Raw genomic sequence first — 124,642 nt, forward strand, 5'->3', positions numbered from 1 at the left:
TTTTCATTCAGGTAGAGCTCCTCACCCCCAATACTTGGAGAACCATAAGTGGACTGTCTACCAATTTTATAGCAAGTGGACCTTGAGGCAGAAAGCACCAAAATTCAAGAATAAAAGAAAAGAGTCATGGTGGCACAGTGGTTAGAGTGCAGTATTGCAAGCTATCTCTGGTCATTGCCAGGAGTTTGATCCTGAGGGACTCAAGGTTGACTCAGCTTTCCAGCCTTCCAAGCTCGGTAAAATGAGGACCCAAATTGTTGGGGACAAAATGTTGACTCTGTAAACAGCCCAGAGAGTTCTGTAAAGCACTAAAGCATAGTATATAAGTGTTATTGCTATTGCTATAAAAAGTGGTGAGAAAAGAACATTGCGCAGATTTGGAAAGTGTATTCCTACATTAAAGATGGATGGATGGAGAAACAGGCAGCTATGATAGATTGAAAAAATGCACACACTCACCCCAATGTTTGGGAGAGAAGCTATTAAGTTTCTGGAAGCTATCTGTTTATCCGTGGGGGAAAAAATCACAATTGTTCTAGAAGAAACTAGAAATCTCTCTTCTCTACCTCCCTGCCACCTCTTAACTGATAACTAGAGCTCAAATAAGTGGCGATGTTGGTGGAGTTTGCTGATGGCCAGATTACTAAATGGCTGCTGCTGCTGAAGTCTACAATGTGCTTGAGAAGTAGCTGGCATATTTGAGACTAGACCTTAATCAGTTTTCTAAACAACACAAAAGACATAAATTTGGGACGAGAACAATGTGAGACAGACAGTAGGAGAATAGAATTGTTTGGGAACTGACAGAAAAAAAACAAAGTTAGCTGAGAGATAAAGATGGAGTTTACTTCCAGTGACTCAACCATCTGGAATCTTCAAGAGAGAACACAAGGGATCTTAGACAGAGTGATCAAGAAGGCTAAGAAAAGATTGCATCAAGAGACCATGAAAGTGAAAGAAGTAAATATGTATGTATGTATCTATGTATGTATGTATGTATGTATGTATGTATGTATGTATGTTTGTGTTCGTGTCTGCCTGTCTGCCTGCCTCCCTGCCTCCCTGCCTCCCTGCCTCCCTGCCTGCCTGCCTACCTACCTACCTACCTACCTACCTACCTACCTACCTACCTACAGCATTTAAAGGAGCAGAGGCAGAAATAAAAGTGGAGGCTACATGTTATTTGGACTCTGTCTACCAAGGTAAGAGAAAACCTACAAACTCTGTAAATAAATACAGGCATTTAGGAAACTAGGGGATAGATTGTTAAGTATAAAAGTGGCATTAAGACTTAAATGTGACACGTTTAGGAGGAGACGCCTAGAGCACCTATGGAGGTCCGACAAATCCGAATCGAACCGAGCAATTCTAACAACCAGCACCAAGGAATACATCAGGGCACTTAGGGCAGCGAAAAGATCCCACATAGCCACCTTGGTTGCGTCCGCTGAGTCCCGCCCAGCCACCCTGTTTAGGATAACCCGTTCCCTCCTAAATAGGAGGGATACGGGGGAACCCTTGCAGGGTAGAGCTGAGGATTATGCCCAATTCTTAGCGGACAAAATTGCTCGGTTTCGGTCGGATTTGGACTCCATCCCTGCAGTTCCAGCCGAGGCACAAGAGGATGAGGTAGACCACCTCTGGGTTGAGTTTCAGGATGTTGCCCCTGGGGATGTGGACAAGGCCATGAGAGCTGTGAGTGCCTCCACCTGTGTACTGGACCCGTGTCCCTCATGGCTGGTTGTCAACAGCAGTGAGGTGACACGAGGCTGGATCCAGGCGGTTGTTACCGCCTCTCTTCGGGAGGGGCACTTCCCCGCCGCACTTAAAGCGGCGGTGGTGAGACCCCTCCTGAAGAAGCCATCTCTGGATCCAGCTGTCCTTAACAACTACCGTCCAGTCTCCAACCTCCCTTTTGTTGGGAAGGTTGTTGAGAAGGTGGTGGCCTTCCAGCTTCAGCGGTCCTTGGAGGAAGCAAGCTATCTCGACCCCTTCCAGTCAGGCTTCAGACCCGGTTACAGCACAGAAACCGCTTTGGTCGCATTGACCGATGATCTTTGGAGAGCCAGAGATGGAGGCCATCCCTCCATCCTGGTTCTCCTCGACCTCTCGGCGGCTTTCGATACCATCGACCATGGTATCCTTCTGCGACGACTGCAGGAGGTGGGAGTGGGAGGCACTGTGTTACGGTGGTTCTCCTCCTACCTCTCGGACAGGTCGCAGTCGGTGTCAGTGGGGGGGCAGAGATCGACCCCTAGGCCCCTAACATATGGGGTGCCGCAGGGTTCGGTCTTATCCCCCCTACTATTTAACATCTACATGAAACCGCTGGGTGAGATCATTCGGAGGCACGGGATAAGATACCATCAATATGCGGACGATACTCAGTTGTATCTGTCCGCCCCGTGCCAACTCAATGAAGCGGTGGACGTGATGAACCGGGGTCTTGAGGCCGTTATTGACTGGATGAGGGCTAACAAGCTTGTACTCAACCCGGAGAAGACCGAGTGGCTGTTGTGTTTTCCTCCCAATAATTCAATCAGCGTTCCATCGCTCAGGCTGGGGGGTCAAACTCTATACCCCTCAGAGAGGGTTCGCAACTTGGGAGTCCTCCTGGACCCACAGCTGACTTTTGACCATCATCTGACGGCTGTGACCAGGGGGGCATTTGCCCAGGTTCGCCTGGTGCGCCAGTTGCGACCCTACCTGAACCGGGAGGCTCTCACAACAGTCACTCGGGCCCTTGTGACCTCTAGGCTGGAATACTGCAATGTGCTCTACATGGGGCTGCCCTTGAAGAGCATCCGGCGACTTCAGCTAGTCCAGAACGCAGCCGCGCGAGTGATTGTGGGTGCACCTCGGTTCACCCACATAACACCTATCCTCCGCGAGCTGTGCTGGCTACCTGTTGATCTCCGGATGCGCTTCAAGGTGCTACTTGTCACTCATAAAGCCCTTCATGGTAGTGGGTCTGCGTACTTGAGAGACCGCCTCCTGCCAATTACCTCCCTGCGACCAATTAGATCACATAGATTAGGCCTCCTCCGAGTTCCATCTGCCAGTCAGTGCCAACTGGCAACTACACGGAGGAGAGCCTTTTCAGTAGTAGCTCCGACCCTTTGGAACGATCTCCCCGTGGAGATTCGTACCCTCACCACCGTCCAGGCCTTCCGCACAGCCCTCAAGACCTGGCTAGCCCGTCAGGCCTGGGGACAAAGATAATTGCCCCCTCCCGAATGATGAATGAATGTTGCTTATTATTTTACTCTATGTATTGTGTGTGTCTATTGTTTGTATACCCCCTCCCCTCATTTTATGTAAGCCGCCCTGAGTCCCCTCAGGGAAAAGGGCGGCCTATAAGTATTAATAAATACTCAAATACTCAAATACGTATCTCTAAAGCAACCATTACAATTCTACAAGAGTGAGACCTATTACTACTTGCCTCTTGTCCCTGGCTGAACCCAGAAAAACTCTGCCCTTTGTACTGCCAAAGGAAAACTAACACACCCAGAAGAAGAAAAAGTGGGTTCTAAAACAGCCTTCTCTCTAATATAGCAGTTTCTATGTGTGGTGAATTTGCTACCACTTCAGTGCTGCTACTATTAAACATGATCCATGCCAGCATTTGTCCTGGGAAATGTCACAATCAAGAGACAGGCTTTAAAGCTTCATCTCTTGGTTGTAGGAACTCAGAAAAGGAACACTTTTTGTCATAAAATCAACTGTGGGTGCCTTCACACTGAAACAAGGGAAGTTTGTGTGGTTATTTAACTCATTATTCTCCAGGGTTTGGTTTTTTTTTTGTCTACTTATCATCACTTTCTTTCACTACTGCAAAGTTAATTGGTTTGCTTTTATATCTCACACAGAAAAGCAGTTGTGTGTGATTGGAAGCAGGCTATAATACAGTGATGGCTAACCTTTTTGCCATCGGGTGCCAAAAGTGGGAGTTGCGCAGATGGTGGTGGTCATGCACGCATGTGCCCACATCCATAATTCTATGTGTACGCCCCAGCGCATGCACACCATCCCTTTGCTCCCCTCACGTCTGGCACGTGATGGCATAGTGGACCCATTTTTTGCCCTCCCCAGGTTCCAGACCCTTTCTAGGAACCTTGGGGGGGGTGAAAAAGGCCTTCCCCACTCCCCAGAGACCCATCGGAGGCCAAAAACAGCCTGTTTTCTGACTTCTGGTGGAGCCAGAGGGCCTGAAAATCAGCTGGCCGACATGCGCATGCATGCCAGAGCTGAGCTCATGTGCCCACCGATATGGCTCCATGTGCCACCTGGGGCACGCATGCCATAGGTTCACCATCATGGCTATAATAACTGAGAAGACACCACTGGACGGGTTCTTACTATTCAGTTCAGTGGTGGGTTTCCAATTTTTTTACTACCAGTTCGCTCATGTGTGTGTGCATGTGTGTGTGTATGTGTGTGTGTGTGCATGCACAGAAGCTTCTGCACATGCGCAGGAGTGTTTGGGCAGGTGGGTGGAGCCTCCCGCTGCCGGTACTGCCGGTTCGCGCGATCCAAAAGCAACCCATTTCTGATTCAGTTTTTACTTCAATCTTTGAAAGAAAGGCAGGAGGAAGAAAAAATTAGGGAACAAAATTCAGGGAAAGATATAATTGTATTCTAAGACAGGGGTAGGGTGAGAAGATGGCCAAGGCAATAGTTTCATCAAATGGACTAGGCTGGAAAGGAATTTATGAACTTGGAGGGTTGCCCCATTCAGATTTAAATACACATTTTCGATCTATCCATTGATCAGCTGCAGGTCGTCCCATTTGTTTTTCAACACTTTGGCACCACAATTAAGCAGTGTGACTTCTGAGAACTCCGAAGTTCACAGCATGGGAACCTCCAAGTTTTGCTTAGCCTTGCCCTGTGCTTTGAATCTTTGTGCTCCCAAAAGCTGGTGGAGATAAGGAAGAACAGTTTTTTGTGTTCCTTCAAGTGTTGCATAGTTAAAAGAAACTAGGCCCAGGCCTACTACTTAGGGGAGAGTGCTGGAGAAGAGTTTAAATGGGACAGATACTCAAGGTAGCAGGGAGAATAGTGCTAGAGCCATGAGTTTAGTCATTCTGATACCTGCTTGCCTTCCCATCCTTAATCCCTGGGAGAAGACCTGGCAATTCCCCCAAAGAATTTCTATCTGGGACCATCTGATCTGATGGAAATGGAGGCTTCCTGTCTTCTGTGTCTTTCTGGAGACAGCCTGATCAAGAGGTAGTATTAGCCAGCAGCTTCTGCCTACGCAAATGTGCTCAATTATGCAGCACTAACAGCTTTGTCATTCTAACCCCTCCAAAGCTCTGTGAACTTTTTTCTTTTAATATTAACTGTGTGTTGGTGTGCAGCCTGATACACAATCTCTGTGGCCTCTCGGGGCAACGAAAGGGGAGCTCTTCCTTCCTAAGCATTTGTGCAAATGGGAGAGGATTTAATGGTCGATTTTTAGCCTTTAACCAGATCAAAGGTTTAATGTGCAGAAGAGCTGGAAAAACACAAAGCCACTCCCTGAGAGCAAAGGGTATTTAATAAGCCACTTTGATTCTTCCAATGCCTTACAAAGCCAAATCCAGCACTAGCCATGCCCTAAACATAAATGTAAAGGTTCCCCTCTCACATGTGTGCTAGTTGTTCCCAACTCTAGGGGGCTGTGCTCATCTCCATTTCAAAGCCAAAGAGCCAGCATTGTCCAAAGTTATCTCCGTGATCGTGTGGCCGGCATGACTAAATGCCAAAGGTTCACAGAATGCTGTTGCCGTCCCACCAAAGGTGGTTCCTTTTTTTCCACTTGCATTTTTACATGCTTTCAAATTGCTAGGTTGGCAGAAGCTGGGACAAGTAACAGGAGCTCACTCCATTATGCGGTGCTAGGGATTTGAACCACCAAACTGCCAACCTTTCTGATCGACAAGCTCAGCATCTTAGCCACTGGGCCACCGCACCATAGACCAAGATATATATAAGAAGTACAAATAAGAATTCACTTTTTTGTTGCATATCAAATTGTGTATTCAATGATAGCTTCCGAACTTCTCAGCCTAATTTACCTCTGTCCCACCACCTACTACAATGTATTTTGTTGCAGTTCTCCATTTCCCCCTCCTCATGCAGTGTGGATATCTGAAATAGCATATTTTTGTCCAGTTAAGGACTTCCGAGCTCAACATTTAATATTAAGTCACCTGAAGGGAGAAGCCTTTTCAAATATCTGGGATAAGATGGCCAACAAAAAATGCATGATTCAAAATGTTTCTTGGAGTGGTAAGGCCCTCTGGGAAGCTTCAAGATGAATGAAAAAAACACAGTAGATGGATTGCCAGGCCCATGAAGCATGACTATGCCATGGTTCAAAATTTGAGATGTCCAACCAGGTGGTGCTTGAAATACCTGCCATCCGAACTATATTCCAAAAGTTCGTGGAACTGAGTCCACGAACTGAAGCCACTGGAAAAATACTTGCTTTGTTTTCTGGTCCCCTTGAGAAGCCTTGAGCCACCAGTCCAATCCATAATTTAGCTGAGGATTATGGAATGGTAGATAAGCAATGCATCGCCACACAGAAACAGGATTGAGCCAATCCATACTCTTTATAGGAAATAACAGTTTTATATGAATGAACAGCTGCATCAGCCTCACAGGAGATGCTTAGCAGCTAGCTTGCTTATACCACTGCATGTCTCAGTTTTAACTTCTAAGCTATCATAGCTTGGATCTCAGAACCAGCTAATCACTTTCCTTTTTTTTTTAACCCTGCTTATTACTCAAGTTGCCCTGGAATGAATGTGTTGCCTGATCCTTGCCCAAGATATAGCAGTGAAGCCAGGCGAGGAACGGAAGATCCTCAGATGGCCTGTCTGCTCGAAGTTACTTTTGGCTACCTTTCAACACTGTGCTTTGGCTTCAGATAAATGTTGTTATCATGAAGTCCATTGCACTATGCTACACTCTGAAAAATCAAAACAACCAAATTGATTCAGGAGCATTTGTTTCAGATCCAAAGTTCAAATGCATGGTTGGAACTAACCTAAAAAAAACACCCAGCCATTGGGGGATTCTAGTAGAATTGGATTTGCTGATTGATGCTTCTGACTGTGCAGTCTGCAAATAGTGGCATAAAATTGGCCACCTAAGCTACTCAGGTAGCTTAAAGAATAAAGTGACAGGCTAAGAACCAAGCTAAGAGAGTGGGGCTTTCTGTTCTGTTGCAATCTCCATGTAAACCTTGGGACGAGTTGTGTCCCTCTTATTATAGGTCTATGCTTTCCTGACATTTAAGACTGTTTCCAAATATAGGATTTGGGGATGGGGGCAGTGTTGGGCTGCTGCCAGTTTGAACTGGTTTGGGTGAGCTGGTAGTTTTGATGATCAGCTGGCCCTGCTCACCTGTGACCACCCTATCCTGTCCTTTCTGGCTCAGCTGATTTGTGTGGCACAGCTGATTTCCACACCTCCGCTGTTTTACTTACCGGGCCTGTCTTAGAAGGTATGCAGCTGAACTTCAAATTGCTGTATTTTGAACACTGCGGGCAAGACTATTAGGTGTGCAAGCACATAAAGTGCACAATCACCAAACTGGTTGTTAAATTGGTTGCAACCCACCACTGGATGGGAGTCAATAGTACCAGTGCTTTGGGGTCCTGGGGAATTATAACCCTCATGGGCCATCAATAGAGTCTTCCCTCGTCTTTTCTCTTTGGATCCTCTCTGCCCCACAATCATCTATTTCATCTATTCATAGGTGATTAGAAAAGACAGATGAAGAAAGAAGTGAGGGATGAAGAGGATATGGCCATGAGCTTCCCAATGGGATATGGACCTCAGCAAGAATTTTGTTCTAGCAAATTCTGATCCTGTTTCTTGAGATCATCTTTGGAAGATCATTTCCAGGCCTACTTTGACATGGCTGAAGATTAGAAAAAGATTTAGGGAATATTTCTTTCTTTTTGGTAACTTGATGAAATAATTGTACAGGCCATTGTATTGTTTTAACATGTGAGTTTTATATTGTATCTTGAGTTTTGCATTTTACACTTCCTCATCCCTGAAATATTCTAACAAACAAAACGAAGGAATGCAATCTCAACCGAGCTGCCACAAATAAAAAATCGCTTACAGGTGCCTCTTCCTTGAGAAATTTGCCTCTCTAATTTTATACTCTAATACTAATTCCAACTATGGAAGAAATTGTAACATAAGAATATCTAGATCAGGCATGTCCGACCCACAACCCATGGGCCACATACCATCCTGCACAGCTAATTATATGGTGCTACAAGGTAATAAAAATTATTTCAAAAATAAGGAAAGTTTGTTATTTATCTACATTAACTTTATAAGCTTTACATGTTGTCGAAGACAATTCCTCTTCATTCAATGTGGCCCAGGCAAGCCAAAATTTTGGACACTCATGATCCAGATCAGTGTTTCTCAACCTTGGCAATTTTAAGATGTGTGGACTTCAACTCCCAGAATTCCGCAGCTAGCACAGGAATTCAAAGTCCCCACACATCTTAGAGTTGCCAAGGTTGAAAAACGCTGATCTAGAGCATTGCTGCTAACCACCTTCTTTGGGGAAACTCTTGAAGTCTTTTGAAAGCATGAGATGATTGAACTGTACTATTGCTGCTAATCACTATTGTGTTGACTATCATGTTAAAATGGCTGCCTCATTTTTTTAGGATGTTTATTTCTCATTTGATTACTATCCCTGGGAATCTTGCATGTGGAGTTTAGTGGCTTAAAGTTCAAGAAGGATCTAAATGCTTCTTTCTGCAGAATTGTTATGAAAGCAAAAAGAATATCTTTATTTGATATAGATATATATTATGATTCACTCCTATTAGGAAATGTCTTATAATGGTTATTATATGGTTTTATTGCAATATTAGTTTACAATATGTTCCTTTTTATTGCTTTGCCTGTAGTGCATTTACAGTATGTATCAGCTGACACGATTATGATTACTACAATTAATAAATAGCTGAGGAGAATGGGCAGCCTCTCAGATTGCCCGCTGATCAACTGGGTTCTCCTAAGATTGAAGAAGGAAATGATAAGAATAAAAGATAATTTTGATTATGAATTGTAAGAAGAAGCCCATGATCAAAGTACTGCTGTGCCCTCCTGTCCGCAGTTCCATGGAGCCTAACAGATTAATATAGCTGGAGTGGTGAAAATTATTGTCCTGGGAGTCAGTTGTGCATGAAGCGCTCCTCAGAATCCTCTTCCAGCAGGAGAGAAGGTTTTGAAAATGTTGCTAGAAGTGAGCCTGGATAGGATATGTACCCACCATGGGCATATGCAGAGCTCCCACCTATCTCTTCAAAATAAATTGAGCCCCATAGGGATGAAAAGACCTCTCCTGGACAAGGCCCCACCTTGTCCATATCTCTAAACAGAAGCTCTGAAGTACATGGCGTTGCCTCCTGCACATTGTAACTGCTACATGGAATTCTAAGCCAAAGTGGGGCATTATATAGAGCCGAGGTGGCGCAGTGGTTAGGTTGCAGTACTGCAGGCCACTTCAGCTGACTTATCTGCAGTTCAGCGGTTCTAATCTCACCGGCTCAAGGTTGGCTCAGCCTTCCATCCTTCCGAGGTGGGTGAAATGAGGACCCAGACTGTGGGGGCGATATGCTGACTCTGTAAACCACTTAGAGAGGGCTGAAAGCCCTATGAAGCAGTATATAAGTCTAACTGCTATTGCTATTGCTATATATGCAGGAAACTGGTGCTACATTCTGGATGGTTGAGCTTCTGGGTGTGTCTGCCTGTCTCTTTCTCTCTCATACAAACACACACATGTACAGTTAGACACAAATATTCTACTATTGCCAATGTGATTTTCTGGACCACTGTGGAACCAAGGGTTGAACAAGTTCAATATACAGACTACTGTTAAAGGTAGGGAACATGTAGTTTTTCTTCTTAAAACTGTTTTCCATGCTGAAGTCTGATCTCTATTTCTATTTGGCAATGCAACCAGGTAGTTTTAGGCTGGTTTGGTTTGGTTTGGTTTGTATAACCACCCATCTCACACTCAGGCCTTCCTCAATGGTGAATTGCCTAGCAAACCTTTCTCTCCTCTCTCACAGTCCCTTCTATATGTTTCTATATTCCAGAGGCAATTCAGAAAACAAAAAAAAACCTATTTGCCAATCCTAATGAAGCCCCAATAATTGAAAACTATTCTGAGCATGTGCCACTTTGTCTTTTAAAACTCTCATAAATCACGGAACCATCTAGATTGCAGGAATAAAAAAAGAATTTGCTTCCACAGCCTTGCGGCTAAACATGCTTACTTTTGTTGTAGAAAAAGATCTCCTCCTTTGAAAGCAAAGCTAATAACATGAGCAAGCTGGGACTGTGGGAATTGAGACCAATCTATCTGAAAGGCACCACTTGGGGAAGGCTGATTTGTCAAATATGCCTGGGAACTCCAGCCTGCATCAGACAAGAAATAGTAATGATGTATAATTTTGTTGGGGGAAACTATTTGTAAGGTGAAGATATAAATCTCTTTAAAAAAAACAAACACTAAATATGCATATATTGGATCAGAGCCAGACAAAAAGGTACACGTAAAAGTGAAATGATACGAAGAAAAGAAATAAGCCATGAACCTGGAAAAGAATTGTAATCACAAATAAGAACTTCTCTTGCCTTTTGTGAATTGGATATGCTGTCTGCATTCAGCTTAATGGATGTGAACCAGTGGTAAAATTCTCTTTTTTTTACTACCGGTTCTGTGGGCGTGGCTTGGTGGGAGTGGCAGGGGAAGGATACTGAAAAATCTCCATTCCCACCCCACTCTGGGGCCAGCCACAGGTGGTATTTCCCTGTTTTCCAAACTACTCAAAATTTCACTATCGGTTCTCCAGAATCTGTCAGAACCTGCCGAATTTCACCCCTGATGTGAATATCAAACTTCCTGTAAGAAGCTGGGTACTGGGTCTTTCCAAAGGGGAGTTCTAGGCATTCTGTTGGCTCTTTTAACCTAATTGCAAGAAACTTCAAATTTTGAATTAAATAGCTAAAAAAAGAAGCCATTTTCCCACTTACATGTTTCCTGATCTTCCTTGAAAAGTTCAGAGATTTCAGAGTCCAGGAGACAAATTGCACCATGGGGAATTAGTCTTTATTAAAAGCAAAGGACTTAAGAAAGAGTCACATGCAGCTTGCATCCACTAAGTCTAAAAATTGAACGTTTCTTGCTTCCACCATATTTTAAGACCAATGCTGTTATAATTAGTTGCCACTGTATTTCTAACATTATCTCCACTTGTATCTCATCCATTCACCCAGGAAATCATTATTCATTGCAGATTCAATATATGGAAATATGCTGCTTCAAGAAAGACCCTGTCACACAGTTGTGCCGTGATGTACTTGACCCTCGAGCTCACTTATAAAGGCATTAGGGGAAAAATCCCAGCTGTTGACCTAACTATTCCTCTGTATCTCTCAAGAAAGCATCTGCTGAAGGAATATTCCTATGTGACATCACTAAGGTCAGGATTTCCGCTCTTACTCAAGCTGCAACTAGTGAACAGGGATGGCAAGACAGAAGGGAGGACATCAGATAAAAAGGTCTATTTCCCCCCCCCCCCACTATTATTGTGAAGTGGTATAATAAGCCTTAGTTCTACAAGTAGTCCCAAACTTATTTTTTTTCAAATGTTTTATTTTCATTTTTCATTTTTCAGTTCATACAGTCACTTATATACTGTGCATAACCGGGGCCATATAACATTGAACAATAACCACAGCCATCCTTGTCAAAAATACTCCCCAAAATACAAGCCCAATAGACCACATCAACCCTCCATACACCCTTTCTTTCACCCCCCTCCAACTTTCCTTTCTCCCCTCCAACATTCCCCTCTCCTACTTCTCCTCTCCCTCTATCATTCCTTTCTCCCAATACACTCCCTCCCTTCCACCTCACCCTCCTTCCGATCCTCTCTCCCACCCTCTCTACCCCTCTTTCTTCTTTCCCTCTACTCCTCCCTTCGGTGTATTTTTATAGCAATAGCAGTAGACTTATATACTGCTTCATAGGGCTTTCAGCCCTCTCTAAGCGGTTTACAGAGAGTCAGCATATTGCCCCCAACAATCCGGGTCCTCATTTTACCCACCTCGGAAGGATGGAAGGCTGAGTCAACCCTGAGCCGGTGAGATTTGAACCGCTGACCTGCTGATCTAGCAGTAGCCTGCAGTGCTGCATTTAACCACTGCGCCACCTCGGCTCTATTTCTACCATCTATCAATATATTCAGCTTCTTATTTTAACACTAACATTAAAAATGCAACAGTATACAAGTGCAATCATGTTACTTTAAATTCTGGCACATACTGTATTTCCCCCCTCCTCCCCTCCCCCCTATGACCCCACCTCCCTTCCCCCCCCCCCCGATTTCCCAAACTTATGATCACAACTGGAATCAGAATTTCCATTGCTAAGCAAACAAGATAGCAGTTAATGAGTCACAACCAATTTTATGAACTTTTTGCCATGGTTGTTGAGCAAGTCACTGCAATTAAGTGAGTCATGCCATCATTAAGTGAATCCAGCTTTGCCCATTGGCTTTGCTTGTCAGACATCAACTGGGAAGGTCCCAAATGGTTATCACATGACCCCAGGATGCTGCAACCAGCATAGAAGATTGGTTATACAATACAACATAAACACATGCACAGTTGCCAAGTGTCCAAATTTTGATTACATGACACCATGGAGATGCTACAATGCTCGTAAGTGTGAGGTCTGGTTGGAGTCACTTTTTCAGTGGCATTGTAACTTCAAGCAGTCAGTAAACAAATAGTTGTAAGTTGAGGACTCCCTGCATAGGGTTAGATTTTTATACAAGACACACAACTAAATAGATTGGCTTCTCTGATTCAGTAATCTTAGGCATCTGTGATAATAACAAAATGATGACATGTGCAACATCATACAACACCCCCCTTTCATACCTGCATTGCAATATTGCACACAGGCATGTAGGGGGCAAAATTGCAATCCTGCAGCACACATATTGCCACTTGTCCATCTGTCCTGTCTCCCCCCGCCACCATCTTCATGGTGATAGTACTGCTTTAAACAGAAATGATATCTGGTGGTTTCATATCACCTATTAACCCAAAAGATAATGTAATTGATTTGGATTTAGCCTTGCAAAATGTATGAACCAAGGACTGATGCTTTCCACAGCATGATTTAGGATTTGACATAATGTATGAGTCCAGCTGTCTGTCCCTCAGTCAGTCAGTATAGTTTATTTGCAGTAATCATGATGTGTGACTCCAATCTGTACAGGTAGTCCTCGACTTACAACAATTCATTTAGTGGCCGTTCAACATTACAACAGCAGTAAAAAAAAGTGACTTGTGATCATTTTTCACACTTAAGATCATAGCAGCATCCTCAAAATTTGGATGCTTGGCAACTGACTCCCATTTATGATGCTTGCAATGTCCTGCAGTCACGTCATCACTTTTTGTAACCTCCTTCTGGCAAGCAAAGTCAACGGGGAAGCCTAACTTAACTTAAGAGTCGTGGTGGCACAGTGGTTAGAGTGCAATAGAGTGCAGTACTGCAGACTACTTCAGTTAACTGCTAGCTGCAGTTCAGCAGTTCAAAGCTCACCGGCTCAAGGTTGACTCAGCTTTCCATCCTTCCGAGGTGGGTAAAATGAGGACCCAGATTGCGGGGGGAAATATGTTCAGAGGGCTGTAAACCACTGTGAAACAGTATATAAGTCTAAGTGCTATTGCTATTAACAACTGCAGTGATTCACGTAACAACTGTGGCAAGAAAGTTTGGGTGAAACTCACTCAATTAATGTCTCACGTAACAGAAACTTTGGGCTCAATTGCGGTCATAAGTCGAGAACTACCTATATAACTTTTAATTTGCTCCTAGACTAGTCTTCTTTACTTATTGTTGTCTTCTGAATTAATTCAATTAAAGCAATAACGTTGGGTATGAGCAGCAAAACTGGCATATGTTGGAAAGAGAGAATCGCTACAAGCAAGGGTTTGTCCTCTTTTGCCCAGCCAGCTACCAGCTGCCTCATTCAGTATGAGGTGTAGCCATCCATACAGTTTTCAGGGAGAGTTTAAAATATGCAAAGTCTTGTTCAAATGACGAATGTCCTGCTCTAGCAGTTGGAGTCTGGGAAGACACTGAAGGTCATTCCAAATACCTTAAAAGAACTACCTGCCTTTTCATGTGCTTCTACTCTGACTCAGCCACCATCTGCCGCTCTGCTTCAGGGCACACAATGTCTTGGGGCAGCTCTGCCTTCCAAAGCAAGCAGAGAAGGCATCGTCTTGAGTCCAGTAGAAATAAAGGGGAACTTGAAGAATTATTGCAAAAAAAAAAAAAATGAAATAAAAATCTCTTCCTTTACGAGAGAATAATTAGGATGGAGTACAAGCAATAACATGCAGACTGCTGCAATCTCTACCTCATTTCTTTTTTTTTTTATAAAGGAAAAAAAATCCAACCTGATTATATTTTCAAAGGGGTGCAGAATAACAAAGTCATTTTACATTCTAATATTGTATCTTTTCCTTCATGGATCAGATGGCACTCTTTTTTCTGGTAAATTAACACTTCGAACATATGTTTAATAAGTTGCTTATTTCCCTTTATCAACAACACAGTGATTTTTTTTTTTTTAAAAAAGGGAGAAGAAAAATGGGGACAGTTATAACCTGACTGCTTGCTCTGCCATCTATTAAAGTCCAAAATACGGATGGGCTGCAATGTGCCAGCTTTTGCCCTCATTCCTCGGAAGCTAAACCTGCATGTTTCTGTAGATATGTCAGCATTAACACTTCCTGATAATAATAATCCACAATCATTATCACCTCAAGCTCAACATCTGCTTGAAAAGAGAGACCTCCTGCTGCTAATAGCTAATATGGGTAGAAATGAATAAAAAAAAAGTGGAAGACACCTTTTTACAATTATTTTTTTATGAATCATCATATTCCTGCCTTGTTTGCAGTGAAAAAAAATCAGTGGATTGGACACAGTGTTTTGTTATTTTGCCGAAAAAGGCTCCTCCATGTTGAGATGCTCCATATGGGGTGGACCTCCCCCGCCCAGCAATTTCTTAACAGTAATCATTCTCTGAAACCCTGAAAGTTGAAGTCTACCCATCTGAACAACAACACAGCTTAAGGGAAAAAAATGTTTTAATTATGTTGCTCTAAATGTATAATGTATACATTTGTATAAAGAGGGACGTGGTGGATCAAATGCTAAGACGCTGAGCTTGTCAATCAGAAAGGTTGGCCGTTTGGTGGTTTGAATCCGTAGCGCTGCGTAACAGAGTGAGCTTCTGTTACTTGTCCCAGCTTCTGCCAACCTAGCAGTTCGAAAGCAGGTAAAAAGGCAAGTAGAAAAATAGAGACCACTTTGGTGAGAAGCTAACAGCGTCCGTTCACCTTTGGCGTTTAGTCATGCTGGCCACATGACCACGGAGACTTCTTCGGATAGCACTGGCTCTTCAGCTTTGAAACGGAGATGAGCACTGCCCCCTAGAGTCGGGAACAACTAGCATATATGTGTGAGGGGAACCTTTATCTTTACCTTAAATGTATAATAGCAATAGTAATAGCACTTAGACTTACATACATACCGCTTTACAGTGCTTCACAACCCTCTCTGAGGGACGTGGTGAATCAGTGGCTAAGACGCTGAGCTTGTCAATTTGAAGGTCGGCAATTAAGCTGTTCAAATCCCTAGCACCGCATAATGGAGTGAGCTCCTGTTACTTGTCCCAGCTTGTAGAAAAATAGGGACCACTTTAGTGGGAAGATAACAGAGCTCCATGCACCTTTGGCATTTAGTCATGCCCGCCACATGACCATGGAGACGTCTTCGAACAGCACTGATTCTTTGGCTTAGAAACAGAGATGAACACTGCCCCTAGAGCTGGAAAGGACTAGCATGCATGTGTGGGGGGGAATTTTACCTTTACCTTACAGCCCTCTCTAAGTGATTTTACAGAATCAGCATATTGTCCCCAACAATCTGTCTCCTCATTTTACGCACCTCAGAAGAATGGAAAGCTGAGTCAGCCTTGAAGCTGGTGAGACTTGAACTGCCAAATTGCAGTCAGCCGGCAGTCAGCAGAAGTAGCCTGCAGTACTGCACTCTAACCACTGCGCCACTGTGACTCATAAAAGCCAATTCATGTAGGATTCATGTGTCTGAATCCTTTGCCTTTGCTATAGGAGCATTCCGTTTGACAATGCTGATATTATCCCCAGTCGAAGGCAGTTTGTTGGCAGGAGCGTTCTCCTTTTGGAGATCTGCATAGAAACCTCAGCAATCACATGAGCTCTGGAAAATGCCACATCAAGGTGACCTCCCATGCCCAGAATTCTTCTCTTATCTATCCTGTAATAAGGCCAGCTTGATAAATGAGGTTTTTTAAAAAATAATAATAATAATCTCACTCTGCTTTTCCTTCAGTCTGGACCTTGAAATTCTTTAATATTGTATTTTAATGCTTGGTTGATTATTGTCTTCAAAATAATCCTTTTTGCACAAAATGTCTTTGCAATGGTTTATTTTCCATGTTTCCTAGAAAAATCAAGCATATCTATTTGGAAACAAATGAATGACTGCTGGGAGAGATCCTACTCACCTCCTGGCATGTTTTTTTTTTTAAAGCAGCCCAGAAGACAAAAATCAACTGACCTATTCATCTGGCAAGATTTAATAGTAAGAAAGATCTGGGAAGCATCTGGATCACCCTAGGAGAGATGGGGGAGCATTATTATGGCAGCATGTCTCCAGGAGGGTAGCAGAGCATAAAACCAATTTCACACTTTATTAACCAATTCAGGTGCCAATTGCTCAAATCCTGAAAACAGTAATATCTTCCTTCCATCCCACATCTTTCCTCATTGTGGTCAGCTTTTAAAAGAACCTTTCTCTGAGTAACATCACTATGCATACGTTCTCAGATCATCACACAAGCTTGGTCACAAGGATCCCTCTCGCCAACTGTCAGCCCATTATAATCCTCATATCTCATCCAACTTTCAAGAGATAAGATTGACGGATGAGGGAAAGGATCATTATATTGTCTTTTTTCTTCTTCTTACCTATATATAGCTTAGGTGGTCAAAATACTGTCCTGACTCCAATTCTCATTTTTAAAGGTAGTACCCAGAATTTAGTTTTTAGTGGAATGAAAGGTTCCACCACAAAACCGCGTTTGACTAAAGCGCGCTCGACGAAACCGCGTACCTGATGTCATCACAGCGCGACGAAAAAAGCACGCTGTGAGCGCTAAAGCTAAAATTAACACCTAAACCTAACCCCCCGAAACCTAACCCTAAACCTAACTCTAAACCTAACCCTTAACCTAACCCTAACCCTAACCCTAACCCTAACCCTAAACCTAACCCTAACCCTAACCCTAACCCTTAACCTAACCCTAACCCTAACCCTAACCCTAAACCTAACCCTTACCTTAACTTGAATCGGCTTGCTTTCAAAGCGCTTTTTAAAGCGCCCTTTTTTCTCCACGGTCGCTCTTGTCGCGCTGCTGATGACATCAGCGACGCGCTTTAATCGGGCACGCTTTAGTGGACCGCGGTTTTGTCATGCCACGGGAATGAAATGCTGAAATTTGTTTTATCTCCCAGTACAAAAGTAAAAAAAAAGTATTAAGAGAAGTTGTTTTCTGAAAGAAATGTCTTAATGCGGATGAAATTAGATCTGCTTTACATCCATTCTTGTCAGTCGCAAAGAATCAGTACATATGTTAAGTTACAGTACAAAAGATTTATTCAAGCCTATATATTTCTATATCTATACCTATATCTATATCAATATCTAAAGGGACATGGTGGCTCAGTGGCTAAGACCCTGAACTTGTCGATCAGAAAGGTTGGCAGTTCGGCAATTCGAATCTCTAGTGCTATGTAATGGAGTGAGATCCCATTACTTGTCCCAGCTTCTGCCAACCTAGCAGTTCGAAAGCATGTAAACATGCAAGTAGAAAAATAGGGACCAACTTTGTTGGGAAGGTAATAGTGTTCCATGTGCCTTCAATGTTTAGTCCTACTGGCCACATGACCCCAAAGACATCTTCAAACAGCGCCAGCTTTTTTGGCTTAGAAACAGAGATGAGCACCACCCCCTTGAGTTGGAAACAACTAGCACATATGTGCGATGGGAACCTTTACCTTTTCCTTTTTATATCTAGTCAACTAATGGTCAACACTAAATTGGTAGTAGATAAAGAAATTCAAGGAGGGCTGGACTTGGATCATTTGTGACAACAAAAGGATTCTAAACTGATGTCATGTTTAACTCCACACACAGACAGAGCTCTGCCTGCTCTTCTCGTACCCCTTAGTAATATTGCCTCCAATTTAAATGAAGACATCATTGGCTTCATTATGGTTCAGAAACTATTCCTTTGACAATCTTCCACTGGCATTTCTGGAGAAGCAATGCCTGAAGCTGGAGCAGCTCAGTGATGTAGCCTGAAGCTTTGCACAGAGTCTCTGAGACAACACTCTTCATTCGTTGGAATTAAGGTGCTTCTTTGAATTAGTCACCCTTTTACCTGATTCAAAGGAGTTCTCTGGAAATAAGAGGTACTATTTGTACAGGGCTTCAATTGGCCATTTCACGTGTCACAAAAAAATAACATATTAGTAAAAAAAAAAAAAAAACAACAGCATTTTATTCTCCATAAAATGTCAGGGCAAGTAGAGTGAGGAAGAGATAAACAGTTCCCCAGGGGTTCCCCAGCCATGGAAGGCTTTTTTTAGGAAGAGATGTTACATTATCCTTATACTTTTCCTTCCTCAAGGGCATGAAAACATGGTTTTGACAATGGAGTTGGGGACCTGCCAGAGCCAGTGCAATGGCTCTGCTGCGTTTTTACATTGGTTCGTCCTTGTTTTCAAATTGTTGTACTGGATTTTTTTTTCTTGTTTTTATATGCATTTTAACTGTTTGTAAGATGTTTAGAGTTGTATTTGTGTAATAAATAAATGTCAAAAAGTGATCTTATTTCGTCCAAACCTATTACTACTACTAATCATCATCATCATCATCATCATCATCATCATCATCATCATCATCATCATCATCATCATCGTAATTCCTTTAAAAATCAATAAGTGCTTATCTTCACCCTCTTAGACCATAATGCTGAGGTTGGACAGACTACTTACCAGTGATAGTTCTATATCATCTCTAATTTTCACAATATTGTCTATTTTCCCCAGGTATTTGACCAGGATTTTATAGTGAGGCTGTTTTTAGGAGCTCATATGTGTTGATATTTCTGTTGCCCCCTCCTATGACATGTTCTTTTGGGGGGTATGTCAGTGTTTTTAGTTTTAACTTGTACTTGTTTATCATCAAGAGTCATACATTGAATGGATGGCTGTCTAATTCAAAATAAACAAATAAGTTACCATGGAATAGATAAAATGAATGTACAATTTTCTACCACCTCCAAAGCCTATAAAGGCTTTCTATATCACAAATCTCTCAAATATACCATTTTTATATTGTATAGTTTTGATCCTAGCAGAAAAAACAATTGAGCCTGAGATTCCCACCTACTCCTGTCCCTGAACAAAGCAACCTCCACTTCATACTGTTCCTTCCTACACAATGAAATATTGGAAAGAAATTGTAATGGCTGTCCATCAGCATAACTATAGTAACTGTTAATACAACAAAATGGAGCCCAAATTGCTATGGTTCGGAAGTCAGTCTATGAAAGGTAATAGTTAGAAAGGAGGCTGAATCTGGCAAGGAACTAGGGACAAGAAAAACTATAATCTCCCATATCTTAAAGGGAGAGATAGTGGGCAGCTGCTTGTAATGTCTCAGTCTAAGTCAGCATTTCTCAACCTTGGCGGTTTTCAGCCACTGCTGACTGGGGAATTCTGGGAATTGAAGTTTACACATTTGAAAGCAGCCAAATGTGCCTTGACAAATGTGATCTAAACCTGCAAAATTATAGAGCAGTAGCCCCCAACCTTTTGGGCACCAGGGACTGGTTCCAGGAAGACAGTTTTTTCTGCAGACCAGAGGGGGCATTGTTTTGCATGCTGGTTGCATCCCACAAATGGGGCTTCACTTGTTTGACCAGCCAGTTTCTGATCCGTGCTGGTCCGTGGACCAGAGGTTGGGGACCTTGCTATAGAGAGATATAATAGGAAGGCCAGCAGAAACCAGACAGCACTCATAGGCACCTGCCAGAGGTGATATTCAGCAGGTTCTGACCAGTTCTGGAGAGTCGGTAGTGGAAATTTTGAGTAGTTAGGAGAATCGGTAAATACCACCTCTGACTGGCCCCATCCACATCTATTATCTGCCTCCCGAGTCCCAGCTGATCGGGAGGAAATGGGGATTTTCCCGTATCCATCCCCTGCCATGCTCACCAAGCCCACACCCACCAAACCATGCCATGCCCACAGAACCGGTAGTAAAAAAAATTGAATCCCACCATTGGCACCCATCCTTTCTGGCCCCAAAGTTACCTCTCACCCACACCCATAGACATAGAAGCAACATACAGAGTACAGGTATGCAAATATCCAGATTAATCCCTCAAAAGAAACAGGAATAGACCCAAACTGTCATAACATATTATTCTGCTACATCGAAGAAAACAGGGATGCCTGCTATGACCATAGCTGGTGAGAGGTTGGGAAGCCATGCCCTGTGCACTTTTTCTACTTCATTTTAAAACCATAATTCAGAGTTCTCTTACATTGGGAAGGCTTCATCTAGCCAGACTGCCTCCCAGCTATTAGCCGTGTTTTATTCTGATTACCTCAGCTCTGCTTCCCAATGCTATAAATCATGGAAAACAGATGTGAAAACCTAGTGTATACATCAGCAATGCCTAGAAATAGAGTCTGGAGAATAAACCACTTTTTATTTGGAAAAAAAAATCAGGGAGAGCCTGGTGGCGGTTTTCTGCCTAACAAATTTTTATTAAAAGGCTTAAGTTTTTATGACCTGCGGCAACCAAAATCCTTCTGATGTTTTGCTACCTTAGACTAACAGGTCTATTCTACCAGGTCTATTCAAAAGATCCCCTGACTTAGATCAAAGCTTCAGTGATATTTCCCTTTCATGTGGTTCTATAAAACAGCTGCCTGCTTCTAGGTGTTTGGTACAGAAGATACAGATGCAGAGGGCATTTCCATCAGGCAAAGTATCTGGCCAGAGACAATGGCCTAGCTTGACACTGAGGCCAAGTGTGTTTTGTTTTCATATCAAGACATTGCTTTGAAGCAAAGAATGTTCCAGTGATCGGAGATCAGGTGGCTCCGGGAAGCTATGGACAGGTGTAACTAAGCAATCTTAACGCAGACACCAGAAATCTTCCTTGTGGGATGACCTGTTTTGTCATCTCCCCTCAGTCCAAATCACCCCAAATCTCATTAAATTAACAATACTCGCAGAATTTGTATGCTTTCATTCCTAAATCATCTGAGCATTTAATAAAAATACCCAATGTGTTTTATTAATTGGGGAGCATAGAGAAAGTACAGAGATGTCACTTTATAATCTTAGAAAATCCATTGATCAACCTTCTTCCTATGGATTGTGTTTGTTTGTGTGTATCTATATCTATCATCTACCAGAAGAAGGGGGAGGACAGGGAGAAGGAGAAGGTGGAGAAAAAGAAGGAAAGGGAAAAGGAGAAGGTGGGGGGAGAAGGAGAAGGAGGAGGAAAAAGAGAAGAACAGTGGCAATATGGGCAATTCATAGTAGCATAGTAGCTTTGCATAGTAGCTTTGTTGTAAAAGAATATTTTGGACTGGGTCCTATTGGAGACTTCCAGGCTGACACTACCCTTATGCTTAGCATGAAATTAAGGAGTTTTCTTTCCGGCCTGAGAAAACAAAACAGTACATATCACTACCAATGGTTTCTGCTTCCTTGAATATACTTGCAATTTCTACTTGTTGACTGAATTACGTAGGACAATGTTCTTTCTCCTTCCCCCAGTGATTCTACAAACTGAGCCTTCTTACAATCGAGCTGCTGTGCAAATAGGCACAAACAATTCAATGGAAAAAAAGAGAGAGGTTTGCTCAGCATGGTGATATTTAATGGTTTTTTTTTTAATCAAAGATTCTTTTATTACATTTTCATTTTCCTTTATACAATCACTTAAATACTGTGCAGTTAAAAAAAAAGAAGCAATAAACAACTCATAACACTTCTATCCTACATACACCCTTCCTTCTACCCCTCCAACTTTCATTTCTCCCTTCCAACAATCCCCTCTTCTACTTCCCCTCCCCCTCAGCCATTCCTTTCTCCCCTTCCCACCATCTCACCCTCCTTACATTCCCTTCTCACTCCCTCTTAATTCCCCCCTCTTCTTTCCCTCTACACCTCACTTCGGTGTATTTCTAGTATTCATTGGTCTATTTGTTTTGTACTAAAACAAAAGAAAAATAAAAGGAAAAGAAAGAAGAAAAGAAAAAAAGAAAAAAAAGCAACAGTATCCAAGTGCATTCATTGTTCTGAAAATTGAGTCTATACTTCCACCCTCCCCCCCACCCACCCCCTGAACCCCCCTCCCTGACCCCCTTCCGACTTCCCAGGTCCCATTCCCGGCATCATTCTTTATCAAGCAAAGTCTGGAGTATATTGATACCAAATAGATTAGAAGTTACAAAATAATAAAAAATAATAATAAATAAAGAACAAAAAAGAAAAGAATAATAAAAAGAGAAAAAAAAGGGGGGGGAACCCCCCCCCCAAGAAAGAGAAGTCAATATACTCTCTAACATTAAACTCAGCTTCTCATTATTTTTAAAATCTTAAACAATGTCTTTACCTGCTTCCGCATATAAATTCTATACCTCCCATCCTGCCTTTACCCGTGTCCGCATATATATTTTATCCTCATCCATTGCTCCTCTCATATTTACTCCACCCTCGTGTAGACTCTCCAGATAATCTTTCTTAACCTTGTATTCAAATAACAATTTATGCAAAAATCAGCTTACATTCTGGATCAAGATAATCTAATTGAACTTTCACTACCCTTCCATCTACCCCACGCACCCGACTCCATTCATCCCAAACCACAATCCAAGAAAACTATGATCTCCGCTCTCCTCGCCCCAAAGAATAGATCATGCGCAGTTTAAATTAAGATTCAAACAAGTCTTATATAAGTCCCATACAATATATGTCCAAATTCAGCACCGCTTCTTTCAGTCTCAATATCTCTTCATCGGTATACAACTTTGTCATTTTATACCAGACAGGAGTCCTGAAATTTTATTCAAATTAAAAATTTAAGAAGTATTTTAAAGGCATAGCTGGATCTTTATTCTTTACTCTTCTGCCCTTCCGGAAAGGGAAAGCAACACCCTCCGCCTTGTAGCCACGTGTCCCGCTGCTTATCTTCTCCTTCTCCTTGTCCTTCTCCAAGTCCGGGTGAATCAGGAAGTCCCGCCTTCAGAGTTTTGTAGTAAAAATCTCGGGCTTCGCAAACAGAATTGAGACGATATTTTTGGTTCTCAAATGTGACTGTGATACCAGATGGCACTTCCCATTTATATTGTATCTGAGAATCTCTGAGTTTTTCAGTTAAGAAAGTGTAGTCTCTCCTTGCTCTTAATATTTGAGATGGTATTTCTTTAAAAACAATCAAGTCCTGTCCACCGATTCGCAGCCTGTTATTGTAGAACTTCTGTATTATCGCATTTCTGGATTCTCTTGTGGTGAAATATATAATTATGTCCCTCGGAAGCTGTCGTTGTTTTGCTACACACGAGTTCTGGCGATAAATTTTTTGAATCTGCCAATCAAAGTTAAATCCCGGACTTCCCACCGAACGTCTGAAAGCTTCAAAAAAGGTCTGTTTCAAATTCTCCTGTTCCTTTTCACGCAATCCTCTGACTCTTATTGCAAACGCAGTCTTATTGTAATTTATCATAACGAGTTGTTTTTGAGCATTTTCAACTTCCTGTTGTAACGTTTGAATTTTAGATGTCAAATTAGAATTAGTTTTTTCCAAAAGTTCCAATTTGTCCTCCATTTCAGAAACATAGCCTGTCATAACAGTCATAACTCTGATCGTATCTTCCCTTGTTTGAGCAATCTTGGCGTCCAGTTTATCATATAAGTCCGATAAAAGTTGTTTAATTTCCTGTCTGAACTCTTTAAGCGTTTCAAAAAGAAATTCTTGCGTTAAGAGATCTCCAGTAGAGGGCGTGGGAGGCAAGGGCAGCGATTTTGTAACAATGTCTTGAGATGTATTATTAAGGAAACGCTTAGACTGCTTTGATTTGGGAGCCATTATAAAAAAACGCACAAACAAACAAAGTCTCTGCTCCCCTCGGTTTTAAATGGGATACTATTTATAGACTTTTAACAGTTAATAAGGAGAAGTCTTCAGGAGAATAGAACTGATTGAGTGTGTCATATATCAAACGCAGAAGCTATAAAATCGCCATCTTGTAACGCAGCTGGATAAGAAAGCCTTTTACAAAATTGAAGCTGGTATTTTGAATAGTAATAAGAAAAAAATTTACAACTTCAAGTTAATATTTGGTTTTGAAGCCATTTCAAAATTTATCTGCCTGCAGTTAATAAAACTCTATTGCCTGAATATGCAGCTTTAAGTAAAGAGGCTGAATTCCCCTTTTATTTTGAAGTTAAGGCTTGGCAAAACTTTCAGTGAGTAAACATTGTAACAAGACCGTTCAGCAGATTCATCACCATTTAACTTCCAGATAAGCAAAGTTAATGAAGGAGTAACATTCTTGTAGAAATAAAGCTAATTAAAAAGCTTCTGCTGGCCTATTGTGAAACCAAAACATATGATAAGCAATCTCTTTTGTTTTGAATTCTTGTGAATTCTTGTGAGGATTAACAAAAAGTGTTCATTATTACCGGAGAAACCAGCCTGCTCGGCGCCATTTTAAAAGCCTCTAAGTAAATAATTTTTCGGAGGAGAAAAAGAAAAGAAGCTAAAATGTTGATAAACAATTATTGTGCACGGAAAGGGATTCAGCTCGTGATAAGATTAAATCAAACAAAACTTTGAACTGAGTGGGGGAGACCTACTTTGTCCTGCACAAGGCAGTTTGAAGTTCCCAGCACGGACAGCCGTTCTGCCTTGGGCTAGCCCCCCTTTCCCTGCAAGCACAAAAGCTGCAAAAATCGAAGAGCATTTGCCAGCAAAACAGTTTCTTCTTTCCTTCTTGCCTGAAGGATAAGAAAACCTGATAAGACGTCAGATGGAAGATCCTCTAAACAGGTACGTAGCCAGGAATTCGGAGGCAGCTGATTTTTTGCTGCCACCACCAGCAGGCTCCTCCCAGGAAGCCCTGTGATATTTAATGTTTGAAGTCACATCTGTGTACATATGTTTATAGAAGATATGTTTGCTATGGCTCTTGAAAAAGGTAAAGTTTTACAGTTCCCACTTTCCAAGTCTCCTCTTTCTGATTCTCATTACTTCCTTAATTTTTGTCAGCATGGAAATGTGTCCCCACCATGCGTTCCATTGATGGATGCCCTGTCACCCAACTAAGCCGGCCCTGATTATTTATTCATCAGATGCCTTACAGTCCACCTGAGAACCTGTTTGTTCACTTTTCTGATGATCACCCGAGAGTTAGATAGTTAAATCCAAGTGGTGTTCATTGGCCTTTTCTTATTTCTCTTCTAAAGGTTACATTTATCTATACTTTCAAGCTTTCTACATAATTTAGAAAAAGTTCTTCATTTTGCTTGGATCATACATTCAGTGTATTTGAATTTTCCCAAAGTGCTTTTCTATTCACCACCAAGAGGAATCAATTACTTTTACATACCCTAGTCCTTTTCTTAGTCTATAATATAATGAGCCTGGAGGAAAATTCACATGCATAGATGTAAATGTGTGATCATCTTCTGGACCAGAGCAAAGACGTTAGCACAGATATGTGAATGTGTCCGGCTTCAATATATCATTGGCACAAAGTATTGCTACTGTTAAAATTCTGCATTAAATGCTACTTGAGAATTTATCTCTAGGGAGTAACTCCCAAATAGAATACAAAGATAAATTGGCTACAGCATATAAAGTGATTGAAAGCAGAGGAGGAAAAGTTCTTGGTAAATGTATCAGCCTACTTAGAAGGTTTATCAAAAATAAATTGGACTACGTTCCTTCTAAAGGGCATTCTTCAGTGCCAAATTAGACCTCCTTACTTTTGTTGGTTTCAATAGCTGAAAGTACATTTCCCTCTGTGGTGCCAATGCATTTCCATGTTACATGGATTGATGGGTCTCCAAAGGTTCGTGTGAAAGGGAAAATCACAGTATATCTCCCTTTATAGAAGTAACTTTTTAAATGCCTGAGCGGGTGGCAAAACAATTTGTACACCCTCCATCCATCCATTCACATTTATTACTTGAGGATTATATCAGATAGCATCTCACCCATACACAGATATATCCATACACAAATACATTCTCACATATTGTGACATTCATTTTTTTTCTGCCCAAGGACTTGGAACAACATGGAGGAAGTATTATCAATTTTTAATTTACAATAACCCTTCAGAACTGGTTATAGGAAGAGATATCCTATATTCTCATGGTACAAATCCTGTTGCTCAATCTAGCACAGCAATAATCAAGAGTGATAAAAGCTGGAGTCCAACAGCATAAAAGCCTGTGATAAGATGAGTGATCTAAAGTCACCTAGAAAGATACATGTTGAACAAGGATCATTTTTGGATGGACACACATAAAATGTAAGGTCGACTTGTTCAAGAAGATAAGAATAGAATATGTGCTTCCATTAACCTTTCATGTAGGGAATTTCCCTGTCAAGACTTGAACCCAGTCTCCGCTGTCACTTCTGCAACCTAATTACTGCACCAGACTGACTCTGCTACTTGCTGTTCTGATCTTCAGGAGAGATGACTGTGGCTGGACCAATCATAAGCAGAGGAAGGAGAAGGAAAAGGGAAGTGGTTTACAAACCAGTGAGCAATGCTGAATTAATGTGTTGCCTGGCCAAGGGCCAGAACATCAGTATTTGTTGTCTGTAGTCAGTGTGCAGGGCTTCTCTTGCATCCCAGCCTGCATGAACAGAAAACACTCCATTGCAGTATTTTCTATGACCTGATCTAGCATGGGAATGGAGTTGCCAGATCATCCAACTATCGCTATGTTGGAATGCCCTGACGATCCTAGAAAGCCCATCTGCCTCCAACCTTTCTCTCTTCACTGCTCTCATATCTTGCTGGGCAAGCTTGATGTCTTGCTTGCCAGAGAGAAGGGGGTAAAGGGGTTGATGGATTAACTGGGAGGGGAGGGGAAAAGGAGCAAAGGTCTTGGGATCTAGACAATTCTCCCTTTATGGACAATCTGAAGGGCTGACGGGGGTCTCCAGGATAAATCCTTGCTTGGTACATAATTATCATGATTACCTTAATTTTCAGTTACATATCCTGTTTATCGGTCATTTATCCCATCCATCCCAAATGTTTATGTCTGTCTTCGGATTTAAATTAAGTTTTTAAACAACACTTTTGTCCCTGTTCATACAGCCCTTCTCATTGATGTGAGACCATTTTGAAAAGGCAGGAACAGTGTTCTTTTTTTTTTCTTTAATCTTATGTGCCACCCAGAAGCTTGAAATTCAGCTTTCTGGGATTTCCCAGGCCTCTATCATCAAGTAAAGCAATGACATTTCCCCCAGCCAGTCTCTTGACCTTTCTTCTCTCTTGAAGGACAAGTCTATTGCTCCCCATAGCCTACCCCATAACCTCCAATCAAGTCTACTCTTTACAGATGGAGGTGGATATCCACGTTGCCACCAGGGTCACTCAATTGTCCCTACAAAGCATTTTGAGGTCCAGCAGCTATCATCTTTGCATTTGTTAGCTTTGAAACTCTGGGAAGCACTGAGAACATTGAACCATTCCTTCTGAAATGGTATGTGGGAATAACCTTGAGGGAGAAAGGGGAAAGATGCTGCTCAGGGAATGATCAGATAAAAGAGGGGAAAGACCACAAAAGTTCAATGAGCAAAAAAAAGAGAGGCAAAACTATAAAAGGATCTGCCTTATATAAGACTGTCAAATGTGAGGGCAACGGATTTGTATTTTCAGACTGGCAAGGTTCTATTTATGTAGCCTTACAATAAAGTAGACTTAACTCATCTAACGGTTGTATTTCCTGTCAGGTTTACCTGGAAGGGTTGACATGCTTTAAAGGAGCAATATGTTCTTAAAAGGCAATCGATTTCTGGCCTGCCTTGAATTATCATCCACTGGCCATTTGGTGCTCTTCATGAAACAGGACAGATGCTGAAAGAAGGGCCATCAAGGTTGCCAATGCACTATCCCTCTTTTGCACCTAAAAGAAATAGAAACATTTCAGCCTCAGCAGTTGAACCTCTCTAGGGATGGGGGAAGAGGCTGACTTGAGATCAGGAATACAGAGTGAACATTAATCAAGGGTACCCACCAAAGAGAAAATGGACCTCCCACAAGAATGAGACATAGCATTGCAAAGTAAACACCAGCTTTGCTTCTGTTTCAGATAAACTGCAGCGAGAACTGAAGGAGGAAATAATCTTCAAAAACCAGCCAGCATTTTAAGGCTGTGCTGCCATCAGTGCTGATGTAAACTCCCCAATTTGTATCTATAAAATGGAAAAGATCTTGCTTTATTTTTTCTACCTATGCAAGGGTCCTCTTTGTAGACTTCAGCTCGGCATTCAATACCTTCATTCCAAATATTCTTCTAACTAAGCTAAATCAGCTAGCTGAACCTAATCACAGTTGTAAATGAATCATAAGCTTCCTAACAGACAGGAAGCAGCAGGTGAAGCTAGGCAAAATCACATCAGATACCTGTACAATTAGCATAGGGGCCCCCACAGGGCTGTGTACTTTCTCCACTTCTCTCTATACACCAATGACTGCATATCAAAAACTTCCTCAATTAAAATACTGAAGTTTTCAGATGATATAACAGTGATTGGTTTCATTTGAGACAACAATGAATCTGCAAACAGACGGGAGGTTGAACAACTAGCCTTGTGGTGCAACTGGAACAATCTTGAGCAAAAAACACTCAAAACTATAGAAATGGTGGTAGATTTTAGGAGAAACCCTCCTACCACCTCTTATAATACTAGACAACACAGTATCAACAATACAGGCCTTTAAGTTTCTTGGTTCTGTCATATCTCAAGACTTAAAATGGACACCTGACATCAAAAATGTCATCAAAAAAGCACAACCAAAAATGTTCTTTCTGCGCCAACTCAGAAAGTTCAAACTGCCCAAAGAGCTGCTGATTCAGTCCTACAGAGGAATAATTGAGTCTTATCATCTGCACCTCTGTAACTGTCTGGTTTGGCTCTGCAACCAAACAAGACAGACACAGACTTCAATGGATAATTAGAACTGCAGAAAAAAACAATTACTACCAATTTGCCTTCCATTGATGACCTGTATACTGCACGAGTCAAAAAGAGGGCTGTGAAAATATCTACAGACCCCTCAAATCCTGGACATAAATTGTTTCAATTTCTACCCTCCAAACGATGCTATAGGGCATTGCACACCAGAACAATTAGACACAAGGATAACTTTTCTCCCATGCCATCACTCTGCTATACAACTAATTCCCACAACACTGTTAAACTATTTAGTAAGGGTGTATTACTATTATTCTTCTCATCTTTTTCTATTTCCTACCTTCTTTTCTACTTATGACTATAACCTTGTTGCTTGTATATTTATGATTTATATTGTTTTATTTAGTTTCCCTAGCGTGATTTATGTTGATTGCTTATTTAGTATCCTATGACTATCACTAAGTGTTGTATCTTATGATTTATGATGAATGTATCTTTATGATGACTATGATCATGATTTATCACTTATAGTTTTTATGTACACTGAGAGCTTATGCACCGAAGACAAATTCCTTATATGTCCAATCACACTTGGTCAATAAGAATTCTATTCTATTCTATATAACAAAATCTTTTATTCAGTCCTAAAGTTTTAGTTTATCTTCCTACTTTACATTATAGGGCCAGACAGGCTCAGTTCACACTGTCAGAGTGACTGCTTTCCCTTCTCTGTGCAATTTCTTCCAGCCATCGGTACAAGTCAAAATATGAATACTGTGTAGTAGACATAAGAGTTACTGTTAAGACAGCAAGTTCCAGCTCATATCTCTGCTTCAGCAGGTGTGGGATTTAGTGCTTCCCTCTGCTGGTGGACATTGGGTATAGCATAGTGCATAATGGGAAGGAAAGAGTAAGAAATAACTGCAAGTATCAAGTATAACTTAGATATGGATAATAGTTTCAAGAGCAGAAATACAGTTGGGGTTATTGCTATTTCTGTTTCTTGGGAAGGACTTTGATTGTAGATGGTCAGAAGGAATCCCACAGCACTTTTTCCAACTACCCAGTTTATTAAAAAGCAGTTTTTCTGAGCTGCAGTTCACTTCATCAGAGGCATCCACAGTATACTATTCATGGCTCTCCTGCTACAATGATTTGTAGTTGGTATAAAATGTGGCAGGTGATTCTTTGGTGTGAAATGGGCATGGAGTGGGCCCAGCAGGAGGATTACACCCAGCTTATTATTGATAGCAAAACTGAGTAAATATTTAACACCTTCTTTGTTTTTTTAATTAATACTGTTTGATGGCAGACATGAACTTTCCCATGATTGTTTAAACTAAAACGAAATAGCTTAGAGCTCATCACATTAATGATAGAATTAAAATTATTCAACTGAGGCCTAAAATAGAGTTGTTTTTTTTTTAAAAAAACAGTTTAATGGACCTTGAAGCCATCTTTTGCAAAAGCTGCTGACGGTTTTGAAAATTTCCATAGGCATCCTCTCCAAAACATTCCAAATTCTTATAATTTTGGGAGAAGGACTCAAAGAGCTGAACAAAATCTCTCGTCTCCATAAGCATCACATATTTACTCCTTGCAGAATTAACTCAAGTGTATAGGACGAGAGGCAAAGGAAGAGATGCAACCGTAGGTGATATTCACTTACCTTCCCTATCAGTTCACAAATGTGAGCATACATGCTTTTGGCAAAAAAAAAAAAAAAAAGGCCTAAATAGGATGCTGTAGAGCCAGGGCAGGTAGGTGTGATTTCGGGAGAACCAGTTGGAACCGGTAAAATACAACCTCTGTATGCAACATAATATGGCCTGGATGTGGGTTGTATGGCCCCCATATGGTATGCGAACAAAACATTGAAAATACAGAAGGGAGAAAAGAAGAGTTGGTTTTATTCTCATACTGCTTATGCCTTTTCAAGTTTCCAGTGCAAAAGTGCTGCATTATAACAATCATGACAAGCCCGTTCAGTTTGCATAGCCTGGAGAAGCAGTGGCATTAACCTCTGAATTAATCTCTCCTTCGTCTCATTAACTTTAACTAAACATGGCCACACCAGCTCAGTAAAGAAAATCCACCGGGGAAAGCAGGCATCTGCTGAGACTAGTGTATTCAGGAGGATGCAAACATACAGGCACTCTGGAAGGTCTTCACATTTTGCATTCTGAATACACGCAGGGTTCTGATTATGGACTACAAGAGAACATGCACACCAGTGCTATTTAACCCACCCGGCTTCCTGCCTCTATAGTATTGCTCCAGCAGGCATGGATTGAACTCAACTGTGTGTAGGAGAAAAGCATTTGTACTGTATATGCATGCTGGCTTTCATGTGAGTTAATAGTACAGGAGAAAAACATTGTTGAACAATGTTGGGAGAAGTGAGGCATATCCAGAGATGCTGTGGGGTTAGTACGCTTGATATTATAATGCCAGAATATGACATAATGAGCATCAGTAGCATCATGCAAAGATTAATCCTTGTAGCATAACAACCAGCCAGAGCAAATCATTCCTTTAAGGGCTGCGGTATCTGGGTATATTTAGCTGCATTGATTTGAGCCCACCATACCTGAGGTTATTACCCAGATCGTTAGTTGGTTAAGCAACATCTAGTCAGGCTTGACTCCTGATAATTGGATGGACAAACACTATCTCAACCTATCTCCGACAGGAACCAATAAGCCTAAAAAGGCCAGTCTGTAATTTCTTTGACTACCCCACCTTCTCATCTGCTTCTATCACCTACTGAAAATATGTGAATTTATACTTGATGAAGGTTTCCTGTAATCAGAGGTGGGATTGAAAATTTTTTAGCAACCAGTTCTCTGCCCGGTTGCTGGGTGGATGTGGCCATGGGGTGTGTGGCCAACTCGGCCACCTCAGGGTGGAGAGGGGAGGAATTTTTACCCTCCTCAGGATCAGGATCTTCGCCCTTTATGAGGGCGAAAAGGCTTCCCACAGGCTCCGAAGGTCCTCCAGAAACAGGAAATGGGCCCTTTTCTGGACTTCCGGACCTTCCAGTAGGCCTGTTTTTCACCCTCCCAGAGCCTCTGTGTGGGCCCTGTACTTACGTGGCATGATGAACAGGCCACGTAGAGACTCCCGGGAGGGAAGGGGCAGGGCGGGCTGGGCCAGCCAGTCCTTGCAACAACCGGTTTGGTGAACTGGATGCAAAATTAGCATCCAGTTCACCCGAACCAGTCCCGAACTGGCTGAATCTCACTCCTGCCTGTAATCATTATTTATTTGACCCAGGATTAATTGCTTGGATCTTGCAGTCTATAATACATTTAGCAACTGCCCCCAGACCTACAGTGCAAAGTTTTCTGCTTCCTTTCTTCATTTTAGTTTTTAGCTTTTAGTTCTCACATTGAAAGACCAGCAAGGTCAAGAAATAGAAATAGTTGGGATTTCAGAATTTATTCAATAATACTATAATCTTGAAAGTCTGTTTCTGTTTACCACACTTATACCAAATGAAATAAGAATGGGGGAGATAGTTTAAATATATTTCTTATGTTTTCTTCATTTCTAGGGCTGAAACTGCTTCTGAACAATTCTGAACAATTCATTCATCTATTCCCCCTTTCCAGGGCCAGGATTAATCTGCATCACCATGGTTTCTGCTTCTGTGATGAAGCTATTGCTTTTGAAATACCATAGTCTTCATCATTTTCTCTAAATCTGATTTAAAATGATCACTTCCCCTTTCCTCAGAGTTAGCTAATTGATTTTATTAACTATTTGTTATCAAACTTATAGCCTGCCTTGATGGTTCAGCCGCAGAGGTGGGTTCCTACCAGTTCGCACCTATTCGATAGAACCGGTTCGTCAAATCTACCGAACAGGTTAGAAGAGGTTCCACCAGTGGACCCGGAAAGCAGGCCACACCTACAGAAGAGGTTCCAAAAATTTTTGAAACCCACCACTGTTCAGCAGTTAAAGGTGCTGAGCTTGTGAGCTGGAAAGTTGACAGCCTAGGTTTAAGACCTGAGCACTGCGCGATGGGGTGAGCTCCCATTCCTTGCTCCAGCTCCTGCCAACCTAGCAGTTCTAAAACATGCAAATGTGAGTAGATGAATTGGAAGGTTACTGTGTTCCGTGCTCCTTGGTATATAATCATGATGGCCACATGACTATAGAAAGAGTCTTCAGACAATGCTGGCTGCCTTGGCTAAGAAATGGAGATGAGCACTGCCCCCTAGACAGGGGAAGCCTTTACCGCTATGTTTACCACTAGAGCCAAGATGGTGCAGTGGTTAGAGTGCAGTAGAGTGCCATACTGCAGTCTACTTCACTTAACTGCTAGCTGCAGTTCAGCAGTTCAAAGCTCACTGGCTCAAGGTTGACTCAGTCTTCCATCCTTCCGAAGTGGGTAAAATGAGGAGACAGATTGTTGGGGGCAATAGGCTGACTCTGTAAAACCATTTAGAGAGGGCTGTAAAGCACTGTGAAGTGGTATATAAGTCTAAGTACTATTACCTTTTTGTGTCCATCAAGGATTCCAATTTGTTTCCAATCTTTATCTAGTCTATTGTTTTTAGCTTTTCTGTGTTGCCTGTAAGTTCATTGAGAATTGTTTCATGACACTACCTTTGACCTCATAATACATAATATTAACCCAGTGTGCATTTTCCATTTTTATAATATGCTTTTCTAATTTTTCTGATTTTGTCTAACGAAATGACATTTTCTCCATATCTCAAGCTCTTAATATTTTAGCCTTCTGTTTTGATTCCAGCTGTGTCTGCCATTTTGATAATATAGTCATGGTATAAGTCATGGATAGTCAACCTTTTTATACCTACCGCCCACTTTTGTATCTCTGTTAGTAGTAAAATTTTCTAACCACCCACCGGTTCCACAGTAATGGTGATTTATGAAGTAGGGAAGTAACTTTACTTTATAAAATTTATAAAGCAGAGTTATAGCAAACTCCTACCACCCACCATGAAAACTGGAAGGCTCAGTAGTGGGTGATAGGGACCAGGTTGACTACCACTGGTATAAGTTAACAATATGACAATAAGTCAACAGTAATTGTCTTTGTTTCTCTCTGGGTTCTATTCTGAATCAATCTGTTTCTCCAAATTACTTACGTACTTACAATAGCTTCTTCTCCATTATCAAAGATCCTCAGTAGAATAGTCAAATGTTTTGGAACATCCATTAGCTTAACAAATTCCATGTTCTGCCTTTGCTATAATCCATAAATGACATTCTCTTGCTCTTTCCATCTTTTGTTAGCTATCTGATCTTATGTTCCTTTGCCTCTGTCTGTTTCTTTGGCATTCCTTTCTCAATCCGAAGCTGTTCTTGTTTGTAAAATCTTAAGCAACATTTGCTTGTATGGAGAATTAGTGGGACGGGCCTATAATTTTGTGTTCTCTCTTGTTTAGTAATGTATTCTTTACAGATTTGTTTCCCCCTATCTCTCAGTTAATCTTGTTCCTTATTTGTTCAGTTAGAATTGTTGCTACTTTTGCTGCCTCTTTTCCCACAACTTTCAGCGAATATTTCATCTCTACGTGGTACTTAATTTTTTTGAAAGCTGATCTATTGCCTTTTATATTTCACTTCCTAATGGAATCATTTTTAGAACATATTCTGTCTCAGCAAACGCTTCTGTTTTCTCAAATTTGCCTTGCAAAAGGTTCCAGTATATTCAGTTGAATTTTCTTGTAATCTTATTTGCCTCACTAGATTGTTCCTATGATTACCCTTAAATACGTCTATCTTAGCTGAAAATTTTCCTATTATATTTCTGATCTTATATAAATGCCTTTCATTTTTCCCTCTATTTTCAGTCATTCTTTCCTTGTCTGAAATCAGAAGTCTGCATTCAGTCTTCTTCATGTCCAAGAATTTCAACTTCTGACTGTCAGAATTTCTGAGCTTATTGCATGAGCCTGACAAAAAGATGTTAGTGATTTAAGAGTCAAATTACAAACTCACTGCTTTAATTATTCAATATGTTAAGGCAGCAACATCTTTTTTTCCAGGACAAAAGACAGAAGCCTGGGGTGGGGGAGGAATGTGTGCTATGAAGAACAAAAGAGGTTTGGCTCATTCAAGGTCTTGAGAACTTATTCTGAATCATTTTCCTTGTATTCTCAGTTCTAATAATTAGTCTTGACCTCTGGTTTTGTTTTTTTAAGGTGCTTTTCCTTTCTACATTTTCCAATTCTCATTGATTCCATCCCTGACCTGAAATAGAATACATTTAGAGGCAGTCCACTGAGAAGGGCATTCAAGCAGACTCCTCAAAATAGATAAAAGCAAAGATGAACCGAAGGCCAGAACATATATTGTTATTTGCTATAGGACAGGTGAAGAAAATGGCTTCCTCGTAATTTCCCTTCATTCTGTACTGTACCTCAGGTTGAACTAAGAAGCATTTCTCAGCAATTTGCCCACCGTGACGGTTGCTTTTATTATTGAAAATGTTCGGGGGGGGGGGGGCAAACATATTATTGGTAGAAAGAGAAATGGAACGGCCATTACCGTGCTCTTCCCCCCAACAACCTACTACGAAATTCTTGTATGTAGGAAAGTTCAGAATGGCTGCCACTGTTACAGTTACTAGTTACTATGGGGCAGAAAAGGCCTTGCCATTGGAGAAGTCTTCTAATGCAGCAAGCGAAGCGCCAGAAGACTTTGCTAGGAACAAAATGTTCCCTCAGAACTACATTTTGGGGGGGAAAACAGAGAAAAGATACAAAAAGCATCTTCTACTGTCTTATTTGGGGTGGAATCAGGCTTTACACTACAAACCTATTACATGTCTAGTCATAGAATTGTGGGTGATTGAGCAATGAGATTTACTTCCAAGGAACCAAGCTGAAGAAATCACAACAATGAGTCAGAGCAGCAGCAGCAGCAGCAGCACAGAAGGAAGGAGCAGTGCAGCCATTTTATGAAACTGTTTCTATTCAAACTGCCTGAGTCTTCCTGGCTCTTCAGAGTTACTATTGTACGCCTTGCTAGCTTTTGTCCTTCCCTCACTCAGCAACAGAGCATGAGTTCCGGCAATCAGAGAAGAGCAATATAGGCCAGCATTATTGTCATATCCGTAGCAGCAGTTTCCTTGTCCGTTGCTTGCAGTGTAGTGAAGGATCAGATGCCGAAGGGCCCATTCAACCATGAAATGCTGCTTGCCTTCCCTTAAGAGGCTGCAGAGGCCTGGCATTTGCTGCAGAGCCGTGAGGGAAGACTGAGAATCTCTCTTGGAGGGCATGTGGCTTTCACCCCTCAGCCTTTTTTTCCCCTTACAAAAGTGTTCCTGAAAAAAATATTCATGTTCCTGAAAAAAATATTCCACCATGAAACACCTCTACTGGATTGTACGTGAAAGCTTTTGGCTCGGGGCTATTTTCTGCTCATACCTGATCAAGGCAAAGATTTGAATTCCTTTTAGCACATCATACTCCATCACGGTCCAACGTTCCAGCTATGATTTGGGGAATTTGCCAGAGGTGGGATTCACTTACCTTCCCTACTGGTTTGCAAATGTGAGTGCGCTTGCATCACTTGCATGTACCTCTTCTGTGCATGAGCACCATCGTCTGCGCATGCACAATGCTCATGCATTATGTCAGGGCGGATGGGCGGAGCCTCCTGCAGCCGCTGCTACCGGTTCACCCAAACCGGAGAGAAGCAGCTGAATACCACCTCTGGAATCTGCCTAAAAGCCCAGTTGGATGGAACTTACTGGTAGAACACCAGAACAACTCTGGTTGTTTATTTCATAATGTTTAAACCAGCAGAAATTAGAAACCCCTAAAGTATGTGTCAGAAACGAATCTCTTCCCACATACTTGTCTCTAATGAACCTCGTGGCCTGTATTGTTGTGCGTTGCTCTGAGCAACAGTTCAGCTCATCAGGAAGCCCCTTCCCTTCCCCGCTTGCCAGAGGTGTTATTGCTCACAAATCCTCTGTCTTATTTTGCCTTACCAAATTCACAAGTGTCCCTAAACATGTGCAGGAAAAATCAAGAAATAAAATAGCATGCATGTGTTCGGCAATGCATAGCTGGCATCCCAGTGAAGGATATGAGAAGCAGTTAAATTGGTTGGCCTTGCAGTTGTCAGTTTCCATATGCACAAACCACCCCTCTGTTGTCTTTGCTACAATAAACTAATTAACTTCAAAGGTGCCAGGGTGTTCTCTGTCCTCTAAAGGCACACACTCAAAGTGAATTCTTGACAACTAAATCTTGGTGTTTGGGTTGGAAAGAAAACAGCTAGGGATGACCAAAGCTTCAAGAAAAGCATCCAAAAGCAGCTTTTAAAACAAAGTAGCTCAGATGAATAAATCAAAGGTGCTTCATGAGTTCATTTCTGGGACTTCTTGAATGTCAAGCAGTAGGAAGGGCCTTGAGACTATGCAGAGGTGTATTTCCTAGACTAGATTCCCTGAAAACACCAGAAAGGGTTTTTGCAACCTGTGTAGAAGCCTTTTCTGGTTCCCAGCTTACCAGAGAAAGCTCCAGAAACAATACAATAACCTCAACACAAAGACTGACAAAAGAGTTCAGGACATCTAATATAACTACAAGGGATTCAGTAGTGGGATTCAATTTTTTTTTACTATTGGTTCTGTGGGCATGGCTTGGTGGGCATTGGCAGGGGAAGGATACTGTAAAATCCCCATTTCCTCCCGATCAGTTGGGACTCAGGAGGCAGAGAATAGATGGGGGCGGGGCCAGTCAGAGATGGTATTTACCGGTTCTCTAAACTACTCAAAATTTCTGCTACCAGTTCTCCAGAACTGGTCAGAACCTGCTGAATCTGAAGGGATTCCTGAAGCAAAAAAAAAAGGTTGGGAAGCTGCAGAACTTAGTGTAGGTTTTATGTTGTGGATTCTTCCAGTTAAGAAAGGTTTGCTACTAGCATCCTTATAAACGAAAAGACATTATTCAGGATAGAAAAGACAAACTCTGAGAAACATGACACAACTACTTTAAAAAAAATATCCATCAACCATTCTTTTGTCACGATCTAATTTGAGGATTTCTATATATAAAGGATTCTCCCTCTCTTCCTTTTTAAATATATTAGTAAAACTAATGCAAACGAAACCAGAAGAAAAAAATAATAATGAAATAATAGTTCTGAAAGTGCAGAAAAATATACAAAGGAAATAAAATGGTAATAATGACAATAATAAAAGGCTTCCAACTTTCATCACACCCAGCGTAAGCTAATCTAATACTTATAATTATACAATAACATAATATTTTTTGTCCAACTCTTCTCCCTATAGCCTAACTTTTATCCTAGGTCAACAGGAAGTCCATTAGGAGTCACCAAAAATCTCCAACAAATAATTTATCCCTGGTCAAATAGACCAACTTTATATTCCTTCTTTTTACAATAGTGCATCTTTATTTTTTTCCTCTTTCCCATCAAACTCACATTAAAAAACATTTTGCCACAAAAGATACATTTTTGTATAGAATTCATCTAAAATGTGAGACTTCGTTCATTTTCTTTAAAGGTGAAAACAGCATTACAAACATTTACAGATACACACATCAGAGGAACAGCTTGGTCCGATCAGAATTGTAGTTCAGAAAAAGAGGAATTTGAATCAATCTGCTTAACAATGTTCCTTGGGCAAAATTGTTCCCTATCTTTTGCATCTCTTTAGCTGACTGTCTTGTTTTTCACTAGGCCTATGGAAACATCTCTCAATTAGTATCAAGTTCAAATAAATTCCCTGGCTGTTTCTTTGAAGGAAATAAGAGTTCCCAGCTGACTAACAGAGAGAACTGCTGACGACTGTGAATATCTATGGAGCATTTCTAGCCTGAAATAAGTCTAGAGTGCTGGAAACAGAGCAATTAGAGTGTACCTGTCTTAGCTCTGACCTTGGACCCTAATAGGAGGGAACGGGACAGGAGGAAGGTTCCCTGTAATGAAAGCCACACCAGATCCTAAGTGTGAAGCCAGAGATTTTCATCCTTGTCCTAGCATCCATGACTTACATGAACCAGCTGGTTCAGGCTCTGTCCAAGCACTGTTCATTAGCTCCAAATTACAAATACAACATGTTCCATTAAGACCGCCAGAGCATTCCTGACTGAAGGGTATGTCCTTGCCATGCTATTTAAAGGCATGCATACTACCCTTTATTTGTCCATATATGTTGGTTGAAAGAGACTTGAGCCTTGCACTTAGCTCAGAGAAGACAAGAATTGGCCACTCAGAAGGGGAAACCTCTATCCTTGACCCTATCTTTATCCTCCTTCCTATCACCGTTTCCAAACTGTTGAGAAATATATAGCATTGCATAGCTGAATTAGCATCGTATTCAAAGATGAAGCCACCAAAATGTATGGACTGCCACACTTTTGAGTCCCAGTGCCATGCCACTTAAAATACTGTGGAGTCTACTGCTGCTCTCCTAAATTATCTTCAAACCATTCCCAACTGCCGCGATGTCTTTTCTCGGTCTTCCAGGTTGGAGTCAAGACAGCTGCTAGCTGATGAAGTAGCTTGAACTTTTCCAGATGGCTTTATCTCTCTTTCAGCAGCCTTCTTCCAGTTGGTGCATCACTTGCCGCTCAATACTGAAGAAGGGAAATCAGACCTAACCTGGCTGAGGAGTGACATTTTTCAAAGTAAAGATTGGCAGTCCCCTGCCCGAGAAAATAGTTTTTGAAAGAGTGGGTTAGATTAGATGATTGCTAGCTTGTTCCCTGGTTTTTCATCAAAAGGTTCCCTGTCAGTCCCTCTCTCAGTGTGACTTATGCTTTCAAAAGCATCCATATTTTTCCTAGCATGTAGCCTCTGATTGATCTGGTTTCCCATAACTACCTTGAGACTTGGTGGTTAGTGAAATAATAAATCTCTGCTTGGTCTATATCACTTCGGTCCAGAGGATGATATTTACATGGCTGCATGAGTCTCGCACAAAAACGAATAATCTTGTAATAGAAAAATGCAATCAAGCAGGAAGAAAATCAGGCTGTGCAACCATTTTCTTCCTAACATGCTGGCTTCCTGGTGTAACTGCTTTGTTTTTTAGGGCCACCTGCCTTCCCACTTGCAACATAAAATAGTATGGGCTAGACACAAATGAGTCCCCCCCCCCAGTGTGAGCATCTTTATGGCTTACACAGATTCAAGTCATGGGTATTTATCATTTTGATCATTCTACTTACTTTGTCCTTAATATTGGTGCTCAAAAAGTATTAAATTCCCAAAGTGTTGGCTAGACATTCTTGAATCTGTGGTTCAAAGCTTCTGGAGGACACTAGCTTGGGGATGACTGCTTATGTAGCCCTAAGCCAACTTCAACTGAAACATGTAATGTGATGTGATAGTAGAAAAAGCAGCTCTGTGTGTGTGTGTGTGTGTGTGTGTGTGTGTGTGTGTGTGTGTGTGTACGTGCATATGCGTGAGTGCAGGTGCATGCAAGAGATCTGGATGTAAATGTTCCGTAATGACAAATGGACACAATAACTTAAACCCTTTCTTAGCTGCCTCTATATTGAAACAAATATGAGATTCTGGTGTCACTTACACTTTGGCAGGCCTACCGTTGACTGCTGCAGGCCTCAGAATTGCACATGCCTATCAAACCAGGGCCCAAGTATCTTTTTGACATTGGGAGCAGTAGACTTATCCTTGAAACTGGCGTATAATATCAAGTATGTCACAAATGACAACTCATCATTCAGGCTGGCAGTTGAAATGGCCAGGGTGTCCTGATTTGAATCTTGCTATGGTATAAAGCCTCCTCGATTGGCATTTGCATCTCAAAAGGGAACTGGGCCCTTCCTTGTTATGATACTGTCTAAAGGCAGCTCAGGACAATCCATTTCTTATATGTAGATTCAGCATGGTCAACGTGGTGATACACAACTTTGGCAGATATTTTCGGTGATGAGAATTCCCTATGTGTGGAAGAGAACGGGGCATGCAACCAATTCTACACTCACCCATGCCTAGTCATCTTTACATGAAAATATCTACCCTGTAGCGCCTCATATGCACTTCCTCTGTTTCATAACCCTCCCACCTCATCCCTCCAAAAGTACTAGTTTCTCTGCCACTATCCTGAAACTTGGGACTACAATTCCCAGAATCATGCTGTCTGAGGATGATGGGAACTAGATAAGATGGTAAGATGATATGAGAAAAGAAAAAGAGAGAAGATGAGATGAGATGAAGGGAAGGGAAGAGTTTATTGTCACTTTTCTCTGTGCATAATGGCACACATTAAAATAAAATTCTGATGCCCACTCTCAAAGGAACACACACATACACATCCATACATGTGCATACACACATACATATACTAGATATGCACATACATATACTAGATATGCATGTATATATATGTATATATATATATATATATGTATGTATGTATGTATGTATGTATGCATGCATGCATACACATACACACACATATGCACACACATACATATATACTCTGTGTGTGTGTGTGTGTGTATGTGTATGTATGAATATGTGTGTGTAGATGGATGGAGAGAGAGACAGAGAGAGAGATATGTACACACACACACACACACACACACACACACACAAACTGTAGTCCAATCCATGTAGAGGGCATAAAATCATGAAAGGTATGATTGTATCTTCAGTCTTCCAATGTAAACAAATAAGATACCATTGTAAACTGTTCAAACTATTCTGAAAAGCAATGTACTAGAACGATTAGTCATGAAGGCCAGCAATGGGAAACAAGGCAGTAAATATTAACTGTTGCTTTTAATGCCAACAATCTAGTCCTTTCTCTTCGAAACATAAAGGGATAGATTGCCAGTTCCAATGTTGCCTGGTATGCTTAAGAGACAAATGGGGGAAGTAAGCCATCTGGTGGTAAAAGAGCTGCATAACAACAGAAAGTAAGAAGAGACATAATCAGACAAGAAACATGCGCGGACACCAGAACAGTTTGAAAAGCATCTTTAAGCGGAGAATCAATACTGTTTATTTCTTTCACAGTTAATGTAATGCAAATATGCCATTGTTATAAATATAAAGAACCTAAAATTTCTGGTCTCATTCTTTTTAGTGTACAATTTTTGGACCTTAAGACAATGTTCACAACAGTTCAGACAGTTAGTTTTGATGGTGTGATTCTAATACTACCATAGGAAGTTTCCACAGATTACAAGATGTATACAAGGCCATTTCTCACCCATGTAAGCACATCAACTATAATGTACAAGTTATATTCTCACAACAGGTTATTAACTCTAAAGTTGAGAATTGGCCCAAACAACCTTACTTGTTGCATAGTTGACAAACAAAGCAGCAGCTATTTAGAAGATTTAAATACTACAATATTTAAAGGGAAAAAGGAAAGGGGATTTGGGGTTAAAAAGTTGCTTCTTGACCTTTATACCAAAACCTCTCACATTATGAAGACTCTACTGCAACTGCATTGGGATGTACAACGACAAAATCAAGATACAGATGAGTTGTGTTACGATTCAGTTAAAACATAATGTTGCCCATTCATTTTATTCTCCATCTCATGTAAAATGTTGAATATCAAAGAGTAATGCATTTTTCAGGAGCCACACTTGAAGCGATCTAGTTGCATTTTTAAACACCGCAAACTGTCTTATCACTTGCACCCAGAAGCATTAAAACTTTAATATTTCACATCATCCTGAGCCTTCAGATCAGTTTATGCATTCGTTTTCTATGCTGATTCCAAAAGTAATTTGATGTGATTACAGGTGTACGTGGATGTGGGAAGATAAGCACAGTCTCTGATGGAGGGCAGTGAAAAATTGCATTATGCCTCATGTTAATCTCACAGGTGCAAGTCCCCTTTATTGTACATTCTGATTTCACTGGAAATCGATCTCTGGAGCTACAATTCTTCTCCTTATTTTTAGAGCGTCATTTTTGAAGGGAAAGAGAGTATTTTAATAAGGAAGTATTCCTTGCAAATAAGTTTCTGTATAGTAATTAGGGCATGTCAAATTGTTCAACTTTCATGGATGTCGCATGCGTGGATGTGCACGCACTCAAATTTGCGAACCAGTAGGAGAGTAAGGGAATACCACCCCTGACCACAGTGGCCCTTTCATGCTCAATCAATAGAGAGATGTATGAAGCTGGTCACAGAGGCAGCAAGAGCGTGTATACACATGAGAAATGTGAGGGTTATATCAGAGGCCAAGAAACATGTAGGCTGATGCCAAAGAAGAAATCCACACAAGACTTGATGAAACTCGCTTAAACAGTTTTGTAACTCAGATAACCGCTTTCTGCTGTGAGTTTATGATTGCATGGATTATTTTTTGCTTAGCTAGATAAGATTTATGCAGAAAAAAACCTTTAATTTTTATAGCACAAGGAGTAATTTTGAGAAAATAAAGGTAACAGTATTTTGGTGGGGTATTTGATCAGACATGTATTTACCATATCAAGCTAAATGTTGTGCAATTGCAAAAATAGCAGCATATTTGGATTCTTGGAGTAAAAACACATATTTTTTAGAACCCCTAATTTAAAAAAATGCAAAAAATAATTTTCACCCCATGAAATGACAGCCCTACAGTGCATACCATCTTTTTCATTGTCTCTAGAAGGGCCTCAGATTATTTTTCATATGCATAATTTCTTCCTCTTTTTGGAGAAAAGTAAAGACAAACAATATGTTGTTTGTGCATACAAATTTAGTTTTCTGTGTACCTATCAGTCTTCTTCTTTCACAATTGTAGCAATATTTTGCCATTCCATATTTCTACCTGAAAGTTGGTATCTTCATGCCAAAAGGTAATCTTTCCATTTTTCTTTGCTCTCCAATATTATTTTAGCTGAACATGCTTCCAATGTTTCATAATGCATGTTAGAGCAATGCTCAATATTTCATATGGTGGAATCTCCACTAATAAGTTATAGTATCTTCTAGAGTTTTCTAACCATAACCGGACTGATACAGCAATAGCTTATAGGCTTATATACTACCCCATAATTTGCAGTACTCTCTGGGCACTTTACAAGGTGCATTATTTGCATATTGACCTCAACAATCTGGGTCCTCATTTTACCAACCTTATAAGGTTGAGTCAACCTTGAGCCCCATCAGGATCGAACTCTAGGCTGTGGGCAGAGTTTGCCTGCAATACGGCACTTTAACCACTCCACCACCAGGGCTCATTCTCTCCAATATTGAGAATAGGCATTTTATCACCTCATTGAAGGCCACTTAAAGCAAATATTTATTTTAGATTTTTGTACCACCTTTTTCCTAGGAACTAAATATGGCTTTTCATAGCACTGTTCTTTTCCCCCCTGCGAGGTGAGTTGGGTACAAGACAGCAACTGGCTGAAAATCAGCCACTGAGTTTCCATGGTGGAGGGTAGACTCAAAACCAGTTTCTCCGTTCTTAGTACTTTACCCACTATGTCACACCACAGCTATTTTGTTCAGATTATTAAGACTGATATATTACTGAAGAGAACAACTGGGTTTACAGCAGTACTCTGGGAGTTCTACCATAGATCATTGGAAAATGCTGAGCTGGTTTCTTTAGCTGTTTCTTCACTATTATAAAACCAAAAGGACATTATATCAGTGAAAGAAGAATGGGGCTTCAACTAACCTATGGCTCACAGCAGTGGTTGGTTTCAATTTTTTTTAAGAACCTCTTCTGTAAGTGTGGCCTGCTTTGTGGGAGTGGCTTGTCAGCCATGTGTCTGGGTGGGAGTGGCTTGCCAGTCATGTGACCGAGTGGGAGTGGCTTGGCAGTCATGTGACTGGGTGGGCATGACCAACTTGTAAAATGTGGTGAAACTCACTTAACAACGCTCTTGCTTAGCAACCAAAATGTTGGCTCAGAAACTCTGGCATTTGAAGCATGCAAGCCTTAAAGCTGTCAAGTTACAAGACCCTTGCACCCCTAATCCTTTAGAAAAAAAACCCAGGGGTGTTCAAACTTGTCAGCTTTAAGACTTGTGGACTTCAACTCCCAGAATTCCTCCTCTCACTCTTCATCTTGATGATGTGCGGACGGGCGGGAGGAGGGAGCTGGAACTAGTTCTAAACAGCACTGTAGATTTGTGGAACTTCTTCTATAGAAGAGGCTAGAACTGGCAGGAACCCACCCCTGGCTCACAGCTTCTTTGTCACGATGGGTTGCTAACTGATTGAGATGGATATTCTGGAATTAGTTAGGAAGAGACAAATTCCCCTTCTCAGCCCTTGTTGCACTAAGCACAGTTACACGTATGTGTTCTTCGGAAATCTTTGGTTTGAGACCATGTATTGATCAAATACATCAAATCTCATTTAGCAACAATTCATAGTTATGATGGTACTGTAAAAGTAGCTTTGTGACATTTACAGGTTTGTAAAGCAAAGGAAAGCTGAATTAAGATTTTAAGCACAGTTGTGGGTTCACTTAGCAAACACTTCACATAATACTGAGTTGTGGGTCCCAAATGAGATCACTGAATGAGGACTATTTGTAATGCTAAAGGTGCAGTAATTATCCTAGATTACCACAGGAACCCTTCTTTTCCAATATTTGGAAGATCCCTTGTCAGCTTTAGATCAAGAAATACCATCACAATTATAAGTAGCTTATGTACCTACATTCCTTCATATATTTTTTTTTTCAATAAATATGGCACAAATTCATTCTGATTTTCTGAAACTGAAACTCACAATATTCCAGAGGACTCCTAGCCTCATTGTCAGCCTCTTTGCCCATTGAATGTCATGAAAGAAAAAGGGAAAAAGAGGCAATGAAAACGTAGCTGACTTCTAAACCAAGCTTAACAGTTGCATTTACTGAGCTGGAAATGGCCAAACCCATCCAGGTGGTCGTGGGGGTAACATGGCCAGGTGGTTGGAAGGCACGTAGCCCTTCTGTCCATTCACTTCCACTAAGAACCATTCGTTGCTTCCCTTTTTATCATGGGGTTCCAGCACAGTCACTGATTGGCCTGCTTGCAGACTGACTTCCTGGTTGCTCCTGGCTGTGAAGGGATAAGCAGCACTTACCTAAGAAAAACACAGAAACACAGAAACAAAAACACAGTTTTAATACTGGATATGATATGATTTTGATCATTACATTACAGGATAAGATACCAAAAAATTAAAGAAACATGGACAGCTCAGTCCTATCCAGATAGCCAAAGCAACTTTTTGGGGGTGCCTTTCTGCAAACATCCTGAAGAAGTAGAAATGTATTCTGAAATTTATGACAAGTAGCCACGCCCAGAACAGGTATCTAAATTTGTGGCATTATACAGGACACAAATGAGCTACTAGTCCAAAGACACGAGAACATCTGATTGTCAATTGTCAGCCTGCAGAAAATGGTACGTTTGAAGCTGGTGAGACAGAAATCTCTCATTTTTAGAACCAGAAAAAACCATACTGTAAATAAGAGAGAAGAAGCAGAATCTTTCAAAGCCAAGAGAAAAATAGTGAAACAAAAAAGGGGAGAGAAAGAGCCAGAATTTAAACCTTGAGACTAACATATATAAAGAGCCTGGTTCCTCCAGAGCATTGTTAGATGAATTTTCTTGCCTGTATGGCTTCCTAATGTTCTTCAGAATGTGGGGAAGAGCCTTTTGTCTGTGTTACTCCTGACTGGTACTTTCCAGGCCTTATCCAGATTCCTTACGAATATATAATATCTCAGGGGGTGCCACAAAGAAGAGGGAGTCAAACTATTCTCCAAGGCAACTGAGGGCAGAACAAGAAGCAATGGGTGGAAACTAATCAAGGAGAGAAGCAACTTAGAACTAAGGAGAAATTTCCTGACAGTTAGAACAAGTAATCAGTGGAACAACTTGCCTCCAGAAGTTGTGAATGCTCCAACACTGGAAGTTTTTAAAAAGATGTTGGTTAGCCATTTGTCTAAAGTGGTGTAGGGTTTCCTGCCTGAGCAGGGGGTTGGGCTAGAAGACCTCCAAGGTCCCTTCCAACTCTGTTATTCTATTTTATTCTATTCTATTCTATTCTATTCTATGGCTTTATTGCTCTTCTAAAGAATATTTCACCTGCTGTTCTTGAAAAAAAGCCGTTGTGTGCTGCAGAGATTGATTTAAATGGGGAAGGAATGCCAGATACTACATATTATTCAGTGTTGCGGGTTCTGTCCCCATTGGGTGCCTTGCAGATTTTCTGTTACTTTTACCAGTAAGAGTTTCATGTTGATGCACCATTTACTATTATCATTTTGGGAAGTGGGTGAAAAACAATTTTGTTCACTCCATTTTGGATTCAGCAGCATTACGTGATAATATTATGTATGCCCAGACCAAGCTCCCTTGCATGCTTATATGGCTGCATACTAACACTATCTTAGTGCTGCCAATCACAAAATTAGACCTGGATTTCTTGCTCATGAATGGCCCCTATTGCTGCTCATTCTCCTGCTTCACCTCGTGCTCCTCTTCTGGGCCTCTTACCTTTTAAATGAGCTATTGTAACTATGGACCTAGTCCTTTCTCAGCCCCTGGACTGAAATTCAAAAGCAGTTCATCTGAGAGGTCCAGAGGACAGACATTCATAAAATGGGAGTGAGCTTCTCCCAATACAATAGGATTAACTTTTAGGAAAAGAACCTTATTGCATTCTGATTTGGTGGCACTGGGTGATGACTCATTACTGTTACAAAATTGTACAATAGTTTCCTTCACTGCTCAATGTTCCCAGAACCAGTCTCTTGAAGATGCAGTTCCTATAACAGTCTCTGCAATGCACTGCGATTATTTATGTTGTTGGGGGGAGTGCCAATTTGCCTACAACACTATATCCTTAACAGCACTAGCTGCCAGGATGACTACAATTGCTCTATACTCATATGGATGGACCAGTTACAGTGATGGCAAAAGTCCACTGTAGTGTGTTCACCATAGAGGTTGCTGGTATACTAGTTGCTGAGCTGCTCTGCAAGTTCTTGGATTTCATCTTGATGTCTTGTGGCAGTTGCTGGAATTCTCGAGCTTTTTATTCTTGGATGACTTTGACCTTCATATCTTGGGAGATGAGTCTTTGGTTTATTTGGGTGGGGTTTTTTTTTAAGCTTTATAATTAGTTTATCAAAATATAAATTCAAAAAAGTAAGGAAAAATTAGGAGGGGTGGGAGAACAATATGGTATAAAGAGGGAAAGGAAAAGAGAAAGGCACTGACTTCCGATTCTTTTTAGCACAGTGGAAGATAACAACATTAAACCACAACTTTTTACTTTTACACAACAGCATGCACAAGCCATTTCTATAACAATACACCATCTAATTAGAAAAAACGAAATCATTTCTCCCCCCCCCCCCACTGCAAGCATAAAATCTGGAAGCAATTTCAAAATAAAAACAAGATTAGATATATTCTCTTCTTGGGATAAAAGAATCAATTTGACTGTGTCTGTTTCTCTTTGCTATGGGAAATAATATATGCTCTTGTTAACTCATTAATCTTTATTGTAATTCATATTAAGAGAATTCTCTATATTATTTCAAAAAAAAATTAACCCTAAAGGGACAAAATTCAAATCCCACAAGGTATCCAGATGGCATTTAGGGGTAGTATTCAGTCAATTCTCTCCGGTTCGGGCAAACCGTTAGTGGCAGCTGTGGGAGGCTCCGCCCACCTACCCCAACATAATGCACAAGCACTGTGCATGCGCTCACATTTGCAAACTGGTAGGGAAGGTAAATGAATCCCACCGCTGGGTGTGCCCCACAATTTGGCAGACTGTTACATCTCAATCCTGCAGTCAATCCTTAGAACACAGAGGTGGCAAGAGATGAATGGGATTACTCCCTGGAGGCTTTCCCCCCATTATTGATTCAAGTTCCTTAGTTTACTAGAGAACTAATATAAGTGGAGTGATGGAAAAGAGATCTAAAGCAATAAAGGTATAAAACCAGAAGCAGATAACACCAAACATTAATGAAAGTTCATATTTCAGCCTACACAATAGTGATAAGAACTGCAATGTGGCAGTTCTCTCTGCACTTATTTCATCTTGTGCTAAAGATTCATGCTTGTGCTAAATTACAACCTTTTAGAGAAAGGTGAACAGGACAAAGTCACTGCACACATACTGGATGAATTTGGATATTTTTGGAAAACGATGTCACTTGATAGGGTTTTCTGTACTTTTAATGTTGCCAGTTGTGATTTGAATTCAGGCCACTGGTGGGTTTCTACCAAGCTGCTTTTTGCAATGCAGAAGTTCAACTTTTACTAAACTGCGCATAGTGCTCATAAAGTGAACCGATTGCTCAGCCGGTAGGAACTCACCCCTGAATCAGGCCCTTCTCTGCCCTTTCAAATAACTAGGCAGGACATGGATAGCTGGATCCAGGAAGTATTCCATGTTTCTCCAAGGAAGGAAGTAATGCCACCTTACTTTGAAAGCAGTTGACATTCCTGAGAATGGCTATGTTTAATTAATTTTGCCCGGGGTTCAAGGTCCCTGTTTTAAATAATATAGTTGAAAGATGGTGGGGAAATCAGAGGACCATCATACAAAAGATCTTAGAGGAAAGAAGCTTTCTAGATCTTTTCCAGTTCAGATTCTAGTTATGAAACAGAAATGGTGAAATATTAGTCATGGTGATGAATAGTTTTCATTCGGAATTCATGCAGACTAAACTTTTCAGGGCCCTATTAAAACTTTGACTTCCAGCTCCTACATAAGCAGCAAGTGAATGCCCAAGTCTATCTGATGCCTCTTATGATCTTATGTATTGTTAGAAATAATCATATAAACTAATCCTTCATATTGCTGCTACATCTTATCAATCTTTGTTTTGGTTTTCATTGCTCACTACATGTGCTGTATTTTTCAGAGTATAAGACACACCTTTTTCCCCCAAAAAAGAGGGTAAAAATCTGGGTGCGTCTTATACATTGAATACAGCATTTTTGGCCTCCTGAAACCCTGCCCCTTCACAAAAATGGACATGCGGAGGGTTTGGGAGACCTGCAAAGTTCTCCTGGAGGCTGGGGAAGACAAAAATGAGCGAAAAATGGATGGTTTTTTGCTCATTTTTGCCCCTCCCCCAGCCCCCAGGAGCACTCTACAAGCCTCCTAAAGGGTATGCATGCTCTTTTGGGGGGGCAAAAAATGGGCTTGTTTTCATGAAAAAAGGGCCATTTTGGCTCGTTTGTGCCCCCCCCCAACCCCAGGAGCACTTTGCAGGCCTCTTAAACTCTCTGCATTCCACGTTTTTCACAAAAAATGAGGCATGCAAGGGGTTTGGGAAGTCTGCAGAGTGCAAAAACGTTTTTTTAATTTTACCTCTTCAAAATCTTGATGCGTCTTATACTCTGGTGCATCTTATACTCCAAAAAATACGGTATATTTTTTAATTTGACCAACATCTTGCCAGTTCCCAAATCTGACCCACACTCATGTTTCACTTTATAAATGTCTCAAGGATGAGTCAGCATATCTGGGCTATTCCATATTTAAATCCATTGGAGATCCTATTTCTAACAAACTACCTGGGGATGGGGGTGGGGAATTACTTTAGAGGTATGCCCAATTTTGCATCCTGAAATGGCTCTGATAAAATATAAATCAGCATAACAGGATAGCAAATGCCATCATCTGCCAGTCTCCAGCCATAAATTCACTGCCTGTACACAATCGGTACTATTGTCCTTGAAAATCAAAGCAACAAGAAAGACTAAGAAAGGAGTGGCTGAAAAACTTGTACTTTACTCACCTGTAAAACTGGAGTGCTGAAGTATGCTGGGGGATTGGGAGTTTGGGGTAAGTTGTAAGGAGGAGGCATTTTCCCAGCAGTATTGCCCTGGGGCACCGTTGTTGTTCTGGGCTTTGAGCTGGGGGCGTAATGGTACCGTTGTAGCTTTCCAGGTGAAATGTAGCCCCTTGGACCTGCATAGTACATAAGACAGGTAGGGTCAGGCTGAAGGCTAGACTGCTGACAAGAAGTAGGATGTTCCCTTGTTGTTTATCAGCTAGTAGCAGATGGCTGTACTGCAATGCCAATGAAAGTGGCATGAACTTGACATAATTGGAAAATAATGGTGTAGAAATAACGATTGATATAAAAACGAATGGACAAAAAGCAGCAATTATTGTAGCAAAGAAGAGAGGATGTGTGGGATGTACTAATGAAAGGATGTGATTTTTACAAGAGTTTTTGGCAGGATGTAATCTGTCCTATTTTAAAATCAAGGCCAGGAGGAGATATTTTTGAATGCATTAAAATTTTACATTCATATAAAAATCCTAATGATACAGCGACAATGCCTAACCTTTTAACTATGGCTATAGAAGTAAGGTTTTTATTGATGTATTAATGTATGTGTTTTAAAATGTTTAATGTAATATCTATCGACTTATTTATCTCAAACTGTTTTATTTTATACTAACCCTTTTTATTGTACTGTATCTGTACTTTCTTATTTGTGTCTTTCAACTTAATAATAGCACTTAGCAATAATACTTAGACTTATATGCTGCTTCACAGTGCTTTACAGACCTCTCTAAGTGATTTACATAGTCAACATATTGCCCCCAACAATTTGGGTCCTCATTTTACCAACCTCTGAAGGATGGATGCCTGAACCAACCTTGAGCCGCTCAGAATCGAACTGCTGGCAGTTGGAAGAATTAATCTGCAGTACTGCATTCTAACCACTGTACACCGCAGATCTTGAACTATAATATTTTGATATTATGTTATGTTATGTTACGTTACGTTATGTTACATTATGATGTTATGCTATGCTATGCCATACCATGCTATATTATTATTACATTATATTATTATTATATTATATTGTTATTACATTATATTATTATTATTATGTTGTTGTTGTTGTTGTTATAGAAAGGGAATAAGATGAGTGGGAAAGATGACCAAAATTAGCACAAATATGATGAATGGAGACAAGAAGGGGAGATATAGAGCTATAGGGTTAGAATGAGTCCTGGAAAAAATTACACTGTTGGGAAAATATAGAGGAAGAGGTGTTTAATATAGGAAAAGAAAGGACAAGAAAAAGAAAGAGGAAAGGAACTGGTTGCAATATGAAGGCAGAGAGAGAGGTAGAAAAGTCAGTGTAAAAGAATGGTAGAGAAGAAAGAAAGGGCAATTTGGACTTTTGCTCCAACTTTAGGCAAAGTTCAACCATGGGACAGACAACCTTTAGTTCAGTTAGTGATCTTCTAGATGCTGAAAATATTTCTCTTCCTTCACCCGTCTCTGTAGCTACTCCCCAGCCCTGCAATTTGAACAAAAGCTGTCTCATTTTCTTCCTAACAGGACAATGGTACAATAGTTGAGGCATCTCTCCTGTTTTGTTTTGTTTTTTTTTGTTTTTTTTTTGTAATTACCTAATACATGCAAAATCTGGTAAGGGAACTTACAACAACTCTTGGGATACTTGAGTCCAGCTATCCTACCATCACTCTAGTTTTCCTCCTGACCTTTGATTTTCACTATTCAGAGAGCAAGCAACTCTCTCTTTCATTATAACCATTTAGCAAGTATTCAAAGATATATTTTCCCCCTATCACCTAGTTGCTCAGACAAATCAGCACACAGCCAGAACCTCAGCTACACAGGATGATACGAAACAGCCGACCAATCTACAAACATCAACTCCATCTACCAATCAGGATGCAACTACACAGCCAATCAACCTACTTACAGCAACAAAAGCAGCACTCCACCCCCCCCAAGATTTATAGAAAGATGGCAGCTCCGACCACACTTTACTCGCACAAGCACGAAGCCGAAAACACCAACCTGAAGATGGCGAGTGGGACCTCGCCGAAATGTTGTCAAGACAATCTCAATCTTACATGGGAAAAGACCCAAATACAACAAGACCAGCATACCTACACCCGTGAAAATCTACGAAAACTTATATATATATCTATATTATTATAGAGTGCTATTGCTCATGTAACATGTGATCTGATAGTCTGATTAGCTAATGTAGGAGGGGAAAAACGGAATTTGCAGTTCTTCCTTTGGCAAACTGCAAATTCCGTTTTTCCCCTCCTACATTAGCTAATCAGACTATCAGATCACATGTTACATGAGCAATAGCACTCTATAATAATCTTCCCCAAATTGCTGAACTCCAGATCTGATGGACTATAATTCCCCTGATAACCAGCCAGAGATTTGGGAGTTGTAATCCAACACATCTGGAGCTCACCAGATTAGGCTCAATGAAATCTTCTGTGGTTATGGTTTAAGCTTCTTATCTGATGCAGTAGGGATGTAAGAGATATCAGACGCAGATTCATTTTACATCAAAAGGCTGCACTTCATCAAAGACTGTTCTGCAGCCAGATCAATTCACTCACCCCTTCTTTTCCTGCTAAAAAAGTTCTAAATGCCAATGTGTATTTTGTAAAATAGTCCTTTTGGACCATTTGAATTTATAGGTGCATCTTTCCACAAGCCTCCATCGCTTAAGGACTCATTGCAATTAAAGCATGTATAATTCAAAAATATAAACCATATAAACCAGGTAGGTAGACCAGATTGTATACGAAACAGCATATATTGCAATACAGCTATACAACTCAGCCATCATGGGATTTTGATGCATAAGCCAAATACAAAAATATTTTGATTATAAGCAACTGCCTTCAGTTGAGTTCCACTTTTACTTATTTCAGGGTATACCCACATACAGTCATGTGAAGAAGAAAATACATCCCCTTTGTATTCTATGGTTTTACATATCAGGACATATTAAAAACCACTTGATCCTTAGCATTTTTTAAAAGTAGGCAAATCCAGATGAACAACAACACATGATGTATACCATGCCATCATTATATTTTACAAGCCCCGGAGGATTCCTGGTATTCAAATATTATACAGATCTGAACCTACTTAGCTTTTTGAGACAGATATTTCAAAGAACCATGGATTTTTTTAAAAAAAACGCAAGTACAAAGAAAAAAGAAAACATTGCTTTTCAAATTTCACAAAACAGAATAATGTGTGCCATTCATTCAGACTGGGTTTAGACTGATCAGACCATCCCAATGTACCACTTTTGGTAACAAGAAAATAGGTCCTTGGTGCTCCTTGATCTTGCTTATTTTCATGCAGAGTTGATGATGATTACCTACTTTGGGTAATGAAACATATTCAAGGAAACCACCAAGCTCAGCAGTGGTGGGTTCTGGATCCCAGTACGGTTGCAAAGGGGCCCGACGTCCACCACATGAACACGCGCAGCACGCATGCACAACCATGCATCCTTACTTCTTGCAACGCCTCCGTGATGCCCCAGCTGCTCGGCGGAGCGTTGCGCAGGCACTATGCGCTTCGTGCATGTGCGCGGAAGCACCAAAGAGCTCAGATACAGGTAAGGAGTTTGGGCAGGCGGGCAGGTGGGCCCTCTGGAGCACCATACTGGAATGGTACCTTGTGCTCCGGGCAGGCACCGGTATGCCCATACCAGGGAGTACCACCTGCAACCCACCACTGAAGCTCAGGGAACACCAAGGTTGCCTCATTTCAATCCCGAGCTACATACATTCTCCTTTATTGGTACAAAGAAAAGGGTTCTGGGTGGTTGCAACACTAACAATACCTCCTGAATCAACCAGCCATCGGTTTGTGTTGCCCTTGGAGTCCATGCCATGCAAAAAAGCCACTATCTGCCCTCTCTGCAGAGTCAAGTCCATGTCTTTGCAGCCACCGGTGTCGCTTGTCACCTGGTACAACTTATCTGGGCCATGTTTGTTCAGAAGCAAAAGGACCTTCTTCTCCTCTGCAGAGCTAAGAGGCTATTGAAAAGGTAGAAGGAGAAATGAGTCAGAAATATATCCCCTGTGGAAGAAATAGGCTGCTGTGTTTTATGCACTTATGCATGAATCATAATGAAACAAAGTGCTAATGCATCTAACCAAAAATATCCTAGAACAAGGTGTGATAAATGATAGTCAAAACGTATTTTGCACGCTAAGCTTCAGAAAACAGAGAAAAAACAGGAATTCTGCAAATGAAGCAGAGTAGGACTGCAAGAAATCGGGCACTGGGCAAAGGCGAGGGAATATTATTTCTATCTGCTTCTAATACTACCAGTTCTATTTCTTCTACAGGGCCAAGAGCAATACATTTGCTCGAGACAGCTGCTGCTGAATCTCAGTGCTACAGCCTTTCAAGCAATCATACTAAACTAAGGTCAACTTCTCTGAAAATTGTCAGTAGGCTAAAATAAAACATGCCTAAATTACATTTTAAAAAACGCAAAGCATAATAACTGTCTATTTGTTACCCTTCCATTGCTGGGGATGCAAATATCTAGAATCTATACGGATATTTTATGTGTACAATTCTCAAATTATAAAGTTTAAGCAATATGGCCAGTAATTTCTTTAATGGCAAGTCATTTAAATCTACTGCAGTACAAAATCAACTGACTAAGATTATCTGCTTTATCCTTCCTAATGCTTCTATTGGCCCTGAGATTGTTTTGGAATTACTAGTAACTAATTTTGTTTAGTCAGAAGTCATTACAAAACCATCCATTGGCCTACAATTTATACTAAAACCATCATCCGCTGCAGAAATCATTTCTATATACACTGCAGCATATATGGGTCAATGACTCAAAAAAAAGATCTTAAAAGGATTCGTACGCTTTTCTCCTAAAATGCATACAATGCACAAATAGGTTGTCTAGTAAAGATGTCTGAGTGCCTTAATGAAAAATGTGACAGCATAAACTAAGACTCATCTTGAGTTCTTCACAAAAGGGTAAAGCAAACTCTCCAAAGACGAGCAAGCCAGCCTTTGAATTATTCACTTCCCTCACACTTAAATTCCAAGTTTATACACAATCCAAGAGTCCAAATATCACAGAACATCACTGGATAAGACTTAGAAATCACCTGGAATTACCACCTGCTTCTTCCATCCCCATGCCAGATATTTATGAGTCAACTAGCCATCAGTCAACTGAGGAAATTGTGCACGAGTAAACACCCCCCCCCCTTTCTTGGTTTTCCAGTAGCATCATACCTGCACAGCGGGGTTTGGCAAAAGAGTATCAAACTTCTCCTGGAGAAAGTACAGCTGATCTTCTGCCTGTTTTAAAGTATCCATTACCATTTTCCAAAATTCAGTTGCAGAGAGATGTCTATGGGGCAGCTACAAGAGTAAGCCTAGAATTAGATGACTGAAAAAGAGTATGTGTAAAACAGTTGTAATTTTCTTAAACTTTGTAGTGGGTCCCCTGCTTTTTATACTCTCCATAACAGGCTGCACAGCAGCACAAAAATATTTTTAGGAATGGAGTGGGATTTCTGTGTCTACATGGAAATGCTACATTTCTTTTCTTCAAGGATATGCCTATTAGTTGCATGCAGGGAGAAGCAATCGAATAGAAATCTCTGCTTACCTGGAGAATCTCCCCTTCTGCCTCTTGGAGGACTTGCTTGGCCAGATCCCTCTGAAGAGTCACGAAAGAACACAGGATGCAGGTCAGCCACTTCAGGGCCACCTGGTTGAATGTAGGAAGCTCTGATACAAGCAAGGAGTTAATGCCAAGATAGGTATTCATGATAGCCTCCTCCTCATAGGTCACACTGCCCGTCTCATTCCTCTTCTCCTCATATTCCTCATAGTCAAGCAGCTTATCCGATCGCTTCTTGATCAGATTCTGGGGCCCCTTCAGAGTCTCTGACAAGTTGCACAGCGGCTTATATACCAGGTGCTCCAGCCTCTGCTTCTGTAAAGGAAGAGATGCAGACTTTGTCTCAAATCTTGACCTCCTTCTTTGCTCTGTTCCGACGTGGAAGATCAGAAGCCTTTGGGCTGAGAGTCTCTGGTCCTTCTCCTTGCTTATGTGCCTAATATTTAGAGAAATCTTAGATAATCTAAAACAATCTCAAAGAACTCGCTTTGAAATTTTGGAATATATATGACATTAGGTTCCATTTCTCAGAAATTGGCTCATTGGGTAAGATGAAGATTTTTTTTCCTTTGATAAATCATTGTATCTCACAATGATTTATCATCATTATTGTCTTTAGTTATGCCGAGACTACAACTCACAAAATCCCAGTTTGCCTTCAAATGTGAGAAAGCAAAGCTATAATCAATCCATCCGATCCTTCCCTCTTCCCAAATTTGCTAAACTAGAAATGAAATGATACTTACATAGACAGGAAAGATGGTGTTGTGAAGCTTTTTTGCAAGGGAACAATACGGTTGGGTAATGTATGTTTCTATATCCAATTCATCTTCATGTGGTTTGAAACTAAGAAACATCTAAAAGATAAAGAAGTTAATCTGATAACCTAAAAACATGATTTTATCGGGAACATATCCAGTGATTCACATGAAATCAGTCTCTAAAATGCCATTATTATTTATTGAAAAGCAGTATTTTTCAGGTTAAATATGCATGAGTTATGGAAATAATATTCAATTCGATTAAAGGGGAGGGATATATGGAAGAAAGGCTTGAAAACTAAGCTAAATTTTAATTTTAAAGAATTTTTATAAAATTTATACATGACACCAGATAACTTGTCCAAAATGTATAAAAGCACATTTCAAATATTTGTTGGAAATGTAATCAAATAGTGTACGTTTTTTCATCTTCGGTGGACCTGCAACAAAAATATTGGGATCAAATATGTATTTTGATGCAAATGGTTTTAAAAGTATACAACTGAGACTTTTCTTTTGGGCTTAATGGACAAACAAATGGAAACCTCTTCTGGAACGTTGTTTTTACATATGATAAAGAAAACGAGAACTTTATATGCTCAAAGTTGGAAAGGCTTACAAATACCTGCAATGGAAAAATGGATGATGAAGTTGGTAGACTTGATGGAGATGGCAAAACTGGCAGCCTCGGCTTAAAAAAAAAGACTAACAAATTTTATTTCTACTTGGAAACTAATTTGGATTTTTTGTGGGACAGAAATGAAAAACTGATTTGGAGATTTGTTGATTCAAATTTTGTGGAACCATCAAAATAATGCAGCAAATATTAATCTTAGAATAAGAATTTGATGCATGTTAAATATATATGTTTGTACCAAAGAAAGTCAAAATTCATTCTTTTTGTATTTTTTGATTTTTTTTTTCTTTTCTCTTGTCCCCTTTCTTTTCTGATTTTTTTTCAAATCTTTTTTCTGTTTGTTTATAGTTTACTTTGGTATTTAAAAATAAATAAATAAAGTTATATACTTTTTAACTGCATGAGTTATAGCACACTAAAATAGGCAAATGAAAAAAAAAGAATGCAGGAAAGAGATTGGAAAGAAGGAGAAAAGAAAGCTTTGGCTGGTTCCATAAAAGTTGGAAAGTGGTGAATTGTGATCACAGGTTAATATTTGCCACTATCCACCTTTTATTATAGAAATAATAAAGGCAGGACACCAATCAAATAAATAAACATAGAGTCCGGTTATGAATTTTTGAAGTATTTCTACTTCAAAATTGCAACTTACACGAAGAGTCAGTGAAAAAGCTGTACACAAAGATTATTAATTGGTGGTGGCAATTATGTTACAGATATTGCTGTGAAGTCTCATTCTGGGAGAGTCCTGGTCTCTGTGTACTGAGGTTGGAGTAAAAGTTTTGGTTTGGTATGACCATAAATTAATGCAAATGTTTCATGAGTCTCCTCCCAAACTTTGCCTTAGTGAATCATTTTACAAATTCATCAGCAGATTTACATAGAAGTTTCCATTGATCAGAGTCTACTTCCAATTAAATATTCATAAACATGGTAGTTTTCTGTTGAAGAATGTAGCTCTGTCTACAGAGAAGGCCTTGAGGAGGAGGTGGGAAATGGTTACTCAGCCTTGGAAAAGTAAAAAGCATAAGAATCTGAATGAGATAACCTCTCCCTTGACTTTATCCTTGAGAAAGGAGAAGGTTCTCTATAGGCTTTCAAGATTCTGTTAATAACATTGCAATAGCATAGCATTTACTTATATATCACTTCTTTACAGCCTTCTCTAAGGCATTTACAGAGTCAGCATATGGTCCTCATTTTACCGACCTCGGAAGGATGGAAGGCTGACTCAACCTTGAGCATGGTGAGACTCGAACTTCCAAATGGCAGGCAGGCGGCAGTCAGCAGAAGTAGCCTGCAGTACTACATTCTAACCACTGTGCCACCACGGCTCTTAATGAACCCTAACAAGGAATTCTAACAAGTAGAATTGCTAGAATTCCTGCAGTGTCAGTTTCTTGGCCTGACCTACCTTGAACAGCTAACATCTCTCCATCATCTCAAAAAAAAAATGAAAAAAGAAATTCACTTCAGATATCTTTTAAGCTCTACTTAAACTGTATGTTAAAAAAACAAAATGTAAGTCTTTAAAATGTGCCTCGTGGTTACACATTTTGAAGAAGGGTTGTCTAAGACGAATTTGCAATATTGTTGCATCAGCTTTGAAATCTCTTGTAGATTCCTGATGAGGAAATGCTCTCTATGGGAAAACTTTCTTACCAATTGAGTCTGACAACCTATTCTGAGGAGCAACTGATTTGATTTGATTTGGTTTGGTTTGGTTTGGTTTGGTTTGTATGCCGCCCTATTCCCGAGAGACTCAGGGCGGCTAACAATAAAAAGGGGAGGGGATACAAAAATAAAATAAAAAGAGCAATTTAAAATTCAACAACAGTCGTAACCTCGAATGGGGCTGGATAGTTCAACAGCCCCAGGCCTGCCGGAATAGCCAGGTCTTAGTTGCTTTGCAGCGTGACCCGACAAATGCGCGCATGACAAAAGCACGCCGACAAAACCATGGCGCTAAAACTGCAATGTCATCAACACGCCGACAACAGTGCGCCGACAACAGTGCGCCGACAACAGCGCGCCGACAGAAGCGCGATTTAAGTTAAGGTAAGGGTTAGGTTTAGGGTTAGGGTTAGGGTTACAGCGCGCTTCTGTCGGCGCGCTGTTGTCGGCGCGCTTCAGCGCTCATTCGTCGGCGCACTTTAGAACTCGCGGTTTTGTCACCGCGGTTTAGTCAGGCGTGCTTTTGTCGTTCGCCCTTTTGTGGGTGAACCGCTTTGCAGAAGGCCGGAAGGGTAGTAAGGGTCCGGATCTCAATGGGGAGATCATTCCAGAGGGCCAGAGAAGCCACAGAGAAGGCCCTCCCCTGAGGAGTTGCCAGCCGACATTGGGCGGCAGATGGAATTCGGAGGAGGCCTAGTCTATGGGATCTGATAGGTATTTGGGAGGTGACTGGCAGGAGGCGGTGTCTCAAGTACCCAGGTCCGATACCATGTAGGGCTTTAAAAGTAACAACTAGCACCTTGAAGCATGTCCGGAGACCAATGGACAGCCAGTGCAGCTCGCGGAGGATAGGTGTAACGTGGGTGTACTGAGGTGCACCCACGATCGCTCGCGCGGTTGCATTCTGGACAAGCTGAAGTCTTCAAACACTCTTCAAGGGCAGCCCCATGTAGAGCACGTTACAGTAGTCCAGTCTTAAGGTGACAAGGGCATGAGTGACTATCCGAAGGGCCTCCTGGTCCAGGTAGGGCCGCAATTGGTGCACCAGGCGAACCTGGGCAAAGGGGGACAGGACCGAACCCTGCGGCACCCCATAATTGAGGGGCCTAGGGGTTGATCACTGCCCTCCGACCAACACCGACTACAGCCTGTCTGAGAAGTAGGAGGAGAACCACCGAAGAACGGTGCCTCCCACTTCCACCTCCCGCAACCATCGCAAAAGGATATCATGGTTGATGGTATCGAAGGCTGCTGAGAGGTCAAGAAGCACAAGGATAGAGGAGTGACCCCCATCCCTGGCTCACCAGAGATCATCGATCAGCACAACCAAAGCAGTTTCCGTGCGGTAACCAGGCCGGAAACCGGACTGAAAGAGATCCAGATAATCGGTTTCATCCAAGGACCGTCAGAGTTAAAAGGCCACCACTTTCTCAACAACCTTCCCAACAAAGGAGAGGTTGGAGACTGGATGATAGTTACTCAAAATGGCTGGATCCAGAGAAGATTTCTTCAGGAGGGGTCTCACCACCGCATCCTTTAGGAGGTGCGGGAAGGACCCCTCCCGGAGAGAGGTGTTAACTATCGTCTGGATCCAGCCACATGTCACCTCCCTGCTGGTCGAGACCAGCCAGGAGGGACACGGGTCCAGTATACAGGTGGAGGCACTCACCGCTCCCATGGCCTTGTCCACTTCCTCAGGAGCGACAAGTTGAAACTCGCTCCATAAAATTTGCTCAAGGCCTCCCCCCGGTACCTCGGCTGGCACCGTGCAATTGGAGTCCAGATCTGTCCGAATTTGAGCGACTTTATCCATTAGAAACTCAACAAATTCTTCAGCCCTACCTTGTAAAGGGTCGTCTGCATCCCTCCCTTTCAAGAGGGAGCCGGCTATTCTAAACAAGGCGGCTGGGCGCGATTCAGCGGATGCAATAAGAGCAGCAAAATGCGCAGATTTCGCCGCCCGTATTGCCACGAGATAGGTCCTGATAAAGGCTCTCATCAGTGCTCGGTCTGACTCGGAGTTACTTCCAGTGGCTCTCTAGGCATCTGTTTTGGCACTTCATCTCCCGGAGTTCCTCAGTGAACCAAGGAGCTCTCCTGGATCCACTACCTCGGAGAGGCCGTAAAGGCGCAATCCGGTTTAGAGCCCCCACCGCCGCTGTATTCCAAGCAGCGACTAAGGACTCTACCGGATTGTGGATGAGAGTGTCAGGTATTTCTCCAAGCGCCGTCTGAAATCCCATAGGGTCCATCAGGTACCTGGGGCGGAACCACCTAATCGGTTCCTCCTCCCTACAGTGGGGGATTGGTCAAGCCTCAGTAGGAAGTGATCAGACCATGACAAGGGCAAGATCTTAATGCCCCTCAAATCTAGATCACGTCTCCACTGCTCCGAGAGGAATACGAGGTCAAGTGTGTGCCCCGCTGAGTGAGTTGGACCCTGGATTACTTGGGTCAAGTCCATGGCTGTCATGGAAGCCATGAACTCCTGCGCCCCATCAGAGTGTCCACCGAGCGAAGGCAGGTTGAAGTCCCCCAGCACCATAAGCCTGGGGAACTCTACCGCCAGCTCGGCTACTGACACGAGGAGCGAGGGGAGGGCTGTTGCAACGCTGTTGGGAGGAAGGTACATTAGCAACAGGGCCACTTGACCCTCAAGGTCCAACTTCACCAACAAGGACTCACACCCGACAAGCTCTGGAGCAGGGATCCTACGAGGAACTAATGACCCTCGGATGATGATAGCCACTCCCCCACCCCTTTCCCTGGGGTCGCGGCTGATGAAGCACCTGAAACCCTTCTGGGCACATTTCAGTGAGGGGGACTCCTCCCTCCGAGCCCAGCCAGGTTTCAGTAATACATGCCAGGTCTGCCCCCTCGTCTAATATTAGGTCCCGGACGAGGGGAGCCTTGTGAACCACAGACCTGGCATTTAGCAACAACAGCCTGAGACCAGGGCCCTGACCACTCTCGCCATCTGGTCCTGGAGTGGAACTAACAGGGCCGGAAGGAGGGATCGCTGCGACGTAGCGGACCCTCCTTCCCCGGTAAAGTCTAGCCCTGAAGTTCCTGCCATACCTGCCCCTTCCCATCGTGACTGTAATGTTCCGGCCCACTCCCACACCCGTAGATCCTGTTCCCCCCCCCCCCCCGTAGCCTCCGCTCTCTCCGGCAGGCCATTAATCTCAACCATTCTAGGGCGGGAGATAGGCCTGGGCCCCCTACCCTTCTGCAATGGCACTCAGTGGAGGAGGCACCCGGCTGTTCTCCCAGTCCCCTCATGCATACACAGTCACTCACTCATACAGTCCCCACAAAGACAGTTAAAAATTACAAAATACAATGACAATAAAATAATAAAAGTGGGTACAAACATCGAGCATCCATCACAGACATACCACATACATATCCCATGCAAAAGAAAAAAGAAAAAAAATTGTGCAGATGTTAAAAAGTACAAAGTGTGTATAAAGGTGGACGTGATGAACCAGGGTCTGGAGGCCGTTAGGGACTGGATGAGTGCTAACAAACTGGTGCTCAACCCGGATAAAACCGAGTGGCTGTTGTGTTTTCCCCCCAATAATTTGGCTAATACACCAACGCTTAGGCTGGGGGGTCAAATTTTATACCCCTCAGATAGGGTCCGCAACTTAGGAGTCCTCCTGGATCCACAGCTGACTTTTGACCACCAGCTGTCAGCTGTGACCAGGGGGGCATTTGCCCAGGTTCGCCTGGTCCGCCAGTTGCGGCCCTACCTAGATCGGGGGGCCCTCACAACAGTCACTCGAGCCCTTGTGATCTCCAGACTGGAATACTGCAATGGGCTCTACATGGGGCTGCCCCTGAAGTGCATCCGGCGACTACAGCTAGTCCAAAATGCAGCCGCGCGAGTGATAGTGGGCGCACCTCGGTTCGCCCACGTTACACCTGTCCTCCGCGAGCTGCACTGGCTACCTGTTGGTCTCCGGGTGCGCTTCAGGATACTAATGACCACCTTTAAAGCACTCCATGGTAGTGGATCTGGGTACTTGAGAGACCGCCTTCTGCCGATTACCTCCCTAAACCGACCAATTAGATCGCACAGACTAGGCCTCCTCCGAATTCCATCAGCCGGTCAATGCCGACTGGCGACCACACGGAGGAGAGCCTTCTCTGCTGCTGCCCCGACCCTATGGAACGAGCTCCCCATGGAGATCCGCACCCTCACCACGATCCAGACCTTCCGCGCAGCCCTCAAGATCTGGCTCTCCCAGCAGGCCTGGGAATAGGTTTCCAATCACCCGCCCGAGTGTTTGATTGCTGAATGAAAGTTGTGTTTTATCATTTTTCTTTTGTTCACTAATTGTTTGTTTTGACCTTGCACTTCCCCTCCCCTGTGGTTGTAAGCCGCCCTGAGTCCCCTCAGGGAAAAGGGCGGCATATAAATCCCAATAAACCTATAAACCTATAAACCTATAAGTTTGTGGCAGAATCACAAAAGTCCGGTCTGCCAAAGATGTGGAAAAAGAAAACTGTGATCAGTAAACATATATTTTCTTTACTTTGGTGGATACCTTGATTTCAGAGAAGACATCATGTGTGGTGCCACCTGTTGTGGCCCACCAGCAGCCAGCGGAGCTGGTGGCAGATTGAGACAGTGAAGATGTTGGGAAGGAACATGGGCCAGTCCTGGAGTCTGGAGAAGGCTCTGATGAGTGCTCTGTGTCAGAGGCAGAGATGGGGCCAGGGCCATCTGACAGTTATCAGCTACCTTCGGAGTCAGATATCAGTGGGGCAGAAGAACAGCTGAGCCTGTTCCCAATGGACGCATGCACAGAGCTGCCAGGAAAAGGGAACAGCTAAGGAATAAGGGCATAACTCCGGAATAAAGTCACAGGTGGGCAGTGAATGGCTTAATTCCCATAGGGAATAAAGAGGAGAAGAAGGGGAGGGGAGTTTGCAGGAGACAATTATTTCAATTCTGACCTGATCTGTTTCTGACTTCTTGCCAAGTAATTGCTGCTACAGTGTGGCGTTTGGAAGATATTGGCAACTCTCCAAGCCTGATAAAGGTCTGTAGTTGTGAAATCTCATGAAAGACTTTTGCTGGGACTTTGCTGGAGAGAAATTCCCTTTAACCTAAATAAAAGAGGTTTTATCGGGATGAGGAGTCTGCTTCATGATCTTGGGAAGCCTAGGTCCAAACACCACCACCTGTTCCTTTTCCTCTTTCCCCTCCTTATATTTTTAATGTTGCTCCTGGGTTCCCCACATTTAATGGCCTATGTTAGAGGCTTGGTCACTGAACAATCATTTCTTCCAATTCAGAACACAGAGGATATTTATACTATATTCCCACTATATTCCTACCTGCATGTGGTATGCTAGAAGTTTTAGATTTTTTTCTTCCTTTTGTCTTCTTACATAATTCCATTGTTGGAACTATGATTGTTCCTGGACATTTAATTTAAATGTTCCCCAAATACTAAACTGGGGCACATTCAGCATTATTAATTTCAACAGAAAATTCTATTAACAATTTTGAACACATTATTTCCAGTTTTGGTTCTGGAGAGTCAGACAACAAAATACTCTATTCTTCTGATTGGTTGGTTCTACTGTTTTGGACATAAAATGAAAGCAATAGACAGTCTGGTGTTCAGGAATAGTTGAATACATGTTAATATGTCCCCTTTCTAAGATTTGCTTCCACATTAAAAACCTTAATGGACAAGGCTTGCTGAATTCTTGCAAAAAATGTATTGCTTTTCCTCTCTTTCTATGCTGATTCTCTATCCACCAAGTCATGGTTATCCTAAAGGTGCTTTTTGTCAAAAGGCAACTGGACTTTCTAGGGGTTTTTTTTCCTTTGAAACATTTTGTTTCTTGGATGAGAAGCGAAAGCTTTTCTTTGAAGAAAAGGTTTCGCTTCTCATCCAAGAAACAAAATGTTTTGAAAAAAAAGAAAAAACAAGAAATTCTGGTTGCCTTGGGGGGGGGGGGGGAAGCACCTTTGGTTTACTTCTCCCTCACAAGAATATTTCCCCATTCTGATTTAGATGAGAAGCCCATAAACAGATGTAAATTTAAATTTGAAAATGGCAAGCAAGATTAAAATCTTGGCTAAACATCTCCCAGGCCCTCCTTTCAAAACTGTGGTGCTATAAAGATCTGCCTCTGTTGCCATATTCTATGCCATTTCACTATGTGTACTTATAACATTGAGCATCAAACAAGAATCAGTTCTAAAGTTAATTCACACATGTGCTGCTGCTACTAAAACCCACTACTTGTGCCCATGGCATAGATTACTATCCATTAAAGTCCACTCCAGTCCACTTCATAATTTGAAGGATTGTTTGACTTTACAGCCTCATAGTATTAAAGGAACAGCAGTTATGTCCAAGAGTTAACTTTCCTTGCATTGATTAAGTCCTTTTGTATCTTAAGGTTCAGATAATTTTGTGATGATTCAGAATGAATTCTCGCTGTATTTTAGGGAAGTAGTTTATGTCTTACCAACCAGCCAGTAATTTCTCTTCCTCTAAATTCACTATAGTTTGGGGTTTTGTTTTTTCAAAATCTCCTTCACCTACAATGAAATGATTTTGGCAGGAGATTAGCCCTGACAGCAGCATGTATTTATTCAGCAAATGGCTCCTGATGGACATTGCAGTTGACAACAAATTCTCCCATTTTAAAAGGAAACTCCTCAAATTCATAGCAGAAACGTATATCAGTGGTTCTTAATCTCTCTGAACTACTGTAGAGAAAGATCCGGAAAAGGTTAATGTTGTAGTGTCTTACTTGTGGTCTCTACTGAGAAAGCTGCCTGGACTCTTTGGGAATCGAAACCTGAACTAGACGGGAATTGGTCTTTTTATAATTGCACTGTAGGGCAGAGGAGAGTGACAAGATATATTACGACTGCATGTGTTGCTGAAAATCTCGTGTGTGGTATTGGCATCAAATTGCAATTCCAAACAGGTTTCTAAATAGAGAAATCTTATTTTAATGGACTATGTGGGGAAAGGATGTCTGTTATTCACAAACGTCCAGTAAATTGGAGGTTACCTCATCAGTTTAATTAATGTAATTTGTGTGATCTGACAAACGGAATAAAAGATCATATTTTTGTCTATGTATTATGAAATAACTTTATTACGTCAATAGACTAAATTGCATTAGCGTTTGGTCCCTTGCATGTAAAGTCCCTAACATCTGGTAAACTGAAATTTCACAGTAATGCCAGTCCAGTCATTTGTGGAAGTCATTATTTCACATGAAAGAAGAAGGTGAATTACTGTAGGAGTCACATTAACATGGTTTATAAGCGACTGATGCTCTGTTTTTCTTTAAAAATGCTCACATTTAGACTTAAAGTAGTGTAAGGACTCCCCTTCTATCTTCTATTTACAATGATTACCTGACCAAAGCATTGTAAAAATATTGAAACACAAGAAAAAAGAAGGGGGAAATTGTAGCAACAAAGTCAAGCAACATCTCCCCTTACCCCAGTTCTGTTTGCTCTGCTTCTATATCCCTTCACAAAAATGGTACAATAATTTTAAAGCAGGGGGGAGTATTTGGCATAGCACTAAGTTTTTAATGTGACAGATGGATGCAGTAATTAAATACATCATTGGAAAGTAATCACATTACTTATATTTAATTACATGTAAGTGACATCAAATTTAGTTTTTGTTCTGGCAAACTCAATATTTTTGGGAATGCAGCTCTTGGCTGACCATGGCTATCAGCCCGGAAAATATTGTGCATCCCTTCTGGAAGGATCTGTTGGGTTTCCCCCACCCCTCCTCTTCCACTTGCTTTTCTTATTATGCTCCATAAAAGAGGGGTGCTTTTTTCAGGGTGGGGCCACTTGTCTTTTTTAGCTAACTGTTGATGCACATCTAATCTCATAATTCTATAGACATTATTGGAGCTCTCTATTTTTTTAAAGTATTTTTTTTCAAACTTTTTGCCTGCATTACCATATCTTGACATGCTTCCAGGGTTCTGTTCAAACGTTTATAAAACCCCTGGTATTTTCCACCTGAATGTTCACTGGAATCCTTAGAAGCCCAACTTAGCTACTGTTCCTTCTTTTTTGTCTACTGCCTCTTTCCAAGTTCTCCAAGGTCAATTCCCTGAAGAAAGAGGAATGATAGTAACAGGTGACAGAAGGCTAAGGTTACTCAGTTTTCTGAACCTCATATTATCTGCAGCTGGGAATCATGAAAGCTTGGTTGTGAGCCCACTTAACTTTAAAGAAAGTTTTGCTAGGTTCGCTCATTAGGACGGGGAAAGTTTGCATTTTGAGCTGCTCCTTCATGAATACATATACCAGCCCACACTTTCAGAATGTATTGATGGAAAAAGAATGCATGTATACAGATGGAAAATCATATAGATTGCTTCCAAGACAAGAGTTAAATGAGATATACATCAGTGTAATTACTGCCTGAAGTTCAAGCAGGAGTAAAAACTAGCAGATACATACTGGTTGGGTGGCTACTTGTTTTACCACATCTTCTGCACAGACTTTCTTAAATAGACTTTGTAGCTTCCCATCTTGCAAAAATAGGCGCATTGGATCAAGGTAACTGTATTCTTATCAACAGCTTTAAAATCTAATACTGTGGGCTTCTCTTTGGTCACGATTCAAAGCAATCTCAGAAACATTAATAGAGACAACATTGGATTGTCAACCACAAAAAGACACCTCTAATCAAGTTTCTAACTGTGTGCTCTAATTCCATAAGCTCGGTTGAACATTAGATACAAAAACGTTACCTCTGTGTTGTCTAGAAAGCAGGCCACATTCTCTTTCAGATCAATTATAGTTGATGCCAATGACTGAAACTTTTCTTCCAGTTTATCAAACTCTTTATCCTCTGTCTAAAGATCAAAGAAAAGAAATTACATTTTGTCAAAAGGCAACTTACAGGTAATAAACGATCAGTATAGAGCAATGATGCAAAAGAAAATTGAATGCTGCTGGTGAATACAGACTTCTTCTGTGAATGTCAGTCATACTGTTGGAAGAATTTTCCTCGGTTCCTTTCTTCCAAGCTGGGAAAAGAGACCATTAGCAGTCTCCCTGGGGAAGCGCAAGCATCCCTAAAATCAAGACACTGAGGCTATCAACGTTCCATCTGACAAACCAAACCAAAGCAAGCACGGACAAGATGATCCAATCTCTTCATGCAAAACTTTATTGAGTACATCACTTCGGCAAAGATGAAGACAAAACTAAATCTAACTACCGGTACTTCCTGAGCAAACCCACATAGTTAAAATTTAGATTCTCCTCCCCCCCCCCCCCCCCCCCGTTAGATCAGGGGTCCAATTGTCTAATTCAGGCTCATGGTATTGTTATGAGAAAGTCTTTTGGCTCTGGTAAACACCTGCCAAAGTGTCCTTGGTTCTCACACCTTGTTTTCTTGATGTCTGGAGCCTACATTCCATCTCCACTTTCTCTCCCCACAGAGTTTGTTGGCAAGCTCAGAAGCGAAAATAGTTGCAACAACAATAGCCCCTTTTTGAAGCTTGGCAGAGGCTGGCTGCTTGAAGAGGAGGTCTCTCTTTATTGGGCAGCTGGCCATCGACTGACCCATCAGTAATATTTTTACATCATTTTGAGCCCTTTGTGAAAGGCATGCAAGTGAGATATATGGTTTTATGACCAGAACAGGAAATACAAATGTGATGCATGGCTTTTATGGTTTACATGGTGTAAAGAACATGGGCATTAATGTTAAAATTTCCACACCATTTAAATGTTGATTGATTTCAAGCTTTCTAACAGCATTCTACTATATTTAAGGAAAACATCATATTTTATGAATGAAAATAGGGTTTCTCTGACTCCAGATTAGAAGGCGTTAAAAGAAAATGGATGATTTCAGGATAATGTAATAAAATGTTATACTATAAATTTACTTCAAATTTAATATGCCTTATGTTGAAAGTATGTAATAATAGCTGGGCTTAATGGATGTTTAATAAGTATAACAATTTATTAGATAGATTGTATATTAGATTGATAATACCAATAATGGGGGGAAAACATGGAATTGGAAACTATTAGAGAATGTTATCAATGCTAAAATGATTGAATGACTTAGAATAGGATGAAGCATAATAAAAATGTATACGAAGTTATCTTGATTGTCAATATGTGAATTTTGATACAATTCAAGTGAGGACCATAGAAAGGACACAGAAAGACTTTGTAACCAATCGACACACTGTGTGTAGTTGAAGAGGCTTTTATGTTATATGTGTTGTGTGTTTGTCTGAAAATAAAAAAATATATTTTAAAAAAGATATAAATATACAGTTTAAAAGATGAAAAGAAGAAGAAGGTGGGGAGGGTGGAGAGATCAGAAGCTTTTTAACTTCTATCAATACTTATAAATGTATGTTGCAAATGAATAGGCGAGAATGGTATGCAAAGCAAATATCTGCCATTTCTGGAGTTCCCAGAACTTATATTATTTCTGATAAATCCATACTTTGGGTCAACAGGAAAGCATGCAAGCATAGACCCGTCTACTGGCTCCTGGAAGAGGCAAGAGACAAACTGCTGGAAAATGACTATGCAGAGAGAAGAGAGATGATTGAAAGAAATTTATTTCAGTAGGAAAAGCTGATTTCACTAAATTTGCTTCAGTTCTTGATTTTTTTTTGCACTGCCCTAAAGCAACTAAGTTGAGAGTTAAGGAATATTACTCCAATAGATATTTCCACACAGGCTTTCCAATAAGCTAATTTTAAGCAGGGTCATAATACTTTATCTTCTACAAACAGGAACTAGTGCTAAGCCCAATATCTCAATTAGGGATGTAATGAGGAGTGGAAAATGCTCGGCATGCTTGCAGCACTACATAAATTACTACTCCTGTCATTACATGTGAAGGAATCATCCACAGCCAGGTCACAAGCAGAAGTTGTTATGTGATCCTCTCCCAAAATATGTCATGCTCCATAAATGAAGCACATGAACTCTTAAAGACTGCAGTACTGCTATCCACGAAGCAACTTGAGGGCATTTTGAGGGCGTCGGGGTGAATTCAGTTGAATGGAATGGAAACTGTGGACGAGATGGAGGGTCCTGGAGTCTACATTTCCTAGAATACTCAATCTCTATAACTGTACCGTTTAAAGCAACAGCACTTAGGCTTATATACCGCTTCACAGAGCTTTATAGCTCTCTCCAAACTGTTTACAGAATCAGCATATTGCCCCCAACAATCTGGGTCCTCATTTTACCAACCTCGGAATTTTTAGAAACCTTTCAACATTCTTCTTTGTCATTCCAGACCACTGCAGGGCATTCAGTACCAAGACATGCGGCAGAATGACATATACTTACCTTGGTCACAATCCCAGTTTCGTGCATGAAGAGGCGGCTCAACCGTGCAGTCTTCTTGGCAATGGAGTGGGTATTGATACGGGCCAGACGTTCTCGCAGAGTCAGATACCCAGGTTTGTTATATTTATCTGCTGTTCTCAGACCAAAAGAGAAGGTGAGAAATGTAACAGAACAAGTTATATAAAGCAGGAGGAAAAAATTTCCTGGTATTTAAGGATTCTTCAGTAAATGTATGAAAAAGAATGCCACCGGAAAACGTAACTTTGATATCCCAAAGGTGATTTTTCAAGAGGCAACTGGACTTTCTGTTTTTTTTTCTTTTGAAGACGTTTCGCTTCTCATCCAAAAAACTTCTTCAGCTCTTACTGAATGGTGGGGAATGGAAGGATTTATACCCTTAGGCAATGATACTTTGCTGCATTAACAGACATTTGGTTGAGATGAGACCATCCATTGAGAAGGGCTGGGTTCACAAGCAAATGAACTCCAAAATGACAAATCCCCGAAACATAACCGCGTCTGAAAGTAAAAGCGGCAGAATTCTTTCAGACACGGTTACATTTTAGGGAGTTGTCATTTTGTAATTCGAGCCCTTCTCATCGGATGGTCTTGACTCAACCAAATGTCCATTTAATGCAGCAAACTATCATTGGCTAGGAATATAAATCCTTCCATTCCCCATCATTCAGTCAGAGCTGAAGAAGCTTCTTGGATGAGAAAACCCAGAAAGTCCAGTTGCCTCTTGAAAAAGCACCCTCCGACCTGGATGACGGAGAATCTCGGTAGCTACTGTAACTTTGATACAATTGGATACACTGATTAACAACAAGCTAAAGAAGCAATCAAATATAGGATCAAGAGGCTGCCTTGTAGCCATTGTCTCTTCATCTAAAAAGAGTATATAATAGATTTTCCTTGCTTAGGAATCCCCAAATTTAGTGAACCATAACTTTGGGGTCCTTGGTGCTCTCTGAGCTTAGTTATTTCCTTGCGGACATTTCATTACCCAACTAATTAACGTCATCAGTGCTAGGCTGATGCTAGCACTGATGCCTAACACTGATGGTGCTACCTATCAGATAATGAAATGTCTGCAAGAAAACAACCAAGGCCACAGAGCATCAAGGGCCCCAAAGTTTAACCCTGAGCTACAAATATTCTCTTCTATCAGAACCATAACTTCTGTCATTTCCAGGACAGCACCCTGATTGAGAACGATGGGAACTGTTGTCCAACACATCTACTGTACTGGGGAGGCTCTGCTATGTTTATGCAAACAATTCTGACAAGACAAACCTACAGACTGCTACATTATGACCATCTTCAAAGATGATCTGTTTCCTATCCCTTAGTTTTAGTTCAGCTTTGAAGCTAAGTTCATTAATGGCTGGTTCCAATTCAGTAAGGCATATTCCTCAGGCATGACTGGTCCCAACTCTCCCAAAGAAGAATTATGCCTTCCAATGTATTTTTTTCTTTCCAAAGTGACTTCTCCATTGTTTGCATGTTTGGAAGCGCAGCAGAAAAAAAAATCTGTGTATGAATAATGTTGCCCATTGTGCTTTAGACCCAGAGCTATAAGTGAGTTGTAGCTGATTAATTTCCTACATTGCAAACGCTGACTCAGGAAACCGCTTGCTGTGCCAAGGTAGAAATGATGTTAGAATCACATTTTTAAAATGTGCTTTCCCTTTATTCAATATCCCTAGGTAAACTCAAGGAAATTAGATCACAAAAAATACATCAAACATTCCATATAGCCGTGATGGAGATCCACAGGTGACACACACAGCCCTCTAGGTGGGCATATGAGCCATCAGCCTAGCTCAGCTCCACTGCTCATGTAAGCGTGCCTCCCGCCAGCCAGCTGATTTTCAGATCTCTGCTGCGCATGCACATGGGTGGGGCACATGCAGCAGGCGCGTGTGCATGCGCAGAGTGATGCGTGCATGCACAGGGGGCTCACACATGCATGCATAAGGGGCGAGCACAGGGGTTGCTCCCTCCACAGCCCGTTTTTGGTCCCAGGAGGCTGCAATGAGGCCTACTAGACCGAAAATGGTTTGCGGGGGGGGGGGCTCATGGGCCATTTTTGCTCCCAGGAGGCTGCAGGGAGGCCTACTAAGTAGGCCCAAAATGGAATGTTTGGGGTTCACATGCATGGGGCGGGTGGGGGGTTGCAGGGGGTGGGTTGCGTGTGCATGCACGGGGGGGGGAGCATGGGGGTGTCACATGCACATTGCATTATGGATGCTTTTGGCACACAACAACAAAAAGGTTAGCCATCACTTCCAGCCATCACTGCTTCACTTGACCCACTCCAGATATACCGGATTTCAATTTTCCAACAAATTGTTGTAGGGGTTTGAGTGCTATTGGAAGTTGAAGGTTCCTGGCATTCTGCAGTAGACCTAGCCAGAGAAGAGCAATCTCTCTTACCTATTTCCTTCCGCCTTTTATATTCATTGATATTGGCATTGACATCTGTCATAGCAGTGGCTGCAGCCTGCAGGGCTCCATAGCCACTGTCAGAGTCTGAAGTGTTTTCCACAATCTTCTGCAACAACAGTGGGTATTTTGTGATTCGTTGCACTGGCATCACCAGGAAGAAGCTCAGGTTCGAAGCACCAGTGTGAGGCCTGACCAAGAAATGCATAAGGATATATTAGTAAGGGTCCCCTCAAGCAAACAGCGCCATCTATTGTTACCCAGAAAGCGTATTTTCTCTGCCATGGAGCTTGTTCTCTGGAATAACATCCATCCCCTTCTCTGTCCAGAAATCCGTATCAACCCCTTATCCTGGTGATGTTTCATAAAGCCTTCAAAATCTGGATTCCCCCCCCCCCGCCTTGTAGTGGAGTGTTTATGGAGCCCTGTAGGCGATATTTTTCTAAGAGGTAGTGGGTTTGTGTAGACGCAGGGATTTTCTTACTGGTTTTCCTTGTTTCATTTCTTGTAAGCTACCCAGAGTCATTTCACAATGGGTGTCTCCTAAATAAATAAATATCAGGAGTAAAGTGACTTTAAAATGTTTCAGGCGTCCCAAGCGGGAAACTGTACATTTCATATGTATTTAACAGAGCGGCAGCATTTGCATTTTACATCTCCATTTATTTATTTGATGTACATTTCATTTTTCTCTTGTACATCTCAAGACAGTATACATAATAATTCTTTTCCCCAATCCAATGAGATGGAATGGGGTGAGAAAGGGTGGCCAATCCAGCCATTCAATTGGTTCCCTTGCCTAAAAGAAAACTAGAAATCCCATTTCCCAATTTCTAGTCCACTACTTTACCCACTATGTCAAACTGGTTTTTTTTTTAATTTGAGCCTGCAAAACAAAAACAACCCAACCAAAAACAAAACAAAATCCATGAACCAAATACAATAGCCATCCTCCCTTTATAATATTCTAAAGTATCTTCTATATCCACTTGATAATCCACCTCCAATTGTTATGCTTGATTTCCAGCAAAGTTAAGATGTTTAATCTTTAAAGCCCCATGGTAAGCTATAACCATGCCATTGCCTGGAACATAGGCAAGTCACCAGTGTGTGAGAGGATTACACATTAGCCTTGATTAACAATGCAGGCCTGATGGAAGGGTTCTTGCTGCTGCTAATGCTACTTCTCTGTTAAGTTTGAAGGGGTTTTCTGCAGCTGGGCTCTAGTTGGTAGTAGTGGCAGAAAGAAATGTGTAAGCTGAGCTCCTCTGTATGAGCATCTTGTTTCAAAGAAGGCCAACAAGGCCTCTAAAAGCTTATCAACAGATGAGAGCTCAGCAATTGATATTCTGTCATTGTTGTGATCATATGGTGTTGTTACATTAGCCAGGAGACCACAATGCTATTGTAAAGTAGTAGTTTGGTTGGCAATTTACCAGTTCTGTTGTAGGACAGGCTCACACACTTCCCAGGGTGAGCCACAGGAGGCGAGGTGGCTGTGCACCAGAAAGAAAGGCAAATGGCTCTTTCTGCAGTACCATCCCTTCCCTGGAGCCACCTTGCAAATGGGCACCACAACCAGGAAGGTTCAGAGCCAGCAGGTATCTGACTGCCTGTATGGAGTACCAACATCATTTCTCCACCAAAGTGATATCTGTTTATCTACTTGCATAGAACATGCTTTCAAACTATTAAGTGGGCAGAAGTTGAGGCAACTGATGGGCGCTCACTCTTCCCTGCAGTGCTACAACTCAAACCGCTGGGGCAGAGACCATCTCCACCGCTATTAAGCAACTGAGCTTTATAACTGTGCCCCTGGTACTCTGTGATGCACTTTCTCTGGACATAATGATTCAGTGTCAAGGCAAATTTTTCTCTAATAGCTTTTGGAGAATGTTTTGTTTTAATATTCAATAGCTTTGCTATGCTCACAGAGCATTACTAGATACCATTTTTTCATGGCACCTTCCATGAAAAATAATATCCACTAAAGAAGGAAACATGGTGTAGTCTGCACAATGCCTTTTTATTAGTACTCCAATCAAACATGCTAAACAGCACAGTTTTATTTAATCCCATTAAAAACTCATTTGGCCCAATGGCCACCTTATCTGATGGCACTGAATTCTGTAAAGGACAAGGATAAGCTTTGAATCTTGCCATAAATTAATTGAACATCACAATTGCAGGAAATTAGTACAATCCAATAAAAATCCAGTGGAAAGTTGATGTATAGCTCATATTTGCACATCTACTTGTTCCTCTGCTTTTAAACTTGATTCCTATTTAGCAAAAGGCCTCTATGTTCAAAATGAAATACAAATGGCATTAGTAGACTTACTTCACATCCTACTGTGTGGACCATGGTAGATTTACACCCTCTGGTTTGGATGTGAATAGTGGTTGATTTGGAAAAAGAGCTGCAATCTCTCACAGCTATACTCCCCTAATCTGTTTCAGCAAGCTGAAGGGATGAAGTAACCAAAGGGCACAGATGCTGCCTACCACTGACTGCTGTAACTGCCTCATTAAACCCAGGGTTGTGTTTCTTGAAAAGTAAAAAGGTTCACATACTAAAAATCTGGGTTGTGTGATGCCACCATCATAAAGTATACTTACACAGTGGTAGTCAAAGTTTCCATGATTTCTTTTTTCAATCTTGGCTCCTTACTATAAATATCCAACAGTAAAAGAGCTTGGTCATAGTCTCCACAATAAATTTTATAGACATTCTCCATTTCTTCTTTGAGCTCTTGAAATAAAGTGCCTACCACAACAAAATTATAAAACCATCAGAATGAAGACTCCCAAGACATATACTGTATCTTGAAAAGGCTTAATGCATCAAACTGTTCTTAAATCTCATTAATTAATCTCACTTTTATGCATATATATACATACATACATATATATGCGCGAACCAATAGTAGCGGTGGCGCGAGGCTCTGCCCACCCACCCAGATGTCATCACGGAGCTTCTGTGCATGCCCAGATGGGCTACGGGCAAGTGAAGCAAGAGCGCATGTGCGCTCCCGCTACCAAACCAGTAGTGAAGATAATAGGATACCATTACTGCTCAGTACTCATTGTTAACTGGTTTTGAGAGGCTTGATAAGTACCAAACAAATTTTTCCCATAAGGAATAAATCAAGATAGCCAGCACTGACAAGTTCTAGCTTATGCATTGAGTACCAAACAAACAATGAGTACTGGGGCAAAATTTTTATGACAAGCATTAAGTACCAAATTTGATGAGTTTCAAAGCAATTGAGTAACAAGGTACCACTGTATAGCTGGCTAATTATGAAATTAAGGAGCTATCCCTTCATTATCACCCCCTGCCCCAGTCCTTGAACGTGCCACACCTCTCAAGGATATTCAAAAGTGACAATTGAATTCAGTAGGCAGATTTTTCAAAGAATGGGATTACAACCCTTGGATTCATCCTTTGCCTGCTTCTTACTTACCCATCACAGTGCAAAACTCTTCGTATCATTAGGTCACATATGAAAGATTATATTAGCCTCACTTTACACTGTCTCCTCCTTTATCTACTGTCTCTCACTACCCATTGTTTCTTTAAACTTTAAGATCCTTTGCTTATTTTACCCCTTAGCCACCCTATCTTTTCATCAGGTTCCAGCATTCTTCTCTTTCTTTATCCACAGTATTCTCTGGAGTGCTTTGAAGATGCTTCACAGATGGCTTCCTAAATGTCCCCTTTTATGACTCATACTGTGCTGTCCCCAGAATTTGAACTCAAAAAATTACAAATATCTAAGGAAAAAAAAACATATTGACTTCCATTTACTTAGCAAGCACAACAGCTCTTTACTGTTTTGGAGGTTAAATCAGCTCTCTTTAGTCCATAATTTCATGTACAATTTTGAAATAACTACACTTTTCAGAATAACTATTTTGTTCTGATACAAATAATAAAAGTAATTCTGGAATCACAGAAATAGCTAATTAACATCAGGCTAAGTAACCCTTAGATCTTTCAACTCTTGAAAAAGTGATATTGAATCCAGCTTTTAAGGCATTAAGCAATCTGACACTGCTTCATAGCACTTGTATCAAAGTTATCAAAGTACTCCTGTTATTATAATAGAAAGTATACTATTTCTTTAATAACAACAGTATTTTAAAAATAGATACATCATTGTAGATACTACCTACTGATATGAAAAAGTTGTTCCTGCCCCTGGTTCACAGAAGTTTCAAGTCCTTTCAACAAACGTTTCGAAACCTGCAGGACATCATCTATATTAGAGAACAATCCTTCCAGGTCAATTTCAGGCAGCTGAAATAGAGAAGTACAAATGTTTCAGTTTCTTTTCCTATTCTACAAGACAAAGATAGTTACTACCTTTTTACAGTGACATTTCTATCCCAACATTGCTTCTAAAACTGTAAACATATATACTTTGTGCATCCTGACAAACCCCTTTGTATTTCTGTAAGCAGCTGTATCATGCTGCTTTATTGATTTATGGATTCTTCAGGTGCAGAAGTTGAGAGCACATTGTTGAAGAATGATTCTGCAGAACACAACATCTGTGCATCTGGAAGAAACTTTCTCACCACAGGATCCAGTGGTCATTTCAAGCCATATCTCCAATCAGTGAAGCCATATCTCCAATCAATCATCCTTACTTGATAAAGAATACATTAACAACTAATATACTCTTTTTTCTCTTGACTTAAACATAATTTCCATAGTATCTCCAGTTGCAGACTTTTCTCCCTATACCCTATGTTTTACCATTAATTTAATGGCTTAGTCTACTTTAAGGTCTCAAGTTTGAGACAAGCCACTGATGCTTAGCTTCCTTAATGCCTTAAGACAAAACAGGATTCCCTTTTGTAGATAATAATTTTTTTAAATCATAACTCAAGTGCTGATGATTACAGACCATCTCTCTCATTCTCACCTGTTTTTTCTGGAGGTGATCACAGATGTCAAAAATGCAGAGCTGAAGGCTGTGCACATAGTTAGCCTCTGTAGTGATGAGCTCATCCAGGGCCATTTGGTGATTCAGCTGTGGTTTGTCAGAAGACACCAGAGTTTCATAAATATGTTCATAGATATGTTCCTCATCCTCTGACGTCACGTTGGATGGCGGTTCTTCAGTGTAGTCATTTGCCATACTAGGAGCTACAAAGGCCAAATGAGAAGTTTCAATCATTGTTCATATGAGCAATAGTCAGGTCAATTCTTAGGCTGTATTTTAATAGGGATTTCTCCTTTTGTTTACTATTACATTTTGAAAATATAAGAAGTTAGATAACATATACTGGCAACATCTTCTCAATTGTAAATTTTCTTTATCATTCATAAAGGGATTATCAGCACGGGGTAAAGTACCATCAATATGCGGATGATACTCAACTGTATCTTTCTGCCCTGTGCCAGCTCAGTGTAGCGGAGGACGTGATGTGCCGATGCCTGGAGGCTGTTAGGATCTGGATGGGGGTGAACAAACTTGTGCTCAATCCCAATAAGACTGAGTGGCTTTGGATGCTGCCCCCGAAGGACTGCTTAGACAGTCCATCCTTAACCCTGGGGGGTGAAAATTTACACCCCTCAGAGAGGGTCCGCAATTTGGGGGTCCTCCTGGATTCGCAGCTGAAACTGGAACATCATCTATCCGCTGTGACCAGGGGGGCCTTTGCCCAAGTACGTCTGGTGCACCAATTGCAGCCCTTTTTGGATCGGGAGGCACTTCAAACGGTCAGTCACGCCCTTGTCACCTCAAGGCTGGATTATTGCAACGTGCTCTACCTGGGGCTACCCTTGAAAAGCGTTCAGAGACTGCAGTTAGTCCAGAATGCAGCCGCACGAGCGATATTGGGTGCACCGAGGTACACCCACGTTACACTTGTCCTCCGCGAGCTGCACTGGCTACCAATTGATCTCCGGACGCAATTCAAGGTGTTGGTTATCACCTTTAAAGCCCTACATGACTTAGGGCCAGAGTACCTTCGAGACCACCTACTGCCACATACCTCCCAGCGGCCAGTAAGATCCCACAGATTGGGCCTCCTTCAGATGCTGTCAGCCAGACAGTGTCGGCTGGCGGGCCCTCGGAGGAGAGCCTTCTCTGTCGCTGCTCTGACTCTTTGGAACCAACTACCCCCAAAGATCCAGACCATACCCACTCTCTTCAGGAAAGCTGTAAAAACTTGGCTATTCCAGCAGGCCTGGGGCTGTTGACCTCACTGTTGAGGTCCAGCCCCGATTAGAATGAATGTATGAGGTGTTGCTGTTTTAAACCGTTTCTTTCGTTATGTATTTCGTTATGTGGTTTTTTTTCTCTTTATTTTTGTAAACCACCCGGAGTCCTTCGGGATTGGGCGGCATATAAATGTGGTTAATCAATCAATCAATCAATCAATCAATCAATCAATCAATCAATATTATTTAACATACATAAAGAAATTTTCCAAAAGCAAGAATTCTATTGGCTAGCATTTATACTCTGTTGAGAGTAAGCCACTTTGTAGGAAGCAATGTTCAAAACCAATTAATCAGATGTAATAAACTATTACATCAAAATAATACAAGCTTTTAACTACATCAGTTCCCACTGAATCCAAGTTCTTCACTGAGTAATAGATTCCCAATTTTCGTTACACACTTCAATATTTTGTTATAGCTACAAATAATAATAAATAATTCAAATAATTCCCTCACCACTGTCAAACCATTCACTAAGGCTGCATTACTATTACTATTAGTCTTCTCATCGTTCCTATCACCCATCTCCTCCCACTTATTACTACAGGACACAAATAACTTTGTTGCTTGTATCCTTACAATTTATATTGATATTGATTGATTCCTGACTGCTTATGGCTATCATTATGATTCTTGATAAATGTATCTTGTCTTTTTATGTACACTGAGAGCATAGGCACCAAAGACTAATTCCTTGTGTGTCCAAACACACTAGGCCAATAAAGAATTCTATTCTATTCTATTGTGGTGCAGAATGAGATCACCCTTCTCCAAGAGATCCTTGTATTAATAAAACTGTGTCTGTGTCTGCCTGACACTTTCAGCCACATTAAATTTATTATTGCACCAATGGGAGGACAGTAACTGCTGAGCAAAAATATGATTTGATGAGAAAAGACCAAACCACTCCTTGTGACTTTCTTTCATGACCCCCAACTTCATTCAAAGTGAAGTTCCTTTCACAGATTGATGGGAAAGGGGCTTTCAACTTTTGAGAAAAGTTCATTGACTCTTCTTGCCATGACATCATATATAATTCTACATAGTGGCTATCATCATACATATAAAAGTTAAGCCTGGAATTAAAAGTGATAAAACTGCCTATTAAAATATGGGAAAGCTGACCATGGTTGAGGGCACATAACATTTATCAGTGATGTTTCTAAAGCAACTTGAACCACGCAAATCACAGTTCTGTGACCTTGGATGAAATCAACATTTTAAAATCAATATGGAGGAAAGGATATAGAGCCAAGGTGGCGCAGTGGTTAAATGCAGCACTGCAGGCTACTGCTAGATCAGCAGGTCAGCGGTTCAAATCTCACCGGCTCAGGGTTGACTCAGCCTTCCATCCTTCCGAGGTGGGTAAAATGAGGACCCAGATTGTTGGGGGCAATATGCTGACTCTCTGTAAACCGCTTAGAGAGGCCTGAAAGGCCTATGAAGCGGTATATAAGTCTACTGCTATTGCTACTGCTATTGCTATTGCTGCTTGCCTGGAATAGTGAGATAACCTTTCAAACTATTTAACTGATGGATTATTATTTTTAATCTCAGCAATATTAAATTGAATGGTAAAAATGCTTTATTTTCAAGGCATAATTCCATACTTATCATTTTATACAGCATTATCAAACTATTACTACCTTTTTTTAAAAAAATGTAGCTGTTAATTCACTTAAGTACATTTAAATAAAAAAGGTGAGGAAAACTATTCAATGATTTACACACGGACTAGACAAACAATAGTTGTCATTTGCTTGACATAGTTTTATCGTCTTAGAAATGATGATGTGTAAAACTTAACAAATTCAGTTCTTTGTACTTTCATCATCTAAGGTTACATTCTGGCCCTTAGTTTATTATTTATTATTGCATCAATGAATGACAGAAATTCTCATCCCAATTGCCATCATAATACAAAGACATCAGAGGTGGTATTCAGCAGGTTCTGACCAGTTCTAGAGAACCAGTAGTGGAATTTTTGAGTAGTTCAGAGAACTGGCAACTACCACCTCTGACTGTCCCGGCCCCCATCTATTCTCTGCCTCCCGAGTCCCAGCTGATCAGGAGGAAATGGGGATTTTGCAGTAACCTTGCCCTGGAGTGGGGAGTGAATGGAGATTTTACAGTATTCTTTCCCTGCCACGCCCACCAAGCCACACCCACGGAACTGGTAGTAAAAAAAAATTGAATCCCACCACTGAAAGACACCCTGTAGTATACCTACATTTTTAAAAAGTTAAAAGTTGACTAATAGAAAAGATTAAAATACAAAATAAAACAATAATTAAAAACACAAGCATATCTCAGCAATCACAAATAAAAATTTTAGAACGCTAATTATGCAATGTTTGTTTTAAATGGCATCAATTTAAGAGGATTAAATAATAATAAAAACGTATCCTTGTCTAACTGTATAGACTTTCATTGTATAAGAAACAAAAAATGGGGGTAAAGCCACAGTTTCTTTTTATGAGTAAAACAACAAAAAAGTTTTGACTTGCTTTCCGGACTGATTTATGATGGCATTTATTTTCATGGACACGAGTCTACTTCATCAAATAAATACATGACCTGTTATTGTCAGATGACAAGCATAGAAGGAGGAAGAAATGATATATGTTCACTTATATAGAGTCTTTACAGCAAGGTTGGATGCAGAATACTTTTTTTACATTAATATCTATCAAGAAGTAAAACACAAGATTGTTCCACACCCCTCTCTGCTGTCCTTCAGATTGCTCTGTCTCCCATTTCAGTTTCAACGCAAGTGGACATCTTGCCAAAATACTGAGTCATGGTTATCCAAAATTTATTTTTTAATGGAACATCTCAAGGCTTTATCTCCAATTCCCTGAAGTGTGATCTACAACCCAGTAGTTGTCCACATGGTTAGGATCAGTTATTTAAATGATGAGGTAGCACTATTACAGAAATGGTTCTTGAGTCAAAGTGATGAGAAAGGGACTCATGCCTAAGGTGACCAGATTTTAACATTGGTAAAGAGGGACACCATTGACCGGGGTGGGGGGAGGGTTCCTTGATTAAAAAATTTTTTAAAATCGGGACTTTTTAGTTAATGCTACCTTCAATCCTCATGAAGGAATAATCCAATTGAATTGATTAGGAATAAGATGTTCTGATAAAATAAATGGTCTATGGTTCATTTATTTTTATTTTTATTATTTATTAGATTTTTATCCCACCTGTCTTATTTTTACAAATAACTGAAAGGCGGAAAACATACCTAATCTTCCTTTTAATATTTTCCACATAACAACAACCCTGTGAGGTGGGTTGGGCTGAGAGAGAACGACTGGCCCAAAAGCAGGACTCGAACTCATCTTCCCTTGGTGTGTAGGCCAGCCCTTTCACCACTACACCAAAAGGCTCTCATTTAGTAGGAAGACACGGAAGATGTTTTTTTTAGTGTAATGAGGGAAATGGGGGGAAATTCGGCTTGAAGCAAGATTTCTGGGATAGGGTCTTTCTTTTTTGGGTTGGCTTTTATGCCCATCTCTTGGCATTCTGGGAGTTCTCCCCTGGGAAGGAAGCTTTGACAGAAATATTATTTTTGCTCCACTAGAAAAGGCCAAAATGAGAGGGAAAGGCACTGATGGTGAAGGAAGATGAAAAGTGAACTTTAATCACATTTACTTTTCATCTTTCTCACCTGCTTAATTATTTTTATTAGTTTATCAGAATATAAAAGACAAAAAAATGAAAATAAGGGGAAATTAAGAGTGGAAAAAGGGAAAAAGGAGAAAGTGTGTGGTAGAAGGGGAAAAGGGGGGGAGAGGCATTGACTTCTGACTCTTTTTTAGCACAGTAGAAGATAAAAACAACTTTTTACTTTTACACAATAATATATACTAACCATTTTCTATAACAACAAACTATCTAATCAGGAAAACCAAAATCAGAATTACATTTTTTCCACCGCAAGGACAAAATTTAAAAGTGGTTTCCACATGGAAACTAAAATAGATACGTTCTTTTCTTTGAATAAAGCTATCAGTTTAACCATCCCTACTTTTCATCTTGCTGTGATAAATAACATATAATTCTGTTCACACCTATTAATCTTTATAGACTATCATCATTTATATTAAAAAGGGAAAAACCTTTTTTTACATCCATTTTAAAACTCTAAACTTTTCTTTAAAAATATTTAGCAAGAGGGAAAAGCAGAAGGGAAATGCCCCCTTTTTCCTGTGCCTCAATTGCTATGGGGAATGAAAGGACCAGGGTCCCTCCCTCCACGCTGAAAAGAACCCCTGAACAACTTTGTGCAGTGCACAGCTCCATTTCGGTGCCTTTTACTGCTCAGTTTGGTGCCATTTCCATCAAAGATTTGGAAAAGTTTCTTCTTCTTTCGTTATGCTATAATTTTGACTCTGAGAAGGGTTTGCTGTTCTTTCTGACCTTTAAAATGATACCTTTCAGTGACTCTTTCTCTGTGCTTGCCTTTAAAAAGCACTCCAAGTCAATCCAGAATGATGTAGATGTTAATACAAAGAACTGAGCAAATTAAAATGGTGAAATTAGTCCCAGGGAAATATTTTTCAAAGAAACCTTGATAGTGATGAGGAGCTCCTCGCGCGCCACCATTTTTCCCACACGAGCCAACCTCCAACCTCCGTGCCCCTCCCTTCCGGAAAATCCAGGAAGGAACAGTCGCTACTTCTCTAGCCAAAGTATTTCCTGGAGCTCTATGGTACTGGGTCATCTTTTCTTATAAAAGGAAGTAAAGGGGGCAGGGGTTTCTGTTTTCTTGCTTTAACGTTTTAATATCTTCAATGAAAGTACTGAGAAATAGAGAGGGGTGAGACAAAGTGTCTTTTGTCTTGCCCCGGTTAGGATTTCTTAAGCAAATCCACTGCGCTTTCAACATGAAGCCAAGATCAGGACTTTTTTAAAACGCCGCGGGACGCGGGACAAATTGTTAGGAATCGTGACTGTCCCGCTAAAAGCGGGATGTCTGGTCACCTTATTCATGCCTTAAATACAAGATATACTTTGTACAAGAGAATTGTTTTGATAAGCTTTCAAGATTCTGTGACATTATGTTATAACAAGAAAGAAATCTAGAAAAATCTCCAGAATCCCAATGTTTCTTGCCAACCTCACTGGACTTGACAGTTCTCAAAAGGAATATACTGATCCAGATTGAATCATTGCACAAACTGGGGTCCTCCTAAATTCTTAACTCAAGCTTAAAGGATAACCATGGTTAGAAGGGTATTTGTACAATTACATTTTGTGTACCAATTGTGCACTTTCCTCAATCAGGAGGTTTTGCTCCCAGTTATTTCCCTTCTGAATTACTGCCTATATATCCTAAGCCACATAGAAATTGCAGCTAGTCCAACTAGTTCAAAATGTGATTTATTTATTGTTATGGTATGTCTTAGCAATAGGAATAGCATTTAGCGTTATATACCATGCTATAGTGCTTAACAGTCCTCTCTGAGCGGTTTACAGAGTCAGCAAATTGCCCCAACAATCTCGGTTCTTGGAAAAATAGAAAACCAAAACAAGCCTGAACCAGTCAGGATTGAACTTCTGGCAGTGGCCAGAGTTTGCCTGCAATACTGCATTCTAGCCACTGTGTGCTACCACGGCTCCTTGGTCTTGCTTCATCCCTTGCAATAAAGCCAGCTTATAAACTACCGTGGCTCTCAGTAGGTTTCTGAGTAAATTCAAGGTGCTGGTTGCCCTCCATAATGCCTTTAATGGCACAGAATTAGGTTATCCATCTCTCTCCTATTACTTTTGCCTGCAGAAATCCAACAAAGTTGACATGCTTCTGGTCCCCTCAATTAAGCTATGTTACTTGATGGAACCAAAGAAAAAGGCCTTTTCTATTGCCATGCCTACTCTTTGGCTTTCTGTAGCCCTGATGACTTTCCATAAGGCATTAAAAAGTTGATTCTTTTCATGGGCATTGGGCCAGGATGTTTATGAATCTATTTTAGGGGGTATGGATATGTGCATTGTCTCTGGTATGATGTTTCTTTGGGAGGGGTTTGTTGATGTTTTTATTCTTATTTTAACTGTTGTTTGCAAGTTGGAGTGATATTTCAAGTTGGAGAGCACAAAAATCAAATTAAATAAATCAATAAAATCACTGTAATGACTCTTTAAAAATAAAATCACAACCAAGGGAGCAATATTCCTTTAGAGATTTTCCATGACTAAAATGGACTTCTGTTTGCTTTTGTATTTCCTCCTGGGTCTCCAGCAGAAGCTACTACTGGCTAAGAATGTCTGTCGCAAATAGCAATGTATTCCACCTACATGATGTCAACTCATTTGTGCCTAAAGAGGGAGAAGGGAGACTTGAACAGCTAAGGCAGGATGTGAACAGCACAAGCATCAGCTACCTGATTAGGTTACTATGGAAAAAGAGTTGGTATTTCAATTATTCTGTGCCTTTTAAACTACTATGGCTCTATTTATTCATTGCCCAATGTCCTTTAGCTGAATATCCAACTCAATATATGCGAAAGGACTACAATGAAAATGATGCCTCATATTTGAAGGCCATCTATAGAGCCAGCAGAACAGTATGGCAAAACGCCACTTTATTTCCTCCTTTCCTGAGCATTGATTGGGGAATGGAGGAAGTGAAATCCCCATTCTGGAGTAAATCCTAACCTAGATTAGGACTGAGTTTCAGCAGCACTGTGAGAAGATAAGACACCTATGTAATCCTTGTCACCCAAACCACTCACCAACTATGACCTGGCAGTGAACCCCAAGCAATAGAACAAAAAAACACTTACTTTTCTGCCCATATTAGGCTGAAACTGGCTGGGGTTTCCTTTAGGAAATTGGCAAATATCCACAACTCAATCAAAACCATATAGTAGATAATCCCCTCAAAATTTGAAAACACAGTGTCAGTACCAGCTGCTCTTTAACTGCGACATGCTACGTTTAATGCAGGCATATGGTATGTCAATAACAAAGAATGGGAACAAAAGAGGGGATGACAAATGAAATCAGAAGAAAAAAACGATTGCAATTCAGTCACAAGCAGTTCCTACAATGAGGCTTAGGAATGCCAGACTGGTGTAGTTGTTTAGTGTGCCGGCCTAGAAGCCAGGAAACTGAGTTCTAGTTTAACCATGAAAAATCAGCCGGATGATTTTGAATCATTTAGTTTCTCTTAGCCCAATTCACCTCACAGAATTGTTGTTGTGGGGAAAATTGAAGGAATAGGTCGCTGCCTTAAGTTACTTATAAAAGTAACAAAGAAGGCAGGATAAAAAATATCTACCATCAATCCTCAAATCCATAGACCAATCACAAGAGTAATTATTAAGAGCTATGAGAAAGATAAATGCTTCACCAACACAGATTCCCCTCTTCTATAAGTTCTCAGTAGTATTGCAATACCAGTGAACAGTATCAGTCTGTGATGAAAAATAATGAAATAAGGCTGCAAATTCTCCCCATGTCCTGTTTCCCTCACCCCCTGCCTCTGTTTTCTCCTGTTGCAAACTCTTTTCCCCTGTTCTCCTCTGCCGTTTCCTGCTTCCCCCACATTTAAAGAAAGCTCTCACCTGTCCATCAAAAGGGTCATCTAAGCACAGAGTCCCTCATAATCAAACAAGGGTTTCTAGTTCTCTTAACATTCCACTTCGTCACAGAGGTGTGGCTCTCGTTTGGAATAGGAAAAAGATTACCCCTGTTTAACATGTCACTTCCTGGGGAAAAAAACTTCACCAGGGAATCAGATCACTCAGATTTCCTGCCTCTCAGTCCCAGAGTGTATAAGAATCTCTACCTTGTTATTGTTTGGTATCCCTCTTTCTTGGAAAGCAGCAAGTGATCATTGCCAAAAATATGGTCCTTGGACTCCTTTCTTCTACAGATAAATAGTCCCTGATAGTCACAAATTTCTGACTCAAGGCTTAAAAACAGCCAAGAACGCTCTATCTGTTAAAAATTGGAAACCTTTTAATCTTCTTTTTCATTTGTCATCCCTGAAGGAGTCTCGCTGGAAGATTATTTTGAAGGACGTACATGTTGTTTGCTACAGAAAGTAGTGAATAATGCTCATTGAAAAGATACATACGTCCTTCTATTGTTCTATTTCCAGCTGGCAGAAAATTAGAGGAACTTAAGTCAGATAAAGAAAATTGTTCCTGAATTCTGTTTAATTGTTTCAAATGAAAAGAAAACACTCTGACTAAAATGTTCAACCAGAATCATATCATCAAGATCAGGCTTTTGAAACAAGATCAAGTGTTTTTGATTTGGGATAAATCAGATTGAGGAGTTGTTTATTTAAATGTTAAATATGTGACAAATAATATTATTGATCATTCAAAATGTAGAAGTTTTAGAGTACGGTACAAGCTTTTTTTTAAATGTTAATAGGTAGGCTAACATTCTCTAGTTTCTTCAAAAAAGGTCAAAACTATTCATGGCACATATATTTCTGCTTTCATCAGACTTTTTTTCATTATCCCAAATGTGCTGTTGATTCTTCTAAACCAGGGTTTTGTTACAGATAAACTAGCAAGCTCAATACAGAAGTGTTTTCTTGTTTAATGAAAGTATGTGGAAAGGTGTTCACACTAAAGACTTTGGAAAATGCAAAGATTTTCTTCAAATGTAAACTACAGCTTTAACAGATTGAAAATGTGCAGGGTTTTCTGGACAGAAGCCAAACTTCTAGACGATACAAATTCTACCCTATACAATAGGAAAGTGTTCTAGAGAAAACAGGAATTTTCATCTATTTGCTGGTTGCTAACTAAACGTCAGGATGGATTGCTAGTGTTTGGGGTGTATTAAAAAAGGAGTTGGCATATTTGAGCGTAGAGCATATTGGTTCATCAAAAAACAGAAGACACCACCCAGAAAGAGAACAATGTGTAACAGCCAGGAGACGAATGTTTGTGGGAGCAACGGAAAGATGCATAGTCAGCTAAGAGCTATGTGCAAGCAAAGGAAAAGCAGTCTATAGTCAGAGATAAAGGCTGTTTACTTCCAAATGATTCACCAATTTGGAATCTCCAAGAAAGAAAGACAGTGAGAGAAACAAATCTACAATATGAGTCAGTGGGCTAAAAAAAAATAAATTCTGTCCACAGATTGGGAAAAGAGAATTGAAAGTGAAAGCAGTTTAAGGAAAGAGGGGAAAAATTATCTACAGCACTTAAAACAGCAGTGCCAGAAATAAAAGTAGAGGTTTTAATTCATTTATTTATTATATGGTCACCAATTTTATGTATCAGGACTCTGGGTAGCTCACAATGGCAATAAAAATGAAAAAGAAACATTTTAAAAAATAGCATCCACATTCTCCAAAAACAACAGCATAACAAGGTCATTTGACCTCAAGCCACAAAATTAAGAGAAATTATGGAAAACTATAAGTAAACAGGTTTATATGAAGACTGCAGGAAATTAGTATAAGATAGGGTTCTTTATGTTAGTAAAATTGACATATTGCCTGTGCATCTTTGAAACAATATATAGGATACTTCAAGGGGAAAATCTATACCAACTTGTCTGTCCTGCCTTTCCAGATATCTGAACAGGATATGCTAACTTTTTAATATTTGTATATATGGTACATTTGTTGGAAAGGAAAGGATCATAAATCAGTAAACACACAAAGAGAGATTGGGAGGTATATGCTAGCACCTGCTATTTGCCTAGGATGCTTGCTGTGGAGAGCAGTTAGGAGGTAAAAGACTTCAGGGTATAATTGATTAAAGTCTTGTCAATTGTTAATTTGCTGTTAGCACTGTTGCTGTTAGGACACTGTTTTTCAACCTCAGCAACTTTATGATATGTGGACTTTAGCTTCCAGAATTCCCCAGCCAGTTGCTGGGGAAGCCTGAGAGTTGAAGCCACACATTTTAAAGTTGCTGAAGTTGAGAAATACGGTATTAGGAAAGCACTGCATAGAAAAAGGGTTCATTTAAATGCTCAAAGCGCCAGACAATATTTGATTTTTAAGCCTATGCCTCTTGGGTGGAGGACATAAGGACAAAATGAGGACATGTCCTCATTTTGGCAGATGTTTAGTAACGATATTGAACCAACTCAAACTGAACCCACAATAAAGCAATTATTAGAGCTCTTATGAAGTAACTAGAGAATGGCAATTGTATACTGGTCCGTGCCTGGCCATGCATTGTTAAAGTGGTAAAGAAGATGGTAGCTTCTCAGCTGCAGGCAGTTCTGTAGAAAGGAGATTGCCTTCACCAATTTCAAACTGACTTCAGAGCAGGATAGGGATTGGGAATACTTTGGACATAGTAATGGATAAAGTTTGGAACTTGACAAAGGGAAAGTGACCAGGTTGATTTTTATAATCTCATCATCAATTTTCAAAATCAATAATAATATTCCTTTGGATCATTTGACTGACTTGGGAATAGAAGTATTATTGCAATGGTTCTGCTCCCAACTCTCAGATAGATTTCATATGGAATCTTCTGGAAATGGTCTGTGAAATGGCAACTAGTACAGTACTGTATATATCACAAGGCTTCATTCAATCTCCAATACTTTTCAGTATCTACAATAGCCAATGGTTGGTATGTACCACTTCATTTGCATCTTCTCATTCTAAGATCACACAACTCCACACAAAATCTGTCAATTATCAGCAATAATTTTCTTCAGCAGCCACTTTTTGTTTTTTTCTTTCCAAATTAAAAGTGAGAAATAAGAGACCTGCTTTCATTATCATTTTAACATTCCCACACCCAAACGAAATGAAATAATTTGCTTTCCAGAAACCTCCATTTTTAATTCCTGTCCACTGAGGAATCAAAACAAAAGGAGATAAATACAGGCTTCATCTATTCCATTGATGTCATCATGGCTTTTGGTGGAACTGCACATGAAGGCAAATACATGTGTCCCAGGATAATGTTGCAGGATCCAATCTGAGTCAGTCGCCTGGACCAGAGGTTTATTCTTCCAAGCTGTCAGACTCATGCTGGAGCCTATCCTCAGGCACCTTCAGAACAGCAATAGCACTTAGACTTATATACCCTTCATTGTGCTTTTACGGCCCTCTCTAAAAAGTTTAAAGAGTCAGCCTATTGCCCCCAACAATCTGGATCCTCATTTTACCGACCTCGGAAGGATGTAAGGCTGAGTCAACCTTGAGCCTGTGAGATTTGGACTGCCAAATTGCAGGCAGCCAGCCGTCAGCAGAAGTAGCCTGCAGTACTACATTCTAACCACTACACCACCACAGCTCAGAAGCAAAATGTATGCATTGTTCTATATGTAATATTTATGTGATCCCTGACTATGTGTAACTTATAATTGCTAATTGGGGTGTTAGTGGTCAGCTATTAAGTCGTCGCATTCCTGAAAATTGGGAGTCAGAGTTTCAGACTTTGATTCATCAAAGATTGCCTACTTTTAGTCTACTGGTAGCATCTGGGGAAGCTATTCGTTGAGTACAAGGATATAATTGTTGTGACAGCAGATTTCTGTAAAATTTATCAGTTAATGGAGTAACTTTTCTGAATGCTTGCCTGCATTCAACAATGGGCTGAAAGAGGGTTTTAAAAAGGAGTCTGAATCCAGGAAAGATCAGGGTGCTTAGCAGAATGTCAAAAATGCAGAAAAGTAACATACTAATTTAGATTGCTAATAATAATCACAATATAAAATAAGTATATAAGATAATACTTAATATTTAAGATAAAAAGAGATAAAAAATGAAGGATGTGGATATTTTTTAAATGATGACTTGAGGATTAGAAAAAAGAGATATAAAGATATTAGAGTCTACATTAAAATTCAAAGTGTAACTTTGCTGTAACTTTCTTACATCAGATGAATTCTGCAAGTTGTACTGTTTAATCTTAGTACATCAATGTGACTCTAGAAAGCAAGGAGTATGAAGGTTCTCACCCTGAATGCTAGGTGGAGATAAAAGGGCTTTACCTTGGTAGAATTCAACCTTGGAGTTGAATCAGAAAACTTGAATGTGGATGTCATATTGCTCGACAATACACATATGATTTACACACACACACACACACACACACACCCGTGTCAAGCATCTGAATTTTGATCACATGACCATGGGGATGTTGCAAAGGTTGTAACTGTGAAAAATGGCCATAAGTCACTTTTTCAGTGCCGTCGTAACTTTGAATGCTCACTAAGTGAACTGTTGTAAATTGAGGATTACCTGTACTCACACGCATGTATACTCATATATAAAAGTGTGTGCATATTTATGTACAACTGAAGAATTAATTTTGGGCCAATCACTGGCTATGTAGCTACAAACCAACTGTCTACAGTACAGCTAGCACCCAGATATTTAAAACACTAAGTCCTGTTGCAAGCACAAAACAGTAAATAATGAAGGAAAGCTGGTATTTTGCCAGGAATCACATGGAAGTACAATACAGATCAGCATACAGAGAGGGGGGGGGGGGGAAAGGTAGCACAACTTCAGTGGGATTGTAATACTTCAGAGTGTCCATGGAGAACTTACTGACATTAACAAACAACAAGGCCAAAATCTCTGCCTGCAAATATTTATGACCTGTAAGAATAACAAAAATCTCCTCACAGACACCCTCTGCTTTTTTCAAATATCTATATTCTGACTGTTCTTCATAATGGAGAGCCATCAAAATAGGCCTTCAGTGATGAACTGTCAAATCCCAGCATCAGGACTCTAAAACATGCTCCTTCTAAACATGTAAATACCACAACCCAGGGAAAATAGCATCCTGACATGTTTGGGTTCCTTTATTTCTACCCCTCCCCCTTGTGCCTTATGCTATTAATAGTGGCAAGAAAACAAACTTTAGCCAATGCCAGTTGGCATAACATCATGTCTCAACTTGAACCTGCTTAATTTCTACTTAGTATGCAGTGCCCTTGTCAGAAAGCTAATGGTGGAAAACTTAATAGATTGGTGAAGATCATAGAAAGAGTAGCTTTCCCCCTAAATTCTTCCTGGCCTTGTCTTCTCCCGAAGATGGTGGAATGTGAAGAATCTAGAATGTGTTTATGTAACCTTTCCATTCACCCAGGCAAGAATAGAAACCTACCTGGTGTTGATGAATGGCTATCCTGTAGATTTTGCTAAGTATACATCTGAATTGACCTGCTGTGTTGGAAAATATTTTCACTACCGGCAAAACACTTTTCTCTTCTGGCTTATGAATTCTTACCTGCGAATTAGCCCAGAGCTTCAAGCTTGTTCGAGCTGCTGTGTTGCTCTTTAAAAGAATTAATGATAAACCCCTGAGCTCCAGTTGTTACGTAGGCTGATAGCCCAGCCCCCTCAGCTGAGAGCATGTGGGCTGTTTACTGCAGAAGTAGGCTGTGTCAGCTGAGAGTTTCTGTTCTGTACAGTACCCTCCCTATGCAGTTAAACGCAGCCAAGGCAACCAATTCAGTGGCAGCTGGCCAGCTCTGGAGCTTGCTGGATGAAAATGGAAGGTGGCCTGCCAGGGAATCAATAACCAGGGACAATTAGAGACAGAGGGAACAGGGTAAGGTCAAAGAACTTTGAAAGCGCAAAAAACTTTCATTTCAAAGCCCAAAGAACTTTCATTGCCTCTTTGCTAACAAGCAGCCTTCAGCTTGCTCCAGGCACAACATCCACGGACAGCATTCTTTGCTTTTATGGACAAAGGGGGTTTGTGACAGCTGCAAGCAAGCAAACTGTGTGGCATAAATCTCCTTACAAATATAAATGGGTTGTATTATTCGTTCCATATCTAACTGGGGGGGAGGGACACATAAGCTATCACCTAGGACTGCTTTCTGAGCATTTAGTGATTACTCATTTTTTGTGTGCCCTAATAGCCCTAAATCAAGAGAGTTTTGATTGAGAAAGTACACAAATTATTCCAGTAGGTAAGTAGAAAAAGTAAGCTTTACGCTTATTACATTTTCATATCTTTATAATCTTGCTCCAAGGCACAGGAGCAAGAAGCAAACAGACCGGTTTCTCAGCTTGATGATACAATTCCCTCCCCCCCCTTTCTCCCCCCCCCACCACGCGTACATGAGGATGCCCAAAGCATTGCAATTCCTACCATATCATATCCTTAAGATGACCCAGCAGGATTGAGAAACTTCCAGAAATTATCAACAATAGTTTATTATACATGCCACAATCTTAGCAGCATTTCAATTTAAATGGATCTCAGGACATTTGCTCCACTTTTGTATCTGACGGACAGTCCCCCCCACACCACCACCACCACTATTCTGTCTCTTTTATGTTATCACTAACCACTTCCCTGACTAAATCCCTTTAGATCTCCTAAGACTTCACCACCAGGAATGTTTGGCCAGTTGGGTCTATAGTCCTAAAATTCCTTATTTGCCAAAATCATACTTCCCAGTCTGATACTGCTGGGTTTCATTGTACTAAACGGTGGGGGTGTAGTAGAGTCCAATACCCTCTACTCCTGCACCTACTTGGGCATTAAACCCTCTTCCTTTTGGACCCTGAGCCGGTTGCGACCCCCATCCACGACCTGGAGGTCTGGGTGGCCCCCCTTGGCCTGTCACCATCCCTCGCCCAGTCATTCCCCAACCTGCCATATTGCGGCCCAGCGGGCGTCGCCCGGGCAGACCTCTAAACACTCCACGTCCCCTGAGAGCTAACCTCTTTGGACACTCTCTCTGCCAATGACCTTCAGATCCACAATGGGCACATTGATTTGGCCCTAAGCCTGCCCTTCCTCCCTGTAAGGCCAACGCCAACAATTCTGTCTTCTTATGCGTACGGTCATCTTTGTCCTTTTTCTCAACCTTATCTCTATTAACATGCACTTTTCTAGCCACCTCCACCAATTCAGTGGTGTTCTTTCCCAATGCTCCCTCTAACCTTTGCAATTTCTTACGAATGTCCAATGCACTTTGCGCAATAAATCTTTCATTCAACATCCTTACATTCTCTGGAGCCCTCGGGTCCATTTGAGTGTACAACTCATAAGCCTCAATCAACCTCTGAAGGAATGCCTCTGGACTCTCATCCGCTCCCTGCATAACCAACGAGGGCTTAGACAAATTCACAGGGGGCTTCCCTGCTTTCTTGAGAGCTGCCACTATCAAAGTTTGATACGTTTGTATTTTTGCCAGGTCACCGGCTACTTTGGGATCCCATCCAGGATCCCGTTCCGGTGCCTCTTCCAAAAGTTTCTGAGCCCTATCTGCTTCCGTATGGTATCGTTCTCTAAAAACCTCCCGCATTCCTGCTTTGCATTTCTCTCTCTCTTCCGCTGTTAGCAACGTTGTTAACAGCTGTTGTATATCTCGCCAATTGGGGTTATGACTATGCATAATGGTTTGAAACAAATCCGTCATTTCCGTGGGCTTCACGGACAACGGACCAAAATGCTTCCGCCAATTCAATAGATCCGTGGTTGAAAAGGGGATATATTGAAAACAAGGGCGGTATTCAGGATCCCCCTGGGCATCCACTCCCACCTGTTGTTCCGATACCCTTAATGGAAAGAGTCCTTCCTTTTCTTCTAACAACGTACTTTCCTCTTTCTCGGCTTTCGCCCTTTCCACCCCCAATCGTCTAGTCACTGGCCCTTCTCTCCTAATTCCTGTAGCCCCTAAACCACCCTCCTTGGGCTCTTTTCTCCTCACTACCCCTCCTGTTGCCTGGGGATCCCCTATCCCCACAGCACTGTCCTTATCTCCACTGTCCGCTACAGCAGCAGCTCCCATAGCCTGGGGCACAACAATGCCTACAGGTGCTGAGGCATAGGGAGGGGGAGGCCTAAAGAGTTCCTCTTCATCCTGGGCAAAAATCCTTTTCTTCTCTGACTCTTTTGTCTCTGAAGCTGCTATTTTTATGGTACGTCTGGGAGCTGACCTCAACTTCCCCTTTTCCTTCGGTCTCACCACACACAGGCGAACCATTTCAGCTTGACACTGTAATAATTCATCAGCCTGTCCTGCAACAGCGTCTCCCCACTGATCTATATATGGAAACTGATTAGGATAGCGTTCTTCGTTTGCAGCAATTAACGAAGTTAAATCATCTATTATTTGGTTCTGAAATGTTCCTCCCATTGGCCATCCTACCCCCATATGTGGCCACTGATTCTGCCACAAGTAAATAAGCCTATCCTTGGTCAATTTTGGGTAAGGGACTCTATATTCAGTGTGATTAAAATATGAGTCAAATCCTTTAATCATGCAGTCCAGCGGTGTGCTGGGTATGCTGCTACCCCCACCCATTCCTAACACACTACCAGCGACCTGAGGCCCCAGAAGCCGGAACTCAATGGCCACCTGCAGGAACTGCGCTGGTTTAACCACCCACACAACCTATACGGACTTCATTAGGAACGCCGTCCCGAGTCCAGGGGGGTGATCAAGCCCCCTCTTCTATCTTCAAACGAGATAGGTACAATACAATTATCAAGATACTCGCCTGAGACGTCTTCTCCCCACGGATCCTGGCCAGGAAACACCACAGCTCCTTTCCTAAGTTTGCAGGGTTCTTGGGCTCACAATGCGTGTCCCCCTTGGTGTGGCTGGGCTGCTGTTACCAGCTTCCGGGGCAAAAGACGGCCCGTGGCGCCTGGAAGGCAAGGAGCAGCAGCCCCCCACCCCAACGGGGCAAAGTGGCCCTCAGCAAAATATTGCCTTAGCTTCTGTGTCCCATCTGGGGTGCCAGAAAATGTAGTAGAATTAAGAGACAATGAAGCCAAGCGATGCAATATAGGAAAGTTTATTGAATGCGCAGGTTCAAACATGCCAAATCAAGCATCATAAGTTTGAACCCCGAAGGGTTCTTGAAGCCATACATTTATAGTGCACTTTACGTCATCATCTATAGAGGCAGTGTTTAAGCATATAAGGTAATGAGAGGAACCAAAAACTGTCTATGCCAGATGGCCAACAATTAAAATATACATGGTCAGCACCTTATAGATCATGGGTGTCATAAACAGGACACATCTTGCAAGATGACAGGAAACTCCCTGTCTGGGTCGACTTGTTCCCGGACGTGTAAAAATATATATTGCTCCTTCAGCAACTGTCAGCAATTGTTTTCTGCTTAGTGGTGCAAAACCTTAACTTTAATCAGAGTCTTTGATATTAAACATGACCTTTGATATTAAACATGACCTGTAGAACTATGGATCATAATTGGGCCTTTTAGCCCACCTTAGGGGAATGACAGAAACTATCTAATACAGTACATTTGGGCTGCTTGTTGTTATTAGTATACCAGCTGCCAGCTAAATAATTTGCAGCTAATTAAGCCTTAAATTAAGTAATTGATTATAAAATGTTTAAATTTTTAATATTTAAATTGAGCACAATTGCCCAAATAAATTAGCATTAGTTTGCACAACAGCTTTACTGCAGTTCAGTGAAATAATTACCTAGGTAACACTCTTTAGTTTTAAAGGGATGAGTTATTTTATTCCCATCCATCCAGGAGCATCCTATACCACTTCATATTGTTAACCCAACCCTCTTGATTGTATGGCCATTTTCATCATGTGAATGGTGAGAAAGAAAAAGAGGAAGTAAGTAGCTATAAGGGCAAGAGAATGCAGGTATTAAATATCAATGTTTTAACTTCAAGATATCTATTTATAGTTGGTAAAGGAGGAATAGGTTCTATTGTTCTGATGACTGCACATATGACCTGCATTCAGCAGAACATTATCTTTCAGGATTTAAATCTAATTTCACCACCAACCAGGCTGATCTCACGTAAATGTTTGCTGAGGGTTGTTTATTTCAGATCAATTTCTTCTCTGCATTTCCATTAGCTCCCACTGCCAATCCAAAATGCCTTCCTTCTATTTTATTCTGTCATTTTTTTCTGCCACAGGGCTTGGCCTGCAATTTCTTGAAGTTCATTATAGGAAATAGCACATCTAGAAGGATGGTGGGAGGTCTGAAAGGCACAGAGAAATGCTGCCATGCTGGCCACTGTAGTTGGGAATGCTGACATTAAAGCATTAGAACAGCAAAATGTCATTCTAATGCTAGCAACAAAGTAAGAGAAAATCACTGTAAAAATAAGAAAACTCTGGCAACACTATTCACCATTTAACAAATTCCCTGCTGTGACAATGCAAAGAAGACAGAATCAATAAAGAGGATCGTATATGGGGGGGGGGGAAATGAACACAACCTTAATTTTTTGCATAGGGCTGCAAGTATGTTGGAATAGAAATGGATAAGGAAGAAAGTGATATTTAAATAATAAGAAACCCATTCTATAAATCAGTAGTTAGATCTGAATGTGGAATCCAGTTAATCTGCATCACAGAGAATGGCCCTTGTTCCTGGAATAAGAAAGATTCCCGCAGTGATTTTTTAAAATGCTCTGCACAGTTGTCTCTGTATCAGAAAACACATTTTGTAAGAGAAAGTGGGGACACAATGTTTTAGGACAATCCCTATTTAGGGATCCTATCTTTATTGAGATTATTATTATTAAATAATAACCAAAATAGTATTACAACTGAGAATAAAAAAGACCCAAGTGAGATGACGATACAAGAGGCTGCACGTATATAAGCTCCATGTGATAATTTTAAATTTTGTACTATAAATACTGGTATTGGGTAGGAACTTTTTTATTTGAAGCACACAGCATCAGTATCAGCTGTGGTTTGACTGCAATAAGCTAAGTTTACTGCAGAAGTGTGGTATGCCAATAATAAAGAATATAAACTAAAGGTGAAATTCCATGCACTTTATCCCACATTTATTTAGTTCTCCCAATTACAATACAGACACATGGTTAGTAAAACTCAGAGTATTTACTGCAGAACAGTGGAAGAATATTTGAGAACATACTAAGTAGGAGAGCTGTTACTATTATTATTATTTAAATACCTAAAATAGTCCTCACAAGAGATAGCTATTGTGAACTCTGATTAGAGCCAGAAATCGGTGTGGTACAAGATTATAAAGAGGGAGGAAGCCAAACCGAGATCACAGATATTTTTCCCCCTCCAACAAGACCCAGATGTAACTCTTCTTGGACAATGGCTTCAGTTTCCAAATGAAGGGCATCTACAGTGGAGCCATCTCGTGACTGATCAACAGGGCTTTACTCTATGTTTCTTGGTTGAAATTGGAATAAACCTAGCCAAAGAATTGGTCTTCACATAGCAACAAACCTATGTATGGACAAAAATAATATTTCTTTTGAGAGAAACTGGTCTATGTTGCGAGGTGACTGAGGATGTCAATGACCTATCAACTCCAGGCTAAAAACACTGGTGAGAGAGAAATTTTAAGCCACAGGCCAGATGCATCACATTGCAGGCCATGCCCAGCGCAACTTCAGGAAGGGGGGGGGGACATTGCAAAACATCACATGATAGCAACGTGATGCCGTGAGTTTGACACCCATGTATAGTTGAGAGTTGCAATTTAAAAATGGCAAAAAATCAATATAATTTGGAAATGCAACTTTCCACATAATCTAGATTTTAGTGAAAACTTTACTAGAAGTAATACAGATTTTTTCCATTATCTAATTATAATAAAAACCACAATAACCTAAGGAACTTAATTACAGTTTTGCATTTAATTAACAATAAGATAGCATGGCTAACTGAAATAACATCAAGCTGAGTTTAATGTAGAAGGAAACAAAGAAGTATGGTGGATTCAGCTATACAAAGGAAATACATGTTTTTCCACTTCTTCCTTGAGTTAATGTATTTCTGGTTCATTCCACCGTTTTAAAGAAGAGTACTAATTTTTAGAAACTGCAGCCAAGTTTCAGCACCTGCTTAGTTGTATTTTTACATTTTCGGAACTGCTAAATAATGCAGGTTTAAATAAAACAGACCTTCTTCCTCTTAAGATGCAGGTGTCTGCTTTTGTTGAAGAGGATTCTTCTCATTAGTGTTTTAGATCTCCATGTGATATATTATAAATTGTAGACTCAAAGCCAAAATGCATAGTTTGGGTCCTGCTGTCGAAGCAGTGATAAGATGATATGGAAATGTTCTTCAACAACACAATTTTAAATTGAAAACATGCTCAATGGAAGACATTGCTTTTGAAGTTACTTCTTATTAAATTCAAAATGGAATTGATATCTCAGCTGAGAATAATGTATCTTGCCTTCAAAGATTTATGCATCATGTGTATTCAGTAGCATGTCAGAATTTACGCAACCTGCTATCTTCATTCTCTTCTCTGCCATCCCCTTTTATCTTTTTGTCATGTTTCTCTTTCCTGCTCTATGTTTCTTTATATAGAGATTTTTCATCTAAGTTACATTCATTGTTATTTTGGAGAACTGCTAATAGAAGACAGCTTAGGTGTATGCTACTAACTACAGTGATGAAAAAAAAATAGTGAGAAGTACTTTGTGATGTTATGACAAATTCTGCTTGCTTGTGCTTCTGGCCCAACATTGGATACAAATATATAAATTGCAGGGCTTACATTGTGATGTCACAATACACATCTCATCACCTGGAATCATATATGATCTCCTGCTTGAGCCGGGGCCGGACTAGAAGACTCCCAAGGTCTCTTTCAACTCTATTATTCTGCTCTGTTCTGAATGACATCATGCATCATGTGCCATCACATTCCCAAGACCAGAAGCCCTCAAATTGTAAATCTGGGGCGCAGAAGCAAAACTGAGGAAGGAGTTCTTCAGTGTGGAAATGGGAGCCTTTGTTGACTGCTGACACTAGACTAGGCTCTGCATAGGATCTAAATACCAGAATTCTTTTTCAACAGTTTTTGCACTCTTCAGAACAGTTCCCGGGACAATTCCAAGCTGCTTGTAAGCACTGCCTAAGGTGATCCAAAGAGGACCAGGGTGTTCACCTTCTCCCTTTTCCAACAATCACTCTTCCTGGAGCCTCCTCTGGGGGAGTTTTATGCTGGATTCCGGTGCACCCAATCCTGGACAATGCAACACTTCTTCCCTTGCATCTCTCAGAAGATTCCCTTGCATCTCTTTGATTGTCAGATTTCACTTAGAGGCAGGACTATTAGCCATTAGAAAAGCTCATAAGAATTCAAGTACTCCTGATAAGTCATTCGTTACTGAAGAAAATTTAGGAAGCCATAATTAAAATATTCTAGTTAATGCTGTGTTTCAACAGCAAGCCCTTTGCAGAGAAACAATATTCAAACTCTTTTTTTGCCTCTTTCTCAGTCCCACCCTATGAAAAGAGTCCTCACTCCCTCTTTTTTGTGAAAAGGGACCATTCAGCATCTCTTCCTTACTGTATTTAGCAATGACCAGATTTTTTTTTCACGGACCCTTTCACAGGTAGGATCCAATGAGTTTGGCTTTCTTAGGGTAGAACTGCAACACACTCAGCATCAGGGACTCAGGGTGACCTTCCCCACTGGAAGAAGGCTTGAAAGGCAAGGAAGGTGAGACAGAAAAGGGTGCCTTGGCCTTGCTTGGGTAGCTCTGGGGTGTGTCAATGTGTGTTGCAGGAGTTGTAACTGTGAGCACAAAGGTTACAGAAGGAGAGCCCAGGTGCCAGGTGTGACTTCTGGAAATGATGAGTTTCCATGTGCGGAACAGGCTCTGAACAAAGTATAATAAGATGAGGGGGAGGAGGTCACATAAACTCATTAATTATTTTAAGGGATCATGATACCACAAAGGTTGAGAAACCCTGCTCTAGATTACTTCTGACTTAAACTTCACTTTACCAAATAAAACATTGCTGTGTTTCATAGATATTTTTTTTGTTTGCATTATCCAGTGCAGCATTTGGTCATGGCCCCCTTTCTCTGTTCACATCCATCACCACTGAAAGGAATGTAATTAGTTTTGAGCATAATACTCCTTTCCTTTTTCCTAAATAAAGAGGAATGAAACTCTCCCCTGCCTCAGACACAACAACAATAATTTCTACAACCAATACTTACAAACAGTAGGCTGCAAGTGCAGGAGTTAAAAGAACTCTTCTCTAATCATAGTGCAAGGTATGAAAAGCTCATATATGAAATAAAGCTTTAATGTAATTTACTGAAAAGCAAGAGACAGCAAAAACAGACAGGAAATTGATGTTAGAGATATTGGTAAACTGTTCTGACACCCACCCACCCCCACCCCCCCGGCCTGTGAATAAACCAGAACACAGGCTTGGCTGTTTGCCACTATTTAATTACTGAGATAACGAATCCTTTGGTGAGGGCCCAGACAATTCACATTCAATAGAATAGCTCGGCAGCAACCCAGATAGTTTAAATGAAGCAACGCAGATAATCCAAACGAACAGACACGGCTAGAATACAGACAGATTTTTTTCACTCCTAATTCGAATGGTTGTTTCCTGCAAATATCCCCTCCCAACGCCTCACTTATAAACTCTCTTGGGAGGGGCCAATCTACAACCACCTGTGCTTAATTATCTTCTGTGAGTCTGCCTACGGAATTGCTGCTTCCGTTTCTCAGCCTTTCTCAATCTAGCATCAGGGACAAACTGCCTTTGATCTTCTCCACTCCTCCATGCCTCAGGCACTTCCTGGTGGCCAACCAGCCTCTCTGATCCTTGCTCTGAATCTGAACCCTGCACAGGATACTCCACATCTTCCATGGCAGACTCATATGGTTCCTCGCTATCCGAGTCCCTCAGCAGCTCAACCGGATCCTGCTGGGCCACAACAGTAAACCATTGTCAGATCATCTAGATGTGGTTCAGGGTAATGAATATGGGTTCCTTTCTTATGCATTGTGGAAATCTAGTTATCTGAAACGCTAACAATAGCTATGTCATGAAGTAGGAACTTCTACTGCAGATCATGTTTATATATTCCTGCATTAAAATCTTATAACTGGTAAATTGCTCTCACTAGTCAGTGTGTAAATTATAACACAGCTTGAAACATACGGGCTAAGTTAATGCACTTAACACTAGTTTGATAATAAGTGTCACCACATATAGATAGGCTTCAATTTATGACTGTAATGGAGCCTAGAATTTTCATCATAAGTTATGAAAGTCATAAGTCAAGGCAATCACATGACCAGATCCAAGTTTATAACTTTTTTGCAGCAGTTGTTAAGTGAATGCTATGGTCATTAAGTGAACACAGCAGTCATTTAGTGAATGCAAATCAATTTATTACTAGGGGAGTCAGGGGTTTGCTGAAAACCAGCTCCAAAGGCGGGAAAGTAGCAAAAAACATCACAAATTGCAGTCATGTGACTGTGGAAAACTACAGTTGGTACAAAAGGTGACCTGATTGCAAAGCAAATGAAATGCAGTCATGTAACCACTAGGAAAGAGGTCAGAATTCTTGAACAAGGAGGTCCATTGTAACTTTGATCAGTTGCTAAGAGACAGGTCATTAAGTGAAGATGAGCAGTGCCCATCCCAGAGGGAAATGATCCATTGTCAGATAATTACTAGATGATAATGCAAAGTTTTAGAGCTGCATTTAACCATCTGACCAAGGGAACCAAATCTGCAAAATCTGCAAAATGAACCAAAAAAAAGGGCTAGACTCATGAATATGTTCCTGATTTCTATGGGTATGCAAGAACATGCTTTGGGATGATCTTATTGTGATTAATCAATCTTCTGGATGAGGCACGCTGGGACAATTAGAAAATCTTACTCACTGGTTATCCTGAAGTGTTCAGTACTTCCATCTAAAATTTTTACATTCCCATGAACTGCTACCAATACTGATAAGACAGTCGCCAGTGACTCTTTGCTTCTTTCCATGTTGGACACTCCAGTTGCAGTTGATAGGCAATAGGAAGGGGAGAAATAATTTCCAAGTCTATCTAGCTTTTTCCTTTCACACTTGCCGATTAACCTTGGTGAGATGCTGGGTCATTTGCAACTGAGGAAGGGGAGTGATTCTGATGTGAGAGGTGGTGTGAAGGAATGTAAATCAGGACTTGAGAAAGAAAGGATGGACCATTAAAGGAGGGGGGCAGATGCAGAAAAGATTAATAATTCCTAAGAAAAATGAAAGCAAAAGAAAAAAACACAAAATAAGCCCCCCCAAATGATTTAGCTCTGTGTAAAATGGAACAGACAATAATTCTGACAGATTTTTAACATTCTGTTATTTTACCCTTCCGCAATAAAGAATATTCTAAGATAGGGGTATCAAACTCAAGGATTGCAGGCCACATCCGGCCCATGGGGTGCTTAAATCTGGCCTGCATGGTCGGCCAGATTATCAAAGGACCAGCCTGTGATACCTCTGCTTGCCAAAACAGGCCACGGCCTCTTGCAGCACACTGCCGGCCAAAATTGGGCCACACAGAACCCTATGAGGCCCCCACATGGCCCGTTTTTGGCCTCCCTGGCCTCCAGCAGCACTTTGCCAACCAAAAATGGCCCATGCAGGGGCCTTGCTGGATCTCTGCATGATCCATTTTCGGCTAGCAGAGTGCTACTGGAGGCCAGGAGGCAGAAAATGGGCCACAGGGGCCTCCATGTGGCCTGTTTTCGGTTGACAAAGTCCTGCAGGAGGTGTCCGTTCCGTCTCCCCCCCACTTCCCGTGCTGCCCCCCCCCCAGCCCGCAGAGGCAAACTACAATGTTGATCTGGCCCTTGAAGAAATCCAGTTTGACACCCCATTCTAAGACAATCCTCCGGGATTGGGTGGCCTATAAATCTAATAAATACAATACAATACAATACAATACAATACAATACAATACAATACAATACAATACAATACAATACAATGGTTCTCAGCCTTTTCTTTATCATGGATCCCATTTAAATTCTTGTGCTGTTTTGTGTGACTATGGCCACCAACTCCCAAAACTCAACTCAACTCAACATTTAAATCATAACATTTCTTCAAGCCGTCACAGACCCCCTGTGACAACATCACAGTCCCACAGGGGTATGCAGACCACAGGTTGAGAACCACTATTTTAAGACACACAACAACCATGCTTGTTTCTTGATCTTGCTTCCCTCAAAGGCTGATAAAGACAGCTTGTTTGAAAGAGATGTTTAAACAACAGTCTTTGAAAGCAATAAACCTAGTTGTTGTGTCATATAGGAGTGCAAATCCCCACATAATCTATTAAAACTATTAAACACACACTCATATATATTATTTATAAAGTGCCAATGACAGAAAGGCTACATTCTTCTCCTTCAACCATGTTGATTTTGCAAATGTTCTTACTTGTTTAGGCAATATTTGAGAAGCTCTACAAGTGTTTCATGATACCATCTAGTGCTCAAACAAGTAAATTCTCTACCATTGTTCTCATCTCTTCGTTTCAAAATTGAAACACATATCTGCACTTGCAGAAATATACCAAGTAATAGGTAGTTCCTTTCTGACAGAAAAATCTCTCCCAGACATAACATTTGCATGGTACACTTCAGATATATGGAACGAACTGTTCTAGAATAATTGCACAGTGTAAATTATGGTTGGGCAAGGTTCAACTATGACAATATGATTTTCTAAAATTCAGATTAATCATCCCCAGTCTCAGTTTATACCTATGATTTGCCTTCATTTGTCACCAATATATGTCACAAATCTGTAGTATTTATGGCCAAAGATTTGAAAAACACAAGATTATGCTTACCCTAGTGTGTGCCTTCTTTCTGGTATCTTTAGGAAACCCAAGTATATCTGGATAGTATGTTGGCTTGCTAACCATACAGATTTTGCATCAGATTTGTTAAAGAGGCCAGCCTCCTGAGCTGCTCATAATATGTAATTTCATCTCTGCTTGTCTTGATTGGCTAAAATGCCTGGAATGGAAAGATTACAAAGTAAACATTACAAGGAAAGAAACAAATGTTGTTGAGCCTGTTTGATCACAAGTGGCACAACATAGAAATTATTGGTTCTTATTGAGAAATGTGTTCATTATGTTTCTGGTATAAACCGGTTTACTTTGGCTGCAAAGCTACAGTATATATGTTTACCTTGAAGTATCACTTCTGACATTTGGAAGATTGTATCACATAAGTCTAAAAGCATCCCAGCAACAAACTGCAATACAAAAACATTAAATTACTCAATGTGGGATGGAATATTACAGCATGGTGTATCTAGATATAGCCAAAATATGGAAGTCATTCCCACAAACATTTAAAGACTGCAAATTTACCTTGACAGAGAAATTAATTCAGTTCTTATTAGTATGCATTGATCACATGCATCTCTAAATTCCAGTACATCCATGAATATCTACGGTTTCTCTTTTTGTTTCAATATCAAAATAACAAGAAGAAAAACCCAGAAAAGGCTTTCTAATCCAATTGCACAGATTAAAAAGGTCTAATATAGCAAATCCTAAATGGCTGAATGGCATCTCCCTGAGTTGACATGACATTGCCTGCATCTGTCCTGAATGGAGCCTGGAAGACAACGGTGAGCATTTTGCAACTTCCACTGGATTCAGTGCATTGGAAATTATCATCATACTCAGCTTTGGCTAATTTTGTGCCAACATTTTGGACTCTTATCTCCCTAATCTGTTATAACACAGAACTGTGCATCCTCTTTGCTCTTCTACTCTTTTACGCTTTTGCTCTTTGCTCTTTGCTCTTCTGCTCTTTTACGCCTTTGGAGGCAGCTCGGAATGATTTCAATTTGTAGAATGTTAGTTCATGCTGGAGGATTAAGCCATGAAATAGACAGAAATTGTGACTTACTGTTTGCAATGGCTGCTTAGAATATATATTTTACACAAGAGTTAGAGTCACCATGGGCTTATTAAGGGCGGAAGAAAAGGCCTAGCTATAAACAGATAAAAGCAGGACCAATTGGTGCATCCATCTATCCATCCATCCATCCATCCATCCATTCAAAATATCAATACTTTTATATTCCATATGTAAGATGTATTTTAACATATATAAAACATTTTCTAGTTAGCAATATAGCCAAATCATTGGCATAGGAGTGGGCAGGCTTCCCCAAGCTGACTCAGATACATTGCATCTGCAGCTTCAAGAATTCTTTACCCTCATGGGAAATTGACAGTCTACATGTCTCGTTATTATTGAGAAATCACTGTTTTCTCCTTTATTCTGCCTCATTTCCTGTTGCCTTGCAAAATAGCAACACAGGAACCACAAGGACAAAACTCTCCAACTAAAATAATATTCTTTACTCAGTTACCATGATGTCCTCTTGCCCTGTCAAGCGCTTTCTGACGGAGCAGGAGGAGATATGGTTGTTCTTGTTACTCCTAGTTTTTCCAATGACTTTCTCTGTGCCAGTTCTGCTAGAATCTTTATGCAAAACAAGGAGTGTTCTGCACCTTTCACAACTAAGATTTCGTGTATCCCTGGTTCTTTTACCAGATTATTTTTAAAAAAATCCTTCCTATTGTTGGAATGTTGGCCTTCAATGTTTCAATAGGATCTGAGGAGTCTGCCACCTTAATAAAAATACCTTCTAGCAATTTAAAATATAAATTAAAAGCATATAATAAATATTCCAAAAAGTAATAATAAGCAAATATATGTGCCTAGTCACAATCTCAAGAGTAGCAACTAAGTAATTTTATAAATTCTAAGTTACTTATAAAAATCCTATTTCACAGCTTTATAAAACGCATCATGGTAAATGCCTGTTCTATGGGGAGGGCGGGGGGGGGGGTTGCTGCCAGTTTTACCACCAGTTCGCAACCCACACACAACCCACATTCACTGTTCAATGGAAATTTACAGTAAACAGCGCACGCCAAGTCACTAAAGTCCAACATAGCGACATCAGCGGCAGCAAGGGATCTGGTTTGGAGTCGTGTCAGGCCTGGGTCACTGCCGGTTCTGCAACCCAGTCCTGAATTCCACTACCGAACTGGGCTGAACCAGCAGCAACCCACCTCTGGGGGGAGAGGGAGAACTTAGTCTCCAGGTTCCCATCCCCCCCCCACCAAACAAATGTAGCATGCTTTGAGCTTCCCCATCTGAGATAAGAATTGTTCTAGATGGAAAAGGCAGTCCCGAAAATACTTTGGAACTCAACCATGTATGATAACAATAATGACTGCCACTCACTCCACTTTGGCCAGCTTACAAAATCCCAAATGCAGTATGTACAATTAACAACAATACAGTCTAAAACAATAACAATAAGCAATAACAATAAACCATAACAGGCCTTCCAAAAATATATCCACTCCAGGCCTAGGGCCAAAGTCCAATCTTAAGACCCCCAAGGAGAGTAGGTGTCATCCATTTGGGGATAATGTTTCAAATGCCAATGACTGTGACAGAGAAGCCATGCTTCTTCAGATTTCATAGAGGGGGACCTGGAGTGCACATACTCTACCAGAGCATACCAGAGCATGGTATGGAGATAGGCTAAAAAGATATGCCATAAAGAGCTTTAGGGGTAACAACCAGCACCTTGAATTGCACCTGTAAGCCAACCCATGCAGTTGGCATAGCAGAAGTGACACATGGGCCTACTGAAAACTGCTGCAGCATGTTAAACCAGCTGTAGCTTCTGAATGGTCTTTAAAAGCACACCCATGGAGAACACATTACAACAATCCGGTTGTGAGATGAACCAGAGCATCAATAAATGTCTGAAGGACTTTTCAATTCAGGAAAAGGTACAAAGGGTACACAAGGTAAACCCGTACAAAGATCATCGTGGCCTCAGCTGCCACTTGCTCTTTGAGCAACAGCTGAGAGTGCAGAAGTAACTAGTGTCTCCTACTCCCAATTCCATAGCCATCCAGGAGGATTCTGTGGACAATGCTATCAAAATCCACTGAGAGATCAAGGAGCACAAACTGCTGTGCTGCATTATCTCAGCACCACCAAACATCATCAACAAGAGCAATAAATGCTCTTTCCACACTATATCCCAATCTGAAGCATGACTGAAACACATGCAACTGTAGAGCTTAGATCAATCCCAGCACTTTGAAATAGAAACATATCAGAACTAGTATAGCATCTGCAATGTTGGTTTTATAGCCTGTGGTGGTTGCACCAAATGTATTTTCTAGGTAGGGTTTTTTTTTTTCCAAAGGCTGGCTGTAGTGCATGGTTATAGTCTAATCCTGTAGTAATGGTGACATGTGTTACCATTGTCAGGTCATTCTGTTCCATACAAGACCATTAATTGGTGCACCAACTAAAGATGGATCAAGATTCTATTAGTCATAGTCTCCATAATCTCCCACAGTATCAGTGAGTCCAAGAAAATCCCGTATTTGTAGAATTCTTCTTGTGGAATTCTGGCATCCCATCTAGCATTAAAAACACAGTAGAAAGATGTTTATGAACAAACAGTAATTCTGTCTTGCCAGATTTCATCTTCAGTCTATTTTAACCCATCCAGACTTATCCAGCCTCCATATATTAGGTCAAGGTTTTCATGGCAAAGATACATTACCGTATATAACTAATAACACCTTGTCAAAATTGAATCTGCCCACACAGTGCAGAGACATCTGGTGAGAGCCTGTTGGCCACACACCCTTGTAAAGGACATTGGCTGATGATCAGGTAACAGATCTTCTCAGTGGTGGCCTTTAATGAATAGGACATATTGTTTCCAGAAGAATGAGTGATTACAATCTTTATTACATTCCAGAAGCAAGTGAAATTACTACTCTTCTATTAGGCTTTCAGGGACGCGGTGGCTCAGTGGCTAAGATGATGAGCTTGTGGATCAGAAAGATTGGCAGTTCGATGGTACGAATCCCTAGCGCCACGTAATGGAATGAGCTCCCATTACTTGTCCCAGCTTCTGCCAACCTAGCAGAAAGCATGTAAAAATACAAGTAGAAAAATAGGAACCACTTTGGTGGGAAGGTAACAGCGTTCTGTGCACCTTCAGCATTTAGTCATGCTGGCCACATGACCACAGAGATCTTTTCAGACAGAGCTGGCTCTTTGGCTTTGAAATGGAGATGAGCACCGCTCCCTAGAATCGGTAACGACTAGCATATATGTGCGAGGGGAACTTTTATCTTTTCCTTATTAGGCTTTCAGCCTCTAGTTGTATTTGAGTGGCCATCACAGATAGTTTCTTATTATTACTATTGATTGCTTTAATTATATACTGGAACTGTTGCCGCCGTCCTGAGTCCATATAGATCGAGCTGCCTTTAAATACTTTTAGTAAATAAATGATGGTGCCTGAAATGACCTCTCCTAGTTATTTCATGTGGTTGTTAAGAAAACAGACTCTGGACTCTGCAGTACTGCCCTCTTATTAATTCTAGTAGGCAGTAAGTAAACAATATAGAATGGTACCGTGAAGTTAAATAAGACCAAAGAGTGTTCCACCCCTCCCATCCACCCCTCCCATCCAGGTCCAAAAATCAATCATAAGAATAATCAATCCCTCAGTGAAGTCTGAACCCTGACTGAAAGGGCTCCAAGTAACCTGCTTCTATTATGGCATTAGTTAGCTGACACTTCTCAAAGCCTATTAACTTTGTAATTAGGGCCTTAAGAAGCACCTTCATCTTATCTGGTTCAGTTTTTATTTATGATCTCCATCCAGTCCTTCACTGGCTGCAGGCAAATATTCAGGGAGCCATGTTTCCGCATAGAAAAATAGATCTGGGTATCATTAGCATACTAAAAGCTCCCAGTTCCCAAATCTCCTGATCCCTCTCAGTGGTTTCATGCAGATGATGAAACGCTTTAGGCATAGAATAATTGTTTCCATTTTCAAAAGAAAAACTGTTTCCAAGTAATATCATTGGAATTCTACCAGACAGATAAGAATGGAACTCCTGTAAAGTTGTAGCCCTATATCTGAATCTCTGTGTTGTCCAGAACTGTATTCTGCTCAAGAGTATCAAAAGTCACAGAGAGATCAGGAACCAATAGTGCCATATTGCCTCCGTCAATGTTTAGAATGGTTAAGGCAATCTCAGCCCTCTAACTTATCCTGAAATCCAGCTCAGATTGTTCAGATTAATCCTTTTCCAGGATTTCCTCCTTCCAAGCATCACTCTCTCAGTCATTTCACCTAATCATGATAGGTCACAAGCTGGCCATCTCTGTGAGATTCAGGGCAAGCATATTAAGAAGCAGCCTAATACTTGTCATATTTCAACAAGGAATCATCCTGTATTTCCTCAAGAAAGTTCATTAACTATTTGGTCAAAAAATAATATGGTAATTGTATTATCAAATAATGAAAATATAAGAAAGAAAGAAAGAAAGAAAGAAAGAAAGAAAGAAAGAAAGAAAGAAAGAAAGAAAGAGTTTTTTTTACAGATAGTTACATGAATTTCCAATCAAAGCCACTCTAAATTTCTACATACTTGCTAAACCAAACCCAGAACATATAGAAATTAAATTGCAAATTCATATCCACCAGTTTTGCTTCCTTTTTCTCTGATAAATACAAGGAAGGCAAAATAAGAAAATGTCATGCTCAAAAAAAGAAGTCCAAATTTTATTGTTGATGTTCCTCATCCAGGACATTCCTCTCGTTACACAATCAAGCTACAAATATTTCACACCCGTAACAACCATTTCAGACTCACAGAGCTGTAAAAACTGTCTAGAATATGTTTTTTCAGACAGTTCTATCAATGTGGCTTTTTGTGTTTAATCAAGATCAAACAGTAACTTCTTACACGTTCAACAAGTGTGAGATCCATAATGCCTTTGGGAACAAAACAAAAGTTCTATGCTACAATCAGAAATTGTTAAAAGTTCCAACCTATCTACCAACTAAACTTGTGTTTTTGGATTTATCTCAGAACAGTATCCCAAGTCTGGAGAAGAATGACTTCAAGAACTTCAGCCGTTTGCAAGCTCTCAACATTTCCCAAAATAAAATAAGTAAAATTGAAGATGGTGCTTTCATTCATACAAGCCACTTGGAATTTTTGAATCTTAGTGCAAATAATCTGCAGCTTCTCTCTAGTTCTATGTTTGATGGACTTATGAATCTTACCACCTTACTACTTGCCAGCAATAAAATATACAGGATCAACCCTTCTGCCTTTGCCAACTTGGAGAATTTAAAGGTAATTGATTTATCTTCAAATAAACTGTATACCCTGAGTGCTATGCATGCTGTCTTTAATATGAGATCTTTAAGAGAGTTGCACATCAAAGACAATGGCTTGCAGAACTTCTCAACCAAAGAAATTATTAGTGCACCTCCATTGCTTGAGCTAGATGTATCCCATAATCCAATTTCCCTCGTTAATATTACAACTCCAGTTCTACAAAGACTTTTGTCACTTGATTTATCTTTTGCCATTGCCAACGACTCTATTATATGGGAAATAGAAGATTCTTGCTTTCTGGAAGGCTTAAAGGCATTATATTTAGGAGGGATAGCAATGAAGCCATCTGAAATCTCAAAAGTGATCCAAATGCTGAATTGTTCCCAGTTAGAGATTATTCACTTAAACCAGTTAAATATAAACGAATCAGATAATCTTATAGAAAAGGTATGCCAATTGCACCAGCAAGTTCAAAATCTTAACTTTCAAGGCAATAAGTTCACAAGCATTAAGGCGGGGGCTTTTGAAAATTGCACACATTTAAAGCTTTTGAATATGTCATTTAACATGTTGACAAGGCTACCAATGGCATCTTTTCAATCACTGAATTCGCTGCATTTCATTTCTTGGACAAACAACATATCCACTCTTGTTCCAATTATTACCTCTAATGTATCATTATTAGAAAGCCTAGATCTTAGCTTTAATGAAATCAAAAAAATTACTTCTGATGACTTCAGATATTTAAATAATTTAAAGGCCTTCTACATCAATGGAAACAAGATTGATTTTGTCTCTTCACATAATTTTGATAATCTAAACAATTTGCAAGAACTAAATCTAGGGCAAAATTCTTTAACAACAATCACACAACCTTTCTCAGGAAGCCTAAATAAACTGGAAGTGTTGGTGCTCAGGCGCAATAATTTGGAAACTATAGAGAAGGGAATTTTTAAGAATCTTTCTTCTCTTCGGTTTCTTAATCTGGCAGACAATAGGATTGACACAATAGTACCAGGAGCTTTTGAAGGCCTGAACAACCTACAGATTCTTATTCTTGGACATAACAGTATAGGTGCAAAACCTTTTCGGGGAGACTTTTTTCAAGGGGCAAGCTCTTTAGCAGACCTTGATCTTTTTAATAATTATATCAGCTATGAATCCACAAAACTGCTTGCCAATCCACCCTTTAGACTTTTGAGATCTTTAAAGAAACTAAAGATAAACAGCCAGGGTGGCCAAGGACTTAAGTATTTTCCAGTGAATTTTTTTGAAGGTTTGGAATCCATTGTGCAGCTCCATGCAGGCAATTTAGCCATCTCTTCTTTAGAGCCAGAGACATTCACCTTTACTCCTACTCTTCAAGAGCTTGATTTGAGCAACAATAACTTTATTTCACTAAGCAATACTTTATTCCACCCCATATCAAAGCTGAAAGAGCTGCACCTGAATAGAAATAAGCTGAATTCTCTCAATTTTTTTCTCAATGCCAACCTTTCAAGACTGACTCTCTTCAGAGCAACTGGAAATGTTATAGACGTTATCACAGACGAGCAATTAAGCTCTTTACCTTCCCTTCTTTTCCTAGATCTCAGGCAAAACAATTTCATCTGTAAATGTAGCAACCAAATGTTTATTCAGTGGTCCCTGCAGAATCCTAAAACTCAGGTGCTCCATTTCTATAAGTACACTTGCGCTTTCCCTCCAGCATATAAAGGAAATCTGCTATGGACTTTTAACACATCTTCTTGCTTTATTGATTATGAATTTATCCTGTTTATTGCAAACGCAACAGCAGTTTTTTCACTTATGCTTGCCTGTTTCTTTTATCAATGGAAATTGCACATGGTCTACATGTTTCACCTGTTGCTTGCTTATTATATTGACAAGAAACAAAAAAGGAAGGGGCAAGGTACGGGATATGATTATGATGCCTTCCTTTCCTACAACACCCATGATGAGAAATGGGTAGAGGATGACCTACTTCCAGTGCTGGAAAACCAATATGGCTGGAAAGTTTGTTTGCATCACCGGGACTTCGAGCCAGGACGGTCCATCCTTGAAAACATTGTAGATAATATCTACGCAAGCAGGAAGACAATTTGTATAATAAGTCATCACTATCTGGAGAGCGAGTGGTGTTCCAAGGAGATACAAGTAGCAAGCTTTCGCATCTTTGATGACCATAAGGATGTCCTGGTTCTTATCTTCCTGGAAGACATTCCTACAGAATACCTTTCCCCCTATCACAGAATGAGGAAATTGCTAAAGACAAAAACTTACCTCAAATGGCCGGAAGATGAGCAGGAAATTCCATTGTTTTGGCACAAGCTCAATATGGCTATGAAAACAGGAGATGGAAAAGAGGATGAAAATCCTGTTTTGGCTGGATTTGTTCCCGATGAAATTCCATAAAGACTCCATTCTTCATAAAGAATAGCTACAGGATGCTTAATCAACATATGTCTTTACAAATTATCATTATAGGTAGTCCTCAACTTCTGACCACAATTCAGCCTAAAATCTCTGTTGCTAAGTGGAACATTTGTTAAGTGAATCGTCTTTTATGACCCTTCTTGTCACAGTTATTCAGTGAGTCACTGCAGTTGTTAAGTTAGTCACACGGTTGGTAAGGGAATCTGGCTTTCCCATTGATTTTGCTTGTCAGAAGGTCGCTAAAGGGGATCTTGTGACCCTGAGCCACTGCAACCATCATAAATATGAATCAATTGCCAAATGTATGGATTGTTTTTGACATATTTTTTTTATTATTTTTTCCCTTCTACAACACCTTACAGTCATTATATCAACATTGTTATGTCATCATACCTGTAAATGTATATAATATTTTGCTTCTATATTTACACCCTTTATACACAGTTCTATATATATTTTATATATATTGTTTTTTGGCTTAATTAATTTTGTTCCTGTTTTGCAGCCATTTGTACCAATTGTTCCAAATTTCATAATATTCCAACTCTTCTTTATATTTTAATTTCAGTGTTAATTTGTCCATCTCTGCACAATCCAAAGTTTTTTTATCACTAATTCATCCGAGGGGGTATTATTTTGTTTCCAGCATTGGGCAAATGCTATTCTAGCTGTAGTTAGCAGATGTGTTAATATGTACTTAATTTTCTTTGTATATTTCCCTTTGATTATTCCCAGTAGAAAGATTTCAGGTTTGTATTTTATCTATTCTCCTGTAATTTCTTGCACCCATTTCCAAATCTTTGTCCAATATTTTTGTATTTCCGGGCAGGTCCACCATATGTGATAATAGGTCCCTTGTAAACGTACGAAATTTGATCACATGACAGTGGAGATGCTGCAACGGTCATAAATGTGAAAAGTGAAAAACAGTCATAAATCACTTTTTTCAGTGGTGTTGTAACTTTGAATTGTCACTAAATGAACTGTAATAAGTTGAGAATTACCTGTACAAATATTCCTATCGGTTATTTGCCTTTTTTTCTTATGCAGGTTTTTTTTTATTTCATTGAGAAATAGTAAAAAAACAGAATTTTAAAAAACACTTGTTTTTTTCATGTTTTCATTTTGAGCTTTCTACGCTCATCTGTTGCTTTACTATATATATTTGTGAACAGGAAATGTTATATCTAAAAACTAAACTTACAACCTATTCCTAGCATTTTTATCTAGAAGTGACGGCAACTATATTCATGGAATGTTAAATAGACTTGGACTTCTCCAGTTTTCAGCAAACTTACTGGGCTTACATTTTATTAAAGTCAGTGGTGTTTACTTCCATATCAAATGATTTTACTGAACATCTACAAGAAAGAGAGTAAAGAAACGATGCCTGTATTTCACTGATTGTATGATTATGTGTGGCAATCAGATTTTTATCTTGACGAAAATATAATTCTACAGCTAAAGACAATTCAATCCTATATTCATCAGAACTGGGTGGGATTGCACTGCAGCAAGAGAGAGGCACAACAGCAAATAACAGAGCTGAAATGGGAATAACTATGATTGATTAGATACAATATTGAGAATTCAAGTATAAAATTATCATTCTTTCCATCCCGAAATTTATTGATAATAGACAACATAGATTTAAGCTTGTAAACAGTACAACTTGCTTTTTTTTAAAAAAAAAAAAGTATATTGAAAAGCCAATAGAAACCATTAATGTTGATTTGGAGAAATTATTTAGGCGTTTTGAATTTAATGATAATTATTGAGACCCATTTCTAATTTCAATTTATTAAATCAATAGAAAATATTTTCACATGATTTATTATCTGCAATGCATATCTGCCATCTTTATTTATGATTACATTCTTTGGAGAACAAAGCTATCTGTAATGATTAGAAAGCTGTTAAATTTTGGTAAAATAATTTTAAAGCATACCTTTTAAAACAAAACATGATTAAAAATTATGGTTGTTAGGTAAACTTCTCCAGCATCTTATTTATTCATATGTTTTATATTTCTATAAACTTCATAATGTGTGTTGTTTTGAAATGATAGAAAAGTGGTCAAGTGGAATCTTGTATAAATCTTATGTAAATCATTTTGAGTATACTTTTTGGATGATTCTAAGAGCAATGTGAATCTTATTCTAATGCTGTATATACAGTAAAAGTGTTGTGTTGTTTCCTTTTGCATGTTTGATTTCGTTTTCTTGTGTGGAAAGTTATCACCCAGCCCTCTCCCAGAAAAATGAAATATCCTAGGAAATATTGAAAAGGCAGAATATTATATTTCCCTGGATGTGAAAAGGAGAAACGTTTTAAAGAGAAACTTCCTGCAGCTTCCTGCCCCCCACCCGCCTTTTGTCAATGGGCCATTAAGAAGGCCAAGCTAGTCCCTTTACATAATAAAGAGTTCTCCACTTCAGCTCCAGGGGGATGGGATTAAGGCATGATAATATTGGCACTTTACCCAACTCACCACATGGCATCTGAGAACTCAACCAAACCTGGATTCAAAACGCAGCCTAGAGAGTTGCCCCTACATGGCCCCATGAGATTCTGACAACCAATCAGAATACAAGCTGAAGATCAAAGGCCAGAGAGGGCACCAGGGACTCAGCATCTCAGTCCTTCCTTCTCTTTTTCTCCACCAACATTGAAGCATGTGATCACCTTTTCTATTCAGGACTCAAGCCATGTAGTCCTGTCCACCAATAAACCATCTTTCCAAGCAGTCTCCATGTCTCCAGTGTCTTTTTCCCCACTTGGAGCCAAAACCAGAAGGACATTTTTTTCAACACTTGCTTTTCATTTCATTTCATTTCATTTATTTGACATTTATAGGCCGCCCTTTTCCCTGAGGGGACTCAGGGCGGCTTACAATTTGTAGGAAGGGAGTGCAAGACAAAACACAAAAAGAAAATGTGAAATAAAATATAATAAAATAAAACAATAAAACACAACATTCATTCAGCATACATTTGTTTAATACAAGTATTCCTATAGTTCAGAACTATAATTTGGATTTTCATTCTGAAACTCTCAAGAACAATTTAGCTCTCCTCCTGACTAATTTTCTTGTAAACATGTACACACCTAGACTTAGTTGCATCTAAGGAAAGTGACTGGAAGTAATATGATTATTTCTTACTTAGAATAATTAATTATCTTGTGGCTCCTACTACAAGAAACAGACAAAAGAGAAGGGTAACATATAACCAATTATTGATTTCTATGCCTGGTATTACTCACAAGGAAGCTGGATAACAGATGAAAACCATTCTCCTATTACTGTATTAGTGTATAATTAAATGCAACTCAGTATTTTGCTTGAAACTATGCCCACCACTCCAGATAATAAGGATAAGTTAAGGTAGAGTGGTAAATAGCATCAGACGGAGATTCAGGGTGGCATTACATGGGATGATGAAGGGCAAGTTTGCCAGTTTTATCTGTAACCAATTCTAAAATTTATATTTCTATTACATTAAATCTTTAATTCCTCAGAAATTACTATACTTCAAAGTTTCACTGTATGATTTCTACGGTTATTAATACTGTTCATATTCAGATATTAGATTTTAACATTTGTAGTTTTAAAAACAATATAGTATATTCAGTTACTTTAAAAATCAATGAAAGATTGAACATTTTAGCCTAATTTCATGTTTGCAAATTTCTTATTTGTACTCTATTTTCCCCTTTTCCTCTCTTGTTCCCTTTTTTCCACTTTTCCTTAAAAATTGAATAAAAACATTATCAAAAAGTAATAACTGTTGAGAGGAATATGATCCGGAATATATGTAAAGGTTGGGATTTTTTAGCTTATTTAGAAATGTGACCTCATTTTGAATTAAAACACGTTTCCAACTCTGAAATAATATTGTCTGAAGAAATAAGCAAAGCTATGCAATTTTTTTTCTTTGAGGTTTTAGCAGCTTTGTAGCAGGGATAGAAAGGTCTATCATTGGACATTTTTAAGAAGGGACTGGACAGCTATTTGTCTGCAATGGTATAAGGTCTCCTACTTGAGCAGGAGGTTGGACTAGAAAACCTGCAAGGTCCCTTCCAACTCTGTCATTCTGTAAGTATATGTTTTGTTTTGTTTTTCTTTTTATTTGTAATAGCAACTATCTACCAACATTAAGATTTAAACAATAATGCAGGTATCCATTAGGTGGCAGTATTATTATATAACATTGTAAATTTAAAACTAGAATGTGGGCCTTTGCTCTTCCACACCATATATGGTGTACCTACAACCCAAGAGATGGAGACCAGTTTTTCTTGATTCTGCAAGCAGATATGAATCAAGTTAAAACAGCTCCCAAATAGCCCAAATGTTATAAAGAGCATTCATAAAGAGAGATAGGAAGTGCTTTGTTTGCTTTTTTTAGTTATTGAAGACATGTACATAATGATCCAAGGAATAAACAAACTAACACAAAATATCTTTTGACTTAATCATGACTCTCTCTCTTTTTTTAAATTAGAAACATCAACTATTCCTGAAACCTTTTTCAGATAGCTCTTCACAGATATAATTGATTCTTGTGTCAGCAGTATTTTGCAACTTAAGGGAAATTTAGTAGAGGTGTGAAGCAAAAGGAGGCTGAAACATTCAGGGAAAAAAGAACCTAAAAGCAGGCAATTTTCTGAACGCTGCAAGAAAACAGCTTTGGAAAAATAACAGAAATCTTTTCAAAAAGAATATAAGCAACATGGTGTGAACACATCAGGTTCACAAAGCACTGGTAAATTAGAGCGGCTTACAGTCCAATGGGAGTGCATAAAAAAAAACATCTCCAGGAGGGAAAATGCTGCATACATATTGTAAGGGAAATTTAAAACAGTCAGGAGTTCATCAAGAAGAGGAAGGGGATTTAATTACACTGGCCTGGATGGGCCCAAATGTTTAATGCTATTTTAATACTAAGTGCTAAGAAAACCAAGAGGGGAAAATATCACTCACAGAGTTCAAAAATAGTAGTGAATTAGAGGTGCTAAATGTAACTTGATGTGGGTGGGTTTTAAGAGCAACTTCAGGTAGACCTTGACTTACAACAATTCATTTAGTGACTGATAAAAGTTACAATGTCACTGAAAAAAGTGTCTTATGTCCGTTTTTCACACTTACAACCATTGCAGCATCTACACTGTCACGTGATCATCTTTTGCGACCCCCCCCCACAGACAAACAAAGTCAATGGGGAAGCCAGATTCATTTAACAACAGCGTTACTAACTTAACAACTGCAGTGATTTACTTAACTATGGCAGGAAAAGGCAAATGTCTTAACAAATGTCTTGCTTAGCAACACCAAAGTTTCTGATTTACTATTATTTTAGAGAGATATTATTTTGAAAACCTTTTCATAAGCTATTCCCTGGGAAGTATAAGATGGGATAAAGATGTCAATCTAGAGATCTGCATATATAACCATCTTTCCAAGAAGCTTTTAGAGATTTCAAAGTTTTAGTAAATATCCAGTATAGAGAGTTATATCTGGATGTCCGTGGGGAGATCTCAGGGTAGGTTATGGAGTTGGCACCAGAGATCATATACTGTATACTGGGTTTTTGGTTTTTTTTTTAAAGTCCTGCAATATTAGCATGTATATTTTTTTCCCAAAACATCAAAGAAAAAATAGAAAATTTCAGATAATAAACTTCTTCTTCCTAGTGTTATTCCTGCGCTATGGCAGGATCCAGTTGTCGACAAAGCCATCTCCACTTGGGTCGCTCCAGGACCTCTTCGGGGTGACACTCATGTATTTCATGTCCTCTTCATCCACCTTTTGGGGGGGGGCTGCCATAGGGTCACTGGCCATCAGGGTCCAGATGCATGGCTATCTTTGCCATCAAGTCTTCAGATAATAATGACCTTCAGATCAAAAACTTCAGATAATGATCATTACAACAAAAACAAAAGACTTCGCAAGAAAAGATTAAATAGATTCCTTGTTTTACTATTCCTCAGATAAAATTTACTATGCCTAGTACCAACCTTTTGCTTTCTAAATGTCAGGAGATTTTAATTTTACTTAAAACTGAGTAGGGCACTTTTGATACAAGTAAAAAACTAGATTGAAGCCACTCACTTTTAAAAACATGCAGTTGATGCAAATTGTTTTTGTATGTATATTGTTCAATTATGGACTGCTTTGTTAACCAGATGCTTCCTGTTTCTTGAGTTATGAGAGACAGAGAAAAGCAGAAGGACAAGAAAAGAAAACCAGGAGCTCTTTTTTTTAGTCTAGAAACACAATAAATGTGAGAAAAAATACAGACTGCAATGAACTGAATACAATTTTCTTTACTTACAATACAAAAAAGCTGAGGGTACAAATAGATAAATCATGAGTTAGTAAAGTAAAACAAAATATACAGTATATTTTGCTGATGCATTTGTTACTATAAAATATGTGAACTCAAAAACCGCTTCACTCAGCCCCATCCATAAACTTGCATTATTACATTGATTTCATGTTATTTACTTAGCTAAAGAAGGTTGCTAAAAACAACTGCAGATGTTTAATTTATCTAGGTTGTTGGTATAAATGTCAGCATGGACACAAAGAAATAAAGATGTCACATTATTTCAAAGTTTATGAGTAGGAAAGAACAATGTGTATATTTCCCAGCTCTATTTCTGATAAGGAAGTCTGTTTGACTCTGCATATTTACATTTCTATAATTCAAATCAATGTGTTTAAATGTGGTTATTTTTCAGTATCCATTTGGAAGAAAAAAGCTATGAGAATGTTTTCAGGATTAGATTTCTAAATTTACCCAACTGGAGAAGTTGCATTGCCCTTTTCTCTGAGATAAAACAATTGCCACTTTGGGATAGTAGGATCAATTCCTATATAAGATGTTTGTCCCTTTGAGACAAGGGTGTTAAACTCGTGGCCCGCAGGGCTGAATGCGTTGCGCACTGGCCACTCCCACCTCTGGTTTAGCGAAGGGGGAAAAAGTTGTGATACGTCACATGACAACATGACACCATGAGTTTGATCTCCCTGCTTTGAGAGATCTTTAGGATGTTATCCCACTAAGTATTAGTTAATATTTTTTTCTGTCTGCTGGGATACTCTGTTCCACAGCCGGTCGAGTTTGGTAGTCTCTGGTTTATAGGAATTCCATCTGTATCTGACTGGCCAGAAGCTTAGTCTAAAATCTGCCAATGCAGAGTGCTTCTTGCTGTATTTTGGTGGCCAGAACATATATATGGATTATGTTAGTGTACTGTCACCTTACTCAACAAACACTATTCCTTAGCTAGCCATAATCCCTTACAAATTGTAATGTCTCACAATTTAGAGCTTTTGTCCTAGAAAATTTCATTTTCCATACCAGAGTTACTGAATCAGGAGTGGCTCAGAAGTTCATCTGCTATGATGGTCATAGAGCTATTACAATCTGTATTTGGCTCCATGCATGCAACACGACATCTGCTGAATTTGGTATTCTGGCTGATGATGGTATTTTGAGATAGCAAAGCTCTATGTTGTCATTGCCAGATTGCTTTCTTGGCAGTTTTAGACTGCAATTGCAATTGCAGAAATGTTGAGTTAGTTAACCTAGGTATCTGATGGATCTGGACATGTTTTTTAATGCATTTGGAAAGATTCAGCAGTTGATAATGCTGAAGCTCTGGTTAATCTGTAGAATATTGAAACGGACTGATCGCTTGGCACAATTGGATAGAATAAAATAACAAAGTTGGAAGTGACATTGGAAGTCTTCTAGTCCAACCCTCTGCTTAGGCAGGAACCCTACACCACTTCAGATAAATGGTTATCCAACATCATCTTAAAAACTTCCAGTGTTGGAGCATTCACGACTTCTGGAGGCAAGTTGTCATTTCTAAGTACCCTCTTCCTTTCAGTAGAGCTCAATCATTAAATTACCAAGCAAACAAGAGCAATTAAATGCATGAGTAGGTTGAAATGCAAATGGAAGAACTTTCACAATGAATTGGTTTGAACATGGAATACGTTCCTTCTTCAGGCTGGCTTGAGAACACATTTTGTGATAGTGAGTATAGCCAAGAGACTTACATTTCTTCTTCCTCTGCATCTATACACAGTGATGCTATGCCACATTAGTCTGTTTTCTGTCAAGAGATTGCGAGAAGAAACTGATGGTAACTATGAGAATTTTCTGGTATTCTTTGTGCACAAAGTTGATCTGATTCACCTTAATTTGGACTCCTGTACTGAGGCAACCTTTAGGGAAGTAAAGTGCTTGTCAGGATCAAGTGGTTTCCTTTCAACTTGTAGAGCTTGAGGTAGGCAGAATGTAGACAGGTGGAGAAATAAGAGCCATTACTTATTTATTTGATCCTTGCCTTATTGGATGATTAAATCAGCCCAGCTGAGACTGGCCCATAGTTAAGGAAGCACAGGGTGTATTCCTATAAACCACTAGTCATAAAAAAAATTTCAATATCCTTTATTTTAAAAGCCATTTTGAGCCAGAAAACCTAATTATAGTTCAATCTCAAATATTCTATTTTGAGGTGAGGTGATTGAGAATGCAGCGGCCTCACAGCTATAGACTGTAATTGGATTAAACTGATTTTTCTGGCGACACGATTCACCTGGGATATGGTATTGAGGCTGATTTGGTCTGCCATATTCTGGAAATTGGAAGAGGGAATACAATCCCACCAGTTCTCGTGGACCACTCAGTACCTTTCAGTACCATCAATCATGGTATCCTTGGAGGCCCTGTTTTGATGTGGTTCTAATCCTTCCAGTAAGGTCATATTCAAAAAGTCATGCTAGAGGATTACAATTTCTATGTCAGTGACTTGTGCTTTCCCTGGGTCTCTATTTTATCTCTACAGTTTTTAACATATAAATGAAAATGCATGGGAGAGGCCATCTGGAGCTTAAGAGTTAGGTACCATTAGTAAACTGGTGGCACTCAGTGCTACTGATCCTTACCCTCTAACTCCAAGGAAGCAATCAGTACAGTACAAAGCAGAGGTAGGTTCCTACCAGTTCGCACCAGTTAGGTAGAACCAGTTTGTCAAATCTACCGAACCGGTTAGAAGAGGTTCCACCAGTGGACCTGGAAAGCAGGCCACACCTACAGAAGAGGTTCCAAAAATTTTGAAACCCACCACTGTACAAAGCTGCCTAATCTCAATAATGGGCTGGATCAGAGAGCATAATTAAATCAATATAAATGGAGGTGATCTTAATAAGGAAAAACCTGGACTCAGAGGCTGAGTTCAAAATTTAGCAGTTTAGTTTTCTGATACCTAACTTCACTTGGGAATGCCACTGTGAGAAAGGAGCACATTTGTACAATCATAACTCAGTAATAGTTACCTATACTTTGGTTATAACCCACCTGAACTATTGCAATCTGCTTATATGGGGACATAACTGAAAGTGCCCATAATTTGAAAATAATACAAACTGCAGCAGCTAGGCTGGTGGTGCAGGCAACAGGTATTGTATGGTTCCTTTCCTGAAATATTTCCACTGGTTATCAATTGAATATTCAATTGGTTATTGTTCAAAATGTTGTTATTGATCTAAAAAGTCCTAAACAAGTTCTTACAAGCGTCTACTTGTAAGACTGCTGTTCCCACTATGAACCCAACTACTCATATCAGCAGGAGCAGCCCTTCCAAGAATATATGAAAAGACCTGGTATCCATACTGTGGACGAATGGCTCCTACTCTTCAAGTCTTTAGGTTGTCCACCCAATACATCTTTCTGTCAAGCTTTTAATTGTTAATTATTAGGATTTTAATTGCTTTATTCCCATTCTGTACTTTTTTAACAGTCACGTTGCTCTGATTGTTAGTTTATTTATTTTATTAAATTTATATGCTGCCAACTTCAGGAAATTAACAATAACATTCTACATAAAAGCAATCCTGCATATTATTTTTCCTTAATATCCTACATAACTGTCATCCTTCTATGTTGTACCACATTTTCTCATCTCTATTCTTCCCATGCATCCTTGGAAGTCCAATCTCAAAAATTAAATTGGAATTGATTGATACAAGCAACTCAAAGTTATGTTCTGGTACAGGAGTATATTGATAGCAACTCTTTATACAAAATATTTATTCATCTCTACTTTGATTATGAAATGAAAGTGGTTTCACCAGTCGTGGGATTCAATTTTTTTTACTACTGGTTATGTGGGTGCAGCATGACTTTGTGGGTGTGGCTTTGTGGGCATGGCAGGAGAAGAATATTACAAAATCCCCATTCCCTTCACTCTCCTGGGGGGGAGATTACTGCAAAAAAAACCATTCCCTCCCT

General features: G+C 40.3%; 2 protein-coding genes across 4 annotated transcripts; one reads left to right on the top strand and one right to left on the bottom strand.

Moving 5' to 3' along the window:
• Positions 1-46,079: 46,079 nt before the first annotated feature.
• On the bottom strand, positions 46,080-93,265 carry ARHGEF37 (Rho guanine nucleotide exchange factor 37). Of its 3 annotated transcripts, none has more exons than XM_032210234.1 (13): positions 93,169-93,265; positions 78,669-78,892; positions 77,914-78,037; positions 76,354-76,501; positions 73,726-73,925; positions 71,287-71,417; positions 68,703-68,807; positions 57,602-57,712; positions 56,841-57,170; positions 56,462-56,590; positions 55,029-55,224; positions 51,158-51,330; positions 46,080-46,464 (listed from the first exon to the last, which is right to left on the bottom strand). In XM_032210234.1, exons 2-13 carry the CDS (start codon positions 78,882-78,884, stop codon positions 46,249-46,251), a joined length of 2,079 nt encoding a protein of 692 aa, XP_032066125.1. In that variant the 5' UTR covers positions 78,885-78,892; positions 93,169-93,265; the 3' UTR covers positions 46,080-46,248. The 3 variants fall into 3 exon arrangements, with proteins under 3 accessions (XP_032066125.1, XP_032066127.1, XP_032066128.1); XM_032210236.1 differs by lacking the exon at positions 93,169-93,265 and adding an exon at positions 87,550-87,616; XM_032210237.1 differs by lacking the exons at positions 78,669-78,892; positions 93,169-93,265 and having other exon boundaries at positions 77,910-77,997.
• An 18,167-nt stretch (positions 93,266-111,432) lies between these two features.
• On the top strand, positions 111,433-114,445 carry LOC116504196 (toll-like receptor 13). The gene has a single exon (XM_032211068.1). It carries the CDS (start codon positions 111,447-111,449, stop codon positions 114,309-114,311), a length of 2,865 nt encoding a protein of 954 aa, XP_032066959.1. The 5' UTR covers positions 111,433-111,446; the 3' UTR covers positions 114,312-114,445.
• The last annotated feature ends 10,197 nt before the right edge of the window (positions 114,446-124,642 follow it).

This window comes from Thamnophis elegans, chromosome 2 (assembly GCF_009769535.1).
Source record: "Thamnophis elegans isolate rThaEle1 chromosome 2, rThaEle1.pri, whole genome shotgun sequence".
NCBI classification, from domain to species: Eukaryota; Metazoa; Chordata; class Lepidosauria; order Squamata; family Colubridae; genus Thamnophis; species Thamnophis elegans.

Excerpts from the sequence above, each read along its gene's own strand:
- ARHGEF37 (XM_032210234.1), bottom strand. The coding sequence starts at position 78,884 with ATGGCAAATGACTACACTGAAGAACCGCCATCCAACGTGACGTCAGAG. Across the intron at positions 78,038-78,668 it reads ATCACCTCCAGAAAAAACAG|CTGCCTGAAATTGACCTGGA; the intron begins GTGAGAATGAGA and ends TCTCTATTTCAG. Across the intron at positions 46,465-51,157 it reads TCAGCACTCCAGTTTTACAG|GTAAGTGCTGCTTATCCCTT; the intron begins GTGAGTAAAGTA and ends TGTTTTTCTTAG.
- LOC116504196 (XM_032211068.1), top strand. The coding sequence starts at position 111,447 with ATGTTTTTTCAGACAGTTCTATCAATGTGGCTTTTTGTGTTTAATCAA.